This window comes from Lingula anatina, chromosome 1 (genome assembly GCF_051362555.1).
Source record: "Lingula anatina isolate TDL-2025a chromosome 1, LinAna3.0, whole genome shotgun sequence".
Classification (NCBI taxonomy): domain Eukaryota; kingdom Metazoa; phylum Brachiopoda; class Lingulata; order Lingulida; family Lingulidae; genus Lingula; species Lingula anatina.
Genome location: NC_141767.1, coordinates 27,441,258 through 27,560,066, shown reverse-complemented (window position 1 = coordinate 27,560,066; position 118,809 = coordinate 27,441,258). Strand labels below are relative to the sequence as shown.

At 35.1% G+C, this 118,809-nt stretch overlaps 11 protein-coding genes and 1 long non-coding RNA gene across 22 annotated transcripts; 6 read left to right on the top strand and 6 right to left on the bottom strand.

The window, feature by feature from the left end:
- The first annotated feature begins 1,685 nt into the window (after positions 1 to 1,685).
- On the top strand, positions 1,686 to 5,306 carry LOC106155506 (PRELI domain-containing protein 1, mitochondrial). Of its 2 annotated transcripts, none has more exons than XM_013530386.2 (4): positions 1,686 to 1,810; positions 3,721 to 3,847; positions 4,064 to 4,298; positions 4,541 to 5,306. In XM_013530386.2, the coding sequence occupies exons 2-4, from the start codon at positions 3,759 to 3,761 to the stop codon at positions 4,865 to 4,867; spliced, it is 651 nt and encodes a 216-aa protein (XP_013385840.1). In that variant the 5' UTR covers positions 1,686 to 1,810; positions 3,721 to 3,758; the 3' UTR covers positions 4,868 to 5,306. The 2 variants fall into 2 exon arrangements, with proteins under 2 accessions (XP_013385840.1, XP_013385842.1); XM_013530388.3 differs by having other exon boundaries at positions 1,735 to 1,826.
- Positions 5,307 to 5,593: 287 nt separating this feature from the next.
- On the bottom strand, positions 5,594 to 12,534 carry LOC106155493 (uncharacterized). The gene is made up of 13 exons (XM_013530369.2): positions 12,148 to 12,534; positions 11,701 to 11,761; positions 11,248 to 11,522; positions 10,491 to 10,698; positions 9,938 to 10,240; positions 9,236 to 9,556; positions 8,819 to 8,986; positions 8,512 to 8,628; positions 7,881 to 8,159; positions 7,530 to 7,643; positions 6,907 to 7,029; positions 6,404 to 6,463; positions 5,594 to 6,157 (listed from the first exon to the last, which is right to left on the bottom strand). The coding sequence occupies exons 1-13, from the start codon at positions 12,157 to 12,159 to the stop codon at positions 5,829 to 5,831; spliced, it is 2,370 nt and encodes a 789-aa protein (XP_013385823.2). The 5' UTR covers positions 12,160 to 12,534; the 3' UTR covers positions 5,594 to 5,828.
- Positions 12,535 to 13,057: 523 nt separating this feature from the next.
- On the bottom strand, positions 13,058 to 18,695 carry LOC106155491 (uncharacterized). Its single transcript, XM_087000282.1, has 10 exons — positions 18,585 to 18,695; positions 18,122 to 18,438; positions 17,269 to 17,839; positions 16,681 to 17,031; positions 16,436 to 16,516; positions 16,079 to 16,198; positions 14,647 to 14,898; positions 14,067 to 14,177; positions 13,722 to 13,844; positions 13,058 to 13,469 (listed from the first exon to the last, which is right to left on the bottom strand). The coding sequence occupies exons 3-10, from the start codon at positions 17,396 to 17,398 to the stop codon at positions 13,165 to 13,167; spliced, it is 1,473 nt and encodes a 490-aa protein (XP_086856408.1). The 5' UTR covers positions 17,399 to 17,839; positions 18,122 to 18,438; positions 18,585 to 18,695; the 3' UTR covers positions 13,058 to 13,164.
- Positions 18,696 to 22,908: 4,213 nt separating this feature from the next.
- On the bottom strand, positions 22,909 to 36,930 carry LOC106155499 (AP-4 complex subunit beta-1). 4 transcript variants are annotated; one of them, XM_087002816.1, is made up of 2 exons: positions 36,794 to 36,930; positions 22,909 to 24,475 (listed from the first exon to the last, which is right to left on the bottom strand). In XM_087002816.1, exon 2 carries the CDS (start codon positions 24,422 to 24,424, stop codon positions 22,958 to 22,960), a length of 1,467 nt encoding a protein of 488 aa, XP_086858942.1. In that variant the 5' UTR covers positions 24,425 to 24,475; positions 36,794 to 36,930; the 3' UTR covers positions 22,909 to 22,957. The 4 variants fall into 4 exon arrangements, with proteins under 4 accessions (XP_086858942.1, XP_013385831.2, XP_086858944.1 ...); XM_013530377.3 differs by lacking the exon at positions 36,794 to 36,930 and adding an exon at positions 28,869 to 29,038; XM_087002818.1 differs by lacking the exon at positions 36,794 to 36,930 and adding an exon at positions 28,437 to 28,811.
- On the top strand, positions 29,045 to 34,814 carry LOC106155500 (uncharacterized). Its single transcript, XM_013530379.3, has 6 exons — positions 29,045 to 29,197; positions 29,290 to 29,498; positions 32,093 to 32,221; positions 32,742 to 32,952; positions 33,380 to 33,496; positions 33,628 to 34,814. The coding sequence occupies exons 2-6, from the start codon at positions 29,299 to 29,301 to the stop codon at positions 33,661 to 33,663; spliced, it is 693 nt and encodes a 230-aa protein (XP_013385833.2). The 5' UTR covers positions 29,045 to 29,197; positions 29,290 to 29,298; the 3' UTR covers positions 33,664 to 34,814.
- Positions 35,586 to 49,861, bottom strand: LOC106155490 (5'-nucleotidase domain-containing protein 1). Of its 3 annotated transcripts, none has more exons than XM_087002823.1 (12): positions 49,843 to 49,861; positions 44,662 to 44,753; positions 44,081 to 44,152; positions 42,795 to 42,904; positions 42,561 to 42,643; positions 42,278 to 42,365; positions 41,879 to 42,053; positions 40,326 to 40,414; positions 39,425 to 39,543; positions 38,652 to 38,861; positions 37,827 to 38,031; positions 35,586 to 36,932 (listed from the first exon to the last, which is right to left on the bottom strand). In XM_087002823.1, exons 4-12 carry the CDS (start codon positions 42,880 to 42,882, stop codon positions 36,838 to 36,840), a joined length of 1,152 nt encoding a protein of 383 aa, XP_086858949.1. In that variant the 5' UTR covers positions 42,883 to 42,904; positions 44,081 to 44,152; positions 44,662 to 44,753; positions 49,843 to 49,861; the 3' UTR covers positions 35,586 to 36,837. The 3 variants fall into 3 exon arrangements, with proteins under 3 accessions (XP_086858949.1, XP_086858947.1, XP_086858948.1); XM_087002821.1 differs by lacking the exon at positions 49,843 to 49,861 and adding an exon at positions 49,552 to 49,643; XM_087002822.1 differs by lacking the exons at positions 44,081 to 44,152; positions 49,843 to 49,861 and adding an exon at positions 49,552 to 49,786.
- LOC147764178 (uncharacterized) lies at positions 46,215 to 49,139 on the bottom strand. The gene is made up of 2 exons (XR_015332236.1): positions 47,678 to 49,139; positions 46,215 to 46,614 (listed from the first exon to the last, which is right to left on the bottom strand). It is a non-coding gene; the product is annotated as an uncharacterized LOC147764178 (long non-coding RNA).
- LOC106155501 (E3 ubiquitin-protein ligase listerin) lies at positions 49,833 to 73,891 on the top strand. The gene is made up of 32 exons (XM_013530380.3): positions 49,833 to 50,052; positions 50,766 to 50,972; positions 51,175 to 51,273; positions 51,577 to 51,807; positions 52,007 to 52,059; positions 52,386 to 52,569; positions 52,943 to 53,116; positions 56,529 to 56,719; positions 57,299 to 57,437; positions 63,876 to 64,481; positions 64,702 to 64,869; positions 65,043 to 65,274; positions 65,762 to 65,919; positions 66,197 to 66,278; positions 66,726 to 66,879; positions 67,197 to 67,365; positions 67,646 to 67,891; positions 68,161 to 68,279; positions 68,702 to 68,806; positions 69,007 to 69,149; positions 69,318 to 69,471; positions 69,776 to 69,917; positions 70,079 to 70,295; positions 70,522 to 70,759; positions 70,958 to 71,026; positions 71,193 to 71,379; positions 71,534 to 71,723; positions 71,873 to 72,002; positions 72,239 to 72,326; positions 72,417 to 72,611; positions 73,025 to 73,192; positions 73,471 to 73,891. The coding sequence occupies exons 1-32, from the start codon at positions 50,002 to 50,004 to the stop codon at positions 73,528 to 73,530; spliced, it is 5,349 nt and encodes a 1,782-aa protein (XP_013385834.2). The 5' UTR covers positions 49,833 to 50,001; the 3' UTR covers positions 73,531 to 73,891.
- LOC147764177 (uncharacterized) lies at positions 57,808 to 62,297 on the bottom strand. Its single transcript, XM_087002815.1, has 2 exons — positions 61,208 to 62,297; positions 57,808 to 60,869 (listed from the first exon to the last, which is right to left on the bottom strand). The coding sequence occupies exon 2, from the start codon at positions 60,844 to 60,846 to the stop codon at positions 58,765 to 58,767; it is 2,082 nt and encodes a 693-aa protein (XP_086858941.1). The 5' UTR covers positions 60,847 to 60,869; positions 61,208 to 62,297; the 3' UTR covers positions 57,808 to 58,764.
- Positions 73,892 to 74,550: 659 nt separating the features above from the next.
- Positions 74,551 to 79,724, top strand: LOC106160320 (deoxyribose-phosphate aldolase-like). Its single transcript, XM_087001586.1, has 8 exons — positions 74,551 to 74,713; positions 75,201 to 75,298; positions 75,541 to 75,688; positions 75,955 to 76,053; positions 77,669 to 77,803; positions 78,060 to 78,188; positions 78,438 to 78,550; positions 78,804 to 79,724. The coding sequence occupies exons 1-8, from the start codon at positions 74,656 to 74,658 to the stop codon at positions 79,008 to 79,010; spliced, it is 987 nt and encodes a 328-aa protein (XP_086857712.1). The 5' UTR covers positions 74,551 to 74,655; the 3' UTR covers positions 79,011 to 79,724.
- A 714-nt stretch (positions 79,725 to 80,438) lies between these two features.
- On the top strand, positions 80,439 to 96,438 carry LOC106155498 (origin recognition complex subunit 3). 4 transcript variants are annotated; one of them, XM_087002813.1, is made up of 21 exons: positions 80,442 to 80,668; positions 80,815 to 80,860; positions 81,565 to 81,659; positions 82,144 to 82,288; positions 82,522 to 82,682; positions 82,841 to 82,930; positions 83,244 to 83,386; positions 83,585 to 83,744; positions 83,942 to 84,055; positions 84,671 to 84,804; positions 84,964 to 85,027; positions 85,272 to 85,388; positions 85,811 to 85,890; positions 86,582 to 86,718; positions 86,909 to 86,994; positions 90,707 to 90,792; positions 91,071 to 91,212; positions 91,588 to 91,704; positions 92,937 to 93,004; positions 93,296 to 93,420; positions 96,122 to 96,438. In XM_087002813.1, exons 1-20 carry the CDS (start codon positions 80,642 to 80,644, stop codon positions 93,399 to 93,401), a joined length of 2,118 nt encoding a protein of 705 aa, XP_086858939.1. In that variant the 5' UTR covers positions 80,442 to 80,641; the 3' UTR covers positions 93,402 to 93,420; positions 96,122 to 96,438. The 4 variants fall into 4 exon arrangements, with proteins under 4 accessions (XP_086858940.1, XP_086858939.1, XP_086858938.1 ...); XM_087002812.1 differs by lacking the exon at positions 96,122 to 96,438 and adding an exon at positions 94,281 to 95,368; XM_087002811.1 differs by lacking the exon at positions 96,122 to 96,438 and having other exon boundaries at positions 80,445 to 80,668; positions 93,296 to 94,076.
- Positions 96,439 to 100,921: 4,483 nt separating this feature from the next.
- LOC106160344 (terminal nucleotidyltransferase 5C) lies at positions 100,922 to 105,181 on the top strand. 2 transcript variants are annotated; one of them, XM_013536920.2, is made up of 2 exons: positions 100,922 to 101,166; positions 102,445 to 105,181. In XM_013536920.2, exon 2 carries the CDS (start codon positions 102,475 to 102,477, stop codon positions 103,687 to 103,689), a length of 1,215 nt encoding a protein of 404 aa, XP_013392374.1. In that variant the 5' UTR covers positions 100,922 to 101,166; positions 102,445 to 102,474; the 3' UTR covers positions 103,690 to 105,181. The 2 variants fall into 2 exon arrangements, with proteins under 2 accessions (XP_013392374.1, XP_013392375.1); XM_013536921.2 differs by lacking the exon at positions 100,922 to 101,166 and adding an exon at positions 102,074 to 102,241.
- The last annotated feature ends 13,628 nt before the right edge of the window (positions 105,182 to 118,809 follow it).

Here is a 118,809-nt window from a genome sequence, read left to right as displayed (position 1 = left end):
TGAATTTTGCAAATTTTGCTTTCCTTTTATCTCCAAAACTGGCAGAGATAGGTCAGTAGTTACTATTGAACTTGAATAGGAAGTCATATACTGGCAATCTAAATGTGACCTTAAAATTGACCTTTGACCTACTTTTCACCATGAACTGAACTTTGCAAATTTTTCTTCCCTTTTATCTCTAAAACTGGCAGAGATAGGTCCATAGTTACTATTGAAGTTGAATAGGAAGTCATATACTGGCAATCTAAATGTGACCTTAAAATTGACCTTTGACCTACTTTTCACCATAAACTGAACTTTGCAAATTTTGCTTCCCTTTTATCTCCAAAACTGGCAGAGAAATTGACCCTTGACCTACCTTACGAAGAACTTAAATTTGATTGTACCATATATATTTTTTGCAATAGTTTAAAAATTCTTGTTGATTGCATTTTTACAGCTTGTCAAGCACAAAACTGGTGGCTGTGTCCCTTATTTTGTGTATGTGGGGGTCTACATGAATGAGCTTGCTCCAGCTGGTGGTACAATATTTGGAGGCGGTATCGCCTCTCTGATCCTCTAGTTTAAAATATTACTTATTGAAAAAGTGATACTTTGTTTATCAATACTGTAATTAACTTTATCAAAATAATAAAAAAAGTGTTTTAAAGTAAAAGTGACAGTTGTTTTGTGTCTTTAGTGAACTAGTGAATTTTCTTAACTTGTTATTCAGAAATACATTCCAATAAACTGAATTCCTTGCAAGGTCAGCTAACACTAGGATGAATAAGTTGCTGTAAATGTGATGGAGTGAGTTTAATAAAGTTGACAGCTCTCGGTACCCTGTTATAATAGATAGACAGGTTGAGGTGACTGTGACTTTGTTATATATATATATATATATAAACCTTGGAAATTTTAACTTAAAGACCATACATATACACCCTACATATATTTAGCCATCAAACATGTCCTACTGCTAAGCACATCCAGGCTAAAAGGGTGTACCATGCTTAGGAGCTAAATGCGTTGAAAAAATCAGACAAAGCAGGCACTTGGATGTTTTTACAGTGTACCTTATAATTGTGTACCTGTGTTTTGTACCAAAAATAAAAACAGTTCAGGTCCTTTTAATGTCTTTTCATGCAAGAATGTTGTCTAACAACTGGGGTTGATACAATGTTGTTACCTGACGTTGAGTCAACCAATGTTTATCCAACGTATTATCAACGTTATGGTTCAACGTTGTTTCAACGTTAAAACAACATAATTTGCCCGCTGGGTTTGTGGTGGTAGTGCACAAATTGTTTGTTTGTTTTTTTTTTTTTTTTTTTTTTTTGTCAATTTTGATGCAATATTACATATTAATTAACAACATAATCACCCAATTTTAATTATCTACTAGTACTGTATGTAACATGAATATTTGGAAAATTTGATGACCATTTGTGGGAGTCCCAAGTCCCACACTGAAAATGCCAATATGTGAAAAATGAAAATTTCATAAAGAACTGCATTGCTTCCAGAAGAGCTACCATGGATATTTAAAAAATGTGACTAGTAAATGTGATAAGCAAAGGTCTTCATGCCCATGGAACTTCAGTGTCACACCTAGAAAATGCCAAACTGTAAACAAGAGAAATTTGCTAATTTAGACCAATCATTTGTCCAAATTCTTTTGCTGCGTAGTTACAATTTGACCTTGACTTCACATACTCCGCATAAATGCCTCAGTTTAGAAAATGTTATAAAGTGCTGTATTTTTTGAAAAAGAGATCGTAACGCAAGCTGGAAGAAGCTTGGGTGGCGATCAACCGAGTTTCATTGCAAGGTAAAATTAAGAGGTCGTAAGTACAAGATACATTTTGAATGATACGTCTAACACAAAACTATGTTCTTTTTCAATAGCTTGAAAAGTCTTTGGTTCCACCTCGCGTTGCACTGTACAGAAATTTCAAATTTTAAATGTACCACTACTTTCATGTACGCGGTCGGTGCACGTGCCTAAAGATGCACGTGAAGCCCGTTTTTTGCAAAAAAAAGCCGACCAAAATTTGCACTTTTCGCCTTACTGTAATATTAATGGTTCGCCTTATGGGATTTTAAAAAAAAAATGTATCTTTGTTTAATATGTGTTTAAGATCGCGACCTCAGTTTTTAGGGTTGTTTGTGAAAGTGAAACTGCATGAAGGAAGTGATTAGGCATTAGAAGTATTTTGACATTGTAAGTTAATTTATATTGCAAAATAATTATATTTTTACGTAGATATATATCTTTTCTGTACACATATCAGTCCCCGATGTCAGTCGTCGCTGTCGTTACCGTGCACTTTCAGAGATACACTGAAAAGGTGCATATCTATTACTCCGACGGGACTTTTGCTCGGGTGTGACTGAAATGCGCAATACACTGCAATACAGCGCAACACAGCGCAATACACTTGATAACACAAGTCCAGTTGCAAGTAAACACAGGAAAGGGTAATCTCAAATAAAATAGGGTGATATAAAAGCAAAATATAGTACATAGTAATTAATATTGCTGATACAACTTGACAATTTTTTCACTGTTTGGTCAGCCGCCATGTTGGCGAAAAGCTCTTCTTGGCCAGTAATATATCCAAGAAGAGCCACTCGCCAACATGGCTGCCAACACGACAATATAAAAGTCTTGCTGATTTGTTAAGTTATTTCAACGATATTACTTACCTAGTAATATAGGTTGTTTTTATATCACCCTACTTTGCTGGGAACGGTCATTTCTTTTGTGTAATTGCAACTGGATTTGATTTTTTGAAGTGTATTGCACTGTGTTGCGCTGTATTGCGGTGTATTGCGCATTTCAGTCACACCGGTTTTGCTCCGAAGGTTTTTTGTTCAGAGGGACTTTTGCTCCGAAGGTCTGCTATTCAGAAGCCATAGGAATTGAACATGCAGTACATATACTGCTATCAAGAATTTGCTCTATATACCCAATATACTAACACACACATTGCGAAATTTACAGTTTAAATCGCCTGTCTGCACATGTAAGTAATAACACTGCGTTTAAGTGCAGCTGTCCTTTTTCAGAACAGCAGACCTTCTGACTAAGAATCATATGGAATATCGGGCTCTCTAACCTTAGGGATATCGAACCCTTGGAACAGCAGTTGATTTTTGTACTTGGCTCCTTCAATCTTCAAAATGTCAGACCCTTGAAACAATAAAACCCTTGGAATATATGGCATACCCGCACTGAAACACCATAAGTGAAAAACTATTTCACTTATTGTCCTCAAACTTTGAGAAGTGATGCATGTTCAAAAATACACATACAGATCGAGTTTAAAAATCGGCTTAGATCACACTATTTTTCCAACAAAAGATGCTTTATATATATATGAAATATGTTTGTAATAGAAATGGAGTGCTTTATGTTCTAGAATTTTAATGAATGTTTGTTTCAAGTCAAGGTTCTGCATTTATGGTTTATATTCTTGAATGTGATTGTCAGGAATACTTTTACACGCATCAGGGTATTTCCAGTTTGCTTTCTTGAAATTAAAATGATGAAAGAGAGGATTTCAGTTTTAGTCAATTTAACTCACTATGAAATTAGGAAAATATGTATTTCCATGTTTGTGTGTGTGTGTGTTTGTGTATATTAATGTACTTATTATCTTATACAATTTTTTTCTATGTGAAAAATTTAACTTGAATCTAGTATCTAGTTAATTTTTACTTCGTTACTTATTTCAGTTTACATCCATGATACAGATTATCACAGCAAACTTGCTATGAAGTTCGGAAAAGACTTTGGAACATTTTCCTTTCGGTGGGACCAGGTTGTGACCGCAGTATTGAAAAAGTATCCAAATCCTTATAGGTAAGACTTCTAGAGTACAGCTTAATCGATAAAGCTCTAGATAGCTAGACTGAGAGGCTTAGGTCTAACTAGAACTGCTGGCAGTGATTTTTTTTTAAGTTTAGACACAGTATGTGTGACATTATTGTTTGTAGGAATATTGTATTAGAAAAGAAGTCATAAAATTATGTTTGTCACGTAATTATTTCTGTAGAACTTTTTAATTATTTTTTTTAGCCCACACATACTTTCTGAAGATGTAATTCACAGGGAAATCAAGAATGGTAAACTCTATTCCAAGAAGCTTATAAAAAAGGTCCAACTAAAATCTATCCCTTCATTCCTGCGTGGGGTTGTGCACTGGGCTACTCGAGGCAAGGACACCTGTTTTGTGCTGGAGGAATCGGAGGTGGATCTTGAAACAAGAAAATGCACCACTTACACAAGAAATGTAGACATGCTTACTTATGCAGTAAGTCAGTTGATCAAAGTATCTTAAGGTTTACTCAAGTTATGATTAACGTCATATCGGCATTGTGTATTTTGAAAATGTTATAAAAAAGGCTCATACAGAACAACTTATTTGCTTGTAAGTGTGTTGAGTACTCCATAAGTTATTGTCATAGACCATTCTGTACTAAACTTAAAGTGATTATTTTTATTTATTTATTTATTTATTTATTTTTATTTTATTTATTTATTTATTTTTTGTAGGATGTTGTTGAAAAAGTTGTATACAAGGAAGACGAAGAAGTGTCACAGAAGACCCAAATAGACCGCAGTCACTGGGTATCAGCAAGGTTTTCTAAACTAGGATCTGAAAGTTATTTATTTGGCAGGTGCAAATCCCGTATACCCGAGACTAACAGGGGCATAGATTATGTTATAAGAACTCTTTTTGCTCCAGAAACACTCCATGAATTAGAAAAGAAAGAACACAAACTAAAAATGAACTTAGAAAGAGTGAAAGAAGTGAAAGAGAAAGTAAAACCAAGAATGGAGAAATTGATTCCCACTTGTAAAGCACAGGAAGATTATTAAAATGGGCTTCATCTGTTCCCCTCTAGATTTTTCTTTGAGTGATCACACTTGTTACGTTTTGTAATTTATTAGTAACCCATTACTATTTTTCAGCACATGTTCCTTTGTAAAAAAACACGGATTCACTTTAGAAATTTTAAAGAGACAATTCATAGATAAATTGAACTGGTTTCATTATGAACATTTTATGGTACGTATGGATTCACCTCAATGATTTTTTATATTTTGTTGGAGGACTGTCTCAGGGTATTCAGTGATACATACAAATTGGGGTTAATTATTTCAAAGATGTCAAATATAACTAGATTGCTTGTAACAATAAATTTGGTGGATTCTGTCACAGAACAGTATTCAAATATTTATCACCATTTGTCTTATCACAAAGTTTGCTTTTTGCAAGAAGTGAAAAATTGTAGCAACAATAAAAGCATTAAACCTTTTTGCAGCTTTGAGTCCTCAAACTTCAGTTGCCATTTCTTAATTGTAAAGGAACTATTTACCGGGTACTTAGTACATAACATTAAAATAAATTAATCTACAAACCTAGAACAAGTTACATAAATGAGACTAATGTTCAAACTGAGAAATAATTTTTTTGTTGGAAAATACTTGTAAAACACAATTTAAGCAGCAGTTTGTTTTTCAAAGAACTTTCTAGAGACCAAGTTAACATGTAAAAGGAGGAGTTAATTCCAAAAAATCCAAGAAAAAAAACAATAACATGACTGAGTAATATCAAACTTGAGTTTATTCATGCATGCAGGACGAGTTTAACATTCTGTAACAAATCAGCATCTATTGATTGCATTAGATCATCAAATAATTGACTGTTCATTTAACAAACTGATACTCCATCACTATTAATTATAATTAAGAGTAATAACAAAAGCTTGACAATAAGTATTGCAACAGTTCAGCCTTAACAATCAAATTTTTCGTAGTATTTTCTCTCAGAAAAAGATCAGACATGCCTATTGTCCATCTCTTGGTGATTGGACATATGACCAGCCATTTTACATACAGCAGATTGAGATTGGTCTGGAGAAGTCTGTGAACCGACAGAGAAGGACCAGTTACTGTCCTTACTATTATGAATCGAATCAAAACTCTTGTTGGTTTTTTGTCGTTGACAGCATGAAAGGTACTGCTGTTTAATAAAGAAAGCCAAAGTCACCAACATGAGCATGGACAACACAACTAACCAAACCAAAAGTGATGAAGTTTTTCTTTTTAGAGCAGTCAGTGCATTCAACATGTAGGACTTTAGTTGGGAGGCATCAGTCGGTTCATCTGGAATTTAAAACATATTATTAAGCTACCAGTAATAATGGCTCCTGCAAGGGTTTTGCAATGCAAGAGTTTGCATTGGAATCACCAGAGGCAGGCATTTCACTTCTCAGTAACTCAGCATAAGATAGTTCTTTTCACTGAATTTCGATAAAAAATTTTTTAAACACTGCTACTTTTGCCAAATGTATCATGTTTTTTCTGTAAACATTGCTTTAAATAATTTGGCAGTTTACCAATTCAACTTACCTTGTTTCAGTGGGAATGCATGCTGACAAGAAGCATAATTTTGAGAACAGAGGACATCTTCTGTAAAAAAAATATGGTAAACTAACAGGTAGCCAATACCATAAAAGTTTGCAAGAGCTTTCAATGAAAGATAATGTCAGGAACAGACGACAATTAACCATAACAGGCCCGTAGCCAGCAATTTCAAAGGGGGGGGTTCTATTTCTGAAAAAGTGGACCTTTTACCATATAATCCCCATGTACCTAGGTCAAATTTTACCCAAAGTGGACCTTTTTCCAGCAAAAAGGGGGGGGTTCTTTCGAACCCCCCGAACCCCCCCTGGCTACGGGCCTGCATAAGGTGGAAGGCAGTCAATTTTTAAGTAATCAAGGATAGGAAACTATGACATGTAACAACCTATACCTTGCTGATAACAGATTTCAATTGTATACTTCAATGTATTATTCTAAAGCTGATCAAGAAGCCATCACCAAAGGCCACTGTACTTATTCAATGAACTTACCTATGCAGTCATGGCCGTTGTCTGATAAAGAGTATCCAGCTGGACATTTACACTCATATGATCCGACGGTGTCTTCACAAGAGTGTGAGCAACCACCATTTTCATGTGAGCATTCATTTTTGTCTGAAAAAGTTATTCTAAGGATGCCCAAAAATGTGCAAATGTTTTTATCAACAGGTAACTTCTGTTGAAGGTGTTGTGCCATGCTGATGAACCTGAATTAATTGTTTTTAAATTTTGTTCTTGCAGTCTGACAGAAAAAAGGTTAATTGAAAATCCCAAGTTGATGGCAAACAAAATCAATGATCTCAAAGCTGTCCAAGAATTGTGAGCAATTTGAAGCATTTTTGGCTGACAAACCGGTAAGCCCTTTGTAAAACAGTCCTTTCTCTGTTTACGTAACCCCTCTTAGCTTTTCAACAAAAAGCACCATTGTCCCAACCAAAGATCACTTCATGGCAAAAAACCCTTACTGGATATTAATAGTTTTATGAGTGAAATAATTTTTTTTTACAATTTCCTATGTATTCATTGTACATGCGCATAATAAGCAGAATTGTATAATGACTGTCATGTTTAGTACATTAACTACTTGGGCTAATACAAAGATATTGTTAACTCACTGATGCATTCTGTCCCATTGACTGGTGTAGTTGAGGAGCCATCTTCACTGTTGCAGACACAGATTGGTTCAAGTCTAACATGGGAAATGCAGTGAAGCCTATCAGGACGCAGTACTAAACAAAAGGGCAAGAAAAGCAGAATGCATTTATTAAATGAGACACCAGCCACACTTTCAGTCAATAAAAAACTATAGTTCAACACAATTGGAACTAGTGAATTATGATGTATGAATTTGGTCGCCAGCAAGACAAAAAAAGTTTCTGAAAATGATTAGTTCAAGCAGGAAGTGAAAAATAACGATCCCTATGCTCTTTCACCCAATCAGCCAGTAAAAAAATTCTATTATTAACCTTTTTCAAGGCATCTTCGTGCATAGTAATCCACGCTGTTATCTTCTTTGATGGATGATGTTCCAACCATTTCCAGTGTAGATGAAGAAAGGTGACACTGTTCAGTGGTGCCCTCTGGGCCGCGAGACCGGACATACTCTATGGATCTACAGGCAATTTCTGTAGTTTCCTCACAGAGTCTTTGACAAACAGCAACATCAGAGATACCAGTGTAAACCTTATCATTGTGAAGCTCAATGTAGAGGTTGGGTGTCTTTTCATAGTGACACTGGTCAGCACCTGACATAAATTTAAATAGGAATCAAATTAAACAGCATAAATGCTTCTCTCCTTATGTTAATTGAGTACTAGTAGATATATAAGTGAACAATATTGAAAATTACAACCATTAACTATGGAAGATGTAATTTTGATGCATTTACAGCATAAAATCTCTAAGATAATCAAGATCTGCTTCAACATCAAGCCCACAATTTGTCATTTAACACTAGTGTCCCAGATCAAGCATACTTGCATCTTGGATAATCATTCTAATAAGCTTTAAAATTTTATCCAGTATTAACTTAAGAAAAAAATCAATTGTCAAATATAGGTTAAATTTATACTTTAGCCAGAGTTCAATTACACTTACTAATACAGTCAGTTTTTACAGGCACCAGCTGGTAACCTGGCCTGCAGTAGCAATAGTAACCATGTGCTGTATTGATACACATGTGTGAACAGCCACCATTGTTGGTCTGACACAAATCTGACAGAAAATGATAAAAACAGAAAAAAAGAATAATTTTACAAAGGCAGTAAAATAATTATTTATAAATCCATTTTATCAGTCTCTCAGTCAAGAATAACTTTGTTTTGGTCACACTCAAATACTTGCAACAGTATTAATTGTTACATGCAGAGTTATTTGAATTCAACTTAAAAGTAAAAAACCCTACCTTCTGGCACTGAAAAACTACCCCCTATAGCACCCTTCTCTCCTTTGGGGCCTGGTGGACCTGGTTCTCCTGTTAAACCTTCGTGACCATGATACCCTCTAGGACCTTTGACCCCAGTGTAGCCAGGGATACCTCTCAAACCAGTCTGACCAGTGGGTCCTTCAGCACCTGAAAAGTTAGTAGTTTGGAGGGGGGGGGGAGAGAATCTTTATTATAATGGTACATGAAAGGATATATAGAAAAAATCACATATGAGTACAAATAAAGGCTTATGTCAAATTGTAAGAGTACGTGACACAAGAGTATCCAAATAATTCGAAGGATTACAAAATGAGTCAAAGAGAACAATTATCAAATCACATAATGTCCCCATGCTCAATTCAGAAATTGTGGAAAAAAAATTGTCAAAATCCGAACCTTTTTGTCCTTTTTTACCAGGAAACCCAGCACCTCCTCCTTTTGTGTTTCCTGGGGGACCCGTTGGCCCTGCAGGACCAGTGGCACCAGTATCTCCTTTCAATCCTTTATCTCCTTTTAATCCTTTCGGGCCTAAGGGGCCAGTCGTGCCATTTAATCCAGATGGCCCAGCAGCCCCTGTTGGTCCACTAGCCCCCTTGGGCCCAGTTTCACCTTGTTCCCCTTTCTCGCCCTTAGATCCGGCCATTCCTGGTAGCCCGTCCATCCCATCAATTCCATTTAAGCCAGGTGGGCCTGGTTCACCAGTGGGACCTTGGGGACCTGTAGATTAAAAAATAGTTTTTCACATAAAATTGCAAGTGTGAGCTCAGTAATTGGCACATGCAGAGGTGGGGAGACCATCAGCACATTAGTTGGCTCTTCTTTCATGTAGGGTCCACTGTATTTGATCCACAGATCTGTAGATCCAAAGAACATCTGTTGTGAATGTCCTCTAAATTACTTATGTCTATTGTCCCTCTTAAAGCATCTGAACCATAGGCCACAGACAAGGCTGAAACAAAGAGTCAAGAGATGAATTGGAACCAATTGCAGAGAGTTGACCATAACGGGGATGGATGGAGGGACAGCTGATAGATTACTGATCGCTCTGCTCAGAGCTTCTACTTTGGTTAAAAAAAATACAAGTAAAAAAAAACTCACCAGCCTCTGCTTTTCCCGTGGAGGATGTAGTCTGTACTATCAAGGTGGTTGTGCTGGTTGGAGCTGGTTTGGTAGGAAGGGGTGTGGTCTTCTCTGTGGTGGTTGTAGGGGTGGTGGTGGTCGTCGAGGTGGTGGTCGTGCTGGTGGTGGTCGAGGAAGTGGCGGTGGTCGTGCTGGTGGTGGTCGTCTCTGTGGTGGTTGTGCTGCTGGTGGTGGTGGTTGTGGTGGTGGTAGGGATCTGAGTGGACAATTGCCGTGTACTTGCTCCAATACCACTGCAGACTACGCCACCACTGATTGGCCCTGGGATTGATAAGATAAGTAAAAAGGCCATTTCATTTACAAAAGACTGGGCCACACATTTTAGAATGTTTCAAAAATAAAAGCATATATATATCCTCTTGCACACTGTATTGACTGCATTCAGGCAAGATATGCTGTTTTTATTAACACATTAGGATTCCAAACAGGAACAGTGGCTAAAGTCTAATGTGATGAAGTAGTCATTGTATATGGAATATGTATCATCTTAGTTTAAGCTGTCAATACATACCATCATCAATCAGGGCTGCAACAGAATATTTGTAGGGAGTTTCTTCATTTAATGTAACAGTGGAATAAGATTGACCAGGTGATTCTTTTCTGAATAATTCATATCCAGTTTCCAAAGCGAAGGTTATCACTGACACATCTGGCTCATAATCCCATCCTATATAGTACTTGTTTGTGCTAGGCAGATAGCAAGGGGTGGTCAGATTCACCTGGAAATAGACACTCCTAGCTGTAATTGAATAGTAAAAAATAATGAGAGGTCCCTTTTTCCAAATCTCTGTCAATCTCTTGCTTCATCTAAGACTGCAGATTTTAGATCGATCTATCCCCATGGAAAGTCTCACTAGATGACTGTCAGCTTAACTGGCTTAAATGTCTGTCCCGCCTACTAAAAGCTGTAAGGGGGTAATTAACTTCTGTGCGCGCTCGGCTGACCGCAATTTAGCGTGAACCCCCAGGGAGTTAGGTTGATCTAGATGGATCGATCTAAATCTGTGGGAATGCAGTCTAAGAGATCAGGTATTCATCAAATTACCCCTACAATTTTAGAAAATTTGGATGAGAATAGTTTTCTGAAAACAAAAACAATACAAAAAATTCTTTTCACTTTTAACTGTTGAATATTATTCTGATTTTAAAAAATTAACTCAGTCCTCTGCTTTTATGTACAATTAAAAACATTCTCTTTTTTTCCAATTTACTCATTCATTTTCACCACTTTTTGTACAAAAATGCTGCTATTGTTAAATTGATCTTACCCATTGCAACCCAGTACCAGTAAAATGTCCAGGAACACAGTATTCCATTGAAAATGTCATAGCATCAAGTTTTCTCCAAATCTGAAAAGTGATTCCCAGTGCAAAATTGCCCCGGACATTGTATTTCTCATGCTTGGGACTGACAAAAGCTGCAAACCCATACAAGTAGGTGTCTTGCAGGTAGTGTTGTCCATCTATAAACAGGAAGTCACTACCTATGTAGCTGTCATAAAATGGCTGAAGTGTCACAGGTCTGGAGAGATAAGGAACACTACCTGCAAAGAACATTAAGCTTTTGTCAATAAAACTCCAATTTAAGCATGTTGTTGTGTTAAGTTCACATTCCATTCATTTGAAGTTTTGTACAGTGCAATACTACATATGTGGTCTTTAAAACTTGACAATATTTCCAAGTATTTCGAATTTTAATTGTTAAAATAAGATGGATGTTACCTGAGAAGTTTACATTGTATATCCACACTATACAGTAAAGAACATAACAGTTACAAAGACCCTAAAAATAAAGAGCATATACATAAGTAAAGTGAATTAAGATGCCAAATAAAACGTTTAATCATTTTAAAGAAAATACTTGTCAAAATGTGTTTTGAGGGAGTCATTCCATGAAAATGTATTGGTGTAAATATCGACAGGAATTATCTAAAGTAATGGTTTAATTTCAATGCGACAGATTATAACCGCACATTTACATGGCCCCACTAATTATACTGGATACTGAGTTACAATGTATCATACATAATGTAAAACTTTGTAATCAAATTAAAATACAGCTACTACTATTAAAAGAATATCAAAACCTACATCGAGAGTGTGTTTTCTAAGAGAAATAAAAATTTACTTACAGGGAATATATACGTTTATATACATTGGCTTACTTACTTTCCACTCCATCTCTTACGAGAAAAGATATTTTCACTAAGGTTGTATTTTGAAGAAACCTTCTAAATATTGCCACCAATTCACCAGAATATCCCCTTGTCGGTATAAATATATTTTTCGTGTATAATCCGGTATACTGCAAAACGGTAAAGTAACCACCTAGTCAAGCACAACCCTCTCCCGGACGCCCTTTCGCTTTGCGTGTCGCAAGTTCATCCAAACTGACCGCCGCGGACTAGTTGTCGCTTGACAAATAGACTGTGAAACAACCATCGCCATCTATTGGACAACTAGGAAGTTCACTGTTATCAATACATTTTAATCAATGTCAACGTGAAATGAAAACAGCGACTTTTCATAGAATTAAGACCGACTGAAAAAATGAGTAAAATTCGCCACATTTTAATTAGCTTCTCCATGATTTACTAACGATCGCTTTTAAACAAGGTTTTGTAAAAATTGACATATTTGAATATGTTCTTTCCAGGTTTCCTTTACAATGGTTACGATTTAATATATGCAACACAGTAAAAAGCATTAATACAAGATAACGCACTTTGAATCTTTATGGGAAAATAGACCAGCTAAGTTTAAAAGTTATTCCACAAAATACGTTTATGCCAAAGTGGGAAACGTAAACTTTACGTCAGAAAAATAGATAAATCAATAATAATCAACAACCCTTTTTATGGAGTGTAATAATCCTCTACTTTAGATTATACATAATGCTTTTCATCACATGAAATGACCCACAGAGATCTCATATGACGCAATATTTTTATACACTTTTTCCACATATCTGCTTTTAATAAACGAGTATTTTTCCTGATGATTGAAGGGAAATTTATGTTTGTCATTATTCTCAAACTGCGTTACATGTTTAATGAAAAATAAGTCTACTTCCCCCACATGTTATGCATATATTTATTCCAACAAAATTGCCGACCCATCCTAAGATAGCGTATCTTTTCACGTGTAGCTTATAAAAATACCATTTACTTCTCAGATAAGCTATTTTCATTGAGTCGAATTTTTTCTACATTTTCGATTTAAACATTTACTCAGACGAGCGATAAACAATACCGAAACTAAAATGGTGAGCGCAATAAGCCATAATGTCAATCCTTCAGACTGACTGCTAGATCCTTCTTTATTGTGCAACTCCAAGGCGTTGCCGTGTTCCAGGCCTCCAAGCTCTGGGGTATGTTTCAACGCACCCGGGAAATCGTCAAAAATAGGCCGCACACAGGAGTAACTGCCGGGGGTGTTGATGCATTGTTTCTCAAAGCACAGAAAAGGAGAGAGGGTACACTCGTTTATATCTGAAATTTAAATGGCATTAATAATCAATGACAATAAATAAACAAATGAATAAATGGATGAAAACGAAATTTACTTTGACAATAAAATTCACCTTATTAGATTTATAAATCAAAGGTTTGGTAAGAATTGCTTAAATTATATGTCCACTTTCGACATTCAGCTGATACACTGTACATGTATGCAGAGGCAGAAATAACACAACAAAACTTATGAAACGTATGAATTATGTTAGAAACTTATAAGAAACTGACCAGTACATCGGTGGTTGTCCAGAGCTAACTGATACCCCAGTCCACAACTGCACACGTAGCCTCCCACAGTATCTGTGCACGTCCCCTGGCAGCCGCCGTTCCCAAAGGCACATTCGTTCATGTCTGAAAAATAGGAAATGCAGGAATGCCATATTCTTAGGAAACTAGCTAATCAATTGGTTTTATAAGTTTTTCACTTTCATTCTTGAGGTAATGTAGGTAAATATTTTTATATCGGTTTTCTGGCAATATGGGTGCACACAATCTTTGAATTTCATGCCGAAAATTTGTTTTAACTCTTAGTGTTAGGTCATATTTAGATTTATTCTTGCCAGGAATACTTACTGACACATTTGGATCCGTTTAACATAGTTATCGCACCGGATTCTTCTTCACACACACATATTGGTTGCCCATGCAAAGTGCCCAAACAACGGACATCTGCAGTTTCCAAAACTGGAAGAAGAGGAGGAGAAGAAGGAGGAAGAAGCAAAGACAGACTAAAAACGAGCCAATTAAAAAATATGTATAGCAAAAGAGTCTGTTAAAGAATAATGCTTTACACCCAAACCCAATATAGAGGTGCATTTCACCTGCTGAAATGTCCAAAAATAAAATTGAATGAATTTAAAGTTGTGTTCAATTTTTTATAACATATATGGGTACAATACAAAAATCAACGACTGTCTCAATTTAAATTCAAATTTTAATTTTTACCATGTCTTTTCATATTATGCAAAGAGCCTAAATGGTAGCGTATGTTCCGGAAACGTATGGTTAACTTTTTTTACTGTGCATTTTCCCCGTTTTTTTTTTTTTTTTTTTTTTTTTTTTTTTTTAATATTCAGTGACAAACAAACTAACGCCGTTCAAAAACAATTAACTGCTCCATACAGAAGATTTTTATAATTTTTAACCTATTAACCTTCCTCCCTGCAGGTGCGCTGGTACAGATCGGTTCCTTGGTTATGCTGCGCAGTGTGCCCTGGTAGCATGCCCGCCGTATAGGGAGTTAGACCACAGTTACCGAACTTGTCGTACACAATGCTCCTACAGAAGAAGCTATCCTCTCTTTCACAAAGAGCTTGGCACTGTTCCACCGTCTGTACAGGTTGATATGTTACGGTTGGTCGAACTGTCATGTTGGGGAACTTTTTAAAGGAGCAGCTAACAAAACCTGTTAAAATAATAATAATAATAATAATAATAATAATAATAATAATAATTATTATAACGATAATGGGCCATATGGTTTATATGTAAGCTACTTGAAAGGATTTGAAATTGGATATCAGTTGTACGTGTACCTAACAAACTTATTTAGTTTAGAGGTAGTTCACGGCATTTTGGGCGTAAAATATTACAAATAAAGAACAGTTTCTGGCACCATCGACATTGTTTAGCGTCCACCAAATATCTGTTAACAGAGTTTCAACACACCATTTTCACTTGACATAAAACAAAGCCATTGTTACAGGGGCTTTATTTAATTCTCCTGCATGGTTTGAATAGGAATCACCCATGGTAACCTAAAACAAGACTGTCGGCACTGCCTGGCATGCAAATAAAACTAGAAAACGTGCAAGATTCCACATGAGGCGGGGTTTACCATTTAGCAATAAGGGTGAAACTATACGCCAGGAATATCGTCTTAAAAAGCACTACAGAGATGACGCACAAAACATGGTGAATACGCACTGTGGTACAAAAGGTGGTAATTTTACAGTGATGAAGAAAAGCAACCAGAATATGTCTTTGGATAGACTTTACTTTTATTCGTTTTTGTACCGCACTCGCTAGTTTGCCCTTTATTCTGATCCCGCTCTCCTCTAAACAGTCTAAATTCCATCAAACCCCATGAATTCTCCCTTCATTTTATGTTTAGTCGCGATAGTTTGGGCTCCATCGGGTGGTTTCCACTGTGGGGTATTTGTGGTACTTCACTGTGGCTTGTTATGAAACAGTGTTGGTTGAAGTAAGTAAAACAAATCGTTCATCAGATCAACGACTTGGATATCCAGATCACTACTCAGATTCCTCCAAAAATATTCATAATATGGAATTTGCACGTTTACTCCGTCTTTAATTGATTTATATATGACATTACTATTTCTTGGGGATTATGTATGGTGTGTTTTACTTTGAAAAACATGCAGGTCTGTCTATCTTAATTGATTCCCTCCTATAGTTGCCTAGAACAGGTTACAGGTTAAATATTACATGAAATTACGGACATAACTCACGTCCTAAACCCTGGGAATGGCATGCGTAGATCAAATAATTTTTTCATGGGATGTAAACAATCAGGAAACTTGTTTCCTCTCGACTCTAAGAGTTATGAAATAATCGCTACATACGTTTACAGGCGTTTGGTTCTGACAACAATTGATATCCCTGGTTACATGTGCAGTAATGTCCATTTGACGACTGGATGCAAATGTGGTCACACTCGCCGTTGTTCATACTGCACACGGCAACTGAAAATGTGAGTATTGAGGGGTTTTGTATTTGTGGAATTCATTTGATGAAATATTTTACTAATCGTTTATTTTGTCAGGTTTGTCGTTAACTATGCTTGTAAACTAAAATTAGACTTCATAGCCAGTGACATGCTAACTTTGTAAGCTCTTAGCTTCGGTTCTTTCGTTGACTCCCCTGCACAATAATATTTCATCACATAATCAGCAGCAAGAGCTGTATATAGTCGTCCTTACCTTGGCGACTTTCTGGGCTTGGAATCCCTGGGGGCCCTCTTTCCCCCTTGGGACCTGGGGGCCCCGCAATTCCCGGCAAACCTATAAGTAATCGTGTTTGATATATGCCTTTAAAAAAACTAAGTCGATTAAGGGAATGACGAACAGGTCTGAGAAATAGCCACAAGTAAGCTATATGTTTTACAGTAAGAAGTTCTAATTAATATGCGGCTTCATGCACATTGAAGAAAAAATGAACGCGTTACCAACAGGCCCCGGTCTACCAGGAGACCCATCCTCTCCATTGAATCCTCGAGGACCAGCCACACCCTTATCACCACGTGCGCCGGTCTGCCCAGTACGTCCCGAGACTCCAGGTGCTCCCGTTATTCCTCGCAATCCTGTTCTACCACTTGGTCCAACGGGTCCAGTCGGACCATCAGAACCTCGTTCACCTTTTGGACCCTGCCTTCCGACTAAGCCAGTTGGGCCCTGAGGGCCAGTGTTTCCTCGAGGTCCAGGGAAACCAGTGAACCCAGAGGTACCTCTGTCGCCTTTGTTGCCCTTTTCCCCAGACGCCCCTGTTGGTCCTTCTCTGCCGTTGCCACCAGGAACACCTATTTTACACGAACACACAATCTAAGAATTGACTGAAAACCCAGCTACATGTATCAACACGAGAGCGACAGCGTGTGCATTAATGGGATTGCTTTCATATGGTAAGCAAAACAAACTATCCCAAATTTTCGCATATAAAATGGCTTATAAGAAGCGCATAACACACCACTTTTTATTTTTGAATTTTAATGTTTTAGAAATCAGGCCTTCTGTCTAGCATCGGCACCCATACGCACCTCTCATTCCAGTTGGTCCTGTCGGCCCAGTTCTACCGGAAATACCATTTTTTCCAGGCGGTCCCATTTCACCCCTCGGCCCTGTATGGCCGTAGACACCGCGGGCACCTGAAGGTCCAGTGGGTCCCATTGGTCCTGTTGGACCTGGGAGACCATTGCCCCCTTAAAAATATAAGATTGAAAGGGATAAAGTTGAAGATCATTCTAATGAAACATTACAAAATTAGGATTGAAAATGCACCAATATTTAATTGCAGTGCCTTTAATGAGTAAGTTTTCAAACTGATCAGATTCACATTTGAAACGCTTTCCAGGGCAAAGAATCCCTACCAATCTGAGAAGTACCTTGCAGAGAAACGTATTCCACTGCTATGGAATGTTTCATTTCCAAGCTTCTTTTAGGAAAAGTTTTGACACTTCCTTGTTTTACGTATGGGAACTCTCCATTTGGTTCTAGGTAGTGCACTCGATACCTCGCCACCAGATCAAACGTTATAGGGTCAAAGTCTGCTCCAAATGACCATCCAATGTGAGAACCATTTTTAATGTAAGGGGCATCCGATACTGGGATCTAAAAAGGATAAACGTTAAATACATTTTTACTTATGAAATTGCACTACTTACTTTGCCTTTTTTTCTTCTTTTTACTGAAAAAGAAACAAATGTAAACAAATTCAAAGATAAATACCAATACGGCTTTTTTTCGAAGAAAAGGACTCTAAACTCATATAACAGCAGATTTTTCTTACAAGGATTGTCTGGGATTGCTCTCTCTCTCTCTCTCTCTCATGACACTTCAAGTGATATGAATTGTTACAAAACAAAGGCAAATGAAATAAAATTCTCCCCTTACCCTTACTTCCCCGGGTGTCTGCGGCAAAAAAACGTTCGTCAGCTGATACTCCAAACGGTGAGTAAGGGTAGCCTCATCTACTGGATACCAGATCTGGAGTGCGACAGGCATTTCAGCCGGAATTGGCCCGGCGCCTCCCACATCCTCCAAACCAGTGTCTATATACAACACAAATGCTGCCAACAAACCCTCGGGAAGAACTATTTCTTTGTCAAGGTAGACGCCTCTATTGAAGTTTCGGAAGAAGAATCGTCTATCTTGAATTTTGTTTCCTACACGTCTTAGTTCACGAGAGAGCCTGTCATTGGATGGCAATACTGAAAAATTATGGCACTTTATAAAAATATTTTCCAAATAGTTTTCTTATCTTGAAGTTTGTTTTTAATTTTGTAAGTGGGTTATATACATTTGTATTCTTTGACCACTTCCTGTTTTATCTTTTTAAATATATATTTTCGCTTACCCGTACTTGGTTGCAGATAGATACACAAAAACACCAAGAAATTTGAAAGCACCCGACCATTCTGAAATACCTACAATACGAAATGTTTTAACATTACAGCGCATATACATGTATAAATGCAAAATAAAATAAAAAACGCAAAAATAAATAAATAAAACACCATATCTAAAATTGAAATAATCCTTAGGAAGAAAAGCTAGTGTCTTACCATGTTTTTTCCCGATGCGATATAAATGATACGACGTCGTTTTCGTTAGGATTGTTAAAAAGTTAGTACGTAAAATTAAGTTCTTTTAAATCGGATTCAGGAAGCCATAAAATATTCTAGATTTATGAACTCACGCTCTTAACATTAACAGTTTCCGGACACCTGTATTCCGCTGGATGTCATTTTCCATTATCTTTTTATGGCGACATTGAATTTTAAGAGTGGAGAATTCTAATTAAAAAAGGAGTATGATAAATTTATTTCTCACGTGCTTTATAAATCAACAAAGGACGATTATTCCTTAAAAGAAAACGGGGTACACTATAAAATTTATTGAAGTTATTAATAACACACTCAGTCTGAATTTGCAAGATTTCAAGAATGAAACTCTAAGGCAAACCACCCCTGATAGAGGGATGATTCACCTGGATAGCTTCATTACCCAATAAATATACTGTATACAGACATCTAAGCAATATAATTATATTGGAGGTAAACAAATCCGATGTGAGCTGTTGATTGAATACCAAATTATTACTTTATTATTACGCAAATTCACGTTTTCATTTTTATGTACTTTCTTTTTTTCTACGGACGATCACAAACTGCGTGATTTTTTTGTAAGTAGTCATGGAATACTTTCATCTAAACGATTTGTGTTCAAATTCGAGGTGCTATGCAAGCAGTGTTTGCCTCTTAGGAAAATAAGTTGCTGGACCGAAAGCTCAGCCATCTTGGAAATCAGCTGGCTAGAATGCCTGCCGGGTGGGAAAACTTCTCTGCCCGTTCTGAAAATTGTCTGCCCCGGGAAGACGGTCCAGCCTTAATTTCTAACACTGTATGCAAGGATATGACATTATACTTTTGCGTCATTATAACGACTGAATTTCTATACTGCCAAGATCTGTAGACACTTTTATGAGGCACTAAATTTTTAGATTGGGTGTTCGATACGTTATAAAGGCCCACGCCTTTTACATGAAATATACTTATTTTGATATTAGTACAATGTAATGGACACTTTTAGGGTAAAAACCTCCTTTAACGCGTTTTACTCACCTCACGCACTTTTGCATACAGGGTGTCCAAGTTTTTAAAGTCTGTTGCCTTTTAAAATGGTGTGAGATAGTGATCGGTGTCCGCTGGAACTAGTTAAGATGTTAGCCTGAAAATTGATGACTAGTGTGAATTACAATCCAGAGCCGACATGTGGTTTCACCTTCTTTAAGGCTCTATTCCCATAGATTTTAGATCGATCTATCCCCGCGGGGAGTCTCACTAGATTACTGTCAGATAATCCGGCTTAAATGTCCGTCCCGCCTACTACAAGCTGTAAAGGGGGTAATTAACTTTCGTGTCCGCACGGCTGACAGCTATTTAGCGTGAACCCCCAGGGAGTTAGGTCGATCTAAAGTAGGTCAATCTAATCTATGGAAATGGGGTGTAAAACTTAAAAGTTAGGAGTTAGGAATCCTTAACTGCGATGTTCCATCAAATAAGGCCATTGTTTCCAGATAAAATCGGAAGTAAGCCTTTCAACAAAATTACCTACACCGAATTGTAATGCTTGTTGTTGAGGTTGATTAAATAGTTTTTAAAAACGATGTTGATAGCTGTTCAGGTGAGAGAGATCAGTTTGAAATCGATATTTCAGTTTTAAAAATGCTGCGCTTTCGTCATTAGAATAAGCAGATTCACCCTGGTGCATTTTTGAAGGGACAGCATTATCTCGTAACATGACAATTTTTATAAGGAAGAGATAAGGAAAGAATCTTTACGTATAGAAACCAGTTTAGAAGGAGACAAGTTTGAGCTTTATTTCTTCTTCTGTTAGTGACTAGGATAAAAACCTACCTTCTACCAAGGTAACAAATTTTTTGCCAGATATTTACAAATATTTCTTTGGTTTTTCAATGCAAATGTCTGTTCTGTGAGAATTTTCGCGAAAAAAAGTCACCACTGAGCTGGGATCTGGTAGAGAATTATTATGAAAAACATTCACTTATATACTCCCACTGAATTTATAGTGGTTTCCCCTGAAAAAGAGCAAAGCGCACACATTACGTTAATGTCATTTATCAACACTATTCAGTGTTTATCATTAATCTGCTTCATTTCTTTTTATCAATGGGGCTTTCAATAAATCTGACGTCATCGGCCAAATTTCGAACATCATACTTGAGTTTGTTCCGTTCTTTTAACTGGCATGTCCTATTGCTTAAATCAGCTTGGATCAAGGAGACATAAAACAAAATGCTCTCCAAAGATCAGCTCTCGCGTTACTATTGATTATGACGGATATGGTCGGGCTTATTGAGGACAGGCTCACTTAATATGAACTTGATCAGTACTGACATTTTTGTCAAGTTTCGTCTTTTTAGAAATACACCCTTTTTATGCATGTACGGATTTTCATGTCATTCACATTTTCCTTTTGCTGTTCCGAGAAAAGCCAGCTGTACCAAACTAGAATAGTGCTTACGTTAGTCTTAACTTAGTCGTAAATTTACGCATATCAACATTTTAAGGCTCATATAATATGTATTGGCCCTCTTATATTTTTTAATCTACAAGATGTAAGCTGGATTAAATTAAATGATATCACATGGTGTATATAAGATCATGAAATAGTTGACACTGTTGTAAAACTATAAAAAGAAAGCAATGTTGCGTAATTTTGGCTTTATTTTCAGACTCAAAAGTTTCAATACCAAATGTGAAGGTGTTCAAATCCATTAATTGGAATACGCACTGCCTCCAACGCGTTTTCCACATTCTCAACAGGCATCATCAATCAAACATTTAATTTTTTTTTTTTACATACTATAATAATATTTTGATTCGGAATACATTTACGATTTTATTGCTATATATCCAAGGCAACAGCAAAGTTAACATATTGTAACGTTTTAACTTCTAAATCAAAATGGAATAATGTAGCTTATGAATTTCTCAGTCACTGAAATGCTCATTTTGTGTTTATTTATGCCGTCATCCCATTATGACTGCAGTTGCGAATTCCTCATTAACCCAATTATACCATCCACGTATTGTTGGGCGGTGATGCAACGAAGCCTTACTCGGGCGTAGTAAAGACGATCGATTTTTGTCTTGGTGCAACGGTCGTAAGCAGTGAGAGTAAACCTGGTGCACGGACACTAGGTATTGCGGTTTACGACAGTCGTATCCGAGTAAATTTACGCCCCGTTGTCGTGTAAGCGGAAACTGCGTAATACCCGTCTTTGCACGTTTTATAAATCAATCTAGTCTGGTTCTAACTGGATTAAGTTCCGTGATTTTTAATCATTCGTTATCATTTGCTTAAATAGTGTTTCTGCAACCTGAAAGCAAACAATTTTACATACGCAAAAACACTCCCTTTGGATTACGAAGGAAAACCAAATCTGAATGAAATTTTTATGAAACTTCATTTCTCATCTAACTAAACAAAAAGCTTTTCTTCTAAGAAAAAGCATTTTGTTATATTCAACATCTTGTTGAAGAAGATGGAAATAAAAGCGTCGTTATAACAACTGCATATCTTTCACTGCTAAGGTCTGTCGACACTTCTCTTTTTTGTAGCACTAATATTTTATAGATTTAGTGTTTGATACTTAATAAAGGCCTACACTGTACGTTTGGGGTAATAAGCGGTTTCCCCGCTTCTCTTATATGGAATTTGCTTACATTGATTTCAGTACAATAAAATAAACACTAATAGGGTAAACACTCCCTTTTATCATTTTTTCACCAATTCACGCACTTGTGCATAAAGCGTGGCCAAGCGTTTATCGTCAGTTTCGTTGTATTTAATAAACAGGCTTTAAAAAAGATGATGATAGCTGTTAAGGTGAAGGACTTCCTCTATCAGATACACTGCAGGTTTCCATGTACAAGTACTATGCGGTGTCGCGTTAGCGGAAACTGCGTAGTACGCTTTCGTCTTTACATGTTTTGTAAATCAGTCTAGTCTGGTTCTAACTGGATTAAGATCCGTGTTTTTTTTTTAGTCATTCATTATCATTTGCTTGAATAGTGTTACTGCAACCTAATAGGAAATAATATTATATACGCAAAAACACTCCCTTTGCACTACGAAGGAAAACCAAATCTGAATGACATTATTACGAAACTTTATTCATTTAATTAAACAGAAACTGTACATCTACCTGCTAAGAACAAGCCTTTTGGTATATTCAACATCTTTTTGAAGAAGATGGAAATAAAAACGTGCTCTTTCTTGCACATCACAGTCTTTCTCCTCTATCATAAGAAACTCAAGCAGCTTGCCCAGAGTGTCCTGACATTCCGCGGGTCTTTTAGCAAATAGCTTTACACATGCAGACAGAAGATGCATCTTTACGCCCGTGTCACAGAGCTCTCCCAGTTTTTCTGAATAATCCTCCAGCATGTAAGGGGCATCATCTATATGTTCTCCATATTCACCCAGGAGCCAGAACATAGCACACAACCCTTCTGGGTCTTGGATAACTTCAGCACATTGCTCTAAGCCATGAAATATTTTTTCCAATTCGCCCAATTGATCGATATCTAAGGATTTCAGAACCTGCAAAACACTACTTGATATGTAGTCTACATTTAAATGAAAAAGACTGACCAATCTGCTGATGCAAGTACCTAAGTGACAGTTATGCTTTATAGCGATTTTACCAATTGCAAATATGGCATTTTGGACTACTTCAATTGAGTGATCTTTAGAAAGCATCATCAGCTCATCTAACGCATTTTTCACCTTATCTTCTGACGCAATCATGGGGATTATTTTCAATTTTTTCACTTTAAGGTACACAGGTTCTTTTTGTTTACAGAAAAAGGATTTTATATCATCTGCAAACAAATCCCCACTTTCAGGAAGAATGTTCTCATCAATGAATGTTAGAATCATAAAACAAACTTCTGGATTGCCTGCATTTAGGAAACTGACCAGACTTGGCTTTATCCTTTTACATATTTCAGTTTTCAGATGTGGCAAGTCCTTACTAAGGTGCAGGAAAACTTTGAATGTGGCTTCTACAACAGCACTGTTACTGTGACCAAGAAATTTGTCTAAAATGTTCATAATTTCAAACACCTCATTTTCGCTTTTTGGTTTGTAATTTGTTAAGACATCCATTACAGTTGCAACACCCCATTCCGTCAACTCCTCCAGTTTGTTCAGTAGATGATAGGCAATTTTTCTGTTCACAACAACACCACCTTCATTGTGCAATATTTCATTCAATGCATGCAAGCAGTTGACTACAACAATAGGATCCGAGTCACGAAGCATGCCATACAAAAGGTCCACTAATCCCAGGTTGTCGATAACAAGAGGCAAACTTTTATAAATTCTAGCACAACTCATGGCAGCAATGCGTCGCACGTAAGCACTTTGATCCTGCAGAGCTAGTTTCAAAGGTTTCAAACTGTACTGCATCAACTCTGTATCCCTCAGTGAACATAACGTTTTCAGAGCAAGGCCACGGATGGTTGGGTTAGGATCTGCACAGTCTTTCAACAGTGTGTTTAGGGCCAGTAGAAGGTCTTCATTCTTTTGGTTGGCACATTTCTCCAGGTAAAGACAGGCAAGCTTTTTGATGACTAGGTCATTACTGGCTAAATGTTTGACCATCTGAGGTGTTAACAAACTTGTGTCTTCCCCTTTTGAGACTGCAACTAAAACCTGAAAATGTCAATGAAATCATACACAACTGTTGGTATAAAATCAATATTAAAGTTGTTTACTGTTAAAACACTTTTTGTGAGTTGGCCCATTGTCCTGGTATTTTGGACTGAAGGATAAGCAAGGCATGTATTGATATGTACAACGTCATATTTTTACTGAAAAATATTATGCAATATCACTGATATCTTGCCATCTATAAAGATAATTGTTGCTTTTTCGTGACATTCAGTCATTCAACATGGTCTGGAAATGAAAATGCTCATTACAGATAAGACAAGGACTTTGTTTACAAGGCTAAAGTAAGAAACATCAGAACAGGAAACTATATTACGTATGTGTATCATAACAATAACACTATCACCTTGTTTACATATTTTGTCTTGAATATGAGTCACAAGTCATTAGCATGTTTACATGAACAAGTGCACACACACTAAGGGATATGTGAAAGCAGTAAGAATTACTGTGTGACATATTTAATCTGTTGCCAAGGGCTCAATTTGGTTCATCCAGATTTTAGTCAAAATCAATCTGTTTTGATGCCTTCCAAATAAAATTATCATTACAATTATCACCACGTATTTCGGAAATAAAGAGCATTGTCAACAGAAAGTATCAGATATATGGCCAAAAGGAGGTTTAAGATCCGGAAGGAGTTTGATAAATAAAGCCAATCCTCAACCCCCCCCCCAAAAAAAAAAAAGTAAAATAAATAAATAAAATAAATAAAGAATAAAAGTAATAAATAGAATTAAAACAATAAATGATGATAAATAATAATAAAACAACAAATCAGGAAAGTGTGATTTAGTTTTTAACAAAATCCAGTAGAATGCCTAAGCTACGTTTGTCATTCCAGTATATTCAGGGCAGACAATAAAGCTGATCACAACAATTAAGCAACATGAACAACATCATGCACCACCAAGTTTTCTTGACTTTACCCAAGTACTTTCAGTTACAAAGGGGTGTGTTAGACATTAACTATTAAGTGGCTTAAACTGAATGCAATTTAGGGAGAATTCCCGAGGAGTAAGATCGATCCAGTTAGTACGATAGGGTTATGGAAATGGTCCCTTAAATCACCAAAGGTGGAAGGAAAAGAGACCAACAGCAGATTTAAATATAATCACAATCACCACAAGTCCACAGAACAATGCTCATATGGGAATTTAGTGATGCAATCTTTGACTTGGTTCCCTTACTTAGATCGCATTCACAACGAGTTGAGCCATGGCTTTACAAATCCTGGAACTAAATATGGCCGACGTACATGGAGGAAAAACCGCCTAATCTTTTAATAGTCTCCGCCTTTTAATAGTCTCCGCGGGGGTACAGTCATTAAATCTCGGCTCCATTGGGACGACACATGGGGAGGCGTATGAGAGGCGGAGAGACTATTAAAAGATTAGGCGGTTTTTCTTTCATGTACGTCCACCAAATAGTTCCAGGATTTGTAAAGCCATGGCTCAACTTGTTGTGAATGCGATCTTAGATTGATCCATCTGGATTGACCTAACTCCCTGGGGGTGTGGAAGGGGTGGGGGGTGGGGGCTTCACGCTAAATTGCTATCAGCTTAAGATACTTAAACGTCTGTCAGGCCTACCGAATCAGCTAAGGGGTAAAAATAATTACCCCCTAACAGTTTTACTAGGCGTGACAGATGTTTAAGCCGGTTAGTTTGATAGCAATGTTGTGAGACTCCCCAGGGAGATAGATCGATCCAAATATCTGTGGGAATGGTCCCTATGATGATGCTATGGTCTACGACATTTCCAAAGTATTTTCACCACATGAAGCAATCATGTACCCAATTTGCCGACTGGACTGCAATTTTTATTTAGGCCATAAAACACACACAAAATTTTTTCAAATGACTTTTAAAACCATGCTGCATGCCGAAATCAGCATTGGTGACTGTGTGACCTATACTTTCAGTACACAGACACATGGAAGCCTTAAACAAAGTCTGTGCAAATTAACTGCCAAATTATGAAAAAGGGGAACCTTTAAGACAAACTGCACAAAAGCACTTACTTAACTCACATAATATTTTGAGATAGTAACATCTAACTACTGAATGTTGATTTGGTAAAAGTCCATGTATTCCAGCAGCACAGACTGTGACCAAAATATAAACTACAAAAGAAGTACTCAGGCGTAATATCCAGATCAGAGCAGCTGAACTGGTTGAAACCAGTTTGTGGTCAAGGCACTATACTGCCCTTCAATCTAATATAATTACAGTATTATGTTATTGCTTCATAAACCATTGGAACTTCGAAACTTTTGGCATTGATAGTTCTAGTTGAAAATTTTTTTTCCCAAATATATAACCTATTATTTTGAAAGCTGTTTTATTTAATGTCTCTGGCCAGACTATATTATTTTTAGTTCAAAATATGAATATATATATATATATATATATATATATATATATATATATATATGGGTGCAGGAACTAAATAAATATACAGACCTGTTATATACCAGTACTGACATAAAAAAGAAATTGATATTTTAAACATGCAATCTAAATGAAAATAAGGACTTATTTTATTCATTTTACTATAAAAATTAAAAACATAAAATTAAATCCCCACAAAGAAATATAATTGTTTATTTTATATATGTATTGGACATCCACCCGGTATTTAGTTTAGACATGAAAAAAAAAATCAAAACATTTAGTCAAGAAATTTAATTGTGAAAAGTAAAAAATATATAAACTAATATAATAATAATGTTCATAAAAAGATCAGTAATTTGTAATTTTCTTGCATTAATTTTCATAGTTTTACATCTTTCTGTCTGACTGGGCAAAGGCCTGTAGATACTAGTTTGTGTTCAATTTTGTGACAACATGCATATTTGTCAAAAAAATTTGTGCTTCCAAGTTACCACACCTTGGCAGCTTGGCAGATGCCAAGAGTTAGGGTCAGGCCCTGATATACAAAATTTAAGTATGAGCTCAGCCCCTATGGAGAAACAATCAATCTGAGTGTGTGGTGTAATGAAACTACCCAGCCCCTACCCACCTTTTAAACCTGCTTCAGCAGTAGAGGAGAATAATTACAGGGTAATGTGTAATTAAGTGATTTGGCTAGGCATTGCATTACGTAACATAGACAGGGATGTGCCCTACTCAGCATGGACCAGTTAGCACTTGGATCTTCTCTTTCTGAATGGGGCCTGAGACAGTTTTCTGCATAGTTTATTTAGGGCTTAAACTCGAGTCTCTACCACTATAAAGTTCTCTCTATCGGTCAGTCCCTCTAGCATCAGTCTCCCTCTCCCTCTTCTATCTCCTAACCCAATTTGCATTTTAAATGAACTTTGTCTGATATGCAACCTGCCATACACACTATGTCAATGGCCTGAATATATTAAAGCTTACTTGTAGATACATTTCAAATGAACTTGTCTGAGCAAATATGCAAATCGCATGCAAACTATAACTACTATCAATGGTTCAATCATGCAACCTGCCAAATACACATCTGAGTATATCAAAGCTTTTAATAATTAAAATTATAGTTACACTTCAAATTAACCTGGTTGGAAAAATATGCAAATCACATTCAAACTATAATTACTACCAATATAACTTTACTAAATACTGCCAATATAACTATATATATATATATATATATATATATATATATATATATATATATATATATATATATATATATATATATATATATATATATATATATACAGGGGCGGATTTAGGGCGTCTTCTGGGTCTTCCGGAAGATGGTCAGATTTGTCAAGTTTACATTGACGGGTATCTAATTTTTTCTGTCGGAAGACGGTCAAAAATGGAGGATGGATCAACAAAGATAAATTGGAAGACTGTCAGAAAATAACTCTGGATCCGCCCCTGATATATATATATATATATATATATATATATATATATATATATAGCTTCATCAATGGTGTTCACTACACCTTGTCTCGACGCTATGATGATGCTATGGGATGGTACCTTGCATGTACATGTTACTAGGCCAGAAAACTGAGTCAAAAAAGGTCACCCCTCTCAAATTCACCGTTTTTTCTTTTGGCTTTTGCAAGTAAAATCTGAATCTGGATGTGTAAGCGTAGCATGGCCTGCTCGGCATAGAAGTGATGGGGCAGAGAGTGATTTGTGAGTATTACCTTCAGTCTGAGTACTGGTGTTAAGAACGAGTCAGCAGACTGTAGACAAACTATAGATAAACAGGGACAGGAGAAATAAATAAATTAGAAGGAGTGTGGCGATAAATGTATCATTGTTTATGTTGCCATTGCTACACTGCAGCGTATCGATATGTTGACATTTAAAAATGCAGGCTTTGAAGAGGTGTACTTCGGGCTTCACCGATCATAACAGATCCTCACCTGCGTTATAGCTTGGCGACAAGCAAAAACATCAGTCTGCAGTTCCGGTTTAGCTAAGATGTGAGAGAGCGACATAGCATCCGCTTTTTCTGTTAGCCAGAAAACTTGGGGGGAAATATCCACAACCGTACACGCCTAATAGCTAGTAAGTTCCAGATTCAACATCACCTCTTCCGTTCGTGTTCACACCGTCTGTCAGGATTCTAGGAGAAATTTTTGTAACGAACGATGCTATTGGCTTTCAAAAACGTGACGTCACTTCACGTCGACGACTTATAAACAACAAGCACGCTGCACTGAGGTTGCTTTTCGCTGTTTTGCTGAAAGAGGTAGGTAAGCTACCGTGTGCGATGAATTTTTTCTTACCATTTGCGACAAATTTTAGAGTGCTCATATAGATCGAAACGCGTTTTCCTTACAGGTTGGCCACATGACTGAAGTCAGTGAAGAGGGAGAGAGTATTTTTTGTGAGAAAGCAAAAAAAGAACAAAAAACGGAATTATGCCCAAGTGCTTCCAATGCCAATGGTTTGGTGGTTCGACCTATGTCAGTGGATGATGCAGATATTGTGGCAAGGCTGACGGTGAAGGCGTTCAAAGCTAAATTTGAATGGGCTGTTGGAAAAAAGAGGTAAGAGAGAGCAAATTTACTAAGTTCGTAAATTGGAAAACGACATGGTGAAAATTTCTAAAATGATTTGTGCATTTAGGATATGTTTTAATTGTTTCTTTTTTCATAACTTGGCTGTCACAGTTTTGTTTTTGCCACTTCAGATGTAGGGTGGAATCAAATATTAAATTTTGTTAAGTTGTGAATATTTTAAGATTAAACTATTGAAAAATGAAGAAAACAAATAAGTTAATTAACTAACCCAGATCAAAATTAACTAACCCAGATCAAGTGGGGCCCCTGCTTAAAAAGGGTCATTATAATACCAGAAAAGGGAGCAATTGCAAAAGAAATGTCCAATAATAATAATAAAAAAAAATATATATATATATATATATATATATATATATATATATATATATATATATCTCAAATGGCAATAAGTGCTGTATTTTTAAAGCTTACAGAAGTCTGGGTATTATGTTTAAAGACTTGTATTCAAATTCTTAAAGGGTATTATATAAACAAAAAAAGAGGGAAATAATCTGATTGAATTGTAAGGCTATCATCCACTTTTCTGCTCTTGAGATTTTTCATTTTAGATTGATGAAAGGGGTTTGTGGCATGCAAGAGCATCTGGCCTTTGTATAAACATAGAGATGTGACTAGGTTTTATATGCTGATTATTGACTGCATAGTTGCTGCTTTGAAATAAGCAAAATCACTAGTTTACCTTTTTTAAGTCAGAGCAGGAGTGATTTGGCATGGAACTTAGGAAGCTACAGGTATATACATATTGCATAGGCAGGGATGTGGTAATTTACCACCATCTGCTTTCAATAGAGAGGATTAACAATTTATATAGGTAAAAATATATTACTTAAAACAGTTTGAAGGGATAAAGTTGAGAACAGTTGTACAGATCTTTTTATGTGTGCATATTGATATGTGTAATATGCAGTGATTTCAATATGGCAGTTTGGAAAATAATCCAGTTGTTTTTTAAAATTTTGTTTGCTTATCATGTAAGAGCGTGAGGTGGGGGATGATAACAAAAGGTCGCAAGGGCCAGTGGGGTCAACAGGGCATCTAAGGGGATATTGGTTATCTGTGTTTTATTTGGAAAATGTTATTCCCAATTATCACACTGCATAATTTATTGTTTCACACACACATACAGGCACATATACACATTAGTGATAAACATATTTTACTGTATAAATTAAAAAAAAACAACTGATTTCTTTGCTTTTACGTGCAGTCTCCTTACATGAAAACAGGTTAATAAAACTGACAAGTGTTTTGTCATTATTTAGGTGAACTAGTACATTTTTGTACAGGTTCAGAGAAAAGTCAAATATGATTCAGTTTTAGGTTTGTCTGATATGAATGCAGGTTATGAAGATGATAATAACTAAGGGTGCATTCCCAGAGATTTAGATTGATCCAGAGGTTTAAATTTAGATCGGCCAAACTTCCTAGAGGTTCACGCTAAATTATAGTCAGTCGAGTGCGCACCATAGTTAATTACCCGCTTTAAGTAGGCGGGACAGACGCTTAAGCCAGCTAAGCTGACAGTAATCTAGTGAGACTTCCCACAGGGATAGATCGATCTAAAATCATTGGGAATGGGGTCTAAGCCAAGTTTGTTGCTGAGACTTGTACACATGCTATGGGGAGTAATTTTTGTAGCTTAGGCTTCAATGACAAAGAGAAACATTTACTGCCTGAACACAAGTAGTCATATCAATTGATTCTGTCAGGGAGTGAGTATTTCATGTTCACAAAAAAAAACATGTTGAAAAAAGTTAACCAAAATTAAGTGAGAAATAGCTTTTGAACCTGCTACTAAACATTTCTATGTAAATGATTATGAAGCATTTGAGTTAAAGTACCATATACAGTATTTTTTCACCCAGGTTACCTTATCTTCTGTTCATGGTCACACTGCCATATAGGTTAAAATATAAATTTACATTCTTTGTGAAAAGAGCATAAAGCGTTCAGTGTAATCCAATAAGGAGTACAAAGGTCTTTTTGGGTACAGTGTACTGGGATGTCCTATAAGAGTGTCATGTATGTTGTCCTAAAGAATGATGCAGTGTGTATAATTACGTATATGTAACAATGCATGGTATGCTGATGTGCATATTATGCTGTTGAGATTGCAGGGCATGACTGTTGCAAAGTATTTAGAGTGATAAGAGAGACAATTATGTTAAGTCATACGTTTGTGTGCGTGTTGTGTTTCAATGTGTGCATTAATTCAAATATAGGATTAAAAAAGTTCTAAGAACCAAAGTCATTTCTTATATGAGAGAATGTTTGTTTGGCAAATGGCAAATACTGAACGAATTGTATGTGGCAAATATGTGTTTGAGATTTTGTTAGTAATTACTGAATTGCCTGTCCTGTTTTAGCAGTCCAAATGTCTTCAAATTCATAAATGCATTCATTATATATCCATAAATGATTCAGTGAAATATAGCCTATTTTGATGCACTGTTAATTGAAGTTGCAAAAAAGGAGAAGAAACTAATATGATGAAATTCAGAAAGTAAAGATGTACGTTTCTTATTTAAATTAACCCTTTAATGTAAATTTTTTCTTTGTAGCATAGAGAAGATAGTGGCTGGGCAAGCAGCAGAGAACAGAGATCCTAAAAAATACCAACACCGCATATTCATAGCAGAATATGATGGAAAGGTAGCTGGTTGTATTGGGATCAAGTTCTTTGGAGACAAGTAAGTTCTGTTACATCATATTTATTAGCATAGAGCTGATAAAACCAAGAATATCCCATAGTTTCAGTGAGATTGATTTCTGTGTAAGACTTTGTGATTAAAAAAAAATGTGGTGCTTTTGTTTGAAGAGGCAGATCGATGAGAATACTTATTAATTTTACATAAGTGTAGAAGGGTTTTGGGAATATTACTTTTCAAAATGCAGCGTAACAAAAACTTGTTGTTCTAGCATTTACTATGAATGCATGTTTTTGTCAGCGAAGCTCAAAATCTGACAGATTCAGTCATATTGCTCTTTGCTCAACCTTCAAATAAAAAACCTTAGCTTAGCCTTTTAAATTAGGTGCATGTGGTAGAAATATAGGCAAGCAATGTATTATTCGAGACATATTGCTCTTGGCAAGTGTTTTCTTACCAATTTAAAGTGATTGTTGCATACATGTGAAAAATAACCTCACATTTTAATTCTCATAGGTGAGGATTAATAAAGCGGTGCATATTTCTTTTCTGATATATCTAGGCACAAGCTTCTCAAGCACAACTACAAGGGCATGGGTTGCCTGCCATTACTTAGATTACGTTGTATGGCTGTTTCACAGAACGAGGATGTGAAAGACCCGACAGCATGCTACATCAATGAACTTTGTGTGGCTGAAGATTATCGTGGAAAAGGCATAGGAACTGCTCTGTTACAAGCTGCAGAAGCAGAGGCTGTTAAGCATGGATGCACGGTAAGAACAGTGATGTAAAGCAGGGATCAATTTTTTTACTTTGTAATGGGAAATCTTTCTATTTTGTTATAAAAAATCATTGTTTAGTCAGTTTTACTTCTACGTCTTTTCCTTGTGAAAGCCTTGAACATGTTATTTGGAAGCCTATAATGTTTTGACCAAATGGATTAAATTTGACTATGTCCAGGAAATTTACGTATTTTTGGAAAACTGTACAATTCATGAAGGAAATGTGAAAGATACATACAAAGCGACATTGGAGTCCATTCTTTTATATTCAAGATTTCTTTTGCATTTATGTCATGTCATGTAGATCCAGGAGCATAAAGTTGGGCAATAAATTTTCTTTAAAATAAAAGTAAATAGTTATATTAGTTAATTGGAGCCTTTGAACTTATGGAAAATCTTCTTTCACATTAAATTCTAGAAAACCTTGTTGCATGTGGCCTTGGGAAACCCAGCTCTCCATCTGTATCAAAGAGAAGGCTATAAGAAAAAAGGAGAGGAGATAGATTTAATTTCCTATTGCATTATTGGTGTCAAGGTGAGTTCAGATAAACACATTGAAATTGGTTTTTTTGTAGTGTGATAGTATTATGAATACAACATAGTCATCTTGAAGCATCGCTTTCTTGAATAAATACTGAAAGGTCATTTGTTTTTTCTCTTGGCTAGGGCTGGTACTTCATGGAAAAAGAGCTTATCACCTGACTAGATGTGGAACTAGATGGCAAAAGTTCCTCAAGCATCCATGCTTCTGATGGGTGAAGATCTTGCCTAGCGGCTGGTAGTGGGTACTTTTCGGGTTAAGGGAAAGTTACATGTTTGGTACGCTATAGGGAGGATGCTAGAAATATTGCTGTAAAGCAGGTACCTCTCATTGGTACTAGTGGTGGTACTATATGTGGTACAGTCAAGGACTGAACGAGCACTGTTTGCCCCCCTGGCAGTATAGTCTTGACATCACCAAGTGACAGCTGTCTGTCTTTAGATGGTGGCATAATGGATTGACAATGAAAAACCTTTTGAAGAGAAATACACAGTAAGAAATGTTGATGACTTTTGTTTGCATGTAGTAAAGGAAAAGAAAATGCTTGCAATCATAGTGTAACAGCATACTGACCAGAAATAAGGTTTGTGATATTAACATTAAAATTGGAAAATCTTACAAGAATCATTCCTGCAACAATTACTGGCAAATTTTGTAGGACTTGTTATTAAAATGCGTGTAATACGGAGGCTTTTTCTCAAGGTACTTAACTAAATCAACTTACTATGCCACTTGGTGGCAGAGCTACAGGTGATAAACACAAAGAATAAGTCCATTTTCACCAGTTTGGAAGTGGGGTCTATTGCAACTTGGGGTCTTTGCACTGCTTCATCTGCGCTGTAACGCCTACAAGACTTGCACAAAAAAGGCAGGCTTGGCTGGTGGTACTCACTCCGAGGGTGGCATCAACCAGTGTGAACATCTAATCTAATTATTTAATTAATATTTTTTTTTATATAAGATGTAACATGATTATTATTTTAAGGTTCCATGTATTTAAAAAAAATTACTGAGCATATTTAAATAATATAAAAAACATTCTAGGGACTATTACCATAAAAGAGCATATTTTATTATTTTTCATTTTTGAATTAGATGTCAAGCTATTTATGAATGACTAAATATTATGCTTGATTACTTTATTAAAAATTTACAGATTAATTATATTAAAAATTATTCTTTGCTTTTGTAATTTCATAATTGTTTTAAATGTTTCTTTGCTTTATCTTGTTTTTCGATAAAAAATGTCAAATCTTATAAGACTTGTGTTAATTCTTTCACATCATGAAAAAATAAAAGCATAATAAAACCAGCTGTTATTCTCTTACATGTCAAATATCCCCTTCCAAAGTTCCTCAAATTAAATAAATCCTATATGTCAAATTTCTCAAAAAATATTATGACATACTTGTCTAATAATATATACTGTTACTGGAATTCTGTGCATAACAGAAGCACGTTTCACATATGTTATGCACTAGAATATCTCCTATGTTTAACTTGGAAATTCTGCTATATATATTGGATTTTTTACCCTTGGTGCAAAATGCATTTGCTGGAGAAAATGCAAAAGGGCATGTGAAAGGTTTAACCTGCATGGCCGTCTTGGAGGTAAAAGGTTTATTGATTACAAAAATGCCTTCGAAGTTGGTTTACCACAGACATTAATGAGTATCTGTATAATAAATTTTGGCAATTTCATTTTTAGCAAACCTTTGTTTTAGAAAGTAGTTCTCAAATATCATTTCTGTTAAGTTCTGAAATCTTATTTCTGTAAGCATGTAGAACTAATTTACAAGCAGCAGCTTGGGAGCTTGCGATTTTATTGATTTTATACAGCATAGGTTTGGTATGCTCCTTAAACCTCATGGGATCTTCTCATATTGCAGAGTAAGGCAGTGTATGTTTCAAAGATATAAAACGTATCTGCTTTGCTTGTAATGTATTATGCCACAGACTTACTTAAGAAGATATTCATCACAATTTAGAAGCCATCAACAGCCCTCATACACACATCTAATATTAATGGCAGTGTCTAAAAATAATTGAATTCCACACAAATTTTTAATTGAACTCGACTGGATTACACTGGTTATTATCTTTTTTAATCAAGAATGAGTACAATGAGAATGAGTACAAAAGTACAAAACTCAAAGGTGCTGGCTGCTATGTGAAAGAATATGACACAATTTCATCTGGCAACCAATTCTCGCAACCAAAATCTAGATTGGTCAAAAAGATCCCCAAATCAGAGTGTCAGGATATATGTGCAGTCATTTCTCCTTGGCACTGAGCAAAAGTTTGATTAAAAGCAACAATAACCTCTATTATAAAAGTTTATAAAATGAGCGTGCCTCAAATGTGACAAAAAAACATGAAGATGGCATCCAAACTTTTTCTCAATACAAATTATATGACAGTGGCAATATGACACAATGCATTATTGAGCGATGTTTTTGTGTAACATCAAAAATTAGAAAAATAGTCTAAGCATTAATGTCATACATACATTATTGGGTGTGCTCATCAAGCAAGGTAACACTCTTCAATTAGTCATACAAATTGGTGTCCATTTCATTAACAATGTATGTGACAGCAAGAGTAAGTTTACTGAATCAGGCCCATATCCAGCAATTTCAAAAGGAGGGGTTATTTTTCTGAAAAAGTGGACCTTTTACTATGAAACCTTAGTGTACCTAAAGAAAATTTTACAACTCTGTATAAAAAAAATGTTGTTGAGCCTTTGCAAAAAAGGAATATAAAAATGGTAAATGCTCAACCAACCTCATTTCACCAATACTCTTTGGAAAACAATCTCTATGACCTGCTTCTATCATTAATTTAAAATATTCATACTACCAATTGGCTGTTTTCTATATTGATATATAACATACCAAGATGTCAAACATACCGGGCAATTCAAAGCCATTCTGGCAATAAAAATCAATACAGAATCTAATGAACTGATAAAAAATATTAAAAAATAAGGCAAAAGAATAAAATGAAGAGATATTTACTAAAAGTGACCATAACTGTTGATTGCACAAAAAGGATTTTAATTATTTCATTCGCTGCCCCAAGCCTGCAAAATAAGTAACTAATATTTAACTGGTTCGAACATTTAAAAAAATCCATTATGCAGTTAGGGCGGTCTAAATACTGCTGACATTTCACTTATATGTCCCACTACAGTTAGGTTTGCAGCAAAACTACTCTTTAAATGTTAATCTACTAAATTATATTCAGCACATGATCATAAAATTATAGAAAAAAATAACATTTCTCTATCACCTTTTGTGATTAAACCCCACTGTGAATACACAGAAATGTCACCATTACAACTGCAGTGGTTTGGGTATTCCAGGATAGAATCCACTCTTGTGCTCGTTTTCATGATCAAACACTTGATACTTGTGGTCAAGTGGGAAATCTGAAAGATTAAACACTGTATCAGTTAAAAAAAAAAGAAATGTAAAGAATGTTATTTTTCATGTTTTTTTCCAGAAATGACATTCAAGGTAAACAATATGCTGACAATTCTTTGGGCTTCAATCAAATTAATATAAAGAGATAACAACTTAATTTTGGCTGGAAAAGTGCCGTAAAACTGATTTTCCTGGGGTAAACGATTTATAAAGTGTTAGTACATGTTTTTTTTCAAAAAAAAAAAAAAAAAAAAAAAAAAAAAAAAATTGGTTTTTGTAATGAACTCTTCAGAGACTATTATGGAGGTAGCCATATACAAAGGTTCGCATGGTCCAATGGCAAGCACAGATATCAAAATAACTGTCATAACAACCGTTTAGGTGGTAAAATGGAATTTATTATTAGATGTGGTCCCTAGCCAGGACTGTACTTTGTTTAGTCAAACAGCATTCTTCAAATTTGCTTATAACTGGTACATCTCTTCACTATAACCTTTGGGGCACCAGCTTTGACAGCTTGCAGAACAAGAAAAACCTACAGGTTTCTTGTAGAGCAGGTACTTTCAACCTTCACTATCTCCAAAGTTTTACCAATGTCTGCTCAATGTCTATTCACTGTGACTCACTGTACTAAATCAGCAACAACAGTGACATCACAACAACATGAATCCACAATAAAGAGCCTTTTAGATTATGTCTTCAACTAAAGCTCTCAAGAATAATGCCAATGAGATAAAAGATTGTGATTGCCTGGGTACATGTAATATTCTTCTTCGAAATTTATATGCCTTAAAATGTGAGGCTACTTTTAGGAGCTGGATATCATGCAATCATACAATCATAATATTCAAAATGTTCACCCTCTTCTAAAATAATATTTTGGGCTTTTGGTTAATTACCTGCAATGTACTCAAGCTGGGGCACAGCAATGTCTGCATATTTCCTCGTTAAATATCCCCAGAAGGTGTTCATATGCTTAAACTTGGCTTCAGAGTCTGTCTTTGGTTTGGTTTCATTACTATTCAGGTGTTCTAATGTTTCATCTCTAAAGAAGGAGCCCCATAAAGAAGATGAAAGGAAAGCCTGCTCTTCTTTGCTAGGAAGCTACAAAAAATGCAAGAAAATCAATGAATTCTGCATGCACACAAAATTAGCCTTCTGTAAATTTCCAAAAGCTTGCAAAATTGTACTATTTCTTACAGGATATTGCCTGTTTACTTAGTTATCTCAACAGTCTAAGATCCCAGAAAATTGCAGTTGAAAAAGTGCAGGCCATTTTCAGAAATGTTCTTATGAAAACATCCATTTTAGAAGAGGACTATTGGTCACCAAGGAGACATGATGCCACAATGACATCGCAAACTTGTCACCTATTCATACATTGAAGCAACAGGCTTAGATTTCAAAATAGAAATTGATGCCTTGACTTGTAACCAGCATTTTGATAAAGAGCCACATAAAATATCTACAAATAGAGATAAATTAATTGTAATGTTGCAATTGCATGCGTTGTACTAAATTGATGAAAATAAGAACGGAAAAAAAATGTGTACACACGCTATAATAAACATCATGAGAACAAACATTGTATGGCATAGTCACAAGTTCAGCTGTAGTCTAGATTAACTGTTGAATTTAAAGCCATATTAAAAATAAAATGTTTAAATAATGCAAAACTTTGGTTACCCCTTAGCACCACAAAGTCAGAAATGAAGTAGATTTACCTCGTGTTGAACAGTTTTCATTTTCTTAGTTTTTGGTTCCCCATCATCCTCTATTTGAACTTCTATGGTATGTTTCTGGCCCTTGCTTGTACATTCATAACCAACCATTCCTTCCGTCTCCATCTCCTCAAGGACGTACACGGTTTCCCAATTTGCATACATTTTGGAAGGAAAGACATCCGAGCGCAGACTGTCTCCGAAGAATGCTACCTGAAACAGTAGTTTTCAAATATCAATAAACAAAATTGCTAACATTGTGGAAAAAAGTTCAGATTTATTGATTATCATGTCATAAGAACCACCAGCATGAATGCTGGCAATAGTCATGGTTTTAGTCCAGACCCCTCTTGTACCACTCTGCATCATGTCGGCAGATACATAATTTAACACATTGTTCAGGTTATCCATCACGTAACAAAAGACATTTATACTAAATGGTATATTAGGATTAATTAAATTCTAAATATTTATGTAGCCAGCCAGTAAAAATCATGAAACTTAATTGTCAATATTCAAGTCCAAATATGACAAAATTTATTTTCACTTTTTCATATTTTTAATGAATTGTGTTGTTTTTAACAGAAATTATATTAAAGCTCTACAATGTCAGAATGAGTTATACAAGTCCTCCACCTTTAAAAGAAACAGGGTGAACAATCTGATACACTGCAAAGAGCCAAGAAATAATAACAATTCTAGTATAATAACTGTAATGACCAACTTTTAGATGCAAAATGCATATCATTATTATTTAAAAGAACTTGGGACATTACCTTTGGATTTTCTTTTTCTGTTTGCTCTTGCAAGAATGAGACTAGTCCTTTCAAATTTCCTTGAGAATATGTGTGGTTTCTTTCAAGTTTCTGTACAGGTTCACGTTCCTTATCACCATCTAAAAATGTAGTTGTCATTTATTTTGTCACTCATGTCCTAAAAACCTGATACTTAATACAGTTTAAAAAGCACTTGAAGTAATTTTCAAAAAATTAAAATATTGAGTAAAAATTAAAATATGAAGTACTTGAGTCAGTAAAAATTAAAATACAGAAATGAAACTATAGAGAGCTAATCTGGCAAATATACAGATCTTAAAAAAAAAGACATTTCAACAATATTAAAAAAACTTATGTAAAAATAATCCTGCATGGATTTAATTCAAATCCACCCACTGAGTTAGGTAGTTTCCAGAAATGACAGAGTAATGATTAAATTATTCCAAAATTATGCACTATTTTGATTTTTAGCATTCTTCCTCTATGTTCACATTTTTTTTCTGAGATAACAACTCTAGGTATGAGATCTATATTTCACATTAAATACATTTTAAACAACTCAAAGAAATATAATACAATTCTATTTTACCACAAAAACGGCAGTTATAGCAATAAAACTGAAATCTGTACTTTCCATTTGACCACATGACCACCACAGATGGATATACTCTGTAATAATATCTTATGAGATTATTACAAAAAAACTAACTTTTGAAAAAAGAAAAAAAAAAACAAAAAAAAAGAACGGGGACTAACTTTGAATGTAGAAATGGATTCATTAACCATTCGTAAGTATGGGGAAAATTAATTTTTTGGCCAAAATGAACAGATGTTATCCCTTTAAGCTTACCAAAAAAAAGCAGTAACAATTAACGCTCATCACTGTGCAAGTGATACTCACCAAGTCTTAGAAAGTGATTGTTCTTGTGGAAAAATCCTGGTTTTTTAGCATTGGTTAAGATGATATCAAAGTAAGATTTCCAGTCTGATCTGCAAAGGTAAAACCATATGAACACACATACAAGTCATGTGAGGAATGCAGATTGTTTCCAAGAGAGGGAAAGGTGGATCAAAAGGGTGGTCAGGGGGTCCAGGAACACAGAGTTGGGTAATCTACTGTAATGTCTCTTGGTATTCATCTCTACTTTCATCAAAATATATATTTTGAATTTTAAATGTGCCAAGCAATGAATATGTGTAATATCAAAGAAACATAGAGATGGACTCTTTGTTCCATTCAAACAATAGTTGAAACGAAGAAAATGAATTCTGATACTTAATTCATGGAGCATTTTAAAATTCTTTATAACTCTACTCACACAATCAATTATGCCACATGTCTCAATATGAAGTGTGGTTAGTGAAGAGACCAGGGAGAATATTTAAAATAGTCTAATATGCACCACAACTCCCACCTGGTGGGTTAAAAAAAATTCAGTTTTTTTTTTTTTTTGATAATTGTCTTATGCGGTACATCTGGCTGGCCTCCTTTATCCTCATCAAGGGTCACAGATTAATTTTCACTAGATATTCTCAGATATATCTCTGGCTAATTCATGATACAAATATCTGCTACAGAAAAATGCATATTATTAATCCGTGGCCTTGGCTGAGGGTAGGCCTCCTTTTTCTACTTTGGTAAGTGACACAATCCTCAAAACTGATCGTCTTGTTTAGAAATTTTATGCCCAGTTTCATGAGAAACCATTTTTAGTTTAAATCTGGGTCGATCTACGGCTTCGTTCACATGGAAAGTCTATTTTCTAAAAATCTATTTTCTATTCGCGGTATCTTATGATCACAGTCTGTGCCCTGAATATCCCGCGGCTTAATTACTGGCAGCACGAGCCAGTTACTTATACAAAGCTGTAATTAATTCTCGGCTGTGCTCGCATTCTATAAAATCTCATCCTCCGTTGCTGCATCGCTTGCCATCGGATCATGACGGTTGCACTCGTCTCTGGTGTGTGTATAGCTTCTTCTTCGTCTTGTCGTTGCACAAAATCGACAAACACATTTTTCAAAGCAACCGCGACCGTCATTAACTTTTTAACTTCCTACTGCGCATGCATCAAGGTATCAGAATCTCCTCCGAGCACAGCCGAGAATTAATTACAGCTTTGGAAGTATACTGGCTCGCACTGCCAGTAATTACGCCGCGGGATATTCAGGGCACAAACCGTGATCACAAGAAATACCGCGAATAGAAAATAGATTTTTAGAAAATAGACTTTCCATGTGAACGAAGCCTACATCTGCAGCTTCAGTGTTTGTTTTGGGATGATTACAACTTATTGACATGAATCTGCCCATGGCCATGATGTGAATGCACAGTTTTACATATGTGTTTCACAAGTAGACATACTTATTTGGCATGCAGATGCTTATTTGTTTCTCTGCTGTCTTATTTCAGAAAAATTCAGGTTTAACATGTATCAAAAAGCAAATTCTTACCCAAGTGAATATTCTGCAACATGAGATGCAAAATTGACATAAGATGTAGTCAGCATAAATACTGTCTTCTTTTCTTCCTTTAGTTTCCTGAGCCAAGATTTGACTTCTTCTGTTCTTTTATTGCAATATTTTTCAACATCTTTTTTGATAGCTGGAAAAAATCCTCCTGCATCCTCTGAAACAAGGCAATATTCAGTATTGTTTATAGATATATTTCTTTGGATGTAGGTATACATATTTGAGATTTTTCTATAAGTGTCCTTAAGAATAAAAAATTGCGGTTCATATATTTAGTTTCAAGGTTAATTTTTTAGTAATTTTAATTGTACTTCTGCTACTAGGTTATAGGAACTTGGAAAAAACATATCTGAATTATAACATAAAATATGAGTAATGTACCTGTAAATGCCTGGTGCCTATAAGAATTATTATAGCCAGCTATGACATCGTTCCACAGAAACTTGTAGTCTTCAATAGGTTTTTCTGCCTACAGGGTAAAGTTTTGAGATATCATGTTGATTTTTAATGCAAAAATGAAACTGAAGCAGTTTACCTAACATTGTCGATTTATCAAACTTTTCCACTAAAAGTGATTTATGAATCATTTGTCCATTTCTGGACAGTTTAGTGGGAAATTTTAAAGAAAAGCAGTTTAGTTGAAAAGAAAAAAGTACATTTTTACCTTCTTGTCAACCATGTCTACCAGTCTTCCAAATATCAATATCCCTATCATATCAAAGTAATTTTCAAAAATCATGTAGGTATCTGCAAGTAAAAAGAGAGCATAAAATGCCGATTTCAAATCTTTTTTTTTCAGTAAACAACAACAACCAGGCTAATAATAATAATAATAATAAAAATAATAATAATAATAATAATAAAAGAGTAGGAAAGGAGTTTTTATTCTTCCAATCACCTGCATTGTTCACTGAACCCATCAATTCATCACTGTGCTCCCATTTTCTGCTTTTTCCAAATACTTCCTCAATGTCAGCATCAGTCATAAAGCGTGTCCCATGACTTGCCCTATAATAATATATGGCCAACTTGTTGAATCTATATACTAGTACCTATATCTTCTCAGTTACAAAAAAATAAAGAAAGAAAGAAAAATAAGATACCCAGGGCACAAGGTTTGAAATTTGCATATGAATTTTTTTAATGTAAGAAAAAATTTATAACTTTAATGCAAACAGTTGGAACAGAATATAAGGTCCATTCTTCATCCTGTTAATTTTTGTACAACTACACAAAATAAAATAAAATACACTACATATTTATGCTTTCAGTAATGAGATAATGATATATTAATATACAATATGAGCGAGTGTAAGCTGTCTCACCAGCATAATATTGACAAAACATGTTTCTTGAAAGAGTAATAAATAATGCAAATATTCAACGTGGCAGTGGAACCAAGGCTCTGTTCTCACAACTTTTAGATCGATCTATCACCGCGGGGAGTCTCACTAGATTACTGTCAGATAATCCCCCTTAAGTGTCCGTCCCCGCCTACTACAAGCTTTAAGGGGTAATTAACTTTCGTGTCCGCCCGGCTGACAGCTATTTAGCGTGAACCCCCAGGGAGTTAGGTCGATCCAATGTAGGTCGATCTAATCTATGAGAATGGGGTGCAAGGTTTCTTGGTTCATGTACTAACCCATACCCTGAGCTTTGGATCTTATCAAGAATGATGGTTTGTTTATTTATACATCACTATATCAATATGCATTTTTTTTTTCATCACACTGTGACCTTTATTTGGCATCATGGTTGCTCAGCTATCAAATTGTGCGTTTTCACAGAAACAGACCACTTTTATTTCATGGCTGCTGTGGTTATGAAGGCGACATCTATATTTAGAGATGCCAACTTAAGTAATTTATATGAAAACAGGTTTTTCAATGTGAGTGTCAGAAGCTCAGGGCAGGAAAGTCAGGAAACCCATAAATTTGCATACATTTTTTTAAAAAATTATTTAATGGAATAGACAGCAAATCTTGGAAATACACTGAATTTTACCAAAGAAACCCAATCAGCAACTTTGATTTGAAAAAAAAAAGGCACTTTTGAGGGCAACATTGCCAAAATAAACTGTGTCTGTATGTAAAATAGGGATGTTAAATGTATTTTGCTCCTCTTCTAATACCATATCCAAAACATATATCCTCTACTTTTAGCTATGAAACCAGCCACTCCTACCTTAGAATTTTTCCATTTTCATCCAACTTCAAAAAGTTCCCTTTGATTTTGTCATATATTAAACCCTTTGTGCTGAAATGGCAATATGATAGAAAAGTTTATTCAAGAGAGAAATGAGTTACATGAAGAGTTAAATTACTATGTAGTGACTTTATCATCCACAGGAGCTTGTGTCTTTATTCAAAACATTTGTTCATAAAAGGTGAAAAAAGAAGTCCCTTGGGCAAAAGTGACCTGACACTCCTGGTTACTACAAATGACAGTCCTTAACAAGGGACTGATTACCTGGAAAACTGTGCACATGATGAAACTTATTTTTACCCTCCCCAGCAGAAAATACAATTAACACATATTCCTGTTTGTTATTTGTCACAAATCATGTAGTTTGTCTCTTTCAAAATTCAAACCATTACAGTATTAAAGATGCTGCTGCTGCACATTCCTTTATTATGTTTGGGCTTCATAAGGCTGACTGAGCATCGTGTCAATGGAGCTTAATTTGGTATAAAAATGATAACATACAATTTGAAAAATAACAAACATATTAAAAAATATATATAAATTTTAACATACAAACTCACCAAAAATCTTCATCTTCACTAAAAGGCCTACACAGCTCTTCATCATAACCTTTCTCTTTTACTAGATACTGCACCACAGCATCAAAAGAAAGCTAAAAGAAATAAAATACTAATGTTGTATGTATTTGCTTTACATCTTGCATTAATTTTTTAGAATTCTGTAAAAAAAAAACAAAAACAAAAACAAAAAAAAAAAAAAAACAAAGGAAATTATCAGTTTGTGCACATACAAAATAACCAGGTTTTTTTTTGGAGGTGGGTGTATAAAATGAAGAAGGACATGTCTTGAGACTGGACCATCTTTGACCTTGTAAACCATAGTCCATTTTCCATAACATTCACAGGTGTTCTTGCCAAGCCAATACGTGCCGATTCAATAGCATAAGGGACAGAGATTTTTGTCTTGAATATGTGGAAATCAGCAGGTGTCACTTCATTTCCTAAACCTCTCCTCCAAAGTCTATTGGTAAAAATATTTACTTATATGTACATGTACAGCAATATGTTAGAATTGTTTGTTGCCATATGGATTGGGGTATATATCAACTTTGACAGAAGACAGTCCAGAGTAGTCAAGGGCAGCTCCATATGACACATACCATGACTGAACTCATTAATATTGGACACAAGGTCTTGTACAGCCTTCTCAAAAGTGCAAATTGTATGCCAAAATCTTCTTGGACTTTTCAAAGCCATTTGACGTCATTAATAAACATATTTTGTTGAGGAATTAAGCTACATGCCAAAGGTGTGCCCGACCCACTTCTCAGGTGGGTGCAGTAAGTTGAGACTTGTGTACATCTCAAGTTTTCAGAGACAATATATAGTTTTAACACACTGGCATGCCACGTTTTAACAAACTATTTACACTGAATTGTGTTCATTGCTAGTGATCTAAGAGAAAACATTTTTAATGAAGTTTGTGGATGACACAATATCTTGATCTACAGTTATTCATGATAATGAGAAAGGCATGATAATGAGAAAGACAATTGGTAAAATCTTTTGTGAACTGGTGAACAGACAATAAAAAAATTGATCTTGAATAACAGCAAAACAAGAGTTGGCTGTAGACTACAGAAGGCATCAAAGCTGCAAATTAAGGTCCTGTTGAGATCCCTTACGAAAATTTCCTATAGGATTCCTATAGGAAATTTCCTATAGGATCCTATAGAATTTCCTATAGGTTCCTATAGGAAATTGGCCCAATTTCCTATAGGATCCTATAGAATATCCTATAGGATCCTATAGAATTTCCTATAGGTTCCTATAGGAAATTGGCCCAATTTCCTATAGGATCCTATAAGATTTCCTATAGGATCCTATAGAATTTCCTATAGGATCCTATAGAATTTCCTATAGGTTCCTATAGGAAATTGGCCCGATTTCCTATAGGATCCTATAGGAAATCTTATAGGATCCTATAGGAAATCTTATAGGAACCTATAGAAATTTATATTAACTGTTTTGAATATTTTTACAGCTTTTTATATATTGTTGGAACTTAGGCAAAATTGGTTATAGGCACTGGTCCCTCAAAACAAAAGAGAGTATCATGTTTACATTCTTTATTCAATATATAAAAATGTATAAATGTACATATTCCACAGTATGCTATGCAACCAGCTTACTAGAGAATTGTTTCATAGATTTTTGCAAATTTAACGATGCTGCTACTGCTTTTGAATTATAAGTTCTATAAGTTATCACAAGGATCAACTATGTCTTGTCAAGCTGTGGCATCACTGTCTTTTTCTTGTGTGCGTTCGAACTCCTGCCAGAATGAGTGGCTAAAACCTCCCTTGGCCAGATTGTGTACATTGTCAGCATACTGCTTTAGTCACTTAATAATTGAAGAATTTTAGACAAAAGTCTTTTGCACATTGTTCAACTTTACTGTGATAGTCTTCTTAAACTCCGTCTTAGTTGTGTTGAACCATTTGCAGACACAATCTAAAAGAAAAACATTGTGAATTTCAATTAATTGTACATGTCTACAAAAATGCAAAATGATGAAGGAAAAATTTTCTAATGAGATCAATAATAATCATTGCACCAATTTTATTTTGAGCATTTCATAGCCTTTATTAGTTAACTGTTTTTTTTTCAAAGACAAGGTATTAAAGCTGGATAATTTGTAAAAAAAAAATTTTAAGAACTTGAACATATTTCATAGAACCAAGCCCACAGGAACAATCAGAAACGAATTTTAAAATGCAGAAATCAGCAGTGGAGAAAACTCTACTCTGGTTAAATATGCAATTGGGCCATTACAGAGCTGTCAGGGCCAAAAAAAGTCTCAAAAACTCATGGAAAACTAATTTCCGAGGGTAAACAGTAATTCCCTATATTCTGACCAGTCTTTGCTTGACTTAAATCATCAATCCAAACCACAAAAAAAGCAACTCCAAGTTAAAATTTATAGCTTCCGTGTAAGCAAAATGGTCAGATTTTCACAATGCACATTTCATTTCCAATATGTATAGGTAAGCAAAAAATATTTTTAAACAAACTATGGTGTTTACCTCACATTTATGGTTGAAAAGAAATTAAATGAAAAGAAAACTCGGCAAACAAACGATCCTGAAGAACATGTGAGGTAATGAAATTTGCCCTGACAGCCTCTCTAACATGTTAATTGTATGTTATTTATTAGCATAGGTCTTTCTCAGTTATACTATATCATGATGGTTCCTTTGAGGCAGTTGTGGATAACATTAATAGATAATTTTTAATAAATCACAAACCAAAAGTTATATGAAATGTAATTTTTTTTTAGATTCAACTGCATTTATAGAAATATTTTGATGAGCAATTGATCACAGTTTTATAAGAAATAAAGAGAATAAACAGTATTTCTTTGTTGGCTAAAAGGGAAGCTATACTTTATAAATTATAACTTGTTTAATGTAATATAGATATGATGTTTACAAGGTACACTACAAATTAGATCAATCATCTCATTTTCAATTTGATTAGATGCCCAAATGATCCAATGCATTACTGTAATACATACCTTCCTCAATCTGATTTTTCTACACTCTGTACCCTTCCACTATGCTCCTGAATTTAAACTGGCTTGATAGCTGTACACTCATTTGCTGCTTGTCTCATATAAACAAAGACTTAGACAGGATACCACACATCTGATAACACCTAATAGGCGGTTACTGTTACTAGTGTAACAATAGCTACAGGAGTAGTGACCTAATAATAGGTGCCAAGCTAACAAAAGAAATTCACAGTTGTTGAATCTATGGTTATGGTTGGTGGAGTAGGGCATTCTCTAGCTAACATCAGTTGCAGGCCCGTAGCCAGCAATTTCAAAAGGGGGGTTCTTTTTCTGAAAAAGTGGACCTTTTCCCATAAAAACTTCATGTACCTAGATCAAATTTTACCCAGAGTGGACCTTTTTCCAGCAAAAGGGGCGGTTCTTTCGAACCCCCGAACCCCCCCTGGCTACGGGCCTGAGTTGACTGTTAAATCTTACAAGTGATTGAGCATAAAATTTATCTTTATAAACATTAATTTGTCCTTGTTTCCCATCCTTTATGAGGGACAGCTAGTACTATACCCTAAATGTTCACTTACTTTTACATTATATTTTATATATTAGGCAGGATTGCACTTTCACAACAGCCAAGGTCAAGTACAGTCTGATTAGATAAGGTTGACTTTCAATAAATATGAAATATGAAGTGAATATGATCACACAAAAAGTAAAAATACATTATATACTGATATTTAGACCAGTTTCATTATTTTTCATTCAACCTGGCCTAATAAAAATTCACAATTAATATGGATTAACATAGGATTTCCTATAGGTTCCTATAGAAATTCCTATAAGATTTCCTATAGCATCCTTTAGGAATTTTTTGATGGTCTGAACATAAATTAAAAATCAAAATCATATACTGATATTTAAACCAGATTCATTATTTTTCATTCAACCTGGCTTATAAAAATTCCCTAAATGAATTATATTAGCATAGGATTTCCTATAGGTTCCTATAGAAATTCCTATAAGATTTTTGTAATGGTCTGAACATGAATTTTAAAAAAATCAGCTTCAATGATTTGGTACAAAAACATTCCTAATGATAAAATATTTCTCTATAAAAGATTACTTTAAAATGATCAATTTTTTTCAAAAATTCTTTAAAAAAGAAATTAAAGAATTTCTATAGAATCCTATAGAAGACTATAAGATTGTGCATTATAAACAATAAAAAGCATTTTTGCTTTAATAGTGATATATAATTGACAATTCAACTGATAAAATGGACCTATATCAAATATCTATTGTTTAGAATGATATATGTTTATAAGATATGCATTTTTCTCAAGATTTTAACTTACAAAAATTTCCTATAGGATCCTATAGGAAATCCTATAGGAAATGTGCCCTATAGGATCCTATAAGATTTCCTATAGGATCCTATAGGAATCCTATAGGATCCTATAGGAAATTTTTGTAAGGGATAGGAAGTGAAGCATTTAACAAGTCTGCAATTATAAGTTAATGGGTGTTGAATAGGGCAATAGACTAACCTGGAGTGATATGACACCATATATAAGTTTAGAGAAAGACAGGCAGCAAATGTACATTGTACTTTTCAAAGAAATTGAAAAATTTTACCACAAATGTGTCCATTTTAACAAACGTTTATATATGTGCTATATAAAGTATTAAAAACTTATGTGTTAATTGTATGGTATGGGCGTGCAGCTGGAAAAAGAGAAAAGATACATGTAGCCTAGGGCTCAAAGCGTATTCATTGTCCGAGAAAGCTACACTGCAGGTAACGGTATAAGCGCAAATGAACAATGAACAAAGAAGTGGTTTCATATTGAAAAGATTAAATGCAAGATATGTGAAGCACTTACACTCATCATCTCGGGCACTTTGTATTTTGCCAGAGTATGGTCGAGATCAAAGCCAACGGCATCGTACTCTGACAAGTCAAATAACATGGTTCCTGCCACTTTGAAACAAATTGGAAATTGGGTCAATTGAATTAGATTGTTTACAATTTTTTGTTATTTTTATAATCTACGTTATTCAGAGTAATGGAATCTTACTCTTCACTTTGTAAATGTCTCATTTGCTTATCACGGAGGATGTGTGCAGTAAAATCTATTGTTAATAAGAGTATATGGAAATTTGATAACAACTACCAGAAATGCACGTGTGAATATTGGTGGCTCCAAAATAGGTCAAATTAAAGCATTGTGGGAAGGATTACGGCAGTACACGATTTCACCACCATACAGTGTGCTAACCTTACCTATAAACATTTGAATAAAAGAACAAGAACAAGACAAGATTTCATCATAATGCCAGGAGGCAAGAAACAGCATGCCCAGCGTACTAAAGGAAACGTCAGGGTGAGTATAACAGCTGATTGAAGTCCACAAGTAAAATTATAATAAATATTTTCTCACAATTTCCAACTTACACGGTACTCAGCACATGCACATCATGTACCCTCTACCAGGGCGACAGATTGATTTTTTTTCACAGATATTCACAGATAGGTCTCTAAATAAATAGACGGTCATTTTGGTCTGATGTCGATTCAGAAAAAATGTCCACAATAATAACTGAGACCCTGGTAGAGGGTATACATTATGTATGTACATGTATACTGTACAGAGGTGCAGGCATACTGTACAGGTACAACAAGTACTGTAAATTATAGCCATGTCTGTTCTTTGCAATACATTACAGTTGTATTTGCCTATGTACTGGCCCGGATTAACCACAAACAAGGCTCCGTATCTACAGTGTATTATCACTGACATCTGTTTAGTAGCATTGGCAGTAAGACTTGATTTAAGGAAATAAAATACACCAAGTAAATGATGGAGGCAAACAACTTGCGGTATATTAAGTCACTTTGTGTATTTGTTCTCACATATATTTTTGTGATAAACAGAATCTTACCTACAAATGATGCTGTATGATGTGCTGTTTTAACACATACAATCTTACTGTTTTTTTTTTCCAACATAAAAAGTTTGTCTTAGATAATCCACAGCTAGATCCTGTACATGTCACTTTTACAGATGTACTTTTTGTATTTTTTTTCTATTTCTAGCCCTCTAGTAGTGGACGTGCAGCCGAGCTCTTAGCAGCAAGTAGTGGAGGCAATGTCCATGGGTTTGTTGGGTTCCAGACACTGTCTGGGGACCTGGGCTATGTACCTGCTGCTGGCGCAACTGATGAGGCAGATAGCAGTGTGGATCCAGACTTCAGAATGGTGCTGAGGAAACTGTCCAAAAGAGATACAACCACAAAGCTCAAGGTTTTTATACAAACTACAAATATTTTACGTAGTAGGACAGTTATGTAAGGTCCAGCCTGGAAAGTCCATTCAGCCACATAAACATACAGCTGTATAAGAGAAATGTGAAAAAAAAATTGTGCCAACCAAAGAATTAGCATTGGGCATTCTGCTAATTTTGCTATTGTGTTCATGTCCATATTATTGTTCTCTTTTGTTTCAGGCCCTTCAGGAGTTTAGTGTGCTGTGCAAGGAAAAAGATACAGAAGTTGTGAAAAGTGTACTTCCCTACTGGCCTCGACTATATAATAAAATTGCACTGGTAATGAGGGTTTCCACAAGAGTTTTAAAATTTGGGGTCATTTTCGACTCCACTCTGTAAAATTGGGAGACAAATCTACTGTAAATATGTATCTGTACATTAGTGTATAAGAAAGTGAGGGCATTTTTTTATGAAAGTATTGGAGGGATTCATGAAAATGGCACTTTTAAAGCCCAAGGTAATACCAAATGCTGAATCATAAAAGAAAAAAAAGAAAGAAAGTAAACAAAAAGAAAGAAATGGTATAAACGTATGTGTGATTTAGAAAATATCAACAAGAAATAAAATCTTTTATATTTTCAGGACAATGATAGACGAGTACGCGAAGCAGCACAGCATGCTTTTGAGCAGTTGTTGTTGAAAGTAAAGAAGAGTATAGCTCCCCACCTCAAGCCTTTAATGGGTGTGTGGCTAGTCAGTCAGTGTGATGCCTATGCCCCAGCAGCATCAGCTGCCAAAGCTGCTTTTCTAGCTGCCTTTCCAGTTTCAAAACAGTCAGATGCTGTGGCATTTTGCAAGGAGGAAGTTATGAATGTAATTACCTTATTTCTATTTTCATTTTCATATTTTGTCAAAGATATTTGATTTATGTATTAAATTATATAATTGATTATGATTAGCAGTTTAAAAAGGTGCAGTGTGAGTGTAAATATATGATTAAATATAATAGCGATAAACATGAAATACATCTATTTAGGTTATTTGAATGAGCTGATACTTTTTTCCTCTTCAGTATCTAATTGATAACTTAATAGACCAGACAGCTAAAACATTGAGTGACCCAAAGTAAGTTCTTGCATTCTGCTGGTACCAAATAAAACTTATTTTATTTTTGCAGTTGCATAATAAATTTATCATTTAAAACATTGCTTTCTCAGAATGTGAAGTGGCAGATGTTACAGTCTCATAATTCTCAAAATCAAAATGATTTTGTAGTGTTTTCTATACTTGTTTATTTTTCATTTTAGTGCCCTTCTTGATGAACTACTATCTTATATTTCTTTGTTTAAGATATCTCACTCTGATATATTTTTCTTATTTTAAACCCACTGATATCTGTATCAAAAATATACAACCTTTGTCTTTCTTATCCATCTTGTGTTTACTAAAAGGACCACCCCAGAAGAAGAGATGGAGCAAAAGTACCAGAGAATGTTGATGTCCTCTCTCCATGCATGGAGAATGTTGATCAATGTGGTGTCAGCCGAGGAACAAGAGAGCTTGCTTGAAAAGTACAAGAAAATCCTTAAGGAAAATAAATTTTGGAAAAACCTAGGAAAACATCAAAATGGAATGGTAAGTCATAAGTTTTAGTGGCACTGTGCTTGATGGATGACTTGTTAAAATTTGTATAAGAATCTGACACAGTTGATTTTATGTAGTAATGTTTTTAGACACAGATTTTATTCTAACAGTAAGTTTTTTTACATTGAGTATCCATAGTATTCCATTTCCATAGAAATGAAAGAAAGTTTAATTATTAGCTAACTTTGTCCTGGATCTAGACCCTAGATAAATATACCCCCCCCCCCCAAAAAAAAAAAAAAAAAAAAAAAAAAAAAAAAAAAAAAAAAACTGAATAAGAGAGTTTGGCATATTCCAAGCTTGGGCAGAAAAAGAAAAAAGCAGTCAGTCATCTGTTAGTTTGTGATGATTTTGTTAATTACAGATCCGAGGAGCTTTCTACTCCGTGCTGTCCACATTATGTCAGGTCCACCCTGCTGTGGCCAGTGAATTCAGTGAGAAGATCTCCCAGTCTGTACTGTACAATCTAGATGACATGGATCCTGTTGTGTGTGCCCATCTCTGGGAAACCGCTTTGGTGATTTTGTCATCGTTAGAGGTATGCTTTTTTTTGTCTTAATTTGAAAAAGAAGACATCAATCAATCATAATTTTTATGTACAGACACAGATGTGTCTGTACATATTGCCATCACCTGCGTCTGTCGTCGCCGTCGTCGCCGATGCCGTCGCCGATGCCGGCGCCGTGCACTTTCCTTGTTAACACGATAAGTGGAGGGCAGTTTTACTTTTTGGCTTTATATTTACAGAGCTGATGAATATTCATAAAACACAGGTCAAGTTCGAAAATCAGCATGATCGGGCCATTATTGTAGAAGTTATGCTGTTTTTTCACTTTTCAGCATATATGCAACCCTGTTAACACATTTTAAGGAAAACCGATAGGCCTGTTGTCATGAAACTCACAGGAGTAATCAATCTTACTAAAACGCAGGTCAAGTTCGAAAATCGGCATGATCGGGCCACTATTTTAGTAGTTATGCTGTTTTTTCACTTTTTAGCATATATGCAACATTGTTAACACATTTCAAGGAAAACCCATAGGCCTGTTGTCATGAAACTCACATTAGTAATCAATCTTACTAAAACGCAGGTCAAGTTCGAAAATCAGCATAATGGGGCCATTATTTTAAAAGTTATGCTGTTTTTTCACATTTCCTCAGATTCAATTCTTAGGCATGTTAACAGTCTCATTATTTAACTAATAAGATATGTAAATGTGTTTGTTTGACATTTCCTGCAACTTTAAAACATTGTTAGTTGATTATGTAAAAATGATGGTAAACTTGTTATCATGTATTGTATAATAGAGTTTCAAAAATGGAAAAAAACTCATATCATTGCAGTTTGTCAGATTAATTCATTCACTATGTTCAGAAACTCGGAATGGAGGAAATTGGACATTAAACACTGTTCTATTGATATTTTTCCCATGTCATCAATTTTCTTAGTTGATCATATAAAAATGGCAGTAAACTGTTAATTTTGTCATATGTTAAACAATTGTTAAAAATGGAAAAAAACACATTTCAGGACAGTGCTGTCTTGTTTACATTTTGGCATTTTCAAGGTGTGACTTTGAAGTTCCATGGGCCTGAAGACCTTTGCTTGTCACATTTTCTGAATATCCATGATACTAATATTTTATTATTAAAAATTGCTGGTTATTACCCTGTTAAACATTATGTAATATTGCATCAAAATTTGAAGAAACCCCTTTTTTGGACACTGCTCCCATGATGACCATTTAAGGTAAACCATGTCACTTACTGTTCTCAAACTTACAGGAAAGAAACATGGGACTAAGATACAGTTTAATTAGGCAATGCAGTCTGTTTGGTAATTCTTTCTGGCAGTTAAACAGTTTTTTGTGAAAATTAAATTTGTCACATATTGGCATTTTCAAGGTGTGACTTTGAAGTTCCATGGTCCTGAAGACCTTTTCTCGTCACATTTTCTGAATATCCATGATACTAATATTTTATTATTATGTACAGACACAGATGTGTCTGTACATATTGCCATCACCTGCGTCTGTCGTTGTCGTTTCCGTCGCCGGCGCCGTGCACTTTCCTTGTAAACATGATAAGTGGAAGGCAGTTTTAATTTTTGGCTTTATATTTACAGAGCTGATGAATATTCATAAAACGCAGGTCAAGTTCGAAAATCAGCATGATCGGGCCATTATTGTAGAAATTATGCTGTTTTTTTCACTTTTCAGCATATATGCAACACTGTAAACACATTTCAAGGAAAACTGATTGGCCTGTTGTCATGAAACTCACAGGAGTAATCGATCTTACTAAAACGCAGGTCAAGTTCGAAAACCGTCATCATCAGGCCACTATTTAAGTAGTTATGCTTTTTTTTCACTTTTCAGCATATATGCAACATTGTAAACACAATATAAGAAAAACAGACAGGCCAATTGTCATTAACTCACAGGAGTGGTCAATCCTGCTAAAACACAGGTTGAGTTAAAAAAATCAGCATAATCGGGCCATTATTTTAGAAGTTATGCTGTTTTTTCACATTTCCTCAGATTCAATTCTTAGACATGTTAACAGTTTCATTATTTAATTAATAAGATACGTAAAAGTGTTTGTTTGACATTTCCTGCATCTTTACAACATTGTTAGTTGATTTTGTAAAAATGATGGTAAACTTGTTATCATGTATTGTGTAATAAAGTTTCAAAAATGGAAATAAACTCATATCATTGCAGTTTGTCAGGTTCAATCATTCACTATGTTCAGAATCTCAGAATGGAAGAAATTGGACATTTAACACTGCTCTATTGATATTTTTCCCATCTCATCAATTTTCTTAGTTGATCATATAAAAATGGCAGTAAACTGTTAATTTTGTTTTATGTTAAAAAATGTTAAAAATGGAAATAAAACATTTCAGAACAGTGCTGTCTTGTTAAAATTTGATGTTGACTGTGCAGTTAAACATAATGTATTATTGCATCAGAATTGGTAGTCTCCTGTTTTATTTTGTGCATTATTGTTTTCTGCTTTTCTTAAGGTGTGACTTATGGGCCTGAAGACCTTTGATAGACAAATTTGTGTGGTCAGTCTGTAAATTCCCCTTGGGTATTCACTAGGCTAATTTCAGTGCTATAAACTCATTTGCCTAATTAAGCGGCCATTAAATGAAATTTCATAAAGCACACTTGTTGATATTTCCCTGTAAACTCCCAAAGGTTAAGCTCTCTGCTAGATAACATAGTGTCCTTAATAAGGAAGCAGTGAATAGCAGCTTCATTGGAATTATATTTTTGTTGTTTTCTTTTTAATTTTTTCTCCAACACTGGCATTTTTAAGATGTGATATTTAACTCCCATCCACCTGAGGCTCTGCACATTTTCAGTATTTCCACATAAGCAGTTGTATTGGTATTTATGTCTTTAAACACGCTGTAATATTATTTTATGCACTGTCATCATTTTTCATATATTGGGACTTTCATCATGTGAATTTTAACTCTCATGGTCCTGAAACTGTAATCTTATTGAAGGGGATTGATTGAGACCATTTTCTGGGTCTCCTGGAAGACAGTCAGATTTTTAAGTTTATATTTACGGGTTTCTGTTGGAAGACCATCAAAATGGAGGATGGATCAACAAAGATACTTTGGAATACTGTCAGAAAATATCTCTGGATCTGCTCCTGTTATTGACCATGTTACCTGTTGTGCATGATTAAAAATCAGTGTTGACTGACTGTGCTATTATAAGCATATATTATTGCATCAAAATTGACAAAACGACCTATATTGCATCTTTTTTTTCTGTTTTTTGTCTGTACATTTGACAGCTTTGCTGCCTTGTTCCTTTTTCTTTATGCCGTTTCTTAATCTTTTATAAATGTTATTTTGATGGCAGGACAATGAAAAACTTTTTGAAAGAAAGCATCATTATATTAAAGCTGTTTCAACTTTCTAACAGGACTGTTGGTCTAATGTAAATCCCAGAAAGGGGGTTCTTCCAAAGCTTTGGAAAGTGATGAAACTTGGAGGAAGTGGATCAGCTGGTGTGATTTGCCCAAACTGGCTGCCTTTGCTGAGCAAGATTCCAGAAGAAATCATAGGAGAAGGGACAGGATTCTTTCAAGAATTTTTTGGCAATATCAAAATAGGGTATGTACTAGTATAAAGTTCCACAAAGTAACAGATATTTTTCGTGGTCACGTTGGTCTCCTGCATAGACTTGATTGTTGTATTGAACTGAGTTGTCGTACTCCAGAGGCAGTGTGTTAGGTGAGAAGCTCATTGTGACTGACAGTTCGTTGTGAGATGGGTTTTGCATTGTCCTACATGCATTGGTGATAAAAAATTAAATGCTCCCTAACTTCTGGAGCTCACATTGACAAGTCAGTCATGTTATCAAAGCTTTTTGATGAATGGTAAAAACAGCATGCCTTAGGTAGAAAACATTGTTAGTCTCTTTAGAAATTACTTATTATTTTTCATGATCACAAATTGTGGGTTCATTGTGGAAGGAATGCAAAGTTAACAATATAACTTAAACTTACTGCATGTATGTATTGTTATTAAATTGCATTTTGCTTTTAAACTATTCATTTTAAAGCAATTTAAGGTATTTTAAAGTACTTTCCTTTGAAGCTATTTTTTGTCATAAAAAACAAAATGAATGGCGAATTCAGATAATATAGAAAATGTGAAAAAAAAGTTTAATTGTGGGACTTCTTTTTTCAGCCTATGTGAAGGAAGGGTACAACAAAGTCCGAGTGAAATGGCAGCCATAGTCAAAGCCATGATAGAGTGCTTGCGTTATTGTCTTGTTCAGAAACTTGGCGATTCAAGCGAACTTCAGAAACACATCATTTTAGATCAGGTAAAACATACTGCAAATTTATGGCATATGCTCTTTTTTAGAAAAAGGAAAAAATACATATCTGCAGGTCCACGATACTGGGTAACAACAGTGGGACATGGGCATCAAAATTTCAACATTGGAAACACAAAATTGTTTGTTATAATAAGACAAATCCACCCCCTTTCACATGAAAGCACCCTCATTGTAATCCAACACATAGGAATATTCTGACAGACTTCCAAAGATGATAACCCATTGTTGTTATCCAGTATCGTGGATGTGCAGATACATATATTAACATCTGTTTAATAATGGTTGATAATGCCAAATCTAGCGATTTAAATGCACTAATCTGAGGTGAACTGAAAAAAAAGCCTAATAAAAAGAATAAGCACAAAAATTGATTTTTATTAGCAGATATGAAATAAAACATGCAGTCTCCAGTCTCATAAAAAAGCACAGAATTTGGTCTTCAATTATGCTTCACTTATGCAGGCACTGATGTGGGACAGTTGCCCAGATAGAGATACTTGTCATTTATATTAGAGCCAAGACTTGACAGTCCCATGAATTAGCTGTCTGCTCTCTGAGACAATACAACAAATTTTATGCCCATCATTTCATCATGCTGCCTGTGATATCAATTGTTCTATTTCTTGAACATAAAATGAGTACATACTTACTGAGTAAAAAAAAAAAAAAAAAAAAAAAAAGCTTTGTTAACTTCCTTCATTTAAAGATTAAAGGCTTGTTTCAGGAAAAATCAATAAAGCATTAGTGAAACACAATCCATGTACTGATGGTTTTGCACCGAGTTAAATTTGTTTTTCTGGTGTTTTGATGCATTATTGGGCAACACGGTAATGACTTCCATTCACAGAATATTGATCATATTCTATCAAGCTGTAACTGCATCCAGCATTGACCCCAAAAAATTAGATCTGATATGGACCCGGTCTTTGAGACATTGATAGAGCACTTAACGATGACTGTATTTGATTTAATTGTAAAGAAATTATCACATATAGATAAATAGTTGCTTCATTATATATAAACATAGAATACAACCTGGTTCAACACAAATTTAAGTAGTTAACCATGCATTATTAGTAATCAGTATTTGCCTCTTAGGAAAATTAGTTGCTGGACCGAAAGTTCAGCCATCTAGAAAAGTAGCTGGCTTGAATGTCTGTCGGGTGGGAAAACTTCTCAGCCTGTTCTGAAAGTTGTTGGCTCCGGGCAGATGGTCCAGTGTTAATTTCTAACACTGGTAGTATTGTTACCAAACTACTTAAAAGTCATTGTTATGTTTAAGGGCAAAAAAACAGTTGCCAAGTATCTTGATTTACATATATTTGAATATGTCTATGCACTTTTTTTTGGTGTTTGGGATCAGCAAGAGACCATCATCTGTGATACTGAGTCTGCCAATGGGGTAATATTGAGAAATGTTGTCAATACACCCCTCAAATTTGCCTTCCATATTATATATATGAACAGTAACTTGATCATCACTCACAATATCTGCAACAAGAACTTGACCGTATGAATCTGCTGCAGCTGCAGCAGGAGCCATGATCTTTCTAACACTGGATTTTCTGACCTTAAAACTCAAAATTTCTCGAACAAAAGAACCTTCTTGATCCAGAATCTCAATTCCATTGGTTTTTATGGCAACAAATGCCCTGTTGCCACTGGCAAATGCCATGATGTTGCTTTTGAATTTTATGTTTTTCTCAAATACTCCATTGCTGTCGAAGACAATGATTTTCTGGGATTCATCTGTAACATAAATCCTTCCATCTTGGCCGAGGCTGAAGAAGATGGCAGATTTCAGGGATGGGTGTGTGATCTCTTTTATCATTTTGCCATCTTCAGCATAGATATTGATGGTGTTGCCTTTTGGGATATCAGCCCCATCTTCAGCTTCACGAACCCTCATGCAGACTAGTTCCTTTTTCTTCGAGTTGTAAGCAATGTGGAGGACCAGTTCTTCTTTTGCAGCATCAAGTTTAAAGGATTTGGTAATGGCACCAGTTTCGTCAGCAAACTTTGCAAACTGCCCAGTTTTCTTTTCTTTGTCTACAACGACAATGGCGCCTTTTTCTGCTTTGCAAACAGCAAGTGGATAATGAAAACCCTCTCTTAAAGTTTTAATTGGCAGGTTTGCTTCAGCAACAAATATGTAATCAGCAATGGCCAGGAGTTGATCTGATAGCCTCGCCTGACACTTGTGTATTCCACAGAAATTTGGACGGACGGTGAATGTGTAACTGCCAGAGATATCTGACTTGTCCGGCTTTACATTCGTCTTGGTTTGCTCTTTTATCACCAAGTTCTCTTCATTGTCACCTGCTATGTCTATTGACCAGACATCAAGGCTAAGGGGAAGCTTTGGTAGCCTTTGGTGGTTACTGTCATATGCTGTCATGGTAACGGTTGATTTCAGGCAGGCTACCGATTTGCTTGACTCAAAGGAGAAATGACTTGGAAGGTGGCCCTCTGATTTCAACATGCCTAGGGAGTTGACAGCTGTCTTGAAATTTGTCAGACCTTGAGAAGCATCAATGTGAAAAGAATTTTGCCCAAAGGATATTCTCCCACCAGCTTTCTTCGCCAGCAGGTCCACTTTCTTTATAAGGTCAGTCAGATTGCTGGACAATGACTTACCAGCATTCAATTCCTTGGTCATGGTTTCCAGTTTCTCTTGGATTTCTGTTGCACTGGCTGCTTGCTTATTTAATTCATGTTTTAGGAGGCTCAGCTTGGCAATTTTCTCACCATGTTCTTTCTTAATGTTTTCTTTGAGTTCCCCTTTCCTTTCTTCCAACATCTTGACCCATGTATTAAATGCCAATTCAGATTCTTTATAAGATGCTTCCTCCACAGCGTCAACAGCAGATATTTCTGTTTCCAACTTCTGCAAATGATTCTGGGTGGTAAGTGCAACTTTGTGAAGCTTTGCCATGTTTTCTTTCAGTGTACTCAGAATTTCAGCCTTGGTTGTCTCAAAGTCAACCAGGTTGTGGCCCTCACTCTTGTTGTGATCCAGTACTGTGCACTCTCTACACACTGGCACAGAGCAGGTTTTACAGTAGAAAAACAAACCTTGGTTGGCGTGCCTCCTGCAGCAGTTCTCTGCTTGATCAGACTCTTCCGCTTTGTTGCTTCCAAATAATTCCATAAGACGAGAAATTCTGAAGTCGCTGGGGATTTTGTTGGCATCGCCTGCGGGTATCTGCATCACCCCTCGGCATGTCGGACAGGGGAGGCTGTTGTTTTTCAAGAGCTGGTCAAGACAGTGGAGACAAAATGTGTGGTGGCAGTGCAGGATTTTGGGTTGGTGTTTATCGTAATCAAAGTCATTCATGCACAGTGGGCATGTTAAGAATTCATCCTGGATGACGCTTGCTCCATTTGTAGCCATTTTACACTCTGGATATTGTTTGCCTTAAATAGAAGAAAACTTAAATTATTATAAGACCTCACTGACAAGTTCAGACTGAAAGAATGAAATCTGGTTTAGCTGTGTTCTTTCTCTCTTTCATGCATGTACACACGTTTTTTTCAACCACCTGAAAGCATATGGTGGTGGGAGCACTTTGTAAAATAATGGATGTATGATAAGCATCAAAATGAAAAAAAAGTAAGTTGATTTGGATGTACAATCTAAGAATTTCTAAATGTTGGCCTTCTGTGGATTTATACTGAAATACCCAATGATCTATTTGCATCTCTTTGAACTCAACTTAAGTTGTAATTGATAGTTTCTTCCAATTAAACCTTACCTCAGAAAAATTAATTTAGTTTCCAAAATTACATGATTTCTAAGAGAAATCCTAGACTCGCCTGCAGTGCCGGGGTGTGTACTGAGAAATGGCTGTGCTGTCTTCTGGAGAAAATCGACTTGGGAATAGCAAGCTGTACATGTCACAAATCAATAAGTCAAACAAATGGTTTTCAAGTCCTGTGACAGGAATAAAGGCAAGAAAAGGGGATAATCCATTGTGTATGTTAGGTTCAGTGATACAGATGTCATAAAAAACATAAATGACTATTTCATAAGTTTGTCCAAATGGAAATATTAATTTAGAGGCTATAGATTCTGCCATTTTTGTGGTGTGTTTGAGCACTTAAAATATATTGTTCATCAGTCAGTTATCTTTCTGGAGTTCATTTATTATTATTCCATTTGATTTTCAGTACACTGCAGCACAAAAAGAGTCTGGCAGTAGTTGCCATGTATTTCAATTAACTAGATGTTGTAGCAAATTGTCAGTTGGTTTCTGGTGTATGTATGACATAATTTATGCATGACAAAAGCTATTGATACAAATTAAAGTGCTGCAAATTGTCAGTTATAGAGCTGCCCGTCTGAGTGAGGTGAATTATTAGTATTATAGACATCAGGTGCTTAGCTCGAATTATGTGAAGGTATCAATACTTTTTATTCATCACTTATTTTGAGGTGAACACTTCTCCATGCAAAAATGAGCACTTTCTTTAGTAGCTAAAACAAGTTGTTTGATGGTGCTGTGATTTTTCATGTTGTACCACCAACTGTGCAGTACTCTATGTTGCATAATCATTCCATAGTCTTTCCCATCTTTGTATTTAATAGCTATGGCTGCATAGTCACTGAGACTCTACAGTGACTCTTTTTTTTTTTACAAACCATATTCCTTGGAACGCAAATTGCTATAAATTGCCATTCTTACTGAGTGTAAATGTAGATATCATGTTAGTGTTTATATAAGCTATTTTAAAGGTTTTCCATTGGTGTGCAATCAATATTGCAGGTAAAATCAGGTTTTCAATTGCTCTTAACATGCATTTTGCATTAAAAATTTACATCTTTTCCACAAAGGAAAATGAAAGTTTGTTAAGGTTGACATTCTGTATACTTTTGTTGAGTGTAAAATTGATATGGCAGAGATTGAATATTTGCTGTTTTGGTAAAAATAATAATAATAATTGAAATTAAAATCTAGGGAATGGGTATTAACAGCTTTGGTAATTTAAAAATGATAGTTTTTGAAGCTAAATAAGGTTCGTTTCCCCAAAAAGGCCATTTTTTTATACAGACACAGATATTTTTGTAATTAAAGTCATATCCAGTATAGTCCTTGTTACCAGCTGTGCGCATCTTTTAAAAACTGATTTTATGATTAAATAATAAATAATAATAATATAGAGAGGCAATTTTACTGCAAAATTAATGTCATCTGCATGAATATAATTTGACTTAGGGCCTAGTATCTTCAGAGTAAAGTTTTTTGTGTGTTTTTGTACATGAATGTATGGTCTATATGCAGCTGAATTGAAGAAATGGTGGTTACTTTTCATATGTCTGTGCTACTCTTATTTAAATTGTAGGATTATATTGTTAAGCTTTGTAAACTTGGTAATTGAAGAATTGATGCACTGCTCTGCCAAGAACTGTATCAGTTTGTCATCTCTGTTGCTATGCTGCAAGTGCTGGTCTGCTTTGATATTAAACAGCTATTGCTACCTTAATAGACTTCCTTGTGCATTTAGCGTTTTTATAATTTAATCAGTTATACTTGTTAATGGCATTCTTTCAGGGATTTCCATAGAAACTCCCTGAAAACAATTCTAATTTATTGAGCCTTGTCATATATTGTCAATGGATACTGAATATCATGAATTTGCAAGTATTGTTAATTGCAAGTATTAATACATAATTTATGTACTGGGCTTAGCATTGCCATTCTATCATAGCTTCACAAAAAAAAAAAAAGCCTGCAATAATTATAGTTGATTTCCCCAAAAAGGCTTGAGTTAGGCTATGATCAATTTTATGACAATAAAAGTTTGACCTTATAGTTTTAAGACAGTAACTAAGTCTGCCTAGGGTCTTAGCAGACACCTAAGACTGTTTAACCTGAAATTCTTTGAGAATCAAGACCCTGGCTGGCAACAGTAGTCTATTTTCCCAAGAATTATAAAAGCAAGCATTGATTTTCTGTATGTATTCTTCAGAACTATTCATGAAAACACAAAAGTTTTCACGGGACTTTCATTCCAAAAGAAGAATTGGGTTACTTTTGCTCTTAACCTCAATTAACACTGTGTTAAATCATTGCTGCCATTGCAAAACAGGCACTTGTGTTTAATCAATACATTGATGGATGGTTATAATGACGATATTTGACCATCAAACCAGCAATTTACATACATTAATACTGGGTATGTGCCAATCCTTAACATTACCAGTTTATTCTCTGATTAGAAACTAATAAATTGCAATGCTGATTTTTTTGTTTTTAAATAGTCATTAAATGGCTGTTTTAATCCAGAAAAGGTGCATTGTTGTATTGAATTAGATGTTGAACTTTTTTAAAAGTGGAAAGATTTGTTTTGTCTTATTTGATTTGACAATGATAAAGATTCTGTCATAATAAAGTTACCTCACATTTCATTTTTTTTTCTTAGCTTATACCACTACTAGAAGCCTCATTTTATGAAGCGAAAAGTCCTCTGTCCAGCTCCCCCTTGTATTCCCTGGTAGTGGACCTAACACAGTACATACACAAACAGAGTCACTGTGCAGAGGATGAAGAAAAAAGGACATTGTGGGCTCAAACATCAAATCTTTTTTGGGATAACTTAAAGTCCCAGTGCAGAAGTTGGTTTGTCAGGTCGCATGATTGTAAAACATTAGGATTTATTTTGGACAGATTTGGAACATTTTTGGAGTCCTTCAAGAAGTCGCAACCTGGTAGAATGCAGAAAAAGAAGACTAGTAAAATTCACTTCAGTGACACAAATGAGAAAGACTTTGACATTGACCTGCCTTATGTTTCTGCTGAAGAAAAGCATCTAGTTCCAGAGAAAGAGGTTATTGTTCAACCGGATTCTTTGCTCAATATAGAAAGTCCACTAATGCAGATAGTTTATGAACTAAGCTGCACCTCTGCAAAGACCTTTTCTGGAGTTTATTTGACATTCCTTTCTAGAATGTGTATCACGTATGGAGGGAAGACACTCTTCATGCATCTGTGCTCAGATAGTATTACAAGACGGCCAGAAACCTCAGAGGTAAAGAATATATTTTTGGATCAAAATTTATTTTGGAACTGCCCTTTAGTATTGCATAATTCCAGTTATTCATCAAATTTGGTAAAAATTTCTTGATAATTGATAGTTTAAAAAAAAGCTTTTTATACTTGCAGTGATGCTGTCTATAGTGGTTTTATTCCATTTGGAACATTTGGCAAGTTGAAGGAAATGTGTGCATTTACTATTTTGTTTTGAGCAGGTGGAACTAGTGTTCTTCAAAGAGAGACTGCTGTCCAAACTCAAACATTTGGAAGGAGACTCTGATAAATTTGGCCATGATTTAAGCAAACTGGTGGACATTCTGTTGTCAGTGTACAGATCTGCAGATGTGGATACAAGAAAGAACATACTCTTGACACTTTGTGAGGTATGTGCATATGTCAAATACTCAAAAGAGTGAACAAATTAAGTAAATGTGTGTGCCTTCTGACTCTGCCTGTTACAGTGCAATTTAGTATTCAAAAAAGATTGTTACATGCTCTGTGGTTTAATTGCAAGAAATTTCTCAGCTAACAAAGTGCCTGAACGCCTTTTTTTCAGGAAATAGACCACCCTGCTGTGTTCCAAATGTTGGTGGAAAGACTGAGGGGTTTCAAAGATACCGTATTCAAACAGTGGATGAAGAGCAAGGTGTTTGGAGAGAAGGTGGTGCTGTTTGCTGAGGAGTTGTGTCAGGAGTGTCTTGGTAATGGTGGCGATGAGAGGAGCCAGAGGGATGTGGATGCGTCCTGGTCACTGCTTACCCTGGCCCTCACTACTGATGATGCACATGGTAGGGAAAGATTCTACAGAAAGAATAATTGATGGATAATAATCATCTTTACTGCGCTCTGTTAGTATCATATTAACTTTTTTCTGTTTTCATTTAAGTTTTATTCTATGGAATTTTCACTTCCTTCCCAGACATCTGGTAAATGTTGGATTCGTATTACCTACATGTATGCATTACCCGGGCCGAGATGGCCAGGAATTACTACCGCGGTGAAAATTATTTTCCACTGCAGTGAAAATTATTTACACCACGGTGGGAATTTCCATAAAATAAAACTTAAATGAAAATAGAAGAAAGTTAATATGATACTAACAAAGCGCTGTACATCTTAGTAAATTTGTTGTAGGATTTCCCCTATTTATTGATTCCAAGATTTACTTGAGTGTGAAAAATGGAATCTAGTGCAGATGAAATCTGACAATGAAGTTGACATGATGTGAAATTTTATTGAAACCCACCTTAAACAGTACATTGTTCTCTGTTTCAGAGACACTGATAGCTGCTGAGTATATTGACAAGATGCTGATGAAGATCCGAGCTGCTTTACCTAGTCCAAACCACAAGTGGCAGTCCAGTCCTGAAGAATTAAACAGATGTGTGGCATTTGTTTGTGATGTGGCATTGAACTTCTTCACCAACATTCAGGTAGCAGTTAACACTGTGTAGATTTATAGAGTGCATTCATTTTTCTTAAGTCATAGGAATATTTTGACAGATTATTTTGATAAACTGCGTAAAGTTTTCTTACTTGTTAGATGTATGTTTCACAAAATGTTTTTGATTAAGAATAATATCTTGAAAATATCGAGAAGAATATGTTTATTATACCTTCTTTTGTTCTGTGTAACATTCTGCTTCATTTTGTTATATTTTTTCATCAAAAACACTATTGTAAAACAACAATGCATTTTGTTAATTATAGGATTGTCTGATGATTTCATCCACAGAGGAACTGCTTCTTTCACTGTTTCAACTGGGTGTACAGTGGAACCTCAACTTGGCAGGTAAAAGCTGCATTCACATGATATTAACAAACAGAATGACAACTGCTGATCTTGGAGTGCATTGGTGAAAGGGAGCACATGCCCTCTTTCGTAGCATTTATAAAAATGTTTTTACATGCAAAACAAAATGTTTTACATACAAAGCAAAATGATAATAATAAATATAGATTTTTGAAAGACAGAAAAAAGGAAGTAAAAATTTTCACAGAATTATGAATCCACTATGGTAATTAAAAAACTACTTTACAATGATTCTTACCTGGAGGTATTTTTCTGTAATAGTAAATTCAGAAGTTAAGAATGTATGTTCAGTTTAAAGGATATAAATGAGCAGAGAACCAGGTGGGGTGAGCCTGCACTGGAAAGTGAAGACTTAAACCTCGACTTCACTTTAGCTTCTAAAATCTTTAATGGTTTATGGTGCAATGTGATTTTAATTTTCCACAGCTCATTTACACGAAAAGATAAAGAAGACCTGGAAGCAAGGAGTCAAAGCTTTGGTGCTACAACAAGGAGGGTTGCTCAAAGAGGAAGGATTCTTCTGCAAGGCTGCAGAATTTATGAAAAATTACGTACGAAAGGAATGTTATTCTGTAGAAAGGTATGCAGCCTCTTAATGGATGGTTTACAAAAAGCCTGATCTGTGTAATATAACCTTAATATAAACCAAGGGCATACAAGTGAAAATGAAACTGTAAATAGGTGTTTACTCTCAAAATTAGATTTGTGCATAATGTTGATAGGTGCATAAATGCACAAAGGCCTTTGTGTATGCACGTGTGTAACCTTTCCTTTAAATCTATATAAAACATTTCAGACCACATGCATATGCCATATCAGACTTCTGAGTGAATTAAACATGAAAAAAATTAATTATTAATTTTGACCCTCATGCTCTGGTATTATTATTAAATTTAGGCTTAATTCAGTGTGTACTCTGGCTGTGGAATTGGTGAATACAATCTTTGAAAGCATCCAGGATGAGGTTGAAGATGAAGGACTTGTTGCTGGTCCCCTTCGGACGCCCCTGATCCAGGCTTATGTGGAGATGTTAGTTACTGATGAAGAACTGCATGTGAAAGATGGGGTAAGCTGTGGAATTGTTCAGGTACCTGGAGTACTTAGCAAATTTTTAAAATTGTCACATTTTCAGTATTTTGTATAAAATGAATGTGTACATGAACAGGGAAGGTTTTGAAAAATTAAAGTTAACAACTACACGCTTGACAGATATATCTTACATTTAAGTTAACAAGTTAACATATATCTAAAATTTAAGTAAACCTATGGTGTTTGAATTATTGGATTTTTTTGTGTTTGTGTTTGTTCCAGTGCCACCATGCTACTTTTTACTATATATTTTTCAGTGGAAAACCTGGCCCCTGGTTAGTGGACACCTTTTGTTCAGCAGCTTCCCAACAGACTCTCCTGTCAATGAAGAAACCGTGCCACCATGTGTGCCATCAGTCTACTTCACATCTAAGCTGCTTACTGATGTTGGTGCATTGGATGCCCATGCAGACAGTGCTATGACAGCCAGACTAAGTGCTGTGACTGTGAAACTGGCTTATTGTGTAGCTTACTGCGAGGCATGTTTGGGATGTCACAGAGAGGTATATGTGTGCATTTGGTACTATGATATGCAGAAAAAACTTACTTTGTACATCGTGTGTGTGCGCATGTGCATGCATGCATGCATGCATGTATGTGTTCTTTTCATGTATGTTTATTAAATTACAACAGTTCTTTGGTTGTATGGACGTAACAGCCTTAGAGAAAAATTCCTATATTTACTTTTAATGCTATTATTTCCTTAGTTAATGTGTTGATTTTAATTTTGGTTTATATATTTCTCTCAAATAATTATTTGGCTTTCTTTCAGGCTCTCTTTCACTCTGAATTGAACAAGTCCTTGATAATTGCTGATGAAAACTTCAGCTGTATAAACAAGTCACTGTCACAGCTCACAAAGACCACTATCATCAGGGCAAGTTTAGAAAGGTAAATGACTTCCTTCCAACTGTTTGGTTTAGGGTTGATGATTGAGAGAAAATGTTGAAAACTGGATGTTGTGTGTTTAATTCTTATTTTTCACGACTATGATAAGGAAAATCTGTTATATTAAGGGATTATAGCTGAATCAAATGTCATGATTGTATTGTAATCATAATTGTATGAACAAAAGCATTCTCAAAACATGCATATGAATAGTTTTATAATATTTTGAACACACTTCAAATGATATGCTATTGCATTCATATTTTATGTGACTGTATTATAATATCAGTATTCCTAGCTATATTCAAGAGAATTTATATTATGCAAATAAAGAAATTATGTTGGGTTTATTTATTAAGTGTGTTTTTATTGTATAAGCTAACAATGCGTAAGATCATAAACGTCTGTCACTATTTTATTTCAAGATCACTGAACAGTGGAGGGATGAGTGCCCTGGCCATTGACGTATTACTGAGGAATGAAGAATTGGCAGATATTGAAGTTATGAGCCTCCTTGGGGGAATTGACAGGTTCTTTTCAGTCCTTTAATAATATTGTTTATAAACCTGATACTTTATTCACTTTAGTGTCATTATAATGTTGTATTCTCAAATAATTTGCTATTTTGAATGATGGAAGAAGACAAACATTTTCAGTGAATTATATCATTAAATGTGATGTTGCAGGAAATTTAGATTATTGCATGATCATGATTGTTTTGTATTTACAGATTTGCAGATTTGAATGAAATAACTGTCCAAACATTGCTGGTCCTCCTTCCATATCTTAAATCTACAGACAGACTTTCCTTGATTGAAATAATGGCAGCTAGGATCATCAGCTGTGAAGCAGAGGAGATTATGAACATAGATGGTTAAAAGTGTTCAAATTATTAATGATTAAAATTGTTTATTATTGTTTTATTTCACTGAGATTTGTTTTTGTCAAATAAAATCATATTCATTGACATCAATAATGGTTAAAATCAAGCTTGTTAATAGTTGGGTATAGTTTTCAAAACTAAGATTTCATTTTGTTTAGGTTGTCTTGCCCCACTAGCAATTGCTAGCAAAGCTTTTAATATGGCCTTCGATGGAACAGAAGACAGGCTTGAACTGACTGAATTAGCCATTGGAATTGTCAACTCTGTACTTGAAATGAGGGAAAAACATGATGACTTATTTGCATTCAGCAAGTAAGTTTTTTTATTGATTTAACTATAGCCAGTGATCCAAATGTTAGATATTTTAGTACTTATGTTAATTAAAAATCCTAATAGGTAGTATTTTTTTCTTTATTTTCAGAAATGTGATTTAAAGATCTGGGATGTAGGAAATCCCATCACTTTATGTAGATTTTAATAAAGATATTCAGAATATTAGTGGACTTGTCTAATGTTTGCTTTTATTTTCTTTTCATCATTGCATTATTAAAATTAAAAGTTCAAATTAATCATCTCCAGTATGTTTTGAACATTTTATTATATTGTTTTGTTTCAGCATAAAGACATTGAGTTGGAACACAGTTAACTTCAATGTTTGGATGATAAGATTTCTGGAAGTGCTGGTAAACCATATACCAACTAAATTAGAAGATGGACACTGGGACTTTGTGCAGTGTAGCCTGGCTGCCTGGATACAGGTAAAGAAACTTAAAAGTTCTATTGTATGAATGATAGTTTCAAATTAAATTGTTACATTAATTTAATTTCAGTGATGAACAATGGATTGTTGCCTGACAAATTAGATAAATAAATCATTCCTCTGAGGTGTGATGGTAAGTCTGATGTTTTCCCACTTCAGAGCTGTCAGGAGTGTGGCCTGGCCTTGCACACGCATGCCCCAGTCTTGGTGTTGTTCGCTGATGCGTGCAACCTGCTGGCAGCGGTAGCTACCTGTATGAAAAATGTGGTTCGGCAGCAGAAAGATAGCTTTCCTGATGGTCTGGTCACAGAGTGGACAGAATTCTTCAGTCAGGGGAATTATACCACCTTGTTGCCAATATTTGTCAAATATTCAGGTAAGAGTTAGTTTGGCAAGCCATTCAGTTTAGAAATGTATATATTTTTCTCTTTTTCTTCACTACAAAATCGAAAAGTTAGCTATGAATAAAGTAAAAACCTCATACCCAGTTGAAGGTTCAACATAATTTATGCCAGGATAGGCTAAATAATAACATAATGTAAGTTTTATAATTTTAAGTATTCCTAACACATATTTTCATTTCACCATGTTCTGTTTTACAGATAACCTAAATGTCTTAAAGCAGCCGCTGGCATTGGACTACCAGCTGCGTTGCCTGGGTGCTGCAATGGCTTTGTGTCCAGTAGAACATCTCAAGTCCCACCAACTCCCTGCTAAACTGAAAGCAGACGACAACAGTAACCTACCAGATGAGATTCAGACATTGCTGAACCATCTTTGTCCTCATCTGTTGTCACATCACCGAGCCGTGCTGCTAACAGTTTATAAGTTATTATTTAGGTAACTGTAGGCAGTAGTGCAAATATAGGGTGGTATATTTATATAAATTTATTGTTCATGATAATTAATTTATTTTGTACATTTGTTGCAGTTTATAGACAAAAACTATGTGATACATAATACTACTGGCCTAGGTGGCATGTCTTTTTCCCGAAATATGTAATATAGAAATAAAATGTTTGATTTTTTAAATTTCAGCACTATGCCAGAGCTTACATTTTTTAATGAAGGAAAGAGTACAGATGATTCAAATGAGGAAAATTCAAGGTTTGTTCTTTATTTGTACTATTGGTGTTGAGGAATCCTGAAATTGAAAATTATCTCCAAATCATAACTTGTTTATTAAGGCTAATATATAATTTGTAAGCTAAAGAATGTTATTAGCACAGGGTGTACCAAATGAAGGAGTTAAAGTTTTTTATATTTATTTCAGAGCTCCTCCTGAACCTCTCCTCTCTATCTTGAACACCACCACAAATGTGATTGATCACATCCTGGGTGACCTCAAGGTTGGGGAACGTATGCTCATAGAACCTCACATAGAGGAATTCACAGTTGCCATGGGATACCTGTTGTCATGGAAATTGATATTGGAATTCTTCAAGGGTGCAACATCTGAGGTAAGGCTACATTACAATAGTGTTTATACAATGTGACAGGTGTAGGTCTGTGATAATCAGCAGAATTGAAGTTAATATGTTGGGTTACCGTTGTAAAATATCAAAAAATTTCTATTATAGACACATTTGCCACTTATTTTTATTCTTTTTTCAGCTTCGGGCAGAGTATGCTACATACCTAAAGCAGACCAATGCAGTACACAATTTGATGGTTAATCTCTTCAGACTTATGCCAGAAAACCCAACGGTTCAATCTACTGACCTCCAGTTGGCACAATCCCCGGCAAACAAACTATCAGGGTCCATGAATCTGTTTGCAGAAGAACCAGATTTGAATATCAAAGGTTTGTTAAACATGCTACAAGTCTTGCCAGCTACTATGTGGCCATCTCACCACCCTTAAATATGTAGCGCTGTGAAAATTCATAAATACCTCCCCTCCCCCTCATGCACCCCAAGACTAAGAAATAACTATATTTGTTTATTGTTTTAGGAGATTTCAGCACTGTAGAACTGCAACACTTGGCATGTTCTGTGTATTATGCAGCTCTCCAGGACATCCCTGCACTGATTCGGCAGTGGTGGACAGACCAGGATAAAAGAATCACCATGGAAGTCGAGAAGTGAGTATCACATAGAGGAGAAGCCATGATGGTGGGGTGTCGCAATTTTTTAATTAGTTGTCAATAAGCAAAGCTCAAATTGTCTGATTGTTAGAAGTAATGGCTATTATGTCTATATAAACTTGTGATTATGAATTAACAATTCCTCTTGCATTTTGGAAACTGGAAATGCCTGGCATTGAACATTCTGGTTTTTTGTATGGTAGATTTTACAAACCAAAAAATTGTGTTTACAGGTTTACGTCAAAATATGTAAGCCCACTGTTGTGTGCCCAAGAGATCAAAGATGTGCAGGAAAGAAGAGTAGAGTTTGACAACATGGTGGTAAGATATTTTGCTTGAAATTTTTACTTTTGAACGATTGTCGTAGAAATCTTTTTAATGCAGAAATTCAAGCCTCTATGTTTCTTCCAGGTAAAGGCAAGGTCAACAACCAGAGAAGTTATAGCAACTTACACTGTGGAGGACTTTTCAATGGAACTCATCATCCAGCTTCCAGCCAACCACCCCCTTGGGCAGATCTCAGTAGAATGGGGGAAGAGAATAGGGGTGGCTAACCTACAGTGGAGAAACTGGATTCTTCAAATGACAACATTTTTATCATATCAGGTAAGGGCTCGAAGGGAGAATGGCTCTAGGAAACTTTCAAGATAATTTGTTTAGAGATCTGAAAATTACGACATAGCATGTAATAAATATAGAATTGTTTCAATTCTAGATGAATTCAGAATTATAATTAGTCTTATGGTATGAGCTGAGCAAGTTTTCTAATTATGTCAAAAATACTTTCTCTCTCAATTTTGGAGCTGTTTCAAATACAAAATCACAGAATTATTCTGAGATTATGAGCTAGATAACCAAATTTTTCCAGTATTTTAATGGATATGTTTACTGTAATTGTATTTTCATGCATCTCTTTAGTTAATAGTTTAAATTACATATAAGAATTTTGATAATTTTAGTGGAGCAAATTTTTTTCAGCTGTGTGGATTTTTTTTCTGTAACTTTTTCCACATTTACAGAATGGTTCCATCATAGATGGCTTATCACTATGGAAGAGGAATGTGGACAAGAGGTTTGAAGGAGTAGAAGAGTGTATGATTTGTTTCTCAGTCATCCATGGTTCAAATTGCCAGCTACCAAAGCTGCAGTGTAAAACATGCAAAAAGAAGTTTCATAATGCTTGTCTAGTGAGTATATTATTGCATTATATTAAAGTCACAGAAGAAATTGATGTTTATTCCTTATTTTTTTTATTATATCTTAAGCAACCCATGTGACCATTCATCTTGAAAGTATATTGAAGCATTTCTGATTAGTTAGCTTGTGATGGAATATGAATATTTTTCAATTTAAAACATTGATTCTTATTTTTAGAGGTATTAAAATTGCAATTCTGTTCCTTTGGAGATTATTTATTTATTTTTTTTTTTGAGATATTAATGCTGCAATTCCTGTTTTTTTTCAGTATAAATGGTTTAGCACAAGCAACAACTCAACATGTCCACTTTGCAGAAACCTGTTTTAACACTGATAAGGCATTCAATTAACGACAAAGTTGACACAGATGATCAATATTTACTGTCCAACGTATTAAAAGAATACATCTGAGGGATATATGGGGAACATGCAGAATTGTTTGACCCTGTGAAGCTGTTTGTGAGACATTTGAAACAAAAAAAAAAAAAAAAAAAATCATCACTGGGAATGTGTAAAATTCCCTTTAGAACTTATGCAATATTTATGGTTTTCTTGTTATAAAACTTAAAATGTTGGAAGTATATCAACTGATATCTTATGGATTAAAGTTTACAAATATTAACAATAATTATTATGTAATTGAATTTTAAAAAGTTTTATCATAAATAAAATCATTACTGATCTCAGAATTTGTTTGTTTTCCCCTCTCCTTACATATAGGCAGACTTGCAATCACAAACAGAAAATAAAAAAGTTTTACTCAAATGTTTTTTCATATCATACAGAACTTATCATATGAAAGCAAAAATGAGAATGATATACAACAATTAACAAATTGGATTGGTGTTGATGCCAGGATTACAGCTGTACAGGTCTGACTTACGGATAGATACTTGTGCTTGACATTTTTTTTTTCAGCTTGATGTTGACTTGATCAGAGGAAATCCCTTGGTCTTTTTTTAATTCACAAAATGTGTACTTGCGGTGCCATTTTTGCTCTCAAAACTTGTGGTCTGTAGCACGCACTTCCTCAACCATGTTGCAAACGAGCTTTTTAACTAAACCTGAACTCCTCAAATCTGACTCAAAGATCACATGAGACCATTCTTGTACAATCATATCCAGAGAGGTGCATAGTTGTTTAAAATCTATGTTCTGCTTTACCCATATGGCTATAAAACATAATGGCATCGGCTAGATGGAACTCGATCCCCACTGCCTCAAAATTTGACTGTATACAGGAACTTATTTATTGAATGGATGACGACTCTTCTTTTTGGTGGGAAAAGTGCCAAATGGGGTTGGAGATATTAAAAATTACTTTGAAGGTAAAAAATATGAAAAACATGTTAATGGTGATAATATGTAATGACAATAGTACATTACAAGAAATCTCTCAAGAAATCCCATAGGTATTGGTTTTAGCTCATCTTGGACTCTAAATTAAAGGCAAATGGTCACCGATTACACAACTGAAACGATGGCTGCACGGAATCCAGGTCAAGAGTTTGGTGAGTTTGTTTTTGCACACTTAATCTTGTGCATTTTGACGAATTGTCTTCCTGACAATCTTACACATGTTACTATTTACCAAGCCAATTAACAAGAATTGTTATTTAAAAACTATCGAGATAATGAAATATAAAATTAAATGATACATTATATTTCGTCTGGACAACTCTAAACTTCACTTTCAAATGATAAAGCATTAAACTTTGCCTGTAGTTATGCAGTGCATATGCAGGCTCGGACTGATCTTTGTGACCGAAATTAATCACAGGGTCCAGATGACATATTGCATTTTTTGTGCGTTTGCATCTCTAATAAAATATTCAGGAATTGGCATGTCAGGTCGGTCTTCGGAAATGATTGATGGTGATACAATGTGTGGGCCATTGTTTCAAGTTAAGACCTCTCAGTTCACCACTGTTTTCAGTGTACATTTGTTTTTTTTTCTGTTTGGGTCATGATATCTATACTGTCTTTTATATATATTAGATGCTACCTGGCTTGAGGGGGTCTCCATCAACCTGCCAGCTGTGAAACGCAGAGCAGAGTCACTTGCAGCAAAACGAACTGTAAAGAAACAGTGGCAGGTATTATGCCAGCACCATACATGATGATAACCAAACTATGCAGAGATCAACATATTTGTTATTTATTAGCAGCACCTTTACTGTCTCTTTTCTCTGTCTTTTACTAATTGATATGCATACCAGATGATTTAAAATTCAGACTGAACTGCATAGATTTACTAAATAATCAGTGGGTACTTGAAAATCACAAGCTCATTATAAAACAAAATTTATTTAATGTCTTGATTTTTTTTCACCTCTAGGCAGCTTGGTTGCTGAAAGCTGTGACATGTATTGATTTGACCACCCTGGCAGGTGATGACACTGTCACCAATGTAGAGAGGCTATGTTATAAAGCCAAGTATCCTATCAGGCAAGACCTAATGAAGGCTATTAAAATGCATGATAAAGGTGAGCATTATATTCATAGATTAACAAAGACAATGTTTTAAAAGAATAGTGATTTTTTTTTTTTTGGGGGGGGGGGGCAAATGATAGCAGCAATAATTATTATGCATTTCATTTTATTAGCTTGCATTATTTAATATATTGCCCATACTGCAGAGGGTTGTCATAATTTGCTCATGTTGACATTAGAATAACAACTGAAAATGAGTGGGATTGGAGCTAAAATGGAATATACTGAAACATGTCATAATTCAAGTTTATGTCTTTAGATATTACCACTGGGGCAGTATGTGTGTATGCAAGCAGGGTCGCAGACTGTGTGAGAGCCCTGAAGAAGGTTGGGGGATCTCACATCCCTATTGCTTCAGGTGAGGCTTAAGGATGTAGATAACAGGGGTAGCTATCTTCTAAACCGGCCAAGATATACCAACATGTTACATATCAATAGAAAGCTTATTTCAACAGCTCTTCATTTCATATCCTTATTTTATTATGTAATCGTTACGTAATGAGATATAATGCTTAATAGGTGTGCTCAACATGATCTTTACACCTTAAAAACTAGAAGTCCACTACAAATGGACATGTGTAGACAGCTTGACTCATGAGCCCTCATAGGGATCAACAAGAATGCGCCTCAAATTAGCGATATGTGTTAAATTAGCAGAGATATCAAAATAAACTTGGTTTCCAGTTCAACGAGACCCCCTAGCCTAACTAAGGCTCTGTTCTCACAACTTTTAGATCGATCTATCACCGCGGGGAGTCTCACTAGATTACTGTCAGATAATCCCCCTTAAGTGTCCGTCCCCGCCTACTACAAGCTTTAAGGGGTAATTAACTTTCGTGTCCGCCCGGCTGACAGCTATTTAGCGTGAACCCCCAGGGAGTTAGGTCGATCCAATGTAGGTCGATCTAATCTATGAGAATGGGGTGTAAAGCATGCCTAAGTTGAAAACGGAGCTGATGTTATGAAATCCCAGACACATACTTTCAGACAAACCTTAGATCTAACGAATGAATACCAGCTTTCATCAGTTGAAAGTTCTAATTAATTTTGACACTGGTCTATATCGTTCTCTTGAAGCCATAAACTGAAGCAGAGAAATCAGCCTTTTAGTGCTCCCCGGAGATTCCAACGTTATATAATCAGTGAGCTGCATTGGCAAGCTGAGAAATTTAGTTATTTATACTGGTTCAGCCCTCTACTCACTGCCTATGTAACTGTCACTATGTCTTTCATCCATTTTCAACATTAATATTGAACATTTTCAACCGGAGGCCCCCTCCATGCATTGACAGCAGCCACCATGTTAGTCGTGACGTCAGCATTCTTCACCACGTGACACCTAGGGGGAGTGCCTTTGCCCATATACGTCTCATCTATATGTCTGCTTTTTAAAGCTTTAATAGATCGTCAGAATTAAGTTCACTGATAAATTCAAAATGAAAAGTATTGTTTGGCAAGTGAAAGCGCAACGTTACTCACAGAATGTGATAGGCTTAGCAGCAATCTAGTACGGGAAATATACAGCTGCACAGTGGAGCTGCCAATCAAACACATATATGGACAAGTGTGACCTACTTTAAAACTCAGACACGCTACCACAGGGGTAAATCAGCAATTAGGCTAAAATTATGGGTTTATTTGTAAACTTCCATTATTTTAAGATAGGCTGATATGTAGTTGATATTTCATCTATCTAATACTGACAAATTCAGAAAAACACCCAAATTTTGACAATTTACTGTTATCTACATCCTTAAGAGATTAAATGTTTAAAAGTTCTTGGTTTTGAAAAAAAAAAAGATCATCGTGATAGCATTGGATTGAATCAGATCATGAAATATGGGAATGTTTTGACTGTTACATAGATTTATTTATGTTGTCAGAATGCCATAGACCTAATGCCATAGACCTATACATTGTATATTATATTATATTTGTAGATAATAAATCTTTAACATTTTCTCTCATTCTAGTGGCTACAGGCTTCCCCACTGGCCAAGTTCCATTAAAAACAAGGCTGGAGGAGATCAGACTTGCCGTAGATGACGGGGCATCAGAGATTGACATTGTTATTAACAGAGCATATGCACTTTCAGGGAATTGGAAAGGTAAATCTTTGCAGGAGCTAAGGATGTTTTGAGCTGGTATGAGACACTAATTTGATATAAATAATTACAGTTAATATATAAAAATTGTATTAATGGCTGATGTCAGTAAAAAAAAGTTTCAAATTGCTAGCAGTTGACTTTTAAATTGTATAGCTTTTGACTCTATTATTTTGACTTATATTTTTTGCTGCCAGTCTAATGCCTGTGATACAGCTAAGATAACAAATCTTACAAGTTTTCAAAATCGTCATTGCAGGTGTCTATGATGAAGTGCGTTTGATGAGGGAGGCGTGTGGTGAAGCACACATGAAGACCATTCTGGCCACAGGAGAGCTGGGCTCAATGACCAATGTGTACAAAGCTAGTCTGGTCTGCATGATGGCTGGTCTGTATATTATTATCTTTATATATATCATTTGTATCTTATCCTGCCACTGTACATAAAGTGTTTATATGAAACATAAAATTCTAGAGAAAGAGTAAATTTGTGTGATTTGAAGTAAAGATGCATGTTTTTGAAAATATTCACCCGAAGAAAGATACAATTTGTCCATTAGATCAAGAGTCAGATCTATAAGTAGATCATGTATTAGATGGATGAAAACATGCACATATTTCTTATTTTTAAATTAAGGTGCTGATTTCATAAAAACCTCAACTGGCAAAGAAGGTGTGAATGCTACTATTCCTGTGGCACTGGTGATGGTGAGAGCAATCAGAGTATATTATCACAAGACTGGGTATAAGGTATGAGGCATACCACCATTACTGGGCTTCTATGTATTTTAAAAATGTGATTTTCAAATATGTGTCTTGAAAGGTGGAAAGGAATTGATTTATATAGAATGGAGTCAGAATTTCCAAAGTGTCTTATGCTGACAAAGTTTTTATTTTTATTTTTTCATAAAATTAGAAAATCCAATGTGCAAATTTGTGGCAAGATACTATTATTTGACAGTGCCTACTGTAGTTATAATGGATTATTCTCACTTTTCTGCAGGTAGGGTTCAAACCAGCTGGAGGGATTCGCTCTGCTAAAGATGCATGCTTATGGCTTGCATTAATGAAGGAGGAACTGGGAGATGAGTGGTTGCAGCCACATCTTTTCCGCATTGGTGCTAGCAGTTTGCTGACAGATATTGAGAGACAAATATTTCATTTTGTGACTGGAAGATATGCTGCTGCCCATGAGTTGCCCATGGCTTAAATCCAGTTATAGAATGCTTAAAGATTGGTATTATCTGATGAAACACTGCCCTCCATTAGTCTTTTCAGTGTTGGAGTTTTGTTATATCCAAATGAACCTAAATTTGCACACTTTTGCCTTTATCTGACTCGGGATGGAATTATAATATACCAATAAAGTATTCATAGATAGATATCTACCTTAATCCAGTACATATTACTAACTTATGATAGTTGAGTAACTGCCATATTTTACACACTTGTATATAAATGGGTTATATAAACTGAATTAAGAGGCTGTATATATCGCCTGCATTTCACCACATTTGTAATATGATTGATAAGGTTTTTGAAGTCCGGTTTAGTAAGGGTAAGTTGGAAAGTGAATAAATTTATAAATACTGTACATAAAGTAAACAGTATGAGTAAAAAAACGAAAATAAATAATATGATATAGTAGGGTAGATTTTGATTTTTACTAAAAAAGTGTGCCAAATAAGTAAATATATATTACTACTTATAAACACATTCATAAATCATTTATAAATTAAGGGACCACACTAGATCATAGTCAATTAATTTAAAGAAGGAGCCCTCTGCAGTATTTTCATCAGATGGAACCTGAATTGTTAAGTTTTTTTTAATATTAAAGATTAAAAGGTTTTATGAAGGAAAACCATAATGGAGGGATAATTTGCTGGCGTGGTTCATTAATAAAAGTAGTATCAAAACCCAACTGTATTGTTGTTTTTATTATATTTCTTGACATTCAAGGCATTTTTTTTTTTTTTTTTTTTTTGCATTTCAGAGGTCTAGTAAGAGCAGCAATTTCCTTTTTCTACTGACACTAACCAAAATCTGAATCTAAAATCATTTACTCTCTCTCTCTCTCTCTCTCTCTCTCTATTGCCTTTATTTTTTCTGAAACTCCTATTTTGCTTTCTTTTCCAAATCGTACTCTTAGTTTCTTACTTGAACTGTGTCCACATTGGACATTGTTACCCACCCAGGTCTAAAGGTATACAAATTAAAAGCAAATGAAATAAAAAAAGAATAGTAAGTCCCGAGACCGTATCAAACCAGGTTCACCTAAAATAAACTGAATTAACTGACCAGTCATGCTCACGCTTGGCTGGCATCTTGATCAGTTACTGAATCTTAAAACCATGCAAAATCACTAAGGAATACCACACTAGTTCACCAAAGTGCAAATAAATAAACAAATGAACCAATAAACATAAATTTAATAATAATAATTATAATTTATACTAAATTAAATTAAAAAGTCATTACAGTACTCTAAGGGGTATATATGAATTTCGTAGCCTAGAGTGGTATTCTTAAATCGTTTTATGTGGTCTTTAAAACGTTGCCTATCAATATGACATGCCAGTCACAAACGATCACATCAAGCACAATCTATTCAACACAAAGTCCACCAAGTTTCTTATCTTGCCTTGATTCCAACGCCATCTAGCGTGCACTAACTGGATCACTTTGGCGCACATGTTATGAATCGCTACAGGTGGAGAAATCAGTTTTTGTCAGTTAATGTCAATCTGGCTAAACCAGCTATGGACTTTGTGAGTCTATAAAAGACCGGAACGTGTTCTGACACGTAAGGTTTTCTCCCTTTAATCCTGTGATTCCACAATGACTACTACAGGATCTGTTTCTAAGGTAAGATTACACCTGTTGAGTTGTAATTGTGCGAGGTATATATTTTTATTTTACCTGCTTAAATAAACCGAACCATTCAGTAATGTTGTATCTCCATTTGCTTCTTTCATCAAATATTGCCAGTTATTTATTATCTTTTATTTAAGGCTTGCTTTGTGTTCAAAAGTAAGAAGAAGAAAGTACTGGACCCAGGTAAGTCACCAAAGTACAACTATAGGTTATGTCCATGTGATACTAATATTACAATTGTAGCATATGAAAGTTTTCCTACTTTACTTTTAAGTAAGTCACAAATGCGAAATCCTAAAAGTTGAAAATTTGAAGTCACTATCTTAAGGGGCCCGCACACGGTGAGCATTCGGCGCGCGCCACTTGCGCTGCGCCAGATGCTCGCGCTCCTCAGCTCCCCGCAAACGATGCGCTCTTTGCTCAGCAGAGATGCCTCCCGGCCTGCCCCTATCGGACGCACCGCGAACTGTGGGATCATGTGATTAAGAAAACATTACATATTTATTTTTTTTCTGAAAGTAATGGCAAATGGTGACCACGTTAATCAATCAGACTAACTATAACTGTGCACATTTTTGTTTACTTCGCTGGAGGCTGCCATTTTTCTTTGTTTCCGGCTATCGGCACATGCGCATTGTTGGCATGGCGTGAGCAATCGGCGCTTGCACCCCGCACATGCTGAGACATTTGCCTCAAGAGACCAAAAAAATCGAACACGTGAGAAATTTTGCTCAGCCGCGCGAGAGGCAAAAATCTCACCAAAATACCCCCGCACACGATGAGAAAACGGCGCAGCGCAAGTGGCGCGTGCCAAATGCTCACCGTGTGCGCTTTAGGGCTTGCACTGGATATCATTGACAAGATAAAGTATTTTGCTTCATTTCTAGGTCGTTACTTTGCTGATGGGTTGAAGACCAATACTGCTCAAGTTAGATTTGACATTTGTCAGACACTGTGGGAAGACATTTCAACAGATGTACAGGTATTAAGAAATGATAAGCAGATGAGATAACTTGAATGTGTGATAATATGATAACTGTGAAATGTAAATAATTGTTTAGGAAATTTAGTCTAGTATTTTTTAAACAAGTGTTTTTTAATTAAAATGTATAACCTATAGTGGAGTATATACAGTAGAGTGTAGAAGGTCCAATTATTTCTGACTGACAGATTGGTCAGATGTGTGACGAGATGCCTAGTTCATGTAATTCTGTAGTCTTAGAAAATTGGTGAAAATAGTATTTTCAATTGACATTGATCGAAGTGGCTTCAACTTTTAAACATAGGAATATTAAAAATTGTTATCCAAGAAAGCAGTTTATTTAGATTGTCATCAGATCAAGAAATGTTGGCTAATTTAGTTGAATAACTTTTATTATTTTAGCTTACATTGAATTGATATCTAGAATGGTTAATTGAATTGTTAAACTAAGAGAGGATTCCATTAAATGTTGTTTTTTTTTCAGATTCTTCAGTCTGACCTCAACACGAAAATATTTGATGACTTACTGTCATTTTCCAAGTCAGCTCATTCCAACTTTAAACTGTGCAAAGAAGGTGATGGGACATCTAGGCCAATACAAGAGGTGCCAACTGCTGCTCTCATAACAGGTTTGTTAAAGAGATCTTATTTCCTTATGAGAATTTATTATTGAGAAATAATAATAATACTAAAATTGAGGGCCGTTTGTTTACTTTTGATGGATTTTGTGACTTTTTGTCATGAAAACAGTATATACATATTATCTACAGGAAACATAAGTAGCGTTTGTCATTTGTGCACTTGTGCATGGTGCTTTATAAGTTTCACTGTACTTGAAGATACATTTGATTTCCTCTTATAGGGGTGAATATGCCAGACCATGATTTGATGTTTTCCAACCTTGTGTCCCTGCTGCAGGAAAAGGTGACCCCGTATGTGGCCCTTCTAAGGTCTAAAGATTGTGGCACAATGAAGAATATTATGGCAAAAATGATGGGACTTATTCTAGGAACCAAAGACTTGGTATGCAACTTAAAGAAAAAAACTATGATGAACTATTTGGTTGATTTTACTCAGTAATTAAGTGAAGGAACCTTATTTTTTTGTGCATAAGAAGCTCATCATTGTCACTTTTCACTACTGTATATTTTTTCATCTTTCTTTTATTTTGCCCTTCCCAGTTTGAAGAAGATGCTGAAGAGCAGTTGAATGTAAAAAGGGTCCCTCCCACTTTCTCTGCACTTGCGTCCTGGTATGCCAGCAAAACCACGGTCAGTAGCAACTTTGACAAATAATTTACCTAAGTGTATGAATATTAACTGTTATGAATAGTTATAAGACAGGCAATAATATTTTATTAACAGAATCTATTAATAAGAAGAAGATGTGTATTTTCATATTTTATTAAGAAATCAAGTTCAACCTAAGTTGTTGAGTGTGAAGAAACTTCAAAGTTGTAGGTTACGAAATGTCGTTTTTTAAATTGTCTTAAACCCAGAGTAAAGTGAAGTCTCAACTTGGTTTGACAAAAAAATGGATGTTTGACATAGCTGGTTTACCATGAATACTTGACATTTATGGCAGTGTCCATCCCCATCGAAAAAAAAGAGGATGTCAGGTGATGAAGCAAGGAACTCTGGGGTTCTTTTCCCGCCAATTGTGATAGTAATGGAAGACTTGGAAGGTTTTCCAGCACATGTTGTTCAGGATTTTGTTATTGCTTGCAGGTAAGCATTATGTTTAGCAAAACAAGCTCATGTTGAAGGCTGTGAATTAGTTAATCAACAACAAACGTCTTTTTATGGCTCAAATAATCATATTTGATGACAATTTTCAGAAGCATAATAGAAACTGGTTTTGAAGGTTGTGTAACTGTTAAATTGGATGACAAGTTTAGGTGCAATGTTTAAAAAATTATGTTGCAGCAACCACCTTGCAGAGTTGCCAATAGTCCTGGTGTTGGGTATTGCCACAGCAGTGACTGCTGTACACAGAATACTGCCCAGCACAGTGTCTGCCCTGCTGTGTATTGAGAAGTTCCAGGCACCCCCATCCACAGAGTATCTTACTCAGGTCATCAGTAAGGTAAATGATATGGAAATAGTATAATATACTGTATATACCTATAAAGACAGTTGAGTTAATATTGAGCATTTGAGAAAATACCCTATGTCTTACTTGTGATGGAATTAATGTTGAAGATGATTCAAATAATAGGCAGAATTTCGTTTTTTATTTGAAGATAGTGCATATTTGTTTCATATTTTCTCTTGTTTTAAAAGGTTGTAATGACTGCTAGGCACCACTTCAAGCTGGGCCCAAAGGTTTTTCGTCTCCTGCTGGATATATTTTTGTACCATGATTTTTCTGTTCTTAATTACATCAGGGGTCTTCAGGTATGTTTATAACTATGCTGTGAGGGGTTACAATTCTAAAATGAAAGTAGTATATTAAAATAAACACTTCAATCTATATGTTTTGACAAAGCAAACACCCTTTTACAATGGTATGTTTTAACATTATTGTAGCTCATCAGGGCCACCGAAATAAGACAAATGTCAACGGGCATAATCCTTCATTTTTCCTAAATGCTGGACAATGTCACTGCCGTGAACTAAAAACAAAAAACACAAATTTAAGCTAATTTTTTAGCTGCAAATTAACTCATACTTCAAACACCTTTTCTGCTATCTATAGATATTATTCAGAGCTATGAAATATATTTATAGAAAGCAGAAAAGAACATTATATGGTTCTTTCCAATAAATTCTGCCACTATCACTGTGAGACTTACTGAAGACTGACTAAGACTGACCTACTGCACACAGTGAAGGGTGTGACCATGAGAAGTGTTCAATTATGTAAATAAGGTGCAGTTGATGTGCCTGGTTAGCACACCAACTGCAATACAGACCTCTCTGTTTTTACAATTATGCTTGCTATATTGCTCAGCAAAGTGTGTAGTTAATTAATTGATATCATGATTATGAAGAGTTTCTTTTTATATTCAGTTTGCTTTGATGGATCATTTCTATGTGAACCCGCTGAGTGCATTATGCTGCAGCAAGGAGAAAGCAGAGGCCAATCTACATGCTATGTCAGCCAAAGAGTTGGAAGAGATTAGAAAAGCTGCATCATTTCGACTGTAAGGATTTAATACACCACAGGGATTACTATGCTTCTTTGGTAGTTGAAAACATTGATTGAAATATTTTAAGTATTTATGAAACCGTTCAAAATAATCATGACAATTTTTAATGGGACACGTGCGGTACAGTACAGTGATTCTTACCCTTTTTACTAGGTTTGTTGAGGGACAGCCAGCCAAGGCACAGAAGCAGTTGTTACTGGATGACAAATATTTGAAGGTAGGTAAATCTTTGCACACTGTCTTTAGGGGCTTTTGTTACCAATTTTTGGTTTTGATGTTAATGAATTGACCTACAGTAAACTAAAGCATAAGCCTTCTTATTTTTAGTTCCATGTGTATTTTCATACTTAGAACTTTTTACGCTATTCCACAAAAATTATGAATCAAATGCCAAAAATATTGCAGGTATAACTCTTTTTTCATCTTTATTTTACTTGAACTTTTTTCCCCCTATATTTCAGAGTGCAGTTACAGAGCTCCTGGCAGACTTGTATGACTACCATGCTGCTTACTTTCCTGTCCTTAGCTGTTTATTTTGTTTTGTGAGAAACTTGCCCAAACATCCCTTTGGGAAACAGGTTTGTATTCATTAATGGTTTATTTTTACCAGGTAGTTCGTTAGATAGAGGTCTCTTTATTTAAAATTTAAATGTATTAGTTTTTTATTAGATGGAATAAAATGTATTATTGTAATGACTAAAGTAATCATAAGGAATAGACTGAATGATTAGAGGTAATAAACTCTAACATCAGAATTGACAAATTATATTATCTAAAGTTATAAATATTTGACCCTTTGACCCTTAATATTACCAGGACATATTTGATTAAAAGTAAAAAATCCTTTTAATATGGTGATGTGAAGGAAAACCATGTTTGTAAAGATGAATTTTGTTTTGGTAGCCTTTGCCAGTGTGATGCATATTTGTCTTTAAATGTCTAGTTATTATTACTTTTTGCAATATTATTATTTACTTTTTCCCCAATGCCTTGTTCTCAGATAAGAGAATTGTATGGAACAAATCTAGGGGCGTCTGTTTTTGATTCAGAGGTATACAAGGATTCTTTTGCTCTATTAAGGTAAGAATTATAATTTATCCTTATCTTGAATATGACGCTGCTTGTGAACATAGTAAACTTTAATTACTGAGTGAAATATGGATCAATGCATACAAAAAATTGTTTATTAGGATATCAAATTGTTGTGAACTGCCCAAAATGACTTTCACTTTAATTAATGATTGTACTAAATTTCAGCATAACAATTTTCATCAACTTCAGTGAAAGTCATTTTTCGTTAATGAATTAACTAATCTGTGGACTCGGACATGACTTCAGATCAGACTGGGTCTTTCACTTTACGAGCACAGAGAAGCACAACAGAACAAAATGAACTGGATCATAGATTGCATTATCTTTTACAACCAAAACAAAATGTCAAATATTCATTATGGGAACCAGAGACATTCAAAAGGCCTAAAATTAAAACCAAACGATGAGTGACTTTTTAACCTGTGTGGTATACAAGTTCCAAAAATGACCGATAGATGTATTATTTCTCCTTGACCTTGCATTTTAGTTATTTTAGTTTAAATTTGTTAACATATGTCTTTTAACATTCTTTTTTTTTTTTAATTCATTAGTAACTTTATTCAAATTTGATGCAAAGAATGTATTTATCCAACCCCTGGGTTGCAAATTTAATAATAATAATTTATTTTAATACAAATATGCCAGAATTTGTATTTGATAGAAGCACTGCTCCTTTCAGGACCTTGTCACGAGATGAGCTGTTATCAATACTAGGAAAATGTATAGAAAGATTGTCTGAGACGGATGTGCCCACAAAGCTTGACAGTGTAACAGCCAAGCTAAAAGAATTTGTTCAAAAATTTAAAGACATAGAAGGTATAGTGCTGGCTTGGAATTTTTTTAAAGGTGTAATATTCTCTGTTGTTTTGAAATGTTAAAGGAAATTCTGTAATATTGACCAAAAGCAACATTTTATTAGAATTACACAAGTAAAAAAATATCTATTTTCTAACTAATGGTACATTGCAAAACCATTTGTGCTTAATATTCTAACTTTTGATTCAAGATCTTCCTCAAGCAACTGTTGAAGCAGATGCAGAAAGCAATCCAGACTCACTTCCCAAAAGAATGGATATGCATACACTGAGAAAGGTAACTTTGCACGTCCAAAGTTGTTTTTTTTTTTTTTTTTTTTTTTTTTTTTTTTTTTTTTTTTTTTGTGCTCCTGGCTTCTAGACCATTAAATCTTATTACTTTGTGGTTATTTCATTTCCTTTAAGTTCTTAACGCTGCCACCAGCTTGCTTTAAACATCTTTATTCCTTCTGATAGTCTCACTACACAAAACATGTTTTTATGTACAAACACAATTTTGCATTTTCTGGTTGTATGTGTTACCTGTAACACATAATTGGTGGTGATTATGCTGTTGAGTGTCATGATAAACTGTATCAAAATTGACAAAATAACCTGCAGACCTGCCTAATATATTATATTCTAGAATAAACCAGCATGCACGTTCCATCACCATCTGATGATAAGTAGCAAAAAGAGGACAAAACTAAATATATTTCCACAAATCATAGATACATTATGCTTGATTTCAGGATTTTCAGTCTCCATTTTTTTTTTTAATTTGTCTAAATGCGATGAGAAATTGTAAGCTATGTTTTCAGGATTTTCAGTTTAAACAACTTTCAACCATATTGATAAGATATTCTTTTAAGTGAAACCAATGACAGACAGAAAAAAGGAGACAGCCTTGAACAAATGGTTGACTACAAAACGAATAAATGGAGCCATGGCTTATGAATTATTAAGGATATTGTAAACCTTTATTATCACCTAAATACTGAAAATGAGTTTTTCCTGCATCTAATTATTCAATAATGCATCTATCTTTGTGCTGATTTAAAACTATAAATACCTTCGAAAATATAAAATATAGGCATTTATATATTTCGTCGCAATGCATAAGCATAGGCAACTCAAGCTTTAATTGCTAATTAAAAACCTTTCTATTTTGAAGTGAGATGGCAATTGGTATGGAGGGTAACTTCATCCCTGAACAAGATTTTATCACAAAAATTGGCAGAGTGTATGGGCTACAATCCAGTGCCATCATTTTGGTTTAAATGTTTTTGTTATGAGCCCTTAATTACAGATTTTCATTAAACAAAGGCATCATTTTGCTTTATCGACAATAAAAAACTGAGCTAAGAGCGGATTCTCAACGAATTGAGCCAGGCTTTACAAAGCCGGTGACCTAAAAATGGCGGACGTACATGAAAGAAAACCCGCCTAATCTTTTAATAGTCTCTCCGCCTCCCCACACGTCGTCCCTGCGGGGTACAGTAATTAAATCTCGGCTCCAACCTCCAACTACGTCTACTGGGGCTGGGTAGTTCTGTGAATATCTCTGGTGATATTATCTCCATAGATAGTCGATTCGTTGCTGCTCTATGGGCCAATTCATTCCTTTTTCGTCTCTGTTTTGACAGATAATAAAACAGAAGAGCTTTTTTCCTTCGAACGCCTTCAGCCGCCATGCTTTCTTCACTACGAGTTTAACTGATGAGCATGCGCACTTAATATTTCTCAGGTAGCTTCCGCATGGCGAACGGAGCCGAGATTTAATTACTGTATCCCGCAGGGACGACGTGTGGGGAGGCGGAGAGACTATTTAAAGATTAGGCGGTTTTCTTTCATGTACGTCCGCCATTTTTAGGTCACCGGCTTTGTAAAGCCTGGCTCAATTCGTTGAGAATCCGCTCTAAGACTTTTAAGAAAAATCCCTTGCAGGGTTTTGGAGTACTAAATGGTGTCATTAAAACAACATTGAAACGGTGATTTTGGGTGTTCAGGTAAAGGAGAAATTTGAGAAACTGATTTTTCATTTTTTATCCCAAAATTGCAGTTATGACCTCACCCGTAAAATGACATATATGTAAATGTTAATTAATTTAGTCATTGAATACTGAAGATATATATATAACCCCAAAGAATGTATGTAAGGCAGTAAATAAGGAGTGTTGGGCGAAGGGTGACAATATCCTTTAAATGGTTATAAATAAGGTAAATCCTTATATTATTCTCAGCCTGCATTAGATCAAATATTGGCATGGTTATCGTTGACATTGTGCAGTGTAGATGTTCAATTAAAAAAAAAAAAAAAATGATGACCACCATGAACATGTAGTTACATGCCAAATGTAACAACAAAGTTTTTGTATGAAATTCCCTCTAATATGTGTATTATACAGAATCATGTCGAATGATTTTAGCAAAGTAAGTTACATGTAAATAGGTATGTTACATACCAAAAGCTTTATGATTATTTATATGTTAAAAAGTCTGCTCTGTACATTAACCCTTGTCATGTTCTACCGCGTATATTCACGAAGCAAAATGCACCACATTCGGTTCTCATTGTGATCATCAGTAAAATGTAAATAATACTTTAAATTATCCGAAATGAGAGAGCAAAGTTTTTCAGTGATATCACTTGTCCATGCATGTACATGTAGGAATAAGTGAATCAACAATGAACCGATCCTAACAGTTGAACATAAAGGTTAAAACAGGATATAAGAGTTACAGGTGACCTCAAACAACATCGTTGAACTAGAACAATACTGGTTTCAACTGGTTATCTAACAGCACTTGGTTATGTGGGATTGGTGACCCACTTGACTTTATTCTGTAATTGTGTACACCTATCCAGCTGGTAGCTTGCCTCCTCAAATAATTTGGATACATTCGAATACTTTCTGGGAATTTTCTAGGCCTTACACACATCCCAATAAATCAAACATTCGTATCTGTAATATGTCCTAACCAACCACCTCTTTGCAGTCCCCTATGTAATCCATGAATTAAGTGTTGATAGCAATGAGGAGTACATACCATAAGAAATGCAGATTTATATCATATCTAGGAATGCTGTCAAAATTTGTACTTCCTGTAAAACAGTTCTAGTGAAAATGATATTGAATATTGTTAACTAGATCTGTCTTGCTTAAGAACAACATCTGCAAATTGATATGCAACAGTTTCTTCGTATATTTATACAAAGCAGTTTATGAACTGAAAAGAGAAGGTAAATACTGGAAGTTGCAGCACTGAGACTGGGCACACTGCCTGCACTGTATGTGGATATATTTCCCTTTTTTATATCTCAGGCCAACATGACCTTATTTCTGTGACAGTTATTGCAAAAATAAATGTTTATGTAGAATCCCAAGTCAAATAACATTTGTAGTCAGAAAATTAAAGTAAATTATGTGTGTCTCATCTGGTGAGGGTAGATAGATAGGAAAAGATGTAAATAATGCTTTCAAAGAAACTATCAATAATAATAACATTAGAATAATGCTGGTTAATTATGTAGAAGTAGGTTGTAAATTACTGTCAGTAAGAGTAATTGTGGCAGCTTGCAGTATAGCTCATTTTGTAACATATTTGAAACTCGATTTATGGTCTGTTGAACAATCCTAAAGTATATTCTAGCAATATGACTAAATAATGATAATTATTGATCAGGAAAATGTTATCAAATATATTTTAATGGTATTCTTTTGTAAACATTTTAATGGATTTATGGCCTTTTGAACAATCCTTAAGTAAATTCTAGCAATATGACTAAATAATGATAATTATTGATCAGGAAAATGTTATCAAATATATTTTAATGGTATTCTTTCGTAAACATTTAAATGGATTTATGGCCTGTTGAACAATCCTAAAGTAAATTCTAGCAATATGACTAAATAATGATAATTATTGATCAGAAAAATGTTATCAAATATATTTTAATGATATTCTTTCGTAAACATGTTCATGGAATTTGCATGTTGTCATTTCAGACTCTCCTAGAAAAAAAGAAAAAGAAGCAAAGTGCGTATACAATATTGAGACATGATGTTATTAATTATGTTGATGAATTGTGCAGGTAAGTTTTTTTATCATTTTGTTTTATTCAGTTTTATATTGTGTTATATTACATTATAAGAAGTACTTGTCTTCAATGTAGAATTGTTTTTGTGTTGGCACACATATAAAGATGGATCACACAATTGTCACAAGGGCGACACTAGCATTAATTACGTAAAATATTATTGTAAAATAATAAATAGTAAATCGATCAAGCATTAATAGTGGTGCATATTTGTATATTTCTAATTTCTTTATGTAAGAGGTCTGTGTAATTTTTTTTTTTTTTCGTTGAAGGCAATACCTTAAAGCGCCAAAGCTTTACCCACTTCATGAGATATTTTATTATGACAATCTGGGTGAAATTAGGAAGCACATCAATGGCTCCCCCAGAATAGCAGTGCAGACTGCACTCAGCAATCCACACCACTATCTCCAGGTACTTATAGGTCTTGATTGGGTGACAAATGTAGACAGGAGGCTGTCACCACTGTATTATATTTAGGGATGCCATTTCTGGATGAAGTTGGCAGTTAGTCACATGTGCTATTAATGTTGCAAACTTGTGTCTGTTTTGAAGTAAATATGTGCACAAGGATATCTCGGGGAATTCATTCCATTTACATCTCTGATAAAGAAAAATATGTTTGACACTAGATGCTGTTTTATTAATGCCTACTATCTTACACCAGTTATAAAATGTCTTCAACTAATTTTTATTTCCAAACCATATATGTAAATGTTGTTTTAAAAAGTGATACAAGATTGTCAAAATAGATAAACATTACTGAATATTTTTTTTCCTTGAGTGCAGAATGAATCTCTTCATTGCGAAGCTGGTGCTATCTCCCCAAGTCTTCCGGATATCTGTATAGTATACAAACTGCACCTGGAGTGTGGAAGGCTCATTAATCTCTATGACTGGTTACAGGTAATTGGCTTAGTTCATTTTTATTTATATTTATTATAATTTAATTAATATTAGTTTCATTCCTTTTTCTCAACCTCTACAAATGAGGGAATTTTTATTTTTTATTTTTATTTTTTTTTTAGGGTATCTCATTTTCTTTTATTTTATTTGAAAGCTTATTATAGTTTGAGCATTTAATATGATTTGCATGGTTTTTCAGTGAAAAATTTAATGCAATTTATATATTTAAAGAAAATAAAATGAGTACTATGTTCCAACATAATGTTAAAGACAATTGAATGATAGTGCCTTGCTATTTTTAGTTTCATGAGAAAGTAATAAACATACAAGTGACCTCTGTCAATTTTTTTACTCTGTTACAAGATGGTTGACAGATGGGGAAGGTCCATCAAAAAGTGATATTTTTTTGGTGACATTGATTTATGGCATTTATTTGTTAAAAATTACCAAAAAGTATAACTTGTTCTCGGTTAAATTCAACAAGCAGTGGTTGACATACTTGCCATGCATCTTGTCACATTAAGTTATGACACAAGTGTAACCTAGGGGTGAGAATGTTGTGAGTTAAGGAATTGTATATAGTTTTGATGCACTTTCCATCTTCAAAAACTTATGACACATTTTACAACAATTTCTGCTTTGTGTTATAACACAAATTATGAAAATAATGGTATTGTCTTTTCATTGGGTGTTTTTGATTGTTAGTATATGACATTAAAATAAATCGCGCAAGTTTTGACACCAAGAAAATAATTGTGAAACATCTTTAGTATTGTGTTTGAAATTGTTTTTGAATATTGTATACATATACATTTATTTTAAGTTTGTAAGTTATATCCAGTGGAAAATTGCACCAAACTTCATTTTTTAAATTTTTTATTAACTCAACTTCTTTAAAATGTCTTGTTAAATAAAGAAAAATTTCACTAAGACTACCATATAGCATTGCCTTTGACAGTTTTGACTTGGTAGCCTTTGGAACATCTTTGTGGCATTCAATACAAAATCATATTTGAAAAACAGATGCCAAAATTGAGTATTTTACAGTTTTACCTTTAATGTATTACAAAAAGAGTATTAGAAAATTTTATACCCAGAGACAATACCCTCCAATATGGTGGAAGGTGACATTTTATTTCTATTTTTAAATTATACTTGATGTGTTTGAGAAAAAGTTGGGTTCATTTTTTATTTGCTTTTTATGTATAAAGTACATGTATATTACATTCCAGGCTTTTGCCACAGTAATACAAGGAGACACAGATGAAGATCAACCCAAACAACTCAATAAGGAAATACAGTATCCTTGAGTAACTTATTTGTAAATAATGCAGGAGTGTAATTAATCGTGATTATCTGTATGGATCCAAAACCTGTGATCCTAGATTTATGATTATGTTATTTTTATTTATTACATGTTATTATGTTATTATGAATTATCTGTCTATGCTTTATGTATTATTTATCTCTGATTCACAAAGGGAGAATGACAGACACTTTGTATTTCTAATTTTATCTATAGCAGCACTTTCTATAAACTGTAAGGCTAATATTTTCAATCACAGTGGTATTTTCTTTTACATTTTCCTAGAGCACGCTTCATTCGTGCCGTCTCAGAGCTACAGTTCCTTGGCTTCATCAAGCCAACTAAAAAGAAAACAGATCATGTTGCACGTCTGACTTGGGGAGGATGCTGAAATATCGATTGTGCCGTAGGTAACCAGAAGTCCAACCTTCCTGTTTGTCAGTGAATACATTTTTTCATACTAGACTGGCTACAGTTGCATTATTTTAGCCTGTTGACAATTTTTCAACAAATGAAAAAGACAACAACAAAACATAATTCATTTTTAAGCGGTCAATCTTGAATAGTTGTCATGGATGCTATTTTAGACATGCCAATTTAAGCCTGGCATGGTAGCATAAAAAAACTTCATATTACCTATGTTTTCAATTGCTGCTTGTATGTGTCAGCTACCTTGAAAACTTTAAAGTGATTAGAGGAATCTCAGTCTGAATAATGAGTATGAAAAGCTTCAAAATAGTTCATACAGCTGTATTAAAATAAAAAAGTGGAAACTGATTGATATATAAATATTTGTATGAATACTTACAGATGCATCTGCTTGAGATTATGTACTATTTCATGACTAAAAATGCTGGTTCAGATAAACCAGATGTCATTTATATAATAACCAGCATTTAAGACAGGTTTTAATGGCAATGGTAAAAGCAGTTGAAGAAAACAATATTTAATTTGTACATTTATATGCATCAACACATGGAGTAATAACTGCAAAGTGCTTCTATTGTCAACAAGTAACAGAAAATCTTTATGATTAAAGCACACTATAACCTATGAGTTAACTTTACACAGGATTTTTAGTCCCTTAAGTACTAGTTGTACCCTCTGCAGTTGTGTCTCCTTTTATGACATGTTATGTGAAATGAAGTTAAATGGTCCTGATAATTGTGCCTTGTGATAATCAAGAGAACATTCTAGAATTTGTTAGATCATGGTAATCTGTAGAAACTTCCAGAAGCTTCCCTGACTTCCCTATTCTATTAATTTCCAGATGTAAACTACTGGGGGGTTACATATTACTACATGCCTGCTGATGCTGGATACTTCTTTCTGTGCTTACTGCAACTGCTTGGAATTGTACTGCCTAAAACAATGTTTTATGGTTTGGAAAGTTTATTTGCTCACAGGATCTATTTTTGTCATGGTGGTGAAGAGAAAATGTTTTGAAACTGATAAAGTATAGGCAAATCAGCATAACCAGCTAATGGACAAAAATTAAAAATAAATTTTCAAGCTTTCTTGCAGATCCCGTATTAACCACACACACACACACACACACACACACACACACACACTTGAATATTGATATTACTTGTAATGACTGCACTATTTCTTCCCTTGGTTATCAACGAATGAGGCCAAACTGAAAATCACAAATGATAAAGTCCTGAATTTGATTTAGGACACTAACCCTGCCACCCTGACACCCCATCTCCCCTTCCAGTAAAAATTCAATTCCACTTACCCGTTTCTGTTTTTGGCATACATTCATCAGTTTGAATGAAAAATAATTGGCTGAATGAATGTGAAGGATTTAGAAAGCCAAATGAGCTCAGACAAAAGTATCAAGAAATAGGACAACTAAGATGTGTGTGTGTGTGTGTTGAACAGTTTTTATCATTCATAAATAGAACCAAGCCTATTCTAAATTCAGCAATGACAAGTTGGGAATTTCCAGGCTCATCCACCTGTGGGAACTACTTTTAAGATAAGCATATCAGTAATGACAAGCAGTGCTTTTCTAGTCAGATAAATGTCCGACTGTTACTGTGTAAGTAGACCTAGAATAAATATTGTTTTAGAAAGATAAAGGGAGCGATAGTTCAGACTCAAATTGACTTCTTTGTGAAGAACAGCTAAGGACTACGGTGTAACTGAGATATGTTGTATATTATTTTTGGAAACAAATATTTGGTCTGAAATGACACTGCTATCACAGTTTTTGTTTACAGCAGTAGTTTTGTGATTTCATATGAATGGGGTTTCATAACTCAGTCCCCATATGTAGTTTATAATGAATGTTAAGATTGGCCAGAAACTACCTTTTTGAGTGATAACCAAATTAAATCTTTTTCAATATTAAGTTTTTTGGTTGAAATACTAATTGTGCGTTCGTCCTGGTGATTTTGTTGAGTTAAGCTAACTTCATGTATTGGGGGGGGGGGGGGGGGGGGGTTAATAGGTAAACCATCTATCTTATTGATATGCAATGGCTTTTAGTGCAGTGTGACTTCTCGTATTGCAGAGACTTTTAAAAAATCCCTTTTAAAAATTAATGGAAAGTAGATGAAGAAACTGTTTAATGCAATCTCGGCTACCACTAAAAGTATTTCGATCTCTTCTTTTCGTACACAACCAGTTCAAGTCGCTCTCCGTCCTGTCACTTGCTTTAGCTGTCCTGTTAACTATTGTGTCACATAATTGCAATGACGTCTCTTTGGTGCAGGTGTCAATTCCCGGCGAGACGCCCACTCATTGCGTGCTGCAATTTACCACTAGATCGTGACACCATCCCTCACAACCCACGGTATTTTTTCACCAACAGCATGAACATGTTTTCCACAAGACTTTATTTTGGGGACCTGTCATATGAGAAAATCATATTGAATATTGAGTTCAGATTAAGTGCTCCCGGTATTGTTGACTGACACAAAACTAAGTGGTTGAGATTAACTTATTAACTGTGAGGACTGAATAATGTTCTGGGATGGACATGTTGACGTAAACAGCACTAGGTCAAAGCTATCACGTTGTTGATCAGTCTTCGGGCAGTTACTATAAATAAATACTTACCGTGAAAACTATTGATTGGCAATTTTTTTTCTTCTCCAGCAACTTGGGATTGGATTTGCTATCTTTCGGATATGGGCCTTAGTTAGTTGGTTAAAGAGAAGAAAGTGACTGTAGCTGGGAAAACACCGGACGAAGAAACTGTCGCATCTTAAACGTTTTCTTGATGTTTTCTTGATTTTGTCGGAAATTTGAGAATTTTTGGGGAGTTGTTATTGTGCATAACAAGCATAGTAATCAATTATCTAATAAATCTTTGGATTATGTGTATATTTTCCAACAATCATCTGACGAAGCACTTGTTTACTTACAAAATTGATATGTAAATAAAAACAGGATTTGGTCCTTAAAGAAAACGATGCACGGAAGGGCTCATATTTTAAGTGTTCCAAAATGCCTTTTTAACAGTGCCAATATGAGACGACTGAGTAAATGTCAATTACATTTCCTATTCGAGATGCAGATATGAGTTTTCTTAGAAAAGGAGAATGCAGACTTGACAAAATCCCTTTAAAATTATATTTGCCTTCCATTTTGTAAAAATAGGATAAAAAAATTTAGAAACGTACATCTCCTGTATGTTTGTGTAATCTTTCCATAATCCTTGTGTCCAAGTTACCCGCAAATCCGTAAGGCAAAAGCAGTGAAAATTGTTGGCACATGAAATACATATTGTCATGATGGAATTATTTTAGTTTTCAGAGGTGAGGAGGACTAATGGTATAGACAAACATTGAGCTTTATTTGTATCTATTTGTTCAAGAGACGATATTGGTTGTTTATCTTATGCCGGCATTGTACCGATTTAATACTGTCAGGGTTTCTCGGGTTGATCGATCTGAAAAAGTCCAACGCTGTAAACATGATACATGTATGTTTGGAGATGTGAGAAGAGATCATGCTGCGGCATGAACGTAATATTACTACCCTGTCGACTATGTTCTGGTAACTGTGACATCTTTGACGTCTTCTGGTATGGAATACGTTCGTGTAGAGGTCTAACGTCTGTAAGACGCTTTTGATATACCTAGATATTCTTGTTAGATCTAAGTTTTGGAATAATGCACCCAGAAAACGATGCGTTGTGGCCTGAATATACCCCAAACTCGGCCAATTGACGTTTATAAAAAGATGTTTTTCAATCTATACGTTTGAAAAACCATTAGTCCTTCAACCGTTGTAGTTCTTGGGTGCTTATCTAAGACGTCTTGGTCCGTTTGCTGAAACCCGTTTGAGAAGTCATAAAAGTGTATGGGAAGGGTGAGGGTAATACGTACATATGTACCCTTAACACATCTTTATTTGACGTTTAACGGGTTCGTTGCAGCACTTGGCGACGTACTCGTGACGTCACAGCACGTACATAAACTTAGGCGGCGACTTTCCATCCATTTAACACTTGTTTTTCTATTATGAAGTCTTAAAAACATGCCAGAAATCTTCAGGCAGAGGTGTCACCAAATGGTTAACAGGGATGTAACACTTTTTGATTTTTATGAAGACTTAAATGTCTTGCTAGATTTCATGCGTTTCATTACATTTAACTTGATGGTGGACAGTGGCGGATTTAGGGAGAGGAGTCCGGGGGGGGGGGGGGGGGGGGGGGCTGACCCCACCCCCTTTGGTTTATGAAAAAAACACCGATATTCCCCTCTTGAAATTAGAATTTTGACTAGCTGAATCAGTTCTAAACCGTACCAAATGGCAGTGTTTGCCCCCCAAAACACCAATGCCAACCCCCATGCCAAGGGGGCGAGGGTTGGCTTCGCATTTGATGCTTGTCATTCCTAACCCCCCCCCCCCCCCCCCCCTTAAAATAATCCTGGACCCGCCCCTGAGTGGATGTATATATTTCTTACATTTATTTTAAGACTGGTCAACCACGACGCGTGGAAATCACTATCTCACGTACGACACTCCGTAATATTCCCCAGGGTTAGAAACAAGTACAGACTTGTCACTAAAAATACACCATCAATACCAAAGGTTATCTATGTGGATGTGACATATCCTAACACGTCGCTTATAGAAGGTCGGTGATAAATTTGCCGAAATCGATATTGACTGTTTAAAAATAGACACTTTGTGTGTTCAGCTAAGTTTGGTATCGGTTTAAATGCAAGTTTGATATTTTAATCAGCACTGTTATTTACTTTTCGGTGTTTAGGGATAAACGAGATTTAAATTTAACAGTGCACTTTTTCTTCTATATGGTAGTCCAGTGTGCATATCCTTTACAGAGAAAACTTCTGAGTTTACCATTTTAAGTCCAGCTACGGCACTTCTTCTTGTAAAATTTACTTAAATATGGATTTAGAAAGTGCCCACAGCGGCGCTTTTTCAGTGATAAACAAACTCTTTATTACGTTTCGCCGAGCAGAAAGATGCACAACATAAATCGCGATAAGCGCGAACTAGTTGACGTGGAATATGACGGGTTCTTCAGAATGAAAATCTCGCACTGAATGACAGATACATGTATGTAAATTATTCAATGAAAAGATATATAGATATTTAATAGTAAGTGAATAGCGTACAATTATAAAATTTGTGTATAAAGATGATGTGAAAACACTTGGAAAGTAACCCATATTGAATCAAAATGTATAGGCCCTACACTATGGCAGTGCAAATTTGACGATTCTGGGAGACTGACAATCCGCAGCCTACGCACAAATGGTGAATCCTGGAAACCGTTGCAACATAAATACATATAACGGTGACTCACAAGAGACCTCATTATTGTTCTACTCTTCATTATTGTTCGCCACAGGAGCTAAATAAGGTTCCGATAATCAGTGAGATTTTCCCGTGGCGGGTAACCAACTGTCGCTAGTAGTCTCGATCATCAAATCACAAAGGCGATTTCCCCCAGGTTAAAAAGAACTTTTGAGACCGATATATTATCCCGTAAATAATAAGCAAATTACGTGTTCCATAGTATCGGGGAAGATGGTGAAAGTAAAGTGAAGGGAATTTCCGAAGTTGACATAAGGCTAAATGCTATATTTCCCCGTTCTTACACAATGTTTTTGTGGTAAATGCCACTGAACGAAAAAGGAATGCTAAAATTAAATCAATGGAAATGCGAGGAATCTCCAAAGGTAAATCTATATTTTCCTTTTCTTAAACAAGGTTTGAAAATGGCAAAAATAGACTAGTAGTAGCAGAAAGTAGTCTTCAAGACATTCAGCTATATTATATATTTCTCCGGGTTACATACCAATATTACTAAATAAAAAATGACGGTATTAATTTTCATGCCATTTGACGTCCTCTCTTTCCAATAGCAAAGTCGTAGGTCCTAAGTATATCTAGAAATTTGAAGTTGTTTTTAATTGACAACCGCCTTCTTGAAGAGGCGAGTGACCATTTGAAAATCCGAACGTTTATCCTTTATTTTGAACTGTGCTCAAGAAGATCATATAAAATCACTTTTAAAGAAAGTGTTGATACATGTATTTCGATTGCCTTTGGGTATCATGTTACTATCTCAGATATTAATATAAATATTTTCCGTCACAAGTTTTATAAGTAATTTTTTCTCTGAATTATCCGTGTAAAATTGTTTCTGTGTTCACCAAACGAAAGAAATCCGTCATTAGTTAAAATAATAAACGGAATGCAATAGTATATAATGCACGACTGATTACAACAAGGAAATGCAAAGCATTTCTTTTCCAAAGGTAATATTTAATTTTCATCACGTTCGGCCTATTACATTGGTTTATTTTTACTTTTGGAGTTGAGATTCATCTCCGGTCACATCTAAATGAAAATAATTACGTTTGAATAGTTATTTTTTATGCTTTCCCTAATGTCAAGGGGAAACCTGCCCCAACCGGCAATTGTTTTGATGTGGAAGTCCCATATCGATCGTTTTTAGTGCGTGGTACGCAAATCATCCTGTAGGTTATTAATTCTGTTTCTCTATGAACAATTGACGAAAATCGATTTCACCCACGTCAGAGAGGGAAGTTGAAACTACAGAGGTTTCAATATTTAGCGCTAAGCGCAATTCACGATGTACATCGTATTAGAATGATTATTATTCTGTCCTCTGACCAATTACTGCCCCTTCGTTCTCATATTTATAGGTATAAATCCTAGCTCACAAAATAAGGCATTTCCTGGATTTAATTAGGAAAAGGCGATATCGTGAAAAACATTTTGATTAAAAAGATATCTCTTCTAGATTAAATACTGACTTTTATAAACTCAGTTATTAAACTCAGTTATATGTGAGTGATACAAGTAGAAAAAGGGAAAGCGAGATATGCGCGAATGATATTGAAATCATCGAATGAGAAATAACTCATTGCGACCCGCAGCTCCCAGCAGTCTTGTCTGTAGCCATGCTTATTTCCACGGACACCAGGGGAATGACCAGAAATATGTGCTTGAATAAGCATAACCGTAACCCGCATTCCGCCCTAGGTTCTGTCTACAGTTATCTATTGCTCCCTTCTCAGAGATGTCGACGCGCCACTATTTCACAAAATATGTATTCTGTTACTCAACCTTACAATATGGTAAGGAAGTAATCGAGCAGTTTGGACAGGCCTATGACAACCGAGAATAGAACTATTAAAGCACCTCTATCCAAACCGATCTTTTTTTAGATCTACAAATGAGATATTGTCACTTTGTGGCATTTCATTTCGTTGCTGAGAGCTGGACGGCTCAGTTATAACATGCCGCTAAATAATTGACTGACGTAAATGTGACGTTTCATTCATTGAAGAACAAGTGTGTGCGTAAGATAGTTCTTGAAAAATCAATATATTGCGCGGCGGAAAGAAAGGCGACCAATTATATTGCAGATATTTGTCCAGACGGCAGGACTTTCACAGCGTCATCCTTAATATGTAAGGAGCAACTAAAGAGGGCGCTCGCATTTGAACATATTGTATGGTATGTACTCAAAAGAACACTTGTGACTTCACAGAGGAACATTCTGCATCTAGTGCATCTCGGACACCCTACCCTAAGCTTGCTGGCTCTATCCGACATTTATTGCCTGTACTTGGACGATTGTGTCATTTCATATAGAGGCTTTTGTGTGAACAGCATACTTTCTTTGCCAGGTAAGTGGGCTGTGCATTTCAGAGGCAGACTCCACTTGAACTGAGTTCGAGCTACGAAAATTGGCCCGAATTCTGACAGAGGCACTGTACTTCAAATTGGGATTTACTTTGGGTTTGCGATATATCTTGCCGCGTGTCAATTAAATCATTTTATTTTGAATTTCGAAAAAATGTCCAGCACACTGAGTGCACATATATTCAACTTTTTTTAGTGTGGGATATTTCTGAAACATGCTAACTTATCTCATGACAGATTGTGGAAGCAACAGGTGTTTTGGATTTCACCCGTCTCTGCATCGGTGCCAAGAGATCAAAAGACTGCACAATATAATGGGTTTCCAACATGTTTAAGTCGTAATGGACCGATGTTACTAAGCTTTTTGAACCTAAAAGAACTAACTGCTGACGCCTATTTTTATATAAAATGATATAAAATATGATATAAAGATTATTTATTTAAAGTTGAATTCCAACACCTATGTATTTTTCTGTTCAGAAATTAAAACTCGATTAGAAAATGAAATGAGCTTTATACCCCAGTAGGAACTGCATGGTTGTCTACCGGCAGTAATTTTTTCCAATGAATTCAAACAGAAACGTGCCATATGTAAGTTAAGTGGGGGAACTTTTTAACGTCATTCTTATCGTGAATATAATAAGGCCGCGTCGTTTCGTTACTGCCTTGTTATGAAAAGCCCGTTTATCGAAACATACTGTATATACCGACCACAGGGGTCTAATTCCTTGTGTTAAAATACCATTTCAAGGAATCACATGAGGTAGATGCTTAAATGAACACTGTGAAATTATTATAAATCACTGTCCTATTTGACGTCAGTAATTAAAGGGTCAATATTGTTACCAAGCTACTGTATTGATTTTAGTCGGACTTTCACGCAAATTGTGCAATATTGGCCAGAAGTGTCGCTAGTGTCGTGTTATCTAGCCGCATCACTTTAGTGATACCTAGGTTCATGCGCGATAAAATATAGTCACGGGTGTACAGCTGAGATCTTAAAATTCCTTGGCATTAACGGAGTAATAAGTAGGACCTAACAACCTGTGGGCACATTTGGTATGTTCAATCTTATAAACTTTATAATTTTTCATCAGTTCGTTATCTGTCAGTGAGCGCGGATTGATCTGTGTATAGGCAAAAAGTCAATTATTCCAAGGACGGCAAAGTCGGTAGTTTTATGCGAGGGATGGGTAGCGTTTGACAGCTGTTCGTTCTGGCTCCGAATTTTTCCTGATATTGACATTGTCATTCATTTTCAGAGTAAACCCCCATCCATTCAAGGACTGACCATGGCTTCGGAAGTGTCCAGCAGCCAGGCGGTCCTGTTTTTTGAGCAACTTCGGCGTTTGAACGAGGTGATGGAAAACGAGATACCCATCCATGGCCGAGGTAACTTTCCTACACTTGATATCAAGTTGAAAGATCTCGTAAAAATGGTGCGGGACAAACTTAAAGCTGATGGAGTTCATATCAGGGATATCCGTCTGAACGGAGGTGCTGCTAGTTACGTGATCGGGAGATCTGAGAACGGTCAAATATACAGCGATTTGGATCTGATATTTGGTGTCGACATGGGGACGACGAACGACATGCAGAAAACTAAACATGCGGTTTTGGACTGTCTGTTGGATTTCTTGCCAGAGGGTGTGAATAAAGAGAAGATGAGTACTTGTAGTCTAAAAGAGGCTTATGTTCAGAAAATGGTGAAAGTGTGCAATCATTCCGACCGCTGGAGTTTGATATCATTATCAAACAACAAGGGCAAGAATGTTGAGCTCAAATTCGTAGACACTATGAAAAGACAGTACGAGTTCAGTGTAGATTCATTCCAGATATATTTGGATAGTCTGCTCAAATTCTACGAGATCTCATCCACGTCAGGGGAGGAGGTTGGCATGAGTGAGAATTTCTACCCAACAGTCATTGCAGAGAGTGTGTATGGTAACTTCAATGAAGCTTTGTACCACTTAAACAAGAAGCTCATTGCTACCAATAAGCCTGAGGAGATCCGTGGTGGGGGCCTGATGAAGTATTGCTTTCTTCAAGTTCGAGGTTATAGACCTGCAAAAATGGAAGAAGTTGGTGCCATGCAGCGGTATATGTGTTCACGATTTTTTATCGATTTCAGTGACATAACCCAACAAGAACAGAAACTAGCAAACTATTTGACCAATCACTTCAATGGAGATGATACAATGCAGTATGAATACTTGCAAAAATTGTATAAAGTCATTGATGAAAGTACTATTTGCTTGATGGGTCATGAACGTCGGCAGACCTTGAACCTTATTCAGCAAATGGCATACGAAGTGCTGGTGAATCAAGAACGCAAGGCGCGGAACAAGCACATTCAGATGCAGCAGTTTGATATGCAGAATGATCTGATTGTTGACCAAGTATTCTATGGACCATACACAAACTACTATGGCTACAATAACTATGTTCCCTCACAGTCCTCATTTCCTGTGATGTGCCCGGCTTGCAGTCAGCATGTGCCATGCTAGTCAGACTTGTAATATTGACTGGACTCTTCTAATTATTGATTTTTTTTTTAATTATAAAAAAAATTGTTTGTGGAATGGCCCAAACTGGGGAACGTTTTGTTTATTTTATTTATTTATATTTACATTGTATTGTCCAAGAATCAGCAATTAGGGGAAAAGCAATTGTGTTCATTTTCACAAAGCAAAAAAGTTCCAAAATAGAATAATCCTTGCCAAGAACAGGCTGCTGATGGGACGGTATTAATATTCTAGTCAGAAATTAAGGCAGAGATGGAAAATAGACACCTTTATGGCAAATTAACCCTTTGCAACCTATATCAGAAATCTGACCTGCACATAGCACATTCATGGACAGTATGTTCTATTACTGTGGCAGTCTCTTAAAACATTCTCAGGTATTCTTTTTGCTGTTATAGGTTGCAAGGGGACTTATTTTTTATGTGTGTAATTTGGAGGCAGCTTAAAATATACAAGTGAAATATTGAAATAGTATGGGTAAATACTGTGTTGTCTCGTCGTTACCATTTTTGTCAAGTACTTGCAACAGGTAGCTGCTGATAGTTGTCATATATATCAATGCCAAAGACAGTTGTCCAGTATTTTTAAACTTTGTTGATCAGCAAAGAAATAAGTTTTGGACAGTAACCGATGTATGATTAGACAGTAAGTCTATACCCAAAAAAGGTTGAGTTAGTAAAAAATTTAAGCAATATTTTGAAGCATATTTTGTAGAGCAGGCATGCAAGGTGTATATTATTATTCATATGTAAGCTATAGATTAAAGGCACTTTTTTTGTATATTCAGTGTGTATATAACTGAAATTTAGTATGCTAATGGATCATTTGTGCCCATGATTTCAAGTTGGAAGATGTCTTTTTTGTATGTGTGAACAAGACTTGATGCCAATAAGGTTCACATGTAATTTTTGTTGTATTCATCTTCACAAAATGTGCAGGAGTAAATCATTGTTGAAGAAGCTAGTCAAAGCTATTTGTTTTTGTTGCACGTCAACAGAATGTGTATGCCATGTATGCAGACATTGCTAAACTGTGATATTTTTATCAAATTTCCACTTGGGTAGGTGGCCAGTAAATTTTACTGTCAGATACATTGATTGATTGACTGAAGGGCAAAAACGTTAAGAGATGTGTTATTATTGCATTTAATTTCCCATGCAGGGATAAAGTTGTTGTAAGATATCACCATGTTAGTCCAGCAACATATCAAAAGCATTCTGCCATTTGCCCCTGTGGTGTCCGTAGAAGAAGTGGGAAGTTGCGACTGTGTTCCCATATTAATGGGGCAAAAGACACCTGTTTTGATGATTTTTTTTTAAAAAAGGTACAGAAGACCAAGAAGGTCTGATATTAAGCCAATAGCATATTTGTATTCACTTGAATACTGCAATTTTGAGAAAGTATCAATTTGTGGTTGAACAGAGCAATGTATTTTCAAATCTTATATACATACAATAAAATCTATTTTACAGTAGCACTTTGTTTCTTATTTGGCTGGAATTCATTCGCAGCACATGTTTCTGGGGATTGGAAATTAAGTTTCTTGGTTTTGTTCAGCATGCTATTCTGTTAATACTTACTAGGACAGCCTAGTGGTCTCCTTTAAATTTGCTACTTTCTGTGTGATAAGAAGAAAGTAATGGAGTCCCAGTGATTGAGCACCTTAAAAAATATGTAATAATATTATGGATGCATAGTTAAGGCTTGTTCCTTTTCCTCTGGTATGTGTGATTTGTTTAAAAAGAGAAGACTATGAAGACTTGAGTTAATCAGCTGTTTTACATCAAATTTGGTTTAACTTGCAATTGTACCCAACTGTGCTCACAGCTCAGTTGGAGTTCAGCTAACCATGTGTGCTCAAATTAGCTGATTGAAACCCATGTACAATGAAATGCCCAGAAGTGAGTGTGCTAGTAACTCTTTGCCACTTTTTACTTTACAAAAAGAAAAAGGAAAATTTTTGGATAACTGAGTTAGAAGTAAGTGTAAGTCATTGAGAGAGATTGGGGAGTGCAACTAAATGAGAGCCAGAGAAGTGTAACACACTAAGTGAAAAACTGAGCAGTAGGTGTCCTTCGGGTTGAAGTCACTTTTTCTTTGGCCTAATAATATTCACCCAAGTCTTGATTTTATCCAGAATCTACTATGTGACAAAACAAGACTTGTTTAATTCAGAACCTGGAAGACTATTTTAGGCAATATTTGATAAGCATTAAACAGTAATTATTTGAGAAGTTCTATTTTCTTTGACTATTAACTGGCAGTATTTACCCTTGTGGTTAGATATCTAAGTCGGAATGGTTAAACACACTTTGGACCAGCAGGCTCACCTTGACAACTTGGTGTGTGGGGAATGCAGCTGATTAACCACAAGATAAGACCACTGATATGGTAGCCTTCTGCATGTTACAGAACTGAGAGCTCCTTTTAATGAATATAATTTTCTACTGGAGGTAGAACCGAGTACATGGCTCTTATCCTTCTGATGGCTGCACACTGCAATTAAAGGCAGCATGCATTTGAAGCATGACGAATTGGCTTGGAAACTCCAGTTGTAGTTTTAAAGTTTTATTAAGTTAAGACAGCAGACTCAAGTGTAAATATAGCAAATCTAAGCATGGGGGCTTGACATTTTAAAGACAGGTGGCTGTTAATGTGAGGTGACTTGATCAATGGGGTTTGCCAAGTTTATTTAACATTACAAAGATACACGATCCACAGCCATTTAGTCTGGGAACTGCTGTTTAGAATTACCCAACTTTCCCCTAGCAATTTACAGTCTATTAAATTTTCTGCACATTTAATAGTGAGGATTTCATTGGTGTGCAGTGTTAATTTGGTTCATGCAGGTTAGAAAAAAATCATAATTATGCACTTGGAAAAATAAAGGTGCTTCTTTTGTTACATTATAGATTTGGGCTACATGAACTATTGATTTTTTTATTGATGTTGCTGTTTTTGTAAGTGTTGGAAGTAGGTCATATTTAGCATTAGCTTATAAATAATGAGAAAGTAACAAGAAGATGATGAATGCATGTGACAATTTGCAGTATGAATTAAATATCAAGGTGTAGGTGTCTGCACATGTTCAAGGGGTAGAAATCCAAGTGGCAGTGCACCCATATATTTAGAAGTTTTTCTCTGCACTCATTCCTGTATGCGGAGTGAGTGCAGCATTTTACTTATATAAATAAGGTGGTGCCTAAAAACGGTTCACTCTTTTTTGGGTGCCAAAAAGAAGTGGTACTTATGTTTCCTTTAATTCAAAATTTAAATAGAAATTAAAGAAAAATATGCAGCAGAGGATAAAAACAGCTGGATGGAGGTTTTGAATACTTTTAAAGGGACTCTGTGGCATTTTGGCACAAGATAACATAAACAATCTTCTGATATCATTGGCAGTTGACTTGAATTAATCCACATAGAGTTCTCAAGTAAAAAGCACCCTACACAAATTCACTTTAAAAGTACCTTTTCTTTACTTGGCTAAAACCAAAAGAAAGCTAGCATGCATCACTAAATGTACTTTCACTAGGTAACATTTACTTTGATACTTGGCAATAGGCTATCTTGAAAGAACAGGAAAAAATAGTGATTAAGGAGAACAAATATTACCATGTATTGCCTCTTCATGCAGGTAGGTTAATGACTGCATATTTTATACTTTCAAGGCCACAGTTAGCATTATTTAATTGTGCTCATATACTGAAGATATAACCTATCAAGGAGAAGGGAAAATAGGTTTGGATTTGATTCACCTCTGGAAAATTTTTAAGAGACATTTATTCCGAGAATTCATCATTTAGGGGATGAGTAAGGACAGGACTGCATCTGTAAATTTTTCAGTTGGCTATTAACTTTGTTTGCTTTGTTGTTGCATGTCATTTATATTAAGTACAATTAGTAGCCAGGTAGTAATTTTTAAGGTAGAAATACAGAATTTTGATATATTAAATTTGGTGGTCAGTTAAAGTTATATTATGTTCAGACTTGTAAATATAAGGGCGTTTTATGTTGTCTTATCACTAACAGAAGCTTTCAACTTTGGATGGCATAAATTAATTCCCATAAATATATAGTCTTTGAATTCATGAAACGTAGAGTAATAACATGTAAACCAAAAATAAGAAAACTGATCATGTGACTTTACACTGTAGCTGGAACAGTATTGGGTTTGAGTTGGAAAATTAACTCAAATTTTTAAATAATTTCTTAATTCCACCCTAAAGCATCAGTCACCCTGGGACTATTACTATTTTTATAAGCAAAATATAATTGATACTGTGCTTACAAGACATGACATTGTGAAGAGACTAACAATTGACCACCGACTAAGTACATCCTCTGACCATTGTAATTAAGTACAATTTCATTTTAATTGAGTATTTAATGCAGTCAGTCATCCAGGTGAGAGACAAGATACTTGGCACATTGTACTCCTTCAGTTGCAGTTGCTCGAGTTTTACCTGCTCGAGACTAAACATGATTGTATTAATCTGATTTTATAAGTCAGTCAAATCCCTCATTACAAGTGTGAGTAGGCTGAGGGTTTCACTTGGTACAAATATTATCACTTTACAGAATCTTTATGGTTATGATGATGATTGAATAAAAGATAAACCATGTCTGACCTTTAAGGCAACCAACCAGAACCTGTACAAAATGTTGCATTGTTTGAAGGAATCCTTCCCCGTGCCATGCTCCAAGCACAGAGAGAGATGGCAATTGATATTGTGCATGCGTAAAACAAAAGAATTACAGTGTAATTTCTTTTTTGAATTCCTTTGAAGGCCAAATGAGTGCCGAAATGAAGCAATCACTGTTCTAAATACCTGAAGGCAGGTTACTTTACAATTATGGAATGGGCTCATCTTATATGCATACTAATTCATTGATGGTAATATATGCATTGAAGAAAGTATACCTCATCAATGAAATGGGACTGCAAGAGAGATCTGACCCATTTTATTGTTCACTTTAGAGTAATGAAGAATGGGGTTTCTTAAACTTATGGGATTGAGTTGAAGTGCAAGGTGAACTTTGTACACTGGCAACATTTATAAGGATAGTCTAATTTAGAATTATGTAAGACTTTTATTAATGTGAAATATGAGATATATCACAAAAAAGTTTCAATTTTAGATAAAATAAGTTACTACATTTTCCAAATAATATTATACTGGCTATTCTAATAGCAATAATAATGGGCAAGTTTATTTTTTATGACAATTGAAAAAAATTAATTTAATTAATTTAAAATAAGTTTGAATCATGTATGAAAGTTAATTTTTTGTGATAAGTCGAAAATTAAATTGAAATCATTAAGTTGTTAATAATAAAGTTTAAATTGTTGTTTCAAATGTTTGTACCTTTAGAGATTTTGAGCCTTTACAGATTTAAAAAAAATATGCAATCAAAACTTTTCTTATTCACATTAAGAGTATCCTTTTCAGGAACATTTGCATCAAAATGAAAATAATTTTCCTTGACAAAAAAAAAAACTGCTCGACCAGTCTCTGTGCTTAAAATTCAATTTTTTATTCCATTTCTTATTAAGTTATGTAGTTCAACATGTTTCCTGTTGTGGATCTTGCTTGGTTCCAAGGCTCAGAAGGAAATAGTGAAAACAGGTACACTTAAGATAAACTTTTACTTGAAGGGCTTTTACATTTTGAAGGTCAAAATTGGGAAGGATAAAAAGCTCAAAATATTACTTTGGGATCTTTTCAAATGGGTGCAGGATACCTTTGATGACATAAAAAAAAACTATATGCTCCAAATGTCTCTACCTTCTGGATGATACAACTTTTGTTGTTATCATTCTATTCATGATTTAAAGATTGTTGTTGTTCATGTTTTGAACAGTTTTGTGAATAGCTCTCATTTCATTAGAGACCAATTCCCTTTGGTATCTTTTTACAGTAAAAGTAACCTACAAGATCAAGCAGTGTTTTGAATGGATATTATGTTTTCAATGAAAGATTAATTTGACATTGAAGGAAAAACATCATAAGTGCAAGAAAATCCATTTCAGCCAGGAATTTATGTTCCAGTAGGCACTGCCCTCATTTGTGATGATAATTTTCAATAATAAAAAAAAAAATGTTGAAAATTTCATAAGATAAAGAAGATGTCGACTGCTGCTCTGACAGTACCTTTTCAAAACCATATGCACATCCAGTAACAAGCAACAAAGCCCCACAATCCCGCCTCATGCTTCATAGCACACCTGCAGAAAATAAGGAAATTATGATTTTTGCCTTGAAAATAAGTGAGCCTCTCTTTTCACTTGAGTAGATATCCACAACTATGCAATTGGTGGAAATAAATTGCCTTGTGGAAGTAAGCATTGTCATTTGTGCACAAATGTTTCTGCCTATGCACTGCACATACATGCTTGGCTTATAGTGCATCAGTAATCAACAAAATCTATACTTCCTATGTAAGCAACTTATCTGTGGACGGGTGCAAAATGTTGAAGTACCAAAGATAACTAACAGCCAGTGGAGAACTTTGCCCTGGTCATTGGGTTTGAATCCTGTGGAAATTCTGCTTTTTCTCATCATCTTACCTAGGCAGATCATGATTACTGTGGAGTGATAAAGTTTTGATAACACTGTTGATTTAAACAAAATATGAACCAGATGACAACCCAACTATAGTAAATATTGACTACAGGCAGTTTTACCTGGATAAGTATTTTATGTTGATTTATTTGCCAGATGAATAGCTATTAAAACGATAAGGTTACATCTTAACAAGGTTATTGGTCATGTATACATAGCTATAAATAAACTTATTAAACAGGGTAGTTACAAGGCATACTGACACACTGATACATGACTTATTAACAATTAAGTGTCTAAATACTTAGTGTCATAAAATATGAATCCAGTGAACATGTCTTTCAATATATATATATATATATATATATATATATATATATATATATATATATATTGGAAGACATTTCACAAAGTGCACAAATGAGTTGTGGTGTCAATACGTGCAAATGATTTCGTTTTCATTAAATTGTTCAAATGTCTGAAACACCTGCAAGGTCAAATACAGTAGGTCATGCATTTGAGTGAAATTAAAGTACATGCAGGCAAAGTGGATGAAACTAAGAGACCATTCTCACAGACATTTAGATTGATCTATCCCCCTGGGGAGTCTCACTAGAGTGCTGTCAGCTTGACCGGCTTAAATGTCTGTCCCGCTTACTAAAAACTGTAAGGGGGTAATTAACTTTTGTGCGGGCTCCGCTCCTGTAAGCTGACAGCAATTTAGTGTGAACCCCTAGGGAGTTAGGTCGATCCAGATGGATCGATCTAAATCTGTGGGAACCCAGTCTAAGATGTGAATGTCTTATTGCTGGGACCACAAGGACAACTAAGCATACGTCATCGTTGACATCATATACTCATTCCATCTCTACCACTATTAATATTAAGCAGGTTTAGTTACATTTACAGGTTCTCCATACAACACGATTTTCTAACTACTGCTACTACTGCATATATATGTATGTGTTATGATGGATGATATTTACATGCATCGTTAAAGCATCACAAATATTATCTTTGAGGCCATGTGTTAAAAATAACATTTTCTGAATGTCCACAATAAGACTAGTGCGTCATCAAAAACTGTTTTTGATTATGCTATAAAGCAGTATGTAATATTGCATCATACCCTAGTCACACTAGATGCGGAATGAGCTAGAATGCCATCAAAATGAAAAACCTTTGTATATTCCTGGATGTTTGAAGTGCATTCTAAAATTTCCAATGCATCTTGCTTGCTGTCGAAATCTATTTCCACAGTAAAAGAATTCAGCTGGAATGCACTTCAAATGCTGTTGGAATATTTCGATTGCAGCTCGAACCCAGCTTGAATGCAGTCTGAACGTACCGACTGGCACGCCCATGAGTCCTTACGTAATTCAAAACACCACCAAATTGTATGTATATTGGAGGACAGCAATCTGCAGCAAAGCAACATAGTCTAGGGTGTCCATTCTCTATGGTGGCTGGGCTGAGACTGATGAAATGCTAGATTTGGCAGCATTTTATACCCTATCAGGCCCGTTCCAGTGGCATTCTTGATACACTCTGTTACATTCTAAGTACATTCGAAAGTCATTTTAAGTATTCAAGCTGCATTCTGTGTGATTTCTTGGATGTCCGAACATAATTGGCAGCCATTCCAGGAGCATTCTAACTGCATTTGACGTGAATTCGTACAGCATATAAGGCACCTTCTGACTTATTTCAACTGGTATTCGACCAGCAATCAAACCCACACTCTTACAGCATTTGGAAGGCATTGTAAATATTCTGACTGCATTCTAACAGCATTCTTAATATTAATTCCTATTTTGTTCCAACTTCATTCAAGCTGCATTTAAAAGCTAATACACACGAATGTGCAGAATCATTCCAGGCAGGTTCAAAGCGCATTCTGAGTATTCCAACGGCATTCTTACAAAGCAGTAAGAATTTGGGTCAATTTGAAATTCCCTCTCGAATGTGGCTCAAATTTTGAAATTTCTTCATTCAGGCTGGTTCTGCTTGATTTCTGCTGATTCTGAATAAGTGTGATGGGTGTATTCTCAAACTTACAGGAATGATTCTTGAGGTTTAAATACTGCTCAAGTTAAAAAATCAGCCTGGCTGAATTATTCTGTCTGATGTAATGAATTTTAAGATATAGGCACACTAAGCTATTGTAAAACAGTTTTAGTTGGAAATGATATTTAAAAAACACTTCTACAACTTCAAACATTCAAAATAAACAAGATCTATTTCAGATTAAACGCCAAACACCCACCCAGTACATAGAAATAAGGAACTAAAATCGCATTTACATCCTGCCATTGTAGCATACCTTTCTAACAGTGAAAGTCAAGTACGTGTGAAATGATTAAAATACCACCATAAAAATGAAAGGGCAGGAAGAAGCTTGGGAAAATTGTCATTACTCTTAAATAGTTCTAAAAACACATTTTGGCATTATCCTTCAGCAAGTTCAATGCTTCCTTTTATTGTGTGTTACTTTTCCCACCCACCCTTAAGGAAGCAAATGCAAGTGCAGAAAAGCATTAGGGAGTATAGTCATGTTATCATCAGTAATTTATTGAAGGGGTATAGTTGTGATCTCATTAGCAGTTAATTAATTCACTTTTATTTCAATTGTGTAAACCTTATTTCCTTTTATGATATTGTTATTTTCTTTTTATTTCTATCACACTTTTTTTCATTTTTTTAATATAAACTTTGCATTCCTGAAAGTGTTATTGGTTTTAAAGCGTATAAAAGAGAAAAAAGAAGGAAGCATGATGCAAAACTTGCAAGAATAAATGTAAGATTATAATAAAGAGGACATTAACTGGCATGTCAATAGAAGTAAAAGTGACATTAAACATTTTCAGACCACTCAGGAATTTTATAATTTTAAGAAATTATGACTTCAAAATACAGTATTTGAAAAATTCACAATTTTCCCTCTTTCCAAAGATTGAGTAACAACAGTAAATCACATTTTTGATGAATAATATATACATCTAACGATGATGATTATTTGAAATAAATTATTTCAGACACCATTCTTATATCATCTCAACAACTATATGACACTTTTCCTTGTTCTGTATGTCCCTTTAAGTGTTTTCATGAATTTTTCATTTATAACAAGTTGGAACTTTCAAGGTGTGAATTCCCATGGGAATAATGTGCTAGCCACATTTTTCTCCATGTCCTTAGTAACGGTAGTATATATATATATATATAATTGGTAGTGATTATCTTATTAAAGAAAAGAAAATTGTGAATTAGACTGCAAAAGGCATACCCTATCAAAAACCAAGATTCATAAAGCCATTTTGATTTGTATGTTATACTTTTGGACAACTTCCTCCAAAATTGCCAGTTTCCATTTCCAGTACAGAGTCTTGTAAAGTTTTGTAAGTTACTTATGAATGAAGTGCTTTAGCTGAGGCCTGGATGTTACTGTAACAGGCCCATAGCTAACAATTTCAGAGGGGGGGGGGGGGTTGTTTTCTGAAAAAGTGGACCTTTTACCATAAAATCCTCAAGTACATAGATCAAATTTTACCCAGAGTGGACCTTTTGCCAGCAAAAAGGGTGGTTCTATCGAACCCCCTGAACCCCCCTGGCCACGGGCCTATGTAAGTTCTAAGATGGAGATGTAGGAGAAGTCAGTGGAGAAGTCTAATGAGCATAGTGATAAGTGATGTAGAAAGAAAACAGTCACTACTCTGGTAAGAAAAACCACAAACAGAAAAAGATGCACTGAAAACACTATTTCAGCAGTGAGGTGAGGCATCTGGAATAGCCCAAGAGAGGTTTGAATACTAGAAGATCAGAGAAGTGTTAACGCCTCCAGGTATTGTACCACCAGCTGGGATAAGGGCTAGTAAGTTGAAAGGAAGGTATGGATGGTTGTGCGTTAGGTTTGAGGAAATAGAGTTTGGGTTATGTAGTGGTAATGTATATGGGAAGAGAAGGGAAAAGTGTAAATTTGTGTGTGTGTGCGTGTATGCGCATGCAAGTGACTTCCCATTAAAGTTTATTAGCAAATATGGGTATCCTTAATTGTAAAATATAGTTTATGGAACAAAGTAGTTCAAAGGTGAAGTTCAAAGGAAGAATGATGAATGTCAGTATATGATTTTGTATTTATGGCCATTTTATTATGATTTTATTATAATATTTGACTTCCTATTTTAACTTCAACAGTAACTATGGACTTATCCTTGCTAATTTAGGAGTATCCTTGCTTATCCTTGCTAATTTAGGAGTATCTTCACCATTGGACATTGTGAGGTTGTAATTTTTAATATAGCACAACTCCTAAACCATATGAAAAACAAAAAAACAGACACCATTTCCAGTGCTGGCTTGACATGCTCTACAAAACGCAACAGACAACAGGTTTCTAGCCTTAACGGTTCCAGAATCAGAGGTAGTTTTCAGTTTCCACATCTAATGGCTGCTTCCCCAATGTAAATGCACCAATTGACCCCAAAGCCACAAAGATGAAAGGAAACCCCAAGTATAACTCCTCCCCACAATACCAAAGTTTAGGTCTGTGTACTTTCTGAAAATGGGCACAAACAAATATCTTTTTCTTTTTGCAGAAAATTACATTTTTTTTTTTTCCATTTAAAGGAAAAAATTTAAACTGGAAATAAATGTCAAAAGTCAAATTCAAGGTCACAGTAAGATTACTGACATATGACTTCCTATTCAAGTTCAGTAGTAGCTATGGTTGCATCATTGCCAGTTTTAGAGATATAAGTGTCTGAAACTTTTTAAAGTGCGGTTCATGGAAAAAAGTAGTTTAAAGGTCACATTCAAGGTCATAGTAACAATGTCAATATATGTTCATTTTCTCATTTTTTTTTTATTTTGTAGGTTTCAACAGCTCAATTTCAATAGATATTAGCATAAAGGATCAAAAACAATTCTTTGCTAAACAAACATCACAAAAATGTGCTTCAAATCTATTCATATCCAATAGTTGTTGCATCAAAGCTGACAAAGAATCATTTTGCTGAGTTTCGTCATTAAGATGTTAGTTCTGACCAACATTTTTAGACTTAAACTGTCACTGCCTGTGTTAGTTTTATCATTTATTTGTCATTCCAGTTGACAATTCTTCTGCCTTGTTAATTATTGAACCAGGTGTTGGGCTGCCTAGTAGGGCCACCACCTTATTGACCATCAGGCCATTGTTGCCTCAACAGTGACATCAGCAGAAGGATAGCACTGAGCCACATTGAGAATGGCCCACAAATTTTTGCCTTCCCCTCCCCTTATGAATTTATTGCCAATTACATTATAATAAAATGAAATCAACATGTGATGCCAGACTTCATTCATAAATGAATGAGGATAGGGAAGGACTGCTGCCAAGGTGATGTTGTTGAATTGGATGTCTATTGGGCTAATGAGCTCTCATGCTACAGTAGTAACTTGCTTTCGTGTTTGAATTTTTTTACCCAATGAAAATTCAGACTATGGTGCAGCAAACCTCTGTATGACCTCCTATTAATGGTATTCACTGTAACAGGGTCCACTTTTCACGAAATGGTCCTTTTATCCTTGAGGTTTTTTTTGGAGGATGAAGGGGTGGCTACTGGTGCCTGTGTTGAACATTTCTGCAGTGAATGATATACTATATCTAGTAGCTAGACTACCAAAATAAAAAAAAGGAAAGCCTCTCTTTGGTTGTTATGATTTTTTGCTGTTATTGTTATTATTATTATTTTGGTCATTTAACTACACTTGATAATTTGTAGAAATTAATGTGCAACTTCCTCTAACAACAGTCATTGCCAGCAGTGTTATCCTCTGTTGCCACAAATTCATATTATTGTCATGAAAAAGGTGAATATTTAATACATATTTTTGAAAAGAGGTTGCCCAAAATTTCAGTACAGGATATATATATCCCACCCTCCCTACTCCCCCTCTCCCATAATACGATATATACCGAATACTAAGTATGTACCACTTAAGCATAAAAACACACAATATGTTCCGATAGTTGGATATGAGAACACAAGCTGTTATTTTACAGAAGATCCAGTGTTTTTAGTCACCAAACTAGTGGCCAAGTCTGCATAATTGTAACATTTGACAGTATCCATGTTTTAGCGCTTCTATTTTTTGTTTATTTCAGATTATTGTAAGGCAGTAAATTAAATTGAATCAGTCACACAACTTTGGGAGTCACCAGACAGGTGGAACCACAAATTGATGGTTGTGTGGAATACATTATAAGAGGGACTTAAAACTACACATGAAAGGTTATAATAGTTTTCAAATAATGACCCTAGTGGGTTAAATGACAAGTTAGATTAAGTGCATACGTATGACATTTGTGGGAGGTGGACTATCACAGTTATTCTCAGAGCATTTGCCCATGTGAACTAATGCTACTTCATTTCTCTGTGCACTGATTAGTTTGTTGTGTGGCAGACACGACCATACTAGAAATAGCATGAAATATTAATAAAGCACTTGTTATAAAAGATACACACATTTGTGTTATAGTCCAGTAAACATGCTGATATATTTATAACAAGATTAAAAGCAATGGTTATCGCATTTTATGTACAGACACAGACACTGCTGTCATTGTGCACTTCATCGTTTATGGAAAATCATGTGAGGTATTGTCCAAAAACTTAATGCAGTAATTCTTTAACTCATTGGTATTTGTAAGGTGTGGCATTGAACTCCCATGTGCCCAAAAGCCCTAGGCTGGTATATTTGTTTTTATTTCCACATTAACAGTAGAAGATAATAAAAATATTTGATGGTGTTTATACTGTTAACCCTTATGTACACAATTTTATGCACTGTCTTAGATTGCATTCACAACGAGTTGAGCCATGGCTTTACAAATCCTGGAACTAAATATGGCGGACGTACATGAAAGAAAAACGGCCTAATCTTTTAATAGTCTGTCCACCTCTCACACGCCTCCCCATGCGTCGTCCCTGCAGGGGTATGGTCATTAAATCTCGGCTCCATTGGGACGACATATGGGGAGGCGTATGAGAGGCGGAGAGACTATTAAAAGATTAGGCGGTTTTTCTTTCATGTACGTCCGCCATATTTAGTTCCAGGATTTGTAAAGCCATAGCTCAACTCGTTGTGAATGCGATCTTACATGCATCGTGTGTGGCTAGTGTTTTTTTCTCAATATACATGTGTATTTGAAAGTTTAGCCCAGTGATGAGAAGTTATTGGTAAATGGTATGACCCCAGAACCTCCTATTACTCAAAAGCAGTGAAATAAACAGTTTCATGATTTCAGAGATTAAGCTGGAGAACTGCAGTCTACTTGAATTTGAATAAAAAAGCAACTTTTGGTCTTAACTTTTAGTATAAAGTTATTTTGTGAAATGGAACTGAGGTGACACTGAATAGTTAACTTAAGTTGGTTTCATGTTGTCTTTTTTGTGGATGACAATTGTCTTCACACTTTTTGAATATATGCATAAATATATTATGGCATTGAAAAACCAGATTACATAATATGACAAACCCATTGATTCTGGTATATCTTCTATAAGAATAAAAATCTCTTTTTGGCATGCCACCATGAGAATGATCACCTGAACTTTAGCTGATGATATCTATAAGGCACTGCTCACAACCATGTAAACGTGTTAAGAGGTAAAATTGATAAGCTCACCTAGTGACACAGTTTACCTTATGAGAGTGTGATGCTGTTTTGAAGTACCAAATTACTTTAGATCCAAAGTTAAATTTTAGTTAATTCCCATAGTTACACACTTTTTATTAAACACCGTATGGTACACATACTAAGTAAAAGCTACACTGATACCAGTTCCTATGAAACAACGTATCCCAGACGCACTTTAATTTAAAATATAAGCAACATTCCCAGTCTAGTTTTATGAAGTAAATTGGACTATATATGCACCATTAGCATAAGTGATTCAGGGAAACCAGGTATTATATAAATATTAATACATCTTTGATAGTAATATTGAAGCTTTATTGTAAGCAACTAAAAGTTATGATTTAAGTTACATATATTACACATACCATACCTGCAGGGAAAATTTTGTATACTTATATTTTTTATTTATGTATTGAATTGTTTTGAAAAATGATGCACTGCCTTCCTCTCAAAATGAAAGTGGCAGTTATCCAGAAACTGGGTTTACAACTTCAAAATTCATCCACTGTAATGACTCGACCTTTTCAATGGGCAAAAATTATGTTTTCAGATAAACAATTTTATAATCACTAAAATTATACTTCTATATAGCATTTGTGGTGCTTTTACTGCATTGAGTAGAACTATAGAGTAACCAGCTTTTTTGTTGCTACACGGCAATAGGAATGTTCTAATTTTGAGAAATTATGACACAAAAAACAGTCTCTGTAAAAGTCAATTTCCCCCCATTGAAAAAATCGAGTAATATCCATAATACTTGAACTGTAAACATGTTCTCCATTCGTAGATTTTGATTGTTTTTCTCATTCAAAGCACAAAATACCCTTCTCATTCCTGAATATCAAGACTGAACAATAA

Bases quoted from the DNA above. Each gene is read 5' to 3' on its own strand.
- LOC147764177 (XM_087002815.1), bottom strand. From the start codon at position 60,846: ATGGCTACAAATGGAGCAAGCGTCATCCAGGATGAATTCTTAACATGC.
- LOC106155498 (XM_087002813.1), top strand. From the start codon at position 80,642: ATGACTACTACAGGATCTGTTTCTAAG. The intron at 84,805-84,963 runs GTAAGGATTTAA...CCTTTTTACTAG, and splicing joins AAAGCTGCATCATTTCGACT to GTTTGTTGAGGGACAGCCAG. The intron at 91,705-92,936 runs GTAATTGGCTTA...ATTACATTCCAG, and splicing joins ATCTCTATGACTGGTTACAG to GCTTTTGCCACAGTAATACA.
- LOC106155491 (XM_087000282.1), bottom strand. From the start codon at position 17,398: ATGGGACCCACTGGACCTTCAGGTGCCCGCGGTGTCTACGGCCATACA. The intron at 17,032-17,268 runs GTGCGTATGGGT...CGTGTAAAATAG, and splicing joins AGGACCAACTGGAATGAGAG to GTGTTCCTGGTGGCAACGGC. The intron at 14,178-14,646 runs GTTAATAGGTTA...CTCTTCTTCCAG, and splicing joins GCGCACCTGCAGGGAGGAAG to TTTTGGAAACTGCAGATGTC.
- LOC106155500 (XM_013530379.3), top strand. From the start codon at position 29,299: ATGACTGAAGTCAGTGAAGAGGGAGAGAGTATTTTTTGTGAGAAAGCA. The intron at 32,953-33,379 runs GTAAGAACAGTG...ATTAAATTCTAG, and splicing joins CTGTTAAGCATGGATGCACG to AAAACCTTGTTGCATGTGGC. The intron at 33,497-33,627 runs GTGAGTTCAGAT...TCTCTTGGCTAG, and splicing joins ATTGCATTATTGGTGTCAAG to GGCTGGTACTTCATGGAAAA.
- LOC106160320 (XM_087001586.1), top strand. From the start codon at position 74,656: ATGGTCACCGATTACACAACTGAAACGATGGCTGCACGGAATCCAGGT. The intron at 75,689-75,954 runs GTGAGCATTATA...TTATGTCTTTAG, and splicing joins TATTAAAATGCATGATAAAG to ATATTACCACTGGGGCAGTA. The intron at 76,054-77,668 runs GTGAGGCTTAAG...CTCTCATTCTAG, and splicing joins TCACATCCCTATTGCTTCAG to TGGCTACAGGCTTCCCCACT.
- LOC106155501 (XM_013530380.3), top strand. From the start codon at position 50,002: ATGCCAGGAGGCAAGAAACAGCATGCCCAGCGTACTAAAGGAAACGTC. The intron at 64,870-65,042 runs GTATGTGCATAT...CCTTTTTTTCAG, and splicing joins TACTCTTGACACTTTGTGAG to GAAATAGACCACCCTGCTGT. The intron at 65,275-65,761 runs GTAGGGAAAGAT...TCTCTGTTTCAG, and splicing joins CACTACTGATGATGCACATG to AGACACTGATAGCTGCTGAG.
- LOC106155506 (XM_013530386.2), top strand. From the start codon at position 3,759: ATGAAGTTCGGAAAAGACTTTGGAACATTTTCCTTTCGGTGGGACCAG. The intron at 3,848-4,063 runs GTAAGACTTCTA...TATTTTTTTTAG, and splicing joins AAGTATCCAAATCCTTATAG to CCCACACATACTTTCTGAAG. The intron at 4,299-4,540 runs GTAAGTCAGTTG...TATTTTTTGTAG, and splicing joins TAGACATGCTTACTTATGCA to GATGTTGTTGAAAAAGTTGT.
- LOC106155493 (XM_013530369.2), bottom strand. The intron at 10,241-10,490 runs GTATGTATTGAC...TATCAATCCCAG, and splicing joins TGCAGCCCTGATTGATGATG to GGCCAATCAGTGGTGGCGTA. The intron at 7,030-7,529 runs GTGAGTTAACAA...TAACTTTTTCAG, and splicing joins CAATGGGACAGAATGCATCA to ACAAAAATGAATGCTCACAT.
- LOC106155490 (XM_087002821.1), bottom strand. From the start codon at position 49,638: ATGTTATTTGACTTGTCAGAGTACGATGCCGTTGGCTTTGATCTCGAC. The intron at 38,862-39,424 runs GTAATGTCCCAA...CTACTGTTTCAG, and splicing joins CAGAAAAAGAAAATCCAAAG to GTAGCATTCTTCGGAGACAG. The intron at 36,933-37,826 runs GTAATTAACCAA...TTAATCTTTCAG, and splicing joins CCAGCTTGAGTACATTGCAG to ATTTCCCACTTGACCACAAG.
- LOC106155499 (XM_013530377.3), bottom strand. From the start codon at position 28,943: ATGTCGCTCTCTCACATCTTAGCTAAACCGGAACTGCAGACTGATGTT. The intron at 24,476-28,868 runs GTGAGGATCTGT...TGACATTTTCAG, and splicing joins GTCGCCAAGCTATAACGCAG to GTTTTAGTTGCAGTCTCAAA.
- LOC106160344 (XM_013536920.2), top strand. From the start codon at position 102,475: ATGGCTTCGGAAGTGTCCAGCAGCCAGGCGGTCCTGTTTTTTGAGCAA.